The sequence below is a fragment of the Neltuma alba genome, unplaced genomic scaffold (genome assembly GCF_004799145.2).
Source record: "Neltuma alba isolate B1F8T4 unplaced genomic scaffold, ASM479914v2 tig00013568_pilon, whole genome shotgun sequence".
Classification (NCBI taxonomy): Eukaryota; Viridiplantae; Streptophyta; class Magnoliopsida; order Fabales; family Fabaceae; genus Neltuma; species Neltuma alba.
Window position 1 is genome coordinate 814 of NW_021637769.1, and position 125289 is coordinate 126102.

Sequence of the window (125289 nt, forward strand, 5' to 3'; positions counted from 1 at the left end):
AACCTGTTTTCACCGGAAAGGCAACTTATAAGCATAAATAAATCATTCAGTGAACGTGCATTTGAAGTACGTCACAATAAACATTGAACTATTAACTTTCATAATTAACTACATGTATAGTGAAATTTACCATTACGTAGTAGGATTTACCAAAAACAGTAGACATATGACAGCAATTACGTTACATAATTGCTTGCCATTGTTTTCTGATTTTCGCCATCTTTCCCACAGCTTCACATTCTCTGAAAATGGTTTTATGCGAAGAAGAGAGACAGAACCAAAATTTTTTAGAGAAATGCTAGGCAATAAGATTTTAAGCTGTGGGAACCCATCGAAAATCAGCGTCTTCCTCTCTCCTTCCTCTCTTCTTCCCGATTTCATCAGCGTCTTCCTCCTCTCTCCTTCCCGTATTTCATCAGTGTCTTCCTCTCTCCTTCCTCTCACTTTCAGACAGGGCATTTTGGTCTTTTGGCCAAAAATCTGAATTCCAGATTGGTACCATGTCCCCTATATGTCATTTTGCTTATTCAGGTGCCTTATTTGTCTTTTGAAATTCAGGTGGTATTTTATTGTCATTTTCCCTATAAATTTATCTTTATTAGTTAGAATATTTTGCACAAAGAATAAAGTTTAAAAAGGTCTATAATTGATAGTAAAATCTATGAAGATTTATGGTTAAGTCTCTAAAAACTAAGGGGTTATCCGTGTAAAATCCAGAGTTTAGAAAATTTCTGTATGTATACTCTTCCTGAAACGTTAGTTAGAAGAAAATTTTTTAAAAGATGAGACGTTGTCAGGATAATTAATGTGATTTTTTTATTTTTGATTCTATTAAATATATAAGACAGAGGAGATAGATGAGAGAAAATAATAACGTAATATTAAAGGTAACTTCATTCTTCTTAGGGGTGAAATAGGAAAATGTTATTGTTTTATGACACATTTAATGACTAAACTTTATTTTTTGTGTGTGAGAAAAATTAATCAACTTTTTATATTATAGATTGGAGGGAGTACTAATTAATGTTGATATAACTATTTTAAAGTCTGGTAAAAAGACTATTTAATAGTGGCATATAATTTTGCTGGGTCAAGTATTAAATATTTGGCTATTTATTAGGTATCTTTCGCCTTCAGTGGATATATATTTCCCCAAGTACTTCACTGGATAAGCATAGGAATATCTGAATAATAGCATCTACATATATATATATATATATATATATATATATAATATGTAAGATTATATTTTCTTAATAAACAAAACACCTATGCTCCTCTTTCAAGAATTTGAAGTACCAAAGTACTTAAAATCTTAATTCACGACAGCAATAAATATGACAAAATTGCTGTAAAAATGTATATACAGAAATTCTTATAAAGTTATAATAGTAAATTTTTTTACACTTCACTGCTGCTATTCTTTATTAAATCATTATTTTTTATTTGTCCTCATGCTTCCCTTGGAGTTGTAGTCCTTCTTCTACCCAAATTATAAGCACCATTTAGAATGATTTATAAATAAATTTTAATCGTAATTTATAGAGAGTTTTGTCTTGACTAATTGAAACATTTTATAAGTGCTTTTGAATGTGATTCCAAATAGGCTCTAAATAATCAACAAAGCCTGACACAATTGGTAGATGGTTCGGTCTCTCAAACATAATGTTTTGGATTCAAACCAGGGTGTGGGTATTGAACAGACTTTGTTTGGATAGGCCAAACCTATTTCGATGATCTTTGCGTTTCGGAAGGATTAGTATTTAGTTATCGGTTGAGGAATATTGTCTGGTTTCTATCAAAATATAGGCCCTAAATAGTTCAAGTTTCATATGTCCTCTTTAATCCTTCCTACTACTCATGCATATATGGGACTGATAGAGAACTTACTAAATTATGTAAATGTATGAGGCACATCGTTATTTTTTTGTTTAAATTTGATAGAGCTCTGAATTTTATACCCATGTATGCTATTTCTCCATTGATGCTCACTCTATATATATGAAATGTTTTGATACTACTCTTCTGGTGTTATATATAGAGCTAATAGGAAGGTACTTTAAAGACCTTAATCATTTTATTTATTATATTTTTAAACTAATTTTTCAAACTTATAAACTGATATATAATGTAATGATAACAAATATATTTTAAAGACATCATGTCATATTTGATGAAATCAAATAATTTATTTAGCTTCCACCTAATTAGTTTGCTCTTACATTAGGGACAGAAGGATTAGATTTTGCCATTTTAAAGTACAATTTAGTTAAAAATAATTCTGGATTAAGGGCAGGAAATAATAATAATAATAATAGGCCAAAATAGACACATAAGGTAGTGACGAGGATTGGTTGACTTTTGCTAAGCGGTGAAAAATGTGAAGAAAGAGAAGAGGAAGAGAGAGAGAAAAGTGTGCGGATTTGTGTGATGAGATTTGTGCCGCGTAACCCCAACTAGAGCCTCCACATGGTTATGCCCCTCCCATGCTGGGTTTCGGCCAACCATTTTTCATTGGTCCCTTCAAACTCCCCTCTGTAAATTTTGATCCCATCAATTTCTCTTCCATTGAAAACCAACCCCACCACCACCAACGGTGTCAAATTCAGCGAAATGAGTTAATTTCTAACGATATGAAAAAAAATTAATATCCGAATTCCCGCTGCTTTCTCTCTCATTTTTCTGACCTTCTTCTTCTACCAATTTAGTTCTTTCATTACTTTGTTTGATTCAAAAAGGTAATAAAAAATAAATAAATATAGTGGATATCTGTCCCTAAATTGAATGAAAAGGAATTTTCTAACTATATAAATATTATTATATTTTTTTACACTCATATTATCTCTTCAATAGACCATTATAAGCAGAATATAAACATGAAAATAAATAGAATATTTTAATTTGTACACTGCACTTTAGCAATTGAGGGACACACACTCCCCATGAGGGATCCTGTTCATAAAGAACAACCAATGAAATCACCAAAGCACCATTAAAGCCCATTATACATTGTATTGGGCTGACCTTGGGTTATGTTATAGCCCACTCTCGAATGTAAGTTTTGGGCTTATGTTGGGCCTAGCAAACGGTTTGAAAAATCTGGACTAGTGTTTGTGGGCCTCAAATTGGGCCTAGGGCTTGAAATTTGGGTTAGGGCTAAACTCATATATCAGCGCCGAATTCTGCATGTTCGAAGATGAAGAAACAGCCCCAGGATTCTTCTCCTTCATCTTCATTTTCCCAAACCCCAAAAACCCTATAAATTTTCATTTCCCTCAGTAGCCATTTGTTCCCTCGCCTCCACCAAAACCCTAGCCACTGTTAAAACCCTACCCCTTTGTAAGCAGGCTAGCTGGCTGCTACAGCCATGACTGAGCTCGAAGCTTCTCGCACCGACAAGAAGAAGAAGAAGCACCGTAACAAAGACGAAGCCGCCGACGTCCAAGATTCCGACTTCCTGATCAAACCCCAGAGCTACACTCCCACCATTGACACCTCTCAATGGCCGATTCTCCTCAAGAACTACGACCGTCTCAATGTGCGAACTGGACACTACACTCCTATTCCCTCCGGTTGCTCCCCTCTCAAGCGACCTCTCCCCGAGTACATCAAGTACGGTGTCATGAATCTCGATAAACCCGCGAACCCCTCTTCCCACGAGGTCGTCGCTTGGATTAAACGGATTCTCCGGGTCGAGAAAACGGGTCACAGTGGTACTCTTGATCCCAAGGTCACTGGCAACCTCATAGTTTGCATTGATAGAGCCACGCGATTGGTGAAGTCGCAGCAGGGTGCTGGAAAAGAGTACGTATGTGTCGCTCGATTGCACTCTGCAGTTCCTGATGTCGCGAAAGTGGCGCGCGCACTTGAGACGCTTACCGGAGCTGTGTTTCAGCGGCCGCCGTTGATTTCTGCGGTTAAGAGGCAGCTCAGGATTAGGACAATATATGAAAGTAAGCTTCTTGAGTATGACCCTGACAAACATTTGGTTGTATTTTGGATTTCCTGTGAGGCAGGTACGTATGTGAGGACTCTCTGTGTCCATTTGGGTTTGATTCTTGGTGTGGGAGGCCACATGCAGGAGCTTAGAAGGGTGCGTTCAGGTATTTTAGGTGAGAAAGATAATATGGTTTCAATGCATGATGTGTTGGATGCTCAATGGGTTTATGATAACTACAGAGATGAGAGTTATTTGAGAAGGGTTATTATGCCTTTGGAAGTATTATTAACGAGTTATAAGAGATTAGTTGTTAAGGATTCTGCTGTTAATGCTATTTGTTATGGAGCGAAGCTAATGATTCCTGGGTTACTGAGGTTTGAGAATGATATTGAGGTCGGAGAGGAAGTGGTTCTAATGACTACCAAGGGTGAAGCGGTTGCATTGGGAATTGCAGAGATGACTACTGCTGTCATGGCTACTTGTGATCATGGTGTGGTAGCAAAGATCAAAAGAGTGGTTATGGACAGAGATACCTATCCAAGGAAATGGGGTTTAGGACCAAGAGCATCCATGAAGAAGAAGTTGATCGCGGAAGGGAAGCTAGATAAGCGTGGGAAGCCAAATGAGAATACTCCTCAAGAATGGCTGAGGAATGTAGTTTTACCAACTGGTGGAGATTCTATGATTGCCAGTATGCACGCTGAACCAGGTGCCAGCAAAAAGGAGACTGCTTTAGTGGGAAAGGAAAATGTTGCAAGTAAGGAGGATGGGCAAGAGCGTAAAAGAAAACTAGTTGATAGCACTGACTCTGCTGCGGTACCCACTAAGAAGTCCAAAACTGAAGAAGTTGAAGAATCTGAAAAGGAAGAAGTAGTGAAGATCAAGAAGGTAAAAGAGGATGTAGTGGAGGTTGAAGTTGATAGGAAAGAGAAAAAGAAAAAGAAGAAGAAGGATAAGGATGCTGAGGAAGCAGAGGCCGTTTCACCAGATGTGAAGTCTGAGAAGAAGAAAAAGAAACACAAAGAAAAGACAGAAGCTGCTTCACCGGACGTGGAGAAGTCTGAGAAGAAGAAAAAGAAGAAGGAGAAAGAAGCTGAAAATAACGCTGCTGAGATCAATGGTAAGGTTGATGACGATGAAGATAAAAGTGAGAAAAAGAAGAAGAAGAAGCATAAGAAGAGAAGTGAAGATGCAGAGGAATAATAATAGGTAAAAGTGATAGTTAGTTGTTAAAACTGATGAAATGTTGCCTGTATTGGTCATAAGTTCAAATCAACTGCAGTATGTTAATTTTTCCTTCCATTTGTTGTTTTCTTTTTATTGTTTCTGATAATTTTGCTTTGAAAAATTGGTGGTGTGCTTCATGTGTAACCTTGGGTTGCCAGTGGTTTTTGAAGACCCCACCCACAGACCTCGTTTTATTGGCTTGTAAAATTTTGTTGCACCCCCTTGCATCGAGGAAACTCAATATTTGCCCCATTATTGTGTTTCTGTTCCTTATATTTGCCAGGGCAGCTGCTTGACTTCTAAGAACGCATGCCAGATTTCACTGTTTCAACTTCAATTACCACTTTTGAAATATTTTTCATGTATCTATTAATTTCTGATTCATTGGTTTACTGAAACCTCTAGGCATGTAGAAATGGAAAATTCACTTTCAACGCATTTTCACGTAATCCAGGCTTTTGAAACAGTGGCGAAGAACAAGTAATTAGAACTTGCAATGTTTGTTTTGTGTATGGTGAATTTGATTATCTTCTATTCAATTGAGGTATGGGAAGTTGGAATCTGCGTCCTCAGCGGATCTGCTTCATACAGACAAACTCTGCGATTGAAATCGTCAGAGTAAAAAAAAAAAAAAAGAGTGGACTAATTGGTTCAACCAGTACACCGGTCAGTGGTCCGATCTGGTTCATAGATTGAACTGGACTGAAGTGGTCAAACTGGTGTGAACAACCCGTTTAAATAATTGTATTACTATTTGTCATATTTTTCTCATTCGGCTCCTAATCTTCCAGTCATTATAGATTTAAATGAATTTTAATGATGATTTTGGTATTATTGACTATTAATTTTAGTTATTGAGAAATCATAAAGATCAAAATTTTTAATATTGTTGTATTTTATTATTATTATTATTATTATCAAAATATTGTTATATTTCTATATATTTTGTTATTAATGATTATTAGTATTGTTATATTTTGTTATTTTCAATCAAATTATATTATTTTAATATGATCGATTTGATTTTGAGTTGATTCTCATATGATCTACTGATTTTTAAACTACTATTTCAACTGGTTTAATATCTGGTCTGATTTTTTATTTCTCAGAAAAAGGTTCAAGTGTATTTGAAATATATTTTTAGCTGCCCATAAATGTCTTCTGTTTGTTCTTAGAATGTAGTTTTAACTAATTTTTGCTTATTAACCCGTCCAGATTTTTGGTTTTTCTTACATTTCAAGTTATAAGTGAAGCATTCCAAGTATTGATAGATTGGGTTACATCATGACCCTTTTTTTATATGACTTGGTTTTTTAATTCTGGTTCTAGTCTCTGGTTTCAATGCGTGTTTAATAAGGAAATTTTGTTTTATTTCAGCCTAGTTTCAAAATTACAAACTTTGTTGGCATTATAGTTATTACATGTACTGTCCGGTAATAACAAGGTCCTCAAATATTAAATGACGCCCGCTATGGATGCTTCAAAGCTACTATCTCCGAGATTGAGAAACTATACCTTTGAACAATGATGCTAATACCAACAATAGTTTTACTATGTTCAAGCCATGGAACATTGAGCCCGACAGTGGATAATTACAATTAATCATGACAAAATTAGTATTGCATGGTAAGGGTTCAACTTTAGGCTATTTGTATAGAAATCAAATTATAATTTTAAAAATAATTTTGTGTGAAAGTATTTTTTAAACATGCTTAAATCAAGCACTTTTTTTGTTTTAAATATTCATTTATTTGACCCTTAAATAATTTGTATGGTGACTTTAAGAAGTTTTTATTAAAAGATAGTTTTAATGTATATAATTAGTAAGGATGTTTTAAGTAAGATAATATCTATTTATTATAAATAATTAAATTAATTAATTTTCATAATATCTCTACAGGAAAACTAACATACCAATCCTTATAGTTTAATCAAATTTTGAATTAGGTCTATAAATTTTTTCCTTTATATCCGATCCTCATTGTTTGTTGAGTTATTGATGGTAGTCCTTCTGTTAATAAAACTAGCAAATGCCGTTAGTTTCAGTCAACAAGTGCTGATGTGGCGCTACACATGAACCTACTCGTTTACATAGCCTATTCGCCATGGTTTTTTTTTTTTGGACTGAATATTCGCCATAGTTGGAATTACAAAACCACACGCTACCCCTGTTCTCTACTCTGGCTAATCACTTCACTTCAAGGCATCAAGGTTAAGTTTTTTGTGGGAATTTATATTTGGTCTTTCTGAGCTTTAAACTGAGGTTTGATTTTAACTGAAGTATGCAAATCAAATCCTTTAAAATCATGAAAACAATTTTACCAATCAATCAATTCATCTCCCCGGTTTACTTTTAAAACTGAGTTATTGGAACAGAGAAGTGTATATATCATCAATCAATTCATTTCCCTTGTATTTTATTTCCAAATTCTTACACTTGTGTGTGTCTATATATATATATATAGAGAGAGAGAGAGAGAGAGAGAGAGATTTTCTTTTTTGTCTTTGCGCAGAGTTGATTGCTAACTCGTGAGAAATCAAATATATACAAGCACACCTTCCCGTTTCGTTTCTTTTGTGCGGATTCTCACATCCATATAAATATATAGATTTTTCACAATTTCACTCCTCTCTCCCATAATTAGACAAAGGAACATGCATTTAGGCACAAAACTCGATTTCGTGTATCATATTGAGATTGACTTTGCCGTCAAAATATTACTCTTGCTTTGGTTCTCAAAATATTTAATCAGTTTTGGATCCACTGGTAATAGTTTTTTAATACTCCTCCGGTTCTTGATATAATACCTGTTTAACTAATTTGATTAGATTAAGAAAGTTAGGTAAGTTAGTTAATTATAAGAAATATGACATGTTTTTCCTAAAACTCCATAATCATCTTTCTTAATATTCTTCCTCTCTCTTCTACTTGATTATGGTTAAGGGAGTATTAATAGGGATAATTTAGAAAAAACTGACAAATGTGATAAATAGGTTTTATATTTAAAATCAAAATCAACTCAATAATCAGGTCTTATATTAAGGATTGAAGGAGTAATATTTTATGTGCTAACGAGCTTTTATGGTGGCAAACTCGATTTTACCCAACAATCAGTACATCTACAAGTGGTTTGAGGGTGGATGAAGGAGGAGCATGATCGAATCCCTGAGAAGCTCACAGCGAGAGCCTCCGCCAGAGGACTTCATGAAATCTGTTGGGTTGGATGGTCTGGCCATGGCAGATTCTACCGTGTAGATGAGGAGGTTCAGAAGCTCACTTAAATTTGGATGCAATCACTGTCTGTGTGTAGCACCACATCAGCATCTTTTATTAATGGAAGGATTAACATTAACAACGGAGCAAACAACAAGGAGTGGATAGAAGGGGGGAAAAACAAAAAACTACAGGGATCTAATTCAAAATTTGATCAAATTATAAGGACTGTTAGATTAGTTTTCCCTATCTGTAAACTAATTATGTAGCTCTTAACATAAAAAAAGTTTCGATCTCTCATGTATGTTCATCAATTTCATGGCAAGATAAGCTCTATTGCTGTTATTCATAAATCATGAATGATGCAATTCATTCATTAATCTCTGTGGTTGAGCTCATTTTGCGACTTATATATATGGACTGGTATGCTGATTCATGAATCAACAGCTAATTAGTTCTCTTAAGCTCACCAATCAGCATCTCACCGATTTTGGGAAAGATAATAAAAGTAAAGAAAAACGGTACAGAAAGGTTTCCAATTCCACCTGCTAGTCAAATACGGAAAAAATAAAAAGAAAGCGTTTCTGGTTGATGTAATACATAAATTGCTGCAAGACATTCAGTAAAAACGAGAAATGGACACCTATCCTTTTTTCCCCTTAGAAAAAAACAACATGATACACTTCTTCGGTGTTAAATATAAAATCCATTTTATAGTGTAATTTACGCTACAAAATGAGTCTTATATTTAGAATCGAAGGGAGTATTAAATAATAAATGTGCACCTATCCAATTTTATGTTCTTTGCATACGAAACATTGAAGATAATTGCATGCGTCTTTTTTTTAAAAATATTTTACAAGATTCATGATTTTTCAAATTCTTACACTTGAGTGAATTGAATTTGTGTTATGTTAATTTTGATAATGGATGAATATAAATCAAAAGAATTTGAATATCAACTTAAGCGTGCTGCCAAAATGATAGAAAAGGCCGTTTCTCCAATCTCTTCACCGATCAAGAACCCATTCACAAATGGTTTAGCATGACAACAAATTCCATAATTGCCTAACCAGTATAAGCTATTTTAATTAAAACTGTATTTTTCTATCCTAATCTGTATTAAAGTTACTTTAATTAAAATAATTTTAATTTTAATCGTGTCAGTTTTTTTTTTGTCAACTTCATGTAATCAATCTTTACTTGAAATGCGCTATGTGCCTATATATATAAGCAAGTCTCATTTGTGCAGGGAGTTAGAACACACTTATATCATATTTCTATTTAAAATGGCTTATAAGTAGCATTTCAATCGTTATTTACAGAATATAAAGTAAGTATGTGAAAGGAATTTTATCTCAGATAATGTGAAACATGCTCATAAATACTTATACAAGTGATGCAAAACAAGCACTTCGTGTGTTAAAAATATTCGTGTGTTATCAATACGAGTTCTTATTAAATAACTTACTCTAGTGAAAATTTGAGTCAATAATATCTTACTTTTGTCAATCAGAAATTCAGAGGATTATGTGTATCAAAAAGAATCCAACCACAATCCCGCATAGTGATTCTCCAGTTCTCCCATATAGTCCTCTGAGAAATTGAAGTTTTGTTTCCAGTGGGAATTACTCTTCTAATGGTATTTGAGATAAAACTATCAAATAGGGGGCAAAGACAATTGAAGGAACGATAATCTAAATGGCACATCCAAAAGGGAAAAAAAAATCACCTAAATTTATTTGCTTGAACCACCGACGCTGCTCTCTTGGATCAATGGAGGATTCACACACTAGCTCAAGTCACTAATAAATCAGTCTCCCAAAAAAGAGAAGGAGAAAGAGAAAGAGAAAGAAAAAGAAAAAGAAAAAGCAGCAGGCTCAAGCTTAACAATATTCAGATTCCATAGTTGAGAAAAGACAAATTCTTGATGCTTTTGATCTCTGCTGAAGCTTTGATCCTCGTTCAATTATTAAATCCTATGACCTGTCGCTGTTGTATCATGTCTTGAATCAGAACTGACATATTCAGACGAGAGGATCCACCTTTCTCCACTGCCTTCTTTGCTTTCTCTGCATAATTCCTTGCTCTTTCTCTTATCCTTTCACTTTCTTCATCTTCTTCACCCATCACTTTCTCTATAGCCTCCTTCACTTTCTCCCTTTTCACCTTCACACCATAATTCTCTTCTTCCCCAAAATTCATAGTACTCTCAGCTCCCACCTTCACACCTGTCTGCAACACCTCCACAACAACCTTCTCGTTATAAAATTGTTCAGCAAACATAGGAAATGTTATTAATGGCACTCCATAACTGATCCCTTCAAGTGTTGAGTTCCATCCACAGTGTGTTAAGAATGATCCTATGGCTTTGTGTGACAGTATCAGAACTTGAGGCACCCAACCTCTTATTATGAGTCCTCTTCCTTTCACTCTCTCCTCTAATCCATCTTCCTTCAGTAGATTCTCCATTTCTTCTCTTTTGTATGCTCCTCTCAGCACCAAAATGAATGGTCTGTCTGTGGCTTCCAGTCCTAAACCTAGCTCCATCAGTTGTTCTGGTGGTACACAGTTTAAGCTTCCAAGGCAAACATAGATTACAGATCTTGCAGGCCATGAATCAAGCCATTTTAAGCAGTCATTATCTTGTTCTTCTTCGTTGGAGGACTCTATCTTGCCTCTTTGAGCCTTGTCCATGTTGGATAGGGACACAGGACCAATACAATAAACCTTCTTTCCTGTGACTTCTCTGTATTCTTTCAGGTACTCAGGTTCCAACTCTTCAAAGCTATTCACTATCACCCCAAATGCTTCTTTTTCAGATTCCCATACTTTGTCACGATACTCTTCGTCAGGCTTCGTGGTGACATTAAAAAATGGGTGAAGCTGAGATCTTTTAAACGACATCTTATGGGGCAATCCAGGGACAAAGAATGGTTCTGAATCAGACACGTCCTTGTACACCTTGGAACTTTGCAGATTATGATTGCACAGCATTTTGAAACAGTTAGTTCCATCGAATGTTATTCCTGGAACTCTGAATTTCTTAGCAGCAGAAGCTGCAGAAGGAACATAAGGGTCATACATGACGCAGGTCGGAGTTGGATTAAGCTTTTCAAAGACTTGTTCAAGTGGCTTCTGCAACATAAGCACAGCTTTCATGAAGTTAAATCGAAGATCTGTGGAAGGTAAGGCATCGAAACTCTCACATCCCTCAGGCAAACCAGCCTCAGCATTTGGGAACTGAAAGAGTTGAATATGAAGGTTAGATGAACCAGACCGGATCTCTCTGTCAATGGTGGCTCTGACTCGAACTGCATTAAGAGGTGTGGTGACTATGGTCACCTTCATCAGATTCTGGCGAGCCAACAATGTAGCCATGTCCACCATGGGAAGAAGATGACCTGGGGTCATAAAAGGAATCAAAACAAGGTGAAGCTGATTCTCAAGCTTCTTCTGCTGCGTCATGGTGTTGCAGGTAAGAATCAAAGGAAATAGTTAGAGAGAAGACGAGAGATTTGGTTTGAAACATATCAGAAGAAGTGGTGGGGAGGGAGTTTTATAGAGAATTGATCAAGGTGATAGTAAGATGCAGGCTGGCAAGAAAGAAGAAACTGAAGAAATGGACATTGAGAATTGTGTTTTGTTGGGAGGAAAAAAGGAAACTGAAATGAACAACACATGATTCAGGAGGTGAGAGTGAGACACAAATTAAGGAAGTAGCAAGCAGGGCACGTATATATGAAGGTGTTCATAAATGTGATACTTGATTATTGTGCGGACAGGTTCTGTTCCTTGCAAGGACATGGCATTGTGGCACAGTGAATCAAAGATTCCCCGGAAAGTGAGAGTAAAACGTCGTGAGTTTGATCCTACTTATAATATCAAGCCATTAATGTGTGTTTATGTGAGAAATTACGAGTTCTATCCCATTTATAATATGAAATCGTTAATCGTTAATGCTTGTCCATGTGAGAGATTGCGAGTTTGATCCTGTTTCTAATATCAAGTCGTTAATGCTTGTATATGCGAAGAAGGTTTTATTTCTTATAAGGCATGAAGTGACTAGAATTTTGGATGCAATGGGATGACAAATACATGTTAAACATGATTTAAAAACAAACTGGTGTAGTAGAAAAAAAAAAAATAGGGATATGGTTTTTCTCCTAGTCCAAATCAAATTTGTGTTTGGAGAAAAGGAAGGGGTTTTGGTGGGCTTTGTCTGATATATGAGTCTTATTAAACTCTTATTTATTTATTTATTGATCACTCTTACTGGTGTTACGGTTTGAAGTAGAACTTAGGGGGTGTTTGGATAAAGCCAAACCATGGTTTGGAGAATAGCTTCTGGAGAATAGATTTTGAAAGAATAGATTTTCTGAAAAAGTGATTCTGATAAAGTGAGAGTGTTTGGATAGTTGTTGTCAGAAGTGCTTTTTTATATGTAGAAATTACTAAAAAGGACATAAGTTTAAATGATAATTACATATAAGATATATTTCATAATATATGTTTATTTAAAGTAAATAAATAATATTAATAAAATATACCTTACGTATATATAGTAATAAAATAAATATGTTTTTTTGCAAAATAATTTAATAAAGTAATTAAATATGTATATATATTAATAAATAATATATAGTAATAAAATAATTAAAATTAATACGTATATATATTAATAAAATAACTAAATATGTTTTTCATAAAATAATTTGTCACCGGCAACGACAAATTTCAGAATGGGAGGAGAGAGAATTTTGTTTTCCACCGTTGAAGCCTCTCTGACAGGAGCAATTATTATTTCAACAAACATATTTCTCCACAATCCACAATTTGCCAGCTTATACGAAAACCATGGTTTGGCTGGCCAAAACCATGGTTTTCATAGAAACCTTGGTTTTCCTAAAAAAATGGGTGTTTGGCAAATTTTTTTTCAAACCATGGTTTGGGTCCCCAAACCATGGTTTGGAAAAAAACCCAAACACCCCCTTAGTCCTTAACTTAAATAGGATAAGGTGGAATATAAATGATAACAAAGGATTTAAATTCTTTGTTTAATGTAAATTTTGAACTATTGTTTTAACATCAGGTATAAGAGTGTGCGAAACAAGTTAGGAAGAAAAAGGGGCAAGGATGAATTGTAAACTCAATTTTGTCTGTGTTCAATCCCAATAAAATAAGAAAAATAGCAACTAAAAACTTTAGGTAATGTGTTAATTCAAAATTATATGCTTTGTTAGTGTGAATTTAAGGTATTTTCAGATCCCTTTGTAATTGAAATCAATACCTATTCTCTTTTTGCCCAAGTAAGGCTCTTGTCACCTAGACTAATAGCTTGTTGATTGGAGAAGACCCCTAATTCGCCATATTAGCTAAAATTAGAAGAGTCAATATTAAACAAAATAAACAACCAAGCAAATAATAAGCATAGACTCTTTCAGCTCCCTTCTCCCAAGAATACTTGGCATAATTTAGAATTTTGATATCATAATGTTGACACACCATAAGCTTTTCTTTTTTTTTTTTAATATAACACAATTAAATGCGCATGCACACAAACATATATAATATCAATGTCAGGCTTACATACAAGACTTCATCCAAGCGTGAAGAGTGGCATTGATGTTTTGACAATTAGCCGTTTGACTTTCAAAAATGTTTTGCTATGGCAATGAAAGATGAAAAAGCAAGTAGGCTGTAAATGGGAATAACGTATATTACTCTGAAAAACTAACAATTGAAAAGTGAATAAAAGTTAAAAGCTGCATGGCCGTATGAAGAAAGTCCAAAAGCTGCCAGCATACACTTATGAATAAAACCGATAATATGAGCTGAACCCACAGGTATAACCCGCCGACCCGTCAAAAGTAACAAGTTAGAGTTGGCTAAAAGTCAACCCACCAATAAATAAAACTTTTTAACCCGCAGCGTATAACTCACAACTCGTCATGGGTTGGCCCGCCAACTCGCAGGTTAATATGCATTTATTTTTTATTTCTATTTTTAAATTTTATTAATTATTATAATTATATTATTATATTTTATATCCTATCTAAAAAAAGTTAAAAAATGCAAATATAATTTAGGAAAAATCCCAGAAAAAGCCCTTAGAATATATCAAATCCCAGATTGGGTCTTTAAATTTCGAAAATGACAGAATGGGTCATTGACCCAATCTGTCATTTGTGAAATTCAGGCGAATTGATATTTTTGCCCCTGAGCAAAAGTGAGTAGTTATTCTCTAAACAAATCTAGGTAACGCTTACACTGTTCTAGTGATTACAAGATTCGTTGTAGTTAATAATAAGATACCTGACAATAATAAGATACCTGACTATGAAAAAATGAGTAGTTATTCTTTACACAAATCTAGGTAATACTTATATTGTTCTAGTGATTACAGAATTAGTTGTAGTTAATAACAAGACACCTGACTATGAAAAAGTGAGTAGTTATTCGCTACACGAATCTAGGTAACACCTAAACTCTTATAGTGATTCCTTGAATCATTATAGTGAATGAATAAATGAGGGCAAAATTGTCAATTCGCCTGAATTTCACAAATGACAGATTGGGTCAATGACCCATTCTGTCATTTTCGAAATTTAAGGATCCAATCTGACATTTCCCATATTCCATGGACCTTTTTTGAGATTTTCCCTATAATTTATTTGGTATTTTCAATCAAATATTTGAAGAAAAGGTAAAAATATCATTATATTTTTTTATATTGTATAAGAAAAAATATTTTAAAAATTAAAAATTAAAAAAAAAAAGAAAAGAAAATAATAGTTGGCGGGTTGGCCATCAACCCACCATGACAGGTTAAGGTTGGCTAAAAGCCAATCCGTCATTACACGGGTCTTTTTCAACCCGCACCGTTTAACCCTAACTCTCCATGAGCAAACCCGCAACCCACGGGTTAACCCATATTACCACCCCAACCTATAAATCATCACACATGCAAATGACAAATCAAAGACAATAATAGGAGAGAGATATTTTGGTGAAGTGACTTGAAGATGGCATGCCATTTACTTAGATGGGAGGTGTAACATCCTTATTTTTATCTAGTATTTAATTAAATTTATAAATAAATATATTTTAGTATTAAGTTAATAAAAAAAAAGTTAGATATAGGCAAATTATTATTATTATTTTAATAATGTTTTTGTGTGTGAGTGTGTGTGGATGATATTCTAGAAAATTATACCATGGTATAGAAGTCCCACATCGACTAATCTTTAGAGTGAAGGAGTTTGAGGAGCTTATATATAGGAGATAGTGAGTGGAGCTTGAAGTGAGTAAATAATTTTCGCACATATCTGAGATAGTCTCAGAAAAGTGCTAGTTTTGAGTTTATGAACCGTTAGATTGGACTAAAATTTGGTTAGCCCATTTGGGACATCCAAATCGTTAATTTCAACGGTTGGATCATCATTTTGATATCCAAGTTACAGGTTATTAGGTACGTTTTTAACTTATATCTTTTAGATTTAGCAGATAGAGTCTTGGATAGTAAATTAGCATTTTAAAGTTCATTCACCGTTAGATTGAGCTATAATTTGGAGGATAGTATCATGATAGATAGAAAATTAAATTCAACGGTTAGATTAAGGATTTAACTTCTGTAGTGAGAATAACCTGGTTCGTACTAAGTCTATTTGCCTAAGTCCTTCGAAGATGGAATATAAATTATAAATTTACAGTTTGTCTATTTAAATTATGAATTTGATGATTCTAATAATATAATCTAATAATTAAAGAACATTTAAGTAAGAAAAATTTAGGAATCGAGTCTAAATCATATATATATATGTTCTCATTCCAAACCTTAGAGAAATGTCTTTTAGACTAGAATTCTGAGTAAAAATTAAAGCTTTTAGAAGAGGAGTTAGATGCTAGAATTTTGTGAGTAGCTTACTCTAATAATATAGAGATAATATTTTAATTTTTTTGTAGATATAAACTCTATTGTGGTATTTTCGAGATTGGACTCTGGTTGTGTAGTTGACTGTTAGTTAGGAGACCAGGTAACTAAATTTCTATCTGTTGCGTGCTCTAGTATGAAGTTGGTGAGCGGCTTTATAACTAATTTTATAAAAGTATATTATGTTTTGTATGAACTGTCTTGTGGGATGTTATTTAAAAAAAAAAAGATTAACATAGTTTGTATTGCAAGAAATTGGTGATCATGATTATGATGTGTTATTATGAAATTCCGTTGATTATGCATGTAAATATGGAATTTTGAACCCTGTGCATCTATTTTGGGTGGGGAAAGAAGATAATTGGAGTTATTGAGATTCATATACTTGACACATGGTATTGGCCTCCATATGGAGCTCTATGGTTGGCCGCTAGTATTGTCCCACTAGTTCTTCGAGGGACTACGACACCCCACTAGTTCTTCGAGAAGGGACCCATGGTCTACCGAGTGCTTTATGATCTTTCGCCGGTCCACATCACTCGTGTGGTGAACTTGTCAGAGTTGCCAGTCAAATGGGAAAAACTTAACCCATGGGTCCAGTCGGCGGAAATAAGGAGGATACAAGGATGGATTTGGGTTCAAGAATTGCATATGACATGGGATGTTCATTGATATTTATATCTTTTAAATAAATAAACAGTATGTTATTTCTTTTGAAATGTATCAACTGCATGAAATTAGTAGAAATATTTGTCTTATATGATTATTGTGAGTTTAAATGTTAAATAGATGTCTATCAACTATTATTAATTCTGTGCATCCCATCTGACACCTTGCTAGCCCATATTAGGGTATGTGATAGGTAAGGATTTAGTTACTGAGACGTTGTCTTACTCCCGTTGCTTTATTATTTTCAGGAAACACTACGCTAACAGGACCTTCAGGGAAGACTCCTGAGGCTCAATAGCTGTAGCTGAGAGTGTAGAGCTTTTGAACCTTATTTTATGCAATCTTTTTGTATATTGCCACGCATCAGGACTGCATTCATTTGGGACTTATTTTACCTTCTCATATTTTTATGTCGTTTGACTTAGTGAACATATTATACCTTCTATCTTTGGTTTATTTTGTCTGAACATTAGACTAGAGTGCTGGTAGTGGGCCCGAGGCCCTTAGATTGCTTGTGATTGAATTATTGTGGATCCACGATGTGATAATGGTAATTTTTGCAAATTTAGTTGTTGCTAGTATTGACTAATATAGTCAAATATAAACTACTATTATAATTTATCATTCAGAGGCGTATTGTTTTATAACCATGTTTGCCATGATTACAAATATATGTTATTCTTTTTCTAACTATGATAGCCTTAATTAAGGTCGAATGCTTTCTATCATGGTTGGCCCCTTAGTAATGTGATTGCTCTTAATAACCATGATAAGGTATATTTACTAGTTTTAGTCATTTCTATTATGGTTAGTTCTAGTTAGTAATTGGTGATGTTACAGGAGGCCAAATTTTAATTTCCCAACTTTTACAATAAATATATTTAATTTGCCAAAACAGCTTTTAAAAAAAGAAAAACTCACCAAGTTGATTTAAGTTTTAAATCTAAAATTTTAATTTATTTTATCTCTCATATTTATTTTTTTTCTAAACTACTTTATAATATTACAATATCTAATCCTTAATATAAAAGCTAGTTGACTAATTTGAGTATATAAGAAAACTAGTTAAGTTAGTTATTTGTAATAAATAGGTGTTGTCTTTTTTTAAAATATCCTTATTAATCAAGTGTATTGGCTAGAACTACCATTATTAAAAGACTACCTTAAGAAGAAATAGATAAATATAAAAGACAAAGTAACTTGGGATCCTATATTTTAGACCAAAATAAAAATCAAACCAACTTTTATATTAAGGATTGGAGGTAACAATATATAATCTATTGCATAGAGGTAATGTAATGAGATCACGTTGTATTTGTTAGAATTGAGTAGAATAATTTATTTAGCTTCCTCTTAATCAATTCAAATTAACTAAGTAACTCTTACATTAAGTGCCAAACCAACATATAAATAAAAGCTAATATGGCTTCCTGATCACATCTATGCCCAACAACTGCAAAACAACCTTCTCGTTATAAAACTGTTCAGCAAACATGGGAAATGTTATTAATGGCAACCCATTAGATATCCCTTCAAGTGTTGAGTTCCATCCACAGTGTGTTAAAAATGCTCCTATTGCTGCGTGTGACAGTACCAAAACTTGAGGCACCCAACCTCTCATTATCATTCCTCACTCTCTCCTCTAACCCATCTTCCTTCAGTAACTTGTCCATTTCGTCTCCTTTGTATGAATCTCTCAGCACCCAAATGAATGGCCTCTTTGAAGCTTCCAGTCCCAAACCTAGCTCCATCAATTGTTCTGGTACCAGTTTTTTTATGCTTCCAAGGCAGACATAGATGACAGATCTTGCAGGCCATGAATCAAGCCACTTCAAATATTGCCCTTCTTCTTCTTCGCTTGAGTCTGGTTTGCCTCTTCGAGCCTTATCCATGTCGTCCTTGTTGCAGAGTGAGACTGGACCGATACACCAACCCTTTCTACCTGTGACTCTTGTATGCTCCTTCACGTATTCATGTTCCAAATCTTCATAGCTATTCACCATCACCCCATATGCTTCTTTTTCAGCCTCCCATACTTTATCTCGGAAAGTGATCAAATCTTTGTGAATATTAAAAAGTGAATGAATCTGAGGTTTTGAACACAACCCTATGAGGCAATCCAGGGACAACTAAAGGTTCTGAATCTGAGACATTCTCATAGACCTTGGAAGAACGTAGACTATGATTGCATAACAGATTGAAACAATTTGTCCCATCGAATATTATCGCAGGAACTTGGAACTTTTCTGCTGCACCAGTTACAGATGGAACATGTGGGTCATATATTACGCAGGATGGACTGGGACTGAGCTTTTCAAAGAGCTCTTCAATTGGGTCCTGCAACGTCGTACACAAGAGATTGAGAAAGCTCGTTAGATCATCCATGGAAGATACAGAATCTAAGCTCTCACATCCTTGTTATGGGAATTCAAAAAGCTGGAGATGAATGGCAGAGCCAGACTGATGAATCTCTCTGTCAGTGTCGGCTCTGACTCCAACGACGTTAAGGTGTGTAGTGGCTAAGGTCACCTTCACGTTCCAGCTAGCCAAGAGTCTAGCTATGTCCATACCATGGGAAGGATATGACCATGGGCCATGAAACGTATCAAAACGAAGTGAAACTCAACAAGTTTCTGGGCCATGCATGGCGGCCGGCGGGGGAAGATTAATTGGATGATATTGCAACAATAGTAGAGATAATGGGCCTCTTTATGGATCAGAGAGGTTGACAAGTTGCTGGGTGAGATGCAGGTTGGCAAGAAACTGATCTGAGCACTGGTACTTGTGAATTGAGAAACACATCATGATTCATCAAGAGGTGGTAAACAAATAAGGAAGAAGAAACGGATTATGATTTTCATTCATCTCCTGTAGCTGGATCCTCCGACAAGAATCCTTAGCTAGAATAGGATTCCAACTTAACACTTTTTGAGATTTTGAGAAGAGTTGCTTTTTAAAGAGCACAGTATGATAAAAGTTGTAAGCCGTGTTGGGGGGAGTTATTGTTTATCGTTGGCTTCTATGATAGAATCAGTTGGGGCCATGAGAGGCAATGGTTTACCCTGTGGCAGTCTATTCTTTTTAGGATTAGAATTGTAAAAGAAAATAGAAAAAAAATCACAAAAAGAGCATAAAAATTACGATTGGGACCTGACATTTTTATAGATTTTGATTATAATTGAATTGTAAATAACAATACATTTTTTTACAAAACACTTGATTTGTAATTTCACAATTTACACTGTTTTCTTTCTTTTGTTTGTTTTTGTTTTTTTGTTTTTGCAATTCTCCCAGGACAACATGTGTGATAGGATGTTTTGTGTAGCTAGGCACCGATATGAGGAGGCAAACATAGAGTTGAGAAATAGACTAAAAGTGATTTTAGGATATACAAAATAGGCATGTGAAATTTTTTTTATTTACGTAAAAATATTTTTTAAAAGTGCTTTTACATTCATCTAAAAACACCCCAAGAGTTTAACTTTTAGAGTTGTGCTCTTGAACTTGTGTCTATGTTTTTAAATAAAATAATAATAAATACAAGTATAAAATATAAATAATAACATTTAAAATGTAACAGCAATTTTTTAAAAGGATGAATAAAATTATAAAAATACAATTCAATGCAAATGTTCTAAAATTTGATAATTCAATTTTGATTATTGTCAAAATATAAAAATATTAAAGAAAACAAAATTATATAAAATAAATAATACTCCCTCTGGTTTATAATATAAGAAGTTTGTTAACTTTTCTCACATTCCAAAAAATGAAAGTTTCGTCATTAAATGTGTCCTAAAATAATAAAGGTTTTCCATTTTACCTTAAAAAATAATAAATTTGCCTTTAATGTTAAATTTTAATGTTAAATTTTAATTATTTCTCATCTCTCTTATATTTAATAGGGGTGAAAGTAAAAAAATAACATTAATTATCTGGACAAGGTCTTATATTTTTTACTATAATTTTTTTTCTAACTAACTAACCTCTTATATTATATTATGAATTAGAGAGTCTTGTATCATGAACTAGAAAGAGTATTTTAGCAGGCAAATGAATGCACTGATTGGACCGGATTACTAGAATTGAACACGAGCACAATACGAAACGGATTTTTTTTTTGTTTGACCAGATTTCTTCATTGCATTGAAATCATCAATACATTTAATTTATACCACTTTAAATTATATATAGTCAAACTCAAATGTATAGTACTGTTTTGAATATAATAGTTTACTATTTGGAATTTGATCAAATATATATTTCTATTAACATTGGTTGATTCTATAACGTTTTTGTATTTACTTTGGATATTACCATTTCTGTTGTAAATAATTATCATATTTTGTGAAAGTTCGTGAATATGCAAAATTCAAAGAACCTAAAAATGACTTTCCTAAATCGTTATATCTTATTTTTCTTCTCATTCGCAACAATCCATGGGTGTAGGGACATCCATGTGTGGCAAATTCATCATCATTATTTTTTGACATGGAGAAATATATAACATACAATGTTTTATGTAATCATAAGTGTGATCTCTTATTTATGGAAAAGCTTTTTTGTCATTAATTATACCATAAGGCCACTAGCTGTTGCAGTGTTATAGGTTGCTAGCTTTTGTGTTATATATTCAAATGTCTTTAATAAACTTTAAAGACAAAAGATTGAGACTTTATATTTAGCATAAGGTGAAATAATTTTCAAAACTTTTCAGTAGACTATATATATATATATATATATATATATATATATATAATAAGACTGCCCCATATAATTCGATAAACCAAAGCAAAAGGGCAAATAATTTAAAAACGAACACACAAAAATGATCAATACAACAGATTTTGCAGGCGCCAAAGTTGTCCATAAAGCGAACGCTTTTATGCATTTGTATGAGGCTTAACTCCTGGGTTCATCTTCATCCTCATGAAATGAGCTAAGTCTTCAATAAGCAACGAAATGTTCAGGGTAGAAGATCCTTCTTTCTGCATTGTCTTGTTTGCCTTCTCTGCATATTCCTTTGCTCTTTCTCTTATCCTCTTACTTTCTTCATCATCTTCACTCATTACTTTCTCTATCGCCTCCTTCACTTTTTCCTTCTTCACCTGAACTTCTCCATCCTTGTCCTCCCCCCAAATATGCATATGCTTCTCAGCTCCCACCTTCACACCTGTCTGCAACACCTCCACAATAACCTTCTCGTTATAAAATTGTTCAGAAAACATAGGGAATGTTATTAATGGCACTCCATTACTGATCCCTTCAAGTGTTGAGTTCCATCCGCAGTGTGTTAAGAAAGATCCTATAGCCGTGTGGGACAGTATCAGAACTTGAGGCACCCAACCTCTTATTATGAGTCCTCTTTCTTTCACTCTCTCTTCTAATCCATCTTCTTTTAGCAGCTTCTCCATTTCATCTCTCTTGTATGCTCCTCTCAGCACCAAGATGAATGGCCTCTTTGAAGCTTCCAGCCCCAAACCTAGTTCCATCAGTTGTTCTGGGGCTACTCTGGATAAGCTTCCAAGACAGACATAGATGACAGATCTTGCAGGCCATGAATCAAGCCACTTCAAGTATTGTCCTTCTTCTTCTTCTTCGTTTGAGTCTGTTGTCCTTCTCTGAGCCTCATCTATGTCGTCCTTGGTCGACAGTGAGACTGGACCAATACACCAAACTTTTCTCCCCGTGACTCTTTTATACTCCTTCACGTATTCTTCTTCCAGCTCTTCAAAGCTATTCACTATCACCCCATATGCTTCTTCTTCTGCTTCCCTTACTTTCTCATAGAATCCAGAGATTCCCAGCTGACGCGTGCTGCTACTAATGAGGGACGAAGGAAGCTGGGATTTTCTAAATGAAATTTTATTGGGTAATCCAGGGACGATGAATGACTCAGAATCTGAGACATTCTCATAGACCTTAGAACTACGGAGACAGTGAGTGCTTAACAGATTGAAACAGCTAGTTCCATCGAATATTAATCTGGGAACTTGGAACTTTTTTGCAATATCTGCTGCGGATGGAATGCTTTTGTCAGATATAATGCAGGTGGGAATCGGTCTAAGCTTTTCAAAGGCTTCTTCAAGTGGGTCCTGTAATAAAGATAAAGCCTTGAAAAAGTTTTGCAGAAGATCTGTTGAAGGTAGGGCATCAAAGCTCTCACATCCCTCAGGCACACCAGACTCAGAATTTGGGAACTGAAAAAGTTGAATTTGGAGGGATGAACCAGATTGCAGAATCTCTGTGTCAATGGTGGCTCTGATTCGATCGGCGTTGATGGGTGTGGTGAGTAAAGTCACCGTCACATTTTTCCGGCGAGCCAACAGCTTGGCTATGTCCACCATGGGAAGAAGATGGCTTGGGACCATTAAGGGTATCAAAACAAAGTGATGATGAAGCTCTTGCGATTCCATGGTTCCACAGAAATTATGGGTTTTGATTTATCCAAAGGATGGGGTTCGAGAAGATGCAGAAAGCCACAAGGTTGGCCGTATATATGTGTGAGCGCCCCTTTGATGAATTTGGAAATTTTTTTCTTAATTTAGGGTCCGAAAATCATTTAATTCGTTCACTGCATTTTTTTAATGGTTTTGTTTGTTCATTGCATTGGAATTTGCAATTAATACATGTACATTAGTCATCAACCTTTTTATATTCAAATGTAATCTTTGATCCTATTTATAAATTACTTCTATGTTTCATATATATTAAAAAAAATCTCAAATTTTATTAACTTTTATTTAAAATTTAACAATTTTTTAACTTTATCTCTATTTAATATATATTATACCCAATAAAAACAAAATCAACACAATAATAAATGAAGAATAAAAATGTACATGCATATAAAATTTTTTTTCTCTTTAACCAATAAATAACTCCAAGACATTTTAGAGCAAAAAGGGAGGAAAAAAAAAACTCATGCTCTTCCGTGTGCACTTTCGTGGTATTTTAACATCTTATGTTTTTAATATTTATTAACGTTGACTGATTGATTTTATAATAATGTTTTCGTATTTTGCTTTGGCTTTTATATATCTTATCATTTAACAAATAATTTAATGAATCTCGTAATTTATTTTGTTGTTCAAATTTGCACTTTAATACTCTTCTTGTTCTATTTATAAGTTACTTCTAATATGTTTCAGGCAGATCAAGAAAAATTTTAAATTTTATTAACTCTCCTTTAAAATTAAACAATTTTTCAACTTTATTCCTATTTAATACATATTATACCTTATGCAAATAAAATCAACACAATAATAAATGAAGGATAAAATTATATATATATAAAATTTCTCGTAATATCCTATAAATAGAATAAAAAATATCTTTTCTATCTATCCTATAAATAGGACTAAAAGAGTAATAAGACTAGACAGGCACATGTGCAATATACAGGATCTTCCTCTATTCATGTACAAAGTTAATAAGGGTGTTCATGAAGCCCAGTTGCCCGCAATGCCCGCCCAAACTCGCAAAAAAATGCTCAGCCTGTTCTAAAAAAAAGGCCTAAAAGAACTATTGGGCATGTTTGGGCTGGGCAAATTGTTGGGCAGGACTGGGCATTGGGCACGGTATGCTGCCCTGCCCGCAAAAATATATATAATTATATATATATTTTATTTGTCTCATATTTATTTTTTTGAATCAAATATATTGTTGCATCAATATTTAATATTCATTATATTTATTTATTTTTGAATGAGTTTAAGAGTTAGAAACTAGAAAAACAATTAAGTTTAATAAAATATTAAAACAATATTTTTTTTTGTCATAGTCCACTCCTCCTAACTACTACAAAAAGTAGTTTCATAGTATATTAATTATTAATAACAAAATTAAGGCCAAATTGCCATTTTAATATAAAGTTACATTAGATTATTTAAAAAGACATAAATGATTAGTTAATTAATGTAGTATATTGACTTGTTGGATATGAAAGCTCGCCCTGCCCAACCCGTATTTGCCGAGTCCGAATTTAATAGGGCTTTTCATGTGCATGGCTGGGCAACAGGCTGCATTTCCCAGCCCGTTCATTCTTCAAGCTGGGCATCGGGTAAGGGTCTCGTCTTGCCTAGTCCTGCCCATGTGCAGCCTTAAAATTTAAACCAAATGCTAGTGACATGACAATTACAGTTATCAATTTAAAAATAAAGTTTCATGTACACACAAGCAGATTTAACTCCAAAAAATAATCGAATTTTCACTGTAAAAAAGTAAAATTTACAATGATGTTTTTTCTGTTTTGAGCATAGAGTGATCACACACACATATATCTTCCCAAAAACTTAAAAATTATTATCTTGACCGACATCTGACATTCCCTAGAACTTTCGATGATAGAGACATGATAGCACTAAACCGTGTCGTATCCTGAAAGTAACTAGCCTGTCATATGACATAACAAAAATTTATTATATTTAGTGTTCGAAAGTATTTTGAAGAGCAACACCTGGAGGATATATTCGAGGGGCATTACAGTATCAACTTGATCAAATGTGAGGGGGGCACGGTGACTATAAGTTCTATCCAAATCACGTGATGTTGGGAGAGAGAGTGGACAAGAAGTTGATGGTGTGGAAAAAAGGACGTGCATGAGCTGGTTGGCCATATATGTCTCTGTACGATGATGATGATGATGATGATGTCCATCTTCAAAATTAATTATTAAAATGAGCTTCTCAGATCTGAGTTGTGAATTTCGATGCAAGGACCACAGCCTGCTGTGATCTCTTCCTTTTGATTAAACCAGCAATCTAATCAAGAAACATAAGCATAGCTTATTCTGGTTTCATGAAACTGCTTACGATTCCTGCAAAATGATTAACTAGAATATAATTAGATGCATGCACATAAGTATAAACAGTTTTTGTTGAATAAAGCCTTAATTCATCACATGAAGATGTAAATTATAAAATACGACAGAAAACGGTACTATCTTTGGTCCTTAATATAAAATCTAGCAATTTGAACTAGTTTGATTAGAAAAGGTAGTATTACCTCCCATCCTAATTATAAGACCTCTTTTATTATAAAATCATATTTCATTTTAATAATAATGATAATATATATATGAGCTAGTGTCGCGGCAAGTTCCATAAAATGTATGTTAACATAAATTAAAATTACATTTCTACTATGAAATAAATAAGTAGAGATATATTCTGTTAATTTTATTTAATTTCAGTTACAAAATGACAAGATTGTTTATGGACGTCCGATAATTTTCATGAAAACAATTGTATGCTTCTGGAAAATAACATGATAAGATTTTTCAATTGTGTGAAAATATTAAACGTGTTCTATTGTTGTTAAAAGAAATAATTTATCATGTTTTAATTAAAAATCCTTTTTAAGTACATCAAAAAGAATAATTAACACACACTTCTTGAGTTCCCAGTTTCTCGATCTCTCCTTAATTATCTGACTAGTTTCATACACACATGCCCCAAAAGCTATGTAACCGTTTGGTACGTATAGAACCTCTCTCTCTCTCTCTCTCTCTCTCTCTCTCTCACACACACACACACACACACTCAGTGCAAAACATTAGGAGAATCAAAAGAAAAATCAAACCAGTATTGGGTCCTATTTAGAAAATAAATGAGATTAAGGTTCTGAAATTTAATTCTACCTCCAATCTGATCCTAAATATAAGAGTTAGTTTGTAGTCTGCACTACAAATGACAAGGAACTGTTATGTCCATTGGCTTTCGGGTGGGTTTCTAGATTAGAATGCAGGAATCCGAGATATGTTCTCAATATATATCTAACAAACACTGAAATAGAATTATGTAAAATACAAACCATGATATGAACTGGTACATAAACACATGTAGGTTACTTATTCCTAGAAGATCCAAGAAAAACAAGAACAAAAACAAAAGCCAATACATGCAGCAACCTGCAATCTTTCACACCCTTTTATGCATTTGGACTTGGTTGAGGCTGATTCAATTTCATCCCCATGACATGTTGTTTTATGTCTTCAATAAGTAATGATAAGTTAAGATAAGAAGACCCATCTTCCTGGATACCCTTCTTTGCTTTCTCTGCATAATTCCTTGCCCTTTCTCTTATCTTCTCACTTTCTTCATCTTCTTCATTCATCACTTTCTCTATTGCCCCCTTCACATTTTCCCTCCTCACCTGAACCCCGTACTTGTCTTCCTCCCCAAAACTTATCGTGGTCTCAGCTCCAACCTTTTCATTGAAAAACTGCTCTGCACTCAGAGGAAATGTCATCAATGGCACCCCACTACATATCCCCTCAAGTGTTGAGTTCCATCCACAATGTGTCAGGAATGATCCTATATGGCTTTGTGTGACAGTATCAGAACTTGAGGCACCCAACCTCTTATTATGAGTCCTCTTCCTTTCACTCTCTCCTCTGATCCATCTTCCTTCATTAGCTTCTCCATTTCTTCTCTTTTGTGATCTGCTCCTCTCAACACCAAAATGAATGGTCTCTTTGCAGCTTCCAGTCCCAAACCTATCTCCATCAGTTGCTCTGGTGGGACATAGTTTATGCTTCCCAGGCAGACGTAGATTACAGATCTTGCAGGCCATGAATCGAGCCACTTCAAATATTGTTGGCTTTGTTTCTCGTTATTGAAGTCTGTGTTCTTGCCTCTCTGAGCCTTGTCTAAGTTGTCCTTGTTGCATAATGAGACCGGACCAATGCACCAAATCTTTTGCTTCGTCACTTTCTCATACTCTTTCACGTACTCAGCTTCCAACTCTTGGAAACTGTTCACTACCACCCCGTAAGCTTCCTTTTCAGTTTTCCTTACTTCATCGAAAATATCATTGGGTTTAAAATTTCGTGGAAGCTGAGGTCTTTTAAGCTCGATTCTATGAGGCAATCCGGGGACAACGAATGCCTCTGAATCAGAGACTCTCTCGTACACCTTTGACCTCCACAGGCTGTGACTGCATAATAGGTTGAAACAATTAAGTTCCATCGAATATAATTCTTGGACCTTGGAACTTCTTTGCCACAGAAGCCACTGATGGAACGTATCTGTCAGATATTATGCAGGTGGGAGGAGGAGAAGTAAGTGTTTCAAAGAGTTCTTCAAGTGGGCGCTGCAGCTTACAGAGAGATTTAAAAAACTTCATCTTCATGTCCACGGAAGTCACAGCGTCCACGCTCTCACATCCCTCAGGCACACCCGACGACTCAGCACTTGGGAACTGAAAAAGTCGAAGCTCGATCGGTGAGTTACAGTTCTGGTTTTCTCTTTCAGTGGTGGCTTTGACTCGCATGGCGTTGAGAGGTGTGGTCACCAAGGTCACCTTCACGTTTCGCCGGCGAGCCAACAATCTGGCCATGTCCGCCATGGGAAGAAGATGACCTGACGCCATTAAAGGTATCAAAACAAAGTGAAGAAGCTCAGGCTTCTGCGATTCCATATGGTTCCACAGAGATTACATATAGATATATATATATATATATATATATGGGTTTTGATTTGTACAAAGGATGATGTTCGAGAAGATGTAGGGGGCCACAAGAGGGTTGGCCGTATGTATATATGGTGTGATGCTTTGATGAATTTGGAAAATTTTTCTTAATTTAAGATCCGAAAATAATTTCATTCGTTCGTTGCACTTTGTTTTGTTCGTTCATGGCATTGCAATTAATACATCCATATATGACCCTTTCATAATTTTTTTTTATAAGGAACCTTTAATATTGGAATGTATATGATACTATACTATTTTGAATTGTGTTTAATATTTATTAACATTCACTGATTGATTTTATAATGTTGTCCTATTTTACTTTGGATTTCCTTTTATCAGTTAACAAATAAAACTAGATAGGCGCATGTGCAATGAATTGAATGTTTAAAAGAAAGACTAATACCAGTAAAACAAAGACCCCATATATATATATATATATATATATATATATATCCATCAAATCCTGCATGAACATGAAAGTTCTATGCATAATAGATGCAAAAGACGTATATTTAAAATTAAAGTTCTATGTACACACAATTGAACCTGAAAAAAAAAATTCTTTTTTTGAGGATGGAGTGACTACACACTATATATCTTCCAGCAAAACTAAAACGTAATATCTTGCCCAACAAATAATATTTCCTAAGACCTTAATGATATAAATATATATAATAGAACCAATGATGGTTGAGTCCGATATACAAGTGTCTAGTATCTCATAACATGATGAATTGAGGTTCAAATCATTGCTAAGAAATGTGCTCATTTTACTTTTAGTGCTTGAAACTGCCTTCAATAGGAACAAATATCAAGATACAATATCAACATAATTAAATACTACTTCTGGTCCTAATTATAAGATATCGTTTCTAGTTTACAAATAAGGTTTTATAATTAAAACAGAGATAGTATCAGAGAGGTGCGGGGTGATCATAGGTTGAATCCCATGATGATGGGAGAGTGGAAAGAGGACAAGAAGTTGATGGTGTGGAAAAGGATATGCATGAGCTGGTTGGCCACATATGTCTCTGGCACCGTTTGGATTGCATTGCAAACATTGGTTTGGAAGCCCAAACCATGGTTTGCCCAAAATGCTATCCAAACAGCCAGGAAAATTAAACAAACCAAGGTTCTGGTAAAACCATGGTTTCAACCGGTGAAACCATGGTTTGGACGGCAGCATATCTCATCTGCTTCTCGGGTCCAATTGCTGAAAGGAACGGTGGGCCCCTCCACAAATGACCAAAGGCTCCAATTATTGCTCTGTGTGTTCAATAATTCCTCTCCTCTCGTTCACGCCTTCTCCCCAGTCGGTCCCCGCACCCCACACAACACCATCCTTCACAGAACACCAGTCGAGTCCACGGTCTTCCTTTCCTCCTTCACAAAATGAGTCGCCGCTGGTGAAGAAGTCGCCGTCTAGCCACGGTTTGAAGAAGTCGCCGCCGGTGAGAGAAATCGCAGCTCCATGGTTGAAGAAGATTGCAGCTATTTCTGGCGCTAAGGTTCGGTGTGAAGCATTTGGCTGTGGTCGGTGTTCCCTGGCTCAGATCCGTCGCTCAGGTAAGGTGGCTCAGATCCAGCGTTTTCTTCTTCTCCATAGCCTCTGTTTCTTCCTCTGTAAATTAATCGGCGTGTTGCGAGCTGGACCTTCTTCTGGTTCTGGGTCTTCTTCTGCCTTTAATGAAACCGAAAAATAACAAGGTCTTCTAGTTCCCTTTGTCCCTCACCTGTTCGGCGCCTCACCCACAAACTCCATCAATCTCTGTTAGCTCTTTCTCTCATGCTCCAGCTCTGCCCTTCGATAGTCCCTTTCACTCACAGCTTCGTCCGGTTCGATTGATTGGATTGTTTTATATCTTCCGATTAAATTTTCAGATAATTGATGTTGGATGGTTTATTATATTTTCAGATAATTGATGTGTTGGATTGTTTTTTGGGTAAGGAATCGTGAAATGATATAGCCGTTTGTCGTTGATGCTTGCTGGGAACTTGCCATGAGAGTTTGACTCGTTAATTATCCGTTCGGAAAAATTCTGATTTGAATATTGATGTTGTTTAGTAATCTTGCTTATTAATATTAGGTTGGTTTATGCGTGGCATAGGACAGAAATTATTCGGTTGGTTTGAGCCTGATATATGGTATTTTCGGTTGGTTTATAATGTCTGATTTTTTTTTGTTCTAAGATCTGTTTATCTTACGCACAAATATACCAAATGCAAATCTTTGTGTTAAATGTTTGAATCATGATAACAAAAATGTTCAACATTCATAATTTTTATCGCATCACGGTTTGTCGTCTGACTGTAGTGAATTTTTTTTTCAGTGCTGGGTTGAGGTGTTTGGTTGGTGCTGATTTTTCTTCATTGATAGTTGTGGCTGACGTTTTGCTTTCAGTGGTGGGTTAATTTTCATTCATGGATTCATTTGTGTAGCTTGGTTTATCTGATTTCGGTTTGCTTCCTTTGTTGAAACCGAAACATCGTGCTACTCTCAGGGATGGTCTTTGCTTTCGGGGCCAGAGGATCAGTTTTCGGTTCATATTAGGGGTGTTCAAGGCCGGCCCGTCCCGGTTGGCCCGTTCCGGTCCCGGTCTTATTGGGACGGGACGGATCCGTCCCGAAATTTTTCGGGACGGGACAAACCGGGACGGGACAAAAAAGGGACCAGGACGGGACGGGACACAGGACGGGGTCGTCCCGTCCCGGTCCCGTCCCGGTTCCTTTTTTTAAAAAAAATTAATTAATTTTTTTAATTTTTATATAATATCATTTTTTTCATATTTTTTTAAGATTTGAGACTATTGTATGGAACTATGGATATATTTATTTAGAGTTTTTATATTTGTTAATGATTTGAGATTATTGATGATTAGAATTTTTAGCAAGTTTTTATTGTGTTAAAAGCTTTTGTTTAGAGTTTTTAATAACTATTATATGTAATATTTTGAGCTTTTGTTTAAGAGTGCCCAAACAAATAAAAAAGATGTTTTTATAAGATTTAAGCTCAAAAAAATATAATTAAAAAAATTAGATTTTTTTAAAAAAAATTAAAAAAAATAAAAAAAAATATTTCGGGACGTCCCGGTCCCGTCCCGGATCCGTCCCGTCCCGACCGGGACCGGGACAACCCCTGGACGGGCCGGGACACGGGACAGAAAATCTGTCCCGTTACTGTTCATCGGGACGGAACCGGGACGGGCCTGTCCCGGTCCCGATCCGTCCCGTGAACACCCCTAGTTCATATAGTTTGACTAGTTTTTCTAGAGATATATTTGTAATCCTTATGTTTTATTTTTTGTAATCTTGTTTTAAACAAAATTATAGGATGTTGTATTTGTGGTAATCAAAATTATTTTTTTTAATTTTTTTTCTTGTCATTAAAGGAATGGGAACATAGTTTCATTTTATGTTGGATTAAAAAAATTAATTACATGTTAAAAAAACATAGAATGAATTTCTTTTTGTTTTAAATAAAAATGAAGGAAAGAAAAATGTTAATATGGTATTCATAGTTGATTTGGGTAATAATGACACCTGTTATTTCAATTGATTTTGAGTTGATTAACCTGTGATGACTGAAGAGCTGTAATTGTGCTATAGCATAATGGGTAAGAATACGGTGAAAGCTTCCTGGGACCTACGAACCACGAAAGTGTTTATTGACCTATGCATTGAACTTGTGCAACAAGGGGAAAGAAAAGGTACTTGCTTAACAAAGAAAGCTTGGGATATTCTTGGTGATAAATTTACTGCCAAAACTGGAAGAGTGTATGAAAAAGCTCAATTTAAGAATAAATATGATTCCCTACGAAAGGAGTGGCAGACATGGGATAGGCTGTTTCGTGAGACAGGATTGGGATGGGATATTGAAAGGAATACTGTCAGTGCAACTGATGATTGGTGGGAGAGAAAAATAAGGGTAATTATTGAACCTTTTGATCTTACATTTTCTCTACTTGTTAATGTTTTGTGTATATTTACTGTTTTTTGGAATATTGTATGATATTATTGGTGTCTAATGTGCAAGAAGTTCCAAACTACGAAAAATTCAGAGAAAGAGGACTTTAATTTAGGGATCAATTAACTCAACTATTTGGGAGTGTGGCTGCAACTGGACCACAAGCATGGGCACCTTCTTCCATGACACTTCCAAGTGAAGGAACACCGAATGAAGATTTGGAAGAAGGGTCCAGAGATAGTGATGAAATTTTAGGTGCACCAACTGGTATAAGTGGAGAATTTAACTCAGTGAACTTCAATAACAATAGTGGAGGTAATGGGGGCAACACTGAATTGAGGCAGGATAACAGTGGTGGGGGTACGAGCAGAGGTGGGAGTCGACCTAGTAGTTCACTGGGGTCAGAAGGAAGAGTGAAGTCATGAAGAAACGCACATCTCCCTCTATGAAAATAGCGGATGCACTTAGCAAGATTGCTGAAACAAATATTTCTGAGGCTGAGCGTGGCAATGAGGTCATTTCACGAGTAGAAGCTAGAAGGTTGGAAGAAGAAGCTAGAAGGTTGGCAGAAGAAGCGCGTGCTTATGAGATTTCAATTAGGGGAGTCCTGTCTCACCTCAAAATAGTTCCTGAAGTTGTCAGTGATTCTGATTTCTTTAGACGGTGCACACAACTCCTTATGGAACTGCCGGAGGCAAGGGAAATGTATGCAGCTCTGAAGGATCAGAAGGAACAACTTCTGCCTATTTTGGAGTTTTACACTAGATTTATGACTTGTTTATTATATTAGACAGTTTCATATGTGTATCGTTTTATGTGACTAGTGGATTGTTATATGAATCAGACAACTCTGTTACTTTTATAAATGTTTTGTAATTTCTACGTAGGAATTCTAAACTTTATGTGTATGTGCACAGGATAAAACGAATATGGATGATGAAATTAAACATGTGGAAGAGCATGCTAAGGGACGAAAAAAAAGGGTTAACAAAGTTGCAGCATTGGTTGGTGCATACGCTACTTTGAACTTGTGTAAGAAGCCTCGGCATACAAGTGCTTATACAGGTTGCTTATGGGTAAGGGATGTTTTACATGGCAATCCCAGTCGTTGCTATAACATGTTTAGGATGGAACGGGATGTGTTCTTAAGTCTGGTGGAACAATTGCAACAACATAGTCTAAAAGAAACTAAAAATATAGGGTTACATGAATCAGTTGCAATGTTTTTACATACCATTGGCCATGCACTTAGTAGCAGAATGCAACAAGAAAGATTTCAACATTCAGGGGAGACAATTAGCAGACATTTTCATAATGTCCTAATGGCATGCTGTAGACTTGTCATGTCTAATATCAAACCAAAAGATCCAACATTCCGGCATGTTCATACAAAAATTCGGTTTGGTAAATACTGGCCTTTTTTTAAACATGCTATTGGAGCAATTGATGGCACACATATTTCATGCATTGTCAGTTCAACAGATCAAACTAAATTTATCTCTAGGAAAGGAACAGTGTCACAAAATGTCATGACGGTTTGTGATTGGGACATGTGTTTTACTTTTGTCTTGGCCGGATGGGAAGGTAGCGCACATGATGCTCGGATATTTGATCATGCCCTCACAACTCCTTCAACGAACTTTCCCCATCCACCTGAAGGTATTTTTTTATTTCCTAAATTTTTGTTATATTTAGTTTAACAATAGAAACATAATTTACAATAATTTCATTTTTTATATAGGAAAATATTATTTGGTGGATGCTGGATACCCAACACCGAATGGATATCTCGGCCCATACAGACGGGAGCGTTACCATCTGCCTGATTTTCGAAGGACATCTGGGTTTGAAAATGACAATGAGATCTTTAATTATTTCCATTCAAGTTTAAGGAGTACAATTGAAAGAACTTTCGGAGTTTGGAAAAAAAAGTTCGCAATTTTACAAAGCATGCCATCCTATGATTATGAAACATAAGTTAAAATCGTTTGTGCAACGATGGCTATACATAATTTTATTAGAACGACATCTATTACTGATCCTGGATTCGTTCAGTTGGAAGAAGAAGGTACTTATGTAAGAGATGATGATGATGGGGTTGGATTTTCACGTGTACATTCATCAATTCAATCTTCATCTTACATGGCTCAGGTTCGTGATAGCATAAGAGACGAACTTATTAATTCAATACGAGGATAGTAGTCATGTCTTATTTATTTCCTTCTATCATAGATTGTAATATGTAGTTAAAAACAAAACCTATTACAAATGCTTTGTATCGATGCATCATCTTAATGATTATGACACTTCTTTATTTATATTTCTTTTATTAATATTATACCTTATATTCTCAAGCTAATTATTGCTTACTTTAATAATTAATAAATTGTTTTAAGACGTGTTTATTCTATTTTATCAAACAACATCATCCCATTTTATGTTTATAATCTTCATGAAAAATACATAACTTTCTGTTTGCAACAAAATAATTCATCTTCTCTAAAAATATTTTCACTCTTATATTTTATGAATATATATGTGTGGTGACAATTAATTAATTAATTGTATTAAACATCAGAGGTTATTATACATGTAGTATGTTATGACAAAAAGTAGTTGTGAAAAAATGTTATAGGATTTCACGTTTAAAATCTTTACAGAAAATTAATATTTTTCTGTTATTAAAAAAATCATTTTTCTATAAACATATTTAATATTATGTTTTATAAATACATGTACACATATTAATTATGTATTAATTATATTATCTTATATATTATTAATTATGTTAGTAAAAAATTTTGCATTAACAATTTTATTTCTTCAAATCAAAATATATCATAAAATATATCCCTTATATAATTATCATATTAACTTATACCCTTTTTGGTAATTTCCACATGTAAAAAGTGCTTCTGGTAATAACTATCCAAACACTCTCACTTCTCAGAATCTATTCTCCACAGAATTTATTCTCCACAGAATCTATTCTCCAGAATCACTTTTCCAAACCACGGTTTGGTTTCATCCAAACATACCCTCTGTACGATGATGATGTCCATCTTCAAAATTATTAAAATGAGCTTTCTTAGTTGTGGATTTCAATGTCCTTCTTTTACCTCTTTTGATTCAACCATCAATAAAGAAACGTAAGCATAGCTTATTCTGGTTTCATGAAACTACTTACGATTCCTGTCAAATGATTAATTAAAGTTAGATGCATGCTCATAAGTATAATAAATCATCGTTTAAGAAAATCTTAATTCATCATGTGAAGATGCAAATCATCATAAAATGTGGTAGAAATTGATATATAATAAAAGGCTCCTCCTCCGGTTCTTAATTAACTAATTTGAGTAAATTAAGAATGTTAGTTAAATTAGTTAATATGATATGTTTTTTCTAAAATACCCCAAGCATCTTTTTTAGTTCCCTCCCTCCTTCTCCTACTTGATTGTTATTGGGAGAATATTAATAAGATTAATTTGAAAAAAATTGATAAACATGTGAAATAAGTCTTGTATATAAGACCGACATTAACTTCATGATTAACTCTTATATTAAAGATTGAAAAAGTATAACAAATTTATTTGAGAGTAGCAGGTTCAATTAAAATAGTTAATTTTAATTTGTGATAAAAATTTAATGGAAGATTTTTTGTTCATGAGATGTCAGGGGCTTCTTACTTCCCAAACAAATCCTTCTACATCTATTCCTAAATGCTGAATTGCTTATTCATTGCCAAAGATGTCTTAGAATCAATAATTCATTATCTAGTAGTTTTTCGTTCTAATACTCTATCCGAGAGTTATAATTCATTTTAGTAATGATACACACACACACAAACACGAGTGTTGCAATAAGTTTAATAAAATTTTAACATAAATTGAAATTAAATTCCTATTATAATTAAATACTACCCCCCGTCTTTAATATAAGAGCTAGTTTGACATTCAATTTTATCCTAAATATAAAACTTCAATCCACTTTTTCTCTCATATTTATCTATTTTTTCACAAAATAGTCATTATAACAGTTACACATGTTAAATATTTTATCAAATGGTAACTTTAGCTAATCACATAATTAGTAAGAGTATTTTAAGAAAGACATCGATTTATTACAAATAATTAACTTAACTAATTTTTTTATTCTATTCAAATTAGTCAACTGGCTATTATACTAAGAATGGGAGGTACTACCTTCAGTTCTAATTATAAGAGCTAGTTAACTAATTTGAAGAAATTAAGGAAATAAGTTAAATTAGTATTTGTAATAAGTATGTATTGTCTTTTTTTAAAATATCCTTGCTAATCAAATGTGTTGCCTAAAACTATCATCATTAGAAGGACTACCTTGGAAAAAAAATACATAAATATAAGAGACAAAGTGGATTGGAGTCTTATATTTAGAACCAAATTAAAAGTTAAACGAGGTCTTATATTAAAGATCGGAGGTAGTAGTAGTTAGATATGCATTCTCTTAATTTAAGGTAGGGAAAAATTCATCAGACTTTTCTGTTACAACATGATAAGATTGTGGACGTCCGATGTATATGACAAGCTAGGTATGGTTTTCATGAAAACGATTGCATGATTCTAGACAACAGCATGATAAGACTTTTCAATTGTATGAAAATCATAAACGTGTTATATTATTGTTTGAAAAAAATAATTTATCATGTTTTAATTAAAAACCCTTTTAAGTACAATCACAAAGAATTAGCCTCGCATGTATCTTGAGGTCCCAGTTTCTCTCCTTAATTATTTGAATAATAGTTTACACACACACACACACCCCAAAAGCTGTGTAACCTATCCTTTGGTACGCAAAAAAGCGACTCTCTCTCTCACACACACACTAGGTTTATGTAACTTCATTAGGTTTATGGCCCCAACTTATAATGAGTATTAGGGCCTATTTGCAAAATAAATGAGATATGGGTTCTGAAATGTAGTATGTCCCATTTTGTTTGACATGAAGAGGAGCCGTTATCTCCTTGTTTGTGTTGTGTCGGTGAGCCACAGTGACTTGAATTTTTCTTCCATGTGAAGAACACGTGAAATCAGAAATCCTAGCAAGTGATTTGGCTCTCGTACGTGTGGGTTCAAGATTAGAAATTAAAGCTGGAATCCCAGAGGTTTTCTCTAACCAAACACTGAAATAAAATTGAGTAAAATATGAACCATGATATGAACTAATAGTACGTAAACATGTTCCTTAGGAGATCGTAAAAACAAAAACAAAAACAATAGCCAATACAACAACATTATTTCACACCGTCTATGCATTTGGACTTGGTTGAGGCTGATTCAACTTCAACCCCATGACATGTTGTGCTATATCTTCAGTTAGTAGAGACATGTTAAGCCAAGAAGATCCACCTTTCTGCATTGCCTTCTTTGCTTTCTCTGCATAATTCCTTGCCCTTTCTCTTATCCTCTCACTTTCTTCATCTTCATCCATCACTTTCTCTATTGCCTCCTTCACTTTTTCCCTCTTCACCTGAACCCCGTACTTGTCTTCTTCCCCAAAATTTATAGCAGTCTCCGCTCCAACCTTCACACCTGTCTCCAACAACTGTACTGCAACCTTTTCATTGAAAAACTGCTCTGCATTCAGAGGAAATGTTATCAATGGCACCCCGCTACATATCCCTTCAAGTGTTGAGTTCCATCCACAATGTGTTAAGAATGATCCTATGGCTTTGTGTGACAGTATCAGAACTTGAGGCACCCAACCTCTTATTATAAGTCCTCTTGCTTTCACTCTCTCTTCTAATCCATCTTCTTTCAGCAGCTTCTCCATTTCATCTCTCTTGTATGCTCCTCTCAGCACCAAGATGAATGGTCTCTTTGAAGCTTCCAGTCCCAAACCTAGTTCCATCAGTTGCTCTGGTGGTACACAGTTTAAGCTTCCGAGGCAGACATAGATTACAGATCTTGCAGGCCATGAATCAAGCCACTTCAAATATTGTTGGCTTTGCTTCTCGTTATTGGATTCTGTGTTCTTGCCTCTCTGAGCCTTGTCTAAGTTGTCCTTGTTGCATAATGAGACTGGACCAATGCACCAAATCTTTTGCTTCGTCACTTTTTCATACTCTTTCATGTAGTCGGCTTCCAACTCTTGGAAACTGTTCACTACCACCCCATAAGCTTCCTTTTCAGTTTTCCTTACCTCATCGATAAAATCACCGATCTCCTGGTGTTTTCTTAGGTTAAACGTCCTGGGAAGCTGAGGTTTTTTTAATACAATTCTATGAGGCAAGCCGGGGACAACGAATGCTTCTGAATCAGAGACTTTCTCATAAACCTTGGAACTGCACAAGCTGTGACTGCATAATAGGTTGAAACAATTAGTTCCATCGAATATGATTCTTGGAACTTGGAACTTCTTCGCCACAGAAGCCACTGATGGAACGTATCTATCAGATATTATGCAGGTGGGAGGAGGAGAAGTAAGTGTTTCAAAGAGTTCTTCAAGTGGGCGCTGCAGCTTACAGAGAGCTTTAAAAAACTTCATCTTCACGTCCATGGAAGTCAGAGCGTCCACACTCTCACATCCCTCAGGCACGCCAGCCTCAGCACTTGGGAACTGGAAAAGTTGAAGCTCGATGGGCGATGATGAGCTACAGTGCTGGTTTTCTCTTTCAATGGTGGCTTTGACTCGCACGGCGTTGAGAGGTGTGGTCACCAAGGTCACCTTCACGTTTCGCCGAGCCAATAATCTAGCCATGTCGACCATGGGAAGAAGATGACCAGGCGCCATTAAAGGTATCAAAACAAAGTGAAGAAGCTCAACATTCTGACGCGTCACGATGGAAGGCAAAGATTCCATGGCAAACACAGAGAGATCAGATAATGGGATCTGTTAAAGGATCGATGCTTAGAAAAGAGCAACGAGTGTTGTTATGTACTGTGAGAGGGCATGCATATAGGGTTGTGAGGTCGTGGATCGGTGTCCCTGAAATGAAATGACGCAAGAGCTTACGTTGTTCGATCGAACCGAACAAGCAGAGAAGTCTGAGACTGAGAGGCAAACGTAGGCAAGTTCTCTATCCGATGATGTTGGGAGAGAGGGTGGACATGGAAGTTTCAGGTTTGTAAAAAGGATACGCATGAGCTGGTTGGCCATATATGTCTCTGTACGTACGATGTATATCCATTTTCAAAATGAGTTTTGATTTTCGTCCACAGAAAAAAAAGCTTTTTTTCTTTTCTGAGTAGGGCCTTTCAATGCACGGACCACACAGGCTCTGATGTGTTCTACTTCTTCTTCTTTCTTCTTCTTTCGGTTGAAGCATGAATGAAATTACGTGAGGATATGCTATATTGGTTTTGTGAAACCTCTTCAGATTTCTGTCCAAAGATTAGATATTGCATGATTCAAAGCTGACAGATTTGATCTTTTCTTTTGGTGGAAATGACCGCAGGAAAAAAACCAAAAACAAAAATCCCATTTAAGTTAATTTTTTTTGGGGGGGGGGGGGGCGGGGGGAATCCCGTACGCCAATGCTTATTTGTATTGAATTGACTTTTCACCTGTTAATTTTGAAACAATTAGAGAAAGTCCATTGAAATAATCATAATAATATAACATTTATTTAGTGCGAGTAGGATGAAATAGTGGATTTTAATTGTAAATTAGTACAGAAATTGTAAAGAAAAATATTAAAAATAATAAATATTTATGAAATTATTGAAATATAACTTGTATAAGTATTCTCATGAGTGGATCGACAAATTTTTTAAGATCACTTAAAATTATATTTCTATAATGTAATGTTGCAGCTTCTAACGCGATAAGACTAAGAGGGTCCAATAATAACATGGGAGGGTTTGGTTTTCCTGCAAACAAATGTACGATTCTTCAATGAAATCCCAATAAACGAAGACAAGACTGCCAACGGCGGTGTTAGAAGAGATATCAAAGGACTTGATCTCCAGATTTGTTGTCGAAGAATATCATCTCATTTTCGTCCTTCTCTTTCATTTCTCATCATCTCATCTTTATCTTTGAATAAAAGTTAATGTTTCATGTTTAAATCCGCGTTGTTTTCTTTTCTTTCTTTTTTTTAATTTAGAGTATATTTTCTTTAAGAAATTATTTAAAAAATTAAAATTTTTGTTCAGGACATATCAAAATATAACTCGTTTTATATCTAACAACAAAAAAATTTGGAAAAGGTATAAAATTGATGGGGCAGCAACAAAGAGGGCATTAGAGTGGGGCAACAGACACCTCCTCCCTGTCTTTGGACTCTGTTAATTGCAAACAACTGGCAGAGCTGAGATTTTTATATCCTTAATACTTTCTTCAGTTTTTAATATAAAAAATTTATTTAATTTTTACTTTAATCTTAAATATAAGATTTTAATTTACTTTGTCTCTTATATTTATCTATTTTTTTCAAATTATTAGTCCTTATAATAATGGTAGTTCTAACCAATACATTTGATTAGCAAGAATCTTTTAGGAAAGACAACACGTATTTATTATAAATAACTAATTTAACTAATTTTCGTAATTTACTCAAATTAGTCAACAAGCTCTTCTATTAAGGACCGGAAGCAGTATAAGATAGTTAAAAATTAAATTTGGTTCTAAATATAAGATCCCAACTCACTTTATCTTTTAAAAATTTGTAATTCATTCTCTAAATTATCCCTATTAATTATAGTTTTTTTTCATAATCATTTCAAATTAGTTTCAAAGATATATTCAATGGCGACGCACCGGAGATAATGCGATTTGACTTGGAAGGCAGAAACTGTGGAACGGACGCTACTTAATGACATGATGCGATGGAAATTAAATAGTGTCCAACACGATGATAATGATGTGGGCTGTGGGGTGAGAGTGAGATAGTGGAGATCCAAGTCCATGATTTGTAAAAAGCACATGCATTGATCTGGTTTGATTTGGCCATACACGTGTCTGTCTGTGCCACACGCGGATCTTCATCTTCAAATCATCAACATGAGTCTTTTGATTGACCACGATTAATCTGCTTAATTAAATTTGTTAGAAAAAATATTAATTAAAATGAATGTTCGTGAAATTATTTTTAACTTTCACGACGATAATAATAAATATAAGTAATGTTGCAATTCAGTTTAATAAGTTTCTGAGACAAAATTAAAATTAAATTTCTACTGTAAAGTCAATAATTAAAATTATGTTCTTTTCTTTTCCAAATAGAGGTAAAAACTAAACTACCATTAGACTTTTCAATCCTGATCCACAAATATATATCATGGACGTCAAAATATTGCATTCATAAACACTGATTTTCTGATGTACAATAGCTTATAACTTGGTAAATAAAGTAAAGAAACATAAACTAATAAAATGTAAATGATTGATTTCGCTACTTCAAAAATAGTTTAATTCTTTTATTCCATCATACATTGTATTATGTCTTCAATCAGCAGTGACAAGTTAAGGTAAGAAGATCCGCCTTTCTGCAGTGTTCTGTTTGCCTTCTCCGCATAATTCCTTGCTCTTTCTCTTATCCTTTCACTTTCCTCATCTTCTTCACCCATTACTTTCTCTATTGCCTCCTTCACTTTCTCCCTCTTCACCTGAACCCCATACTTGTCTTCCTCCCCTAGATGTACAGCAATCTCAGCTCCCACCCTCGCACCTATCTCCAACAACTGAACAATCACCTTCTCATTATAAAATTGATCAGAAGATAGAGGAAATGTTATTAGTGGCAGTCCATTACTGATCCCTTCAAGCGTTGAGTTCCATCCACAGTGTGTTAAGAATGATCCTATTGCTGTGTGTGACAGTATCAGAACTTGAGGCACCCAACCTCTTATTATGAGTCCTCTTCCTTTCACTCTCTCTTCTAATCCATCTTCCTTCAGTAATTTGTCCATTTCTTCTCTTTTGTATGAGTCTCTCAGTACCCAAATGAATGGCCTCTTTGTAGCTTCCAGTCCCAAACCTAGCTCCATCAATTGCTCTGGTGGTACAAAGTTTAAGGTTCCAAGGCAGACATAGATGACAGATCTTGCAGGCCATGAATCAAGCCACTTCAAGTATTGGCCTTCTTCTTCTTCTTCTTTTTCGTTTGAGTCCGGTTTGCCTCTTTGAGTCTTATCCAAGTCGTCCTTGTTTGAGAGTGAGACTGGACCAACACACCAAACCTTTCTACCTGTGACTCTTCTATACTCCTTCACGTATTCTTCTTCGAACTCTTCAAAGCTATTCACTATCACCCCATATGCTTCTTCTTCACATTTCCTTGTTTTCTCACGCAAAACACTGACGTCTTGGCCTCTGTTAAGTGTAAACCACTCGGGAAGTTGAGATTTCTTAAACACTATTCTATGGGGCAATCCAGGCACAACGAATGGTTCTGATTCGGACAAGTTCTCATAGACTTCAGAATTATACAGACTGTTGTCACATAACAGAGTGAAACAGCTAGTTCCATCGAATGTTATTCTTGGAACTTGGAGCTTTTTAGCAATATCAGCTACAAATGGAAGGTATTTGTCATGTATTACGCAGGTTGGGGAGGGACTAATAAGCTTTTCAAAGACTTCTTCAACTGGTTCCTGCAACAAACACATAGCTTTCGCAAAGTTGAGCAGAAGATCCATGGAAGGTAAAGTGTCTATGCTCTCACACCCCTCTGGTAAACCAGCCTCAGCATTTGGGAATCGAAAATGTTGAACACTGATTGATGAACCAGACTGGATCTCCCTATCAATATTTGCCCGAACTCGAGCAGCATTTAATGGTGTGGTCATTATGGTGACCTTCACATTTCGCCGAGCCAAAAGTCTAGCCAAGTCTACCATGGGAAGAAGATGACCTGGGGCCATTAAAGGTATCAAAACAAAGTGAAGCTGATGAAGTTTCTGTGTCGACATGGCTGTCGTCAAAGATTCCATGGCGACTCAGAGGCTATAGTAGGATTTGATTTGAACTTGGCAGTGAGGATGTTTATAACTGAGGGGCACACATATGGCAAGTGGTGGAGAAGAAGTCCGTGATTTGTAAACAGATATGTATGAGCTGGTCCTGGCCACATACATATGTATCTGTCCGTGCCGTTGTCGATTTTCATCTTCAAAATGGGTTTTTAATTGTGACTTCCAATGCGTGCAATGTATCCGTGCCGTTGTCGATTTTCATCTTCAAAATGGGTTTTTAATTGTGACTTCCAATGAGTGCATGGACCCACGTCCTGGCTTGTTCTTATTTGTCCTTTTGAAGCTAGGAATAGGAATGTGTGAGCAGGTGATAAGCTGGTTTTATGAAATTCAGATATTTCTTTCAAACCCTTATCATGAGAGGATAATGCGGCGGGAGATGATAAATAATAAAATGCTAAGTGATTTGCATTCATTAATTTGTTTCTTAAATATTTTTCTGGGTACTGAACCATATTACCGGGTCTTGTTTACCTGCTTGGCCCGACCCAACCTGGTCTTTCCTTGACTGGCTATCCAGAATAAAACCCAGCACATGAAAAGTCCATCTTCCCCTGTTTCGTCTTTTTATAACCATCATGGGGTAGTTTTAAAAAAAAAAAAAAACGATGTTTGTTCTGCAGATCGTTTCTTTTCTGTAAATTCCTTTTGAACTCTTGTTCCTTCTTTTTCCCCTTGATGATCCTATTGGGATTGTGCTTATCAGTTCAGCTTCTACTTATGAACAATCTTGGGGGCAAAAAGATTTGGGTTCTGTCAGATTCCCCCTGTTTCGTTTAGTCGGAGATTATGCATTATTAATCTGATAAGTGATAACAGTCGTGCCTTAGTTTAAAGATTCTAAATGGGTTGTTCATGAATTCTTCCCTGCTTTTGTTTCGCTGCAAGCTATTTACAAATATGTGATACCCAATTTGAAGGGTCCTCTTTCGGAAATGCTTCATAAATTGCATTATAAACACTCTGTAATGTAGCGCGAGTTCACTTTTCGTAAACAGTTTTGAATATTGTGAACTTGGTAATTCCAAATTAAAGGAGAACAACATTTTATAAATAAAGAATATCATTCATAATTTCATAATAAATAACACATACACAGAAATAATCAAATGAATGAAGTGTCTCAATCTTAAAAAGAAAGCAACACTACAGTGGAGACCATGAACTGAACCCTACTGTAATACTCTCTACATCACCAAAGCCACAGCCATGACCGCTACAGCAACAGATCCAGCCATGCTAAACCTATTCAGACCGGCGCTGCTTGCCGCCGGTACTGGTGCTTCTGATGGGGGAGCAGAGATTGAGGAAGGAGACATTGCCGGAGCTTCGACAGGCGACTCCGAAGGAGATGACAGAGATGATGCCTTAGGTGGAGCAGCTAGCCCCGGCGATCCAGTCGGAGACAAGATCTTGGGAGAAGAAACCGGAGATCGAGCCGATGTGAGACTCACCAACAGTGAAACCACCAGCATCAACACCAACACAGAGGAGAAGCGAGCCATTTTAGACAGAGAAATTAAAATTCCAGAGAGAGAGGGAGGGAGAGAATACGTAGTCCGTGAGAGTGAGACTGCAATCCAAGAGTGATGAGTTGCAGAGATGAGTGAGATTGCAGTGAAGAAGAGAGCATGAAAATGAGTATTTATAGGAGGGTGAAGGTGGAGAGAGCCGTTGAGAAGGTGAAATGATTGTCACGCGGATCTCGAGAACAAGCGCAACAGTAAAGTTGTCAGTTTCCTGAATTTAAATTCTTAAAAGTAAAATTAAAATTAAAAAATTGAAATTTTTTTATTAAAGAAAATATATGTTTGATAAACTGAATTTTTTTTATTCATTTCAATTAAACACGTTAAAATTTAGATATTTTTAATTTTAATTACACAATATTTAATTATTACTTTAGATTAATCGGAGCAGTACATGTGTCTTAGAAACTAAGGCTACCCGCCCAAGAAGTTGAGGAAGAAGGACAAGTGAACGTTGCTTCATTGCTTACTAGCCGTTGAATGCTGACAAAATACCCTTTTTGGTATTTTATAGGATATATATTAAATATACTAAGTAATATTTGTTTGTCTACCGGGTATTGCTTCTGAACCAATGAGCCGTTGAACGGTAACCAAATAAAACTCTTTTCTGGTATTTTATAAAACATCTTTGAATAATTTTTGTCCAATTCTTTTTTTTTTCTTCTGAACTAAGCAACTGATGAGTTTTAGGTTTTTTTTTTAATTATTCAATATCAATGAGGATATTGAGAGGTGAAAAAGGTTAAAAAAATATACTGTCCAGTCCTTATCACAAAGCATCTCCCGGATGAGACAACTGTTCCCTTATTATAGATCACTTGATATTTGGCCCAAAAAAATAAGTCATTTGCCACTATTTAAAGTCATTAACTATAAGACAGAATGTAATACACATCTAAAAATTTCCTGTTTGATAAAAAAAAATTCTTTTTTCAGACAAACTTAATTATAAATCACCTCTCCCAGCTTCCGATATGATAGTTAAAAGTGCTTTCTAATAGGAACTGAACGAAGCATATGGAATATATATTAGTTATTTCTTTCCCCTTTCTCATATGGATGCTTAGTGGTTCCCCTTAGGTAGCTTCGAGGATCAAAATTCCCCAAGATCATGCCAATCATCTGGAAAATCACGATTCCATTTCTGGTACATATATACCACCAAGCATACTAATAGAAGCAAGAAACCTGAGCAGGAGTCCAAGACGCAACATATACAAAGATTTCAATAAGCTCACATACAAACACATGTTCAGCTTGGTTGAGGAAGGACCAAGAAAAAATAACTTCAAAAAATCGAGCCATTAGTAGAATCATGTTTCTCTCTCACCTGTTGAATTCACTATCTCGAACTGAAAATTTCCAAGCATTTGCTTAAATCTTAAAAAAAAAAAAAAATCACATGAAATTCTCCACCCATCATGTTCTCACAGAAGAACTTGACGGTAAACATCTGAAACATTATACCTAAGTTTTCTCAAATTATGCATGAGCCTTCCCCTTCTGCTTTCTATCTCATGGAAAATCTGAAAGCAGGACGATCATGAACCGGGAACAGCGTTGTTAGAATCATCAGCATTGACTTTACCATTGCCAGTGGCATAACTGCTCAACCGGTTGCTGAATTCCAAACCATAAATGTGGCCCATTTTGGCACGTTTTGTCTCCAAATACCTCCTGTTTTCCTTTGTGATGAGAGTTACTAATGGGATCCTACCAGAAACTGTCAAACCATAACCTTTGAGCCCAACATATTTTGCTGGATTGTTTGTCATCAGCTTCATCGATCGAACACCTAAGTCCCTCAACATCTGCAAGTTGATTTTCAAATAAAACAACGTTAAAATAAATTCTCTAGTCACGGGGTTGAGCATTCATGAAATGTTACTATTAAGAAATTCTCACACGAATCTTGTCTACAAAAGAGAGGCAAGTCAAATTAGCTATGAAGAACATATTTCAGCATATTACACATTTAATCCTTTGGAGTGCCAACTTGAACCAAGCCTCGGCAGACGAAAGCTCAATTTTGCCTAATAAAATTTGATAGGCCTTAGAAGATAACTTGAAATTAAACTCTTTGACCTAGATTTTAGACCCAACAATAGGTCCTCTGGTTGGCAGAGTAACAACTCTAGTTGGTACCTCTCTTCAATGATCTCTTTCACATAGTTGATTATCTCTCTACCTTTGATTAACTTGATCTACTGAAAATTTATTCCAGCTCTACCTCAACTGAAATTTTTATTGTAAATCGACATGGAATAGCAAGCAAGCAGTTTATGCTGTCAGATAATCTATTCATAAAGTACACTTCACGCTAATCACCTGTGCACCAATGCCATATTCCCTCGAGTCAACAGGCAACCCCAACTCCTCATTGGCTTCTACAGTATCCCGCCCGTCATCCTGTAAGTTATATGCACGGAGCTTGTGGCCAAGTCCAATACCTCTTCCTTCGTGTCCTCGGAGATATATCAGGATACCCCTACCAGCAGCCTCAATCTGCTGCATCGCAAGCCCAAGCTGATTTCCACAATCGCATCTGGCAGATCCAAATATATCTCCAGTGAGACACTCAGAGTGCACCCTCACGAGAACATCTTTTCCATCCCCAATGTCACCCTGTTTAAAAAGAGTTATGAGCCCATATACAAAACAGAATTGACTAAAGAGATATATAGAATTCACTGTCGTATCTCGTTGTTCTCCCTTTCCCATATGACACAGATGACCTTTTTTTTAAATCAAGATAGGCTTGCTGTTTAAAAACTCTTCACCAGATTTATAAGCCAGAGAAAGCGTAGGTAGGAAGCTTGATTCAAATGACCATTGAATAAGCCGTCTTTAATACAATCTTCAAAAATATGCTATATTCTAATTCAGCAAAATTCAGTCTTGGATTTTAGTTTACCATATATGACTAGGACTAACAAAGCTAATGGCCTCAATTTGTTGTTTTATTTTGCTTTTCTATTTTTTAATGGATCAACCAAAAATATTGGTTGTACGCAGACCATTCCATATAAAATTCATGGATACTAACATGGATTCAAAATCTAAGTGGTTTCAAACAATCACTACAAGCACCATATTAAGGGTAAGCCATAGGAGTAAACGGTGAAATTTAAGCTAGATGTAATAACTAATATGACAGTATAGCTGGGAATACGGGCCAACCCGCGGGTTGCGGGCCAGCCCGCCACAACCCGCGGGTTATGCGGTGCGGGCTGGAGCAGCCCGCATTTTGGCGGGCTGGAAAAGTCCCAACCCTAACCCGTCACAGCGGGTTGGCGGGCCAGCCCGCCAGCCCGCCATCTTTTTTTTTTTTTTAATTCTCAATTTTTAAATCTTATTTTTATTTAATTTTTTAAACTAATAAATGGTGATCTAAAATTTCAAAAGTAATCACAAGTATAAATTATTTTAACCACATTTAAAATAGTCAATATAAATATAAAACAATATATTACAAATATTTTACATGATTAACATTCAACATTAACTTATCAAGTGATGAATTTTATAATTTTTTTATACAAATGTCATGTTTGATACAAAACACTATCTCTTAATAAATTAGAAGTGCATTTATCTAACTTTTTTAAAAGTTCATTCACCATATTTTTCTAAAATACTTTTTTTCTATAATAAATATTATCTTATATTTGATTGTAGTTATTAAATTTTTGCTACAAATATGGTATGCTTATTTTTAAAAAATATTTGTTGTTTACATATGTATTATGTAACATGAAAATTGAGATGTAAATGATAGAAGAAAAATTTCAAATATAATAATATATTATTTATATGAAAACAAATTTTTTTTTAAAAAAAAAGGTGGCGGGTTAGGCGGGCCAACCCGCCAACCCGCGGGCTAGCCCGCCACAGCCCGCGGGCTATGCGGTGCGGGCTAGAGCAGCCCGCATTTTGACGGGTTGGCAAAATGCCAACCCTAACCCGCTCTTTTATGGCGGGTTGGCGGGCTGGCCCGCGGGCCCCAACCCATATTCCCGGCTCTATATGACAGAATGCTCATGCGTACATATTAGTAAATTATTATGTACATGACTATAGATATAGTTTAATGGAAACAGAAGCGCTCCAAACCTTAACCATCGCAATATGTTCCATCCCGTCTAAAAGTGATCTGTAACAGTGAGCTGTAAATGGCCCCCACATTGTAGGTATTTGTGCAGCACCAGCAAGAACTACTAATTTATCTCTCTTCCTTCTATATCTGCCATAAGATTAAGTGTTAAATCTCCTTGACAAGTAAATAAGCAACATAAAAATCCAGCCTCTGAGCTTTTTGCGGGTAAGGGATGATATGATCAAGTAGATAGTGAATTCTTTACTTTGAGAGAGATCGTTGTTTATGTATTTAGTGAATCTGATGCAGAGTCATATAAAAAAGAAAGATTTAAGGATGCCCATATACTGAGCGGTGGATAACAATTTTCATCTGTTATTATGTTACAACGTAAAAATGGTTTACCAAGGATGCCATTGGCACATATTGTATCGTTAAAAATTAGAATCAAAGAAGCCAAACATATTCAAATTCTAATAAGGCGGCTAGAATTTGGCTGAATAACAAACAACATTTTCAATATTGGTACCTGTGTAAATGAAAAATCTAAGCATAACGACACCAAAGATGCAACAACAATCTTGGCACATCTTCAACGAAACAAAAACAGATACCTTATTAAGTCAGCAATAGAAACTATTTTCAAGTTTTCACGCACTGCAAACTGGCGAAGCTTTGGGAGCCTAGCCATGGAACCATCATCATCTACAACTTCACATAGCACTGCCACAGGTTCCAAACCTGCAAGCATGGCAAGATCAACTGAAGCTTCTGTATGTCCAGCTCTCTTCAAGACACCACCTTCCCGGTATTTTAATGGAAATATATGGCCTGGGCGATTAAAATCAGATGGTTTTGAATCTCTGGATGCAAGAGCCAAGACTGTTGTTGCCCTATCAGCTGCTGATACCCCTGTGGTGGTACCTCGTTTAGCATCCTACAAATGCAATGTAAATTCTTAAAGTACACAATTTAAGTTAATAAATGCCACAACTACATGAAAAGCGATTTCCAACAATATAATGATGATTATGAAAACTGAATCCTCCAAATTGATTGTCATGGTAATTATAATTGTTGTCACTTGAACACTAGGAAATAAGAGAATCAAGTACAACAAGCTTATGTTGGATGAAACAATTTATTTCATAACTTTTAGTTATCTGCTATTTCTAGCTGATGATGGCAACAGAAGATCCTAATGAGGGACGAGCATTGGTAGCAACAGAAGACCCTAATGAGGGATGAGCATTGAGTCCAGATGTAAATGCGAATTTAGTAATTGTTCATACCACTGTCACAGTAAATGCAGTACGAAGTTTCTCATCGTTATCCTTACTGTCTACCATCAAAGGAAGTTCCAATCTCTCCAGATCTTCCTCTTTCATGCTTACGCAAACTATCCCAGTCCCATGCTTGACAATAAAGGCCATAGCTTCAGGTGTAGCCAACTGTGCAGCCATTATCAAGTCTCCTTCATTTTCCCTATCCTCATCATCTACAACCAGTACCATCTGTGTCAACAATTGAAGTCAGTAAATAAAGTTAAGGCAACAGCAATACAAATAGCGTGACTTTAACAATGTGTATTTCCACCACATCTAACCAGGGGGGGGGGGGGGAGCCATTCTTCTCAAAGGGAAGAGGGGAGAGGGAGAGGGAGATATTAACAACCTTTCCCTGGCGAATATCCTCAATGGCCTCAGGGATAGAAGCAAAACCTTCTGTGGGGCTGTCCAAATCAAATTCATCATTATCAACAGAAAAACCAATGCTTGTTGGCTCTGCGTTAGTTGCCAATGTTCCGTGTCCAATTGCTTCAGGTTGTTTCTCAACATTATTGCCATTTGAATTTAAAACAACATCATCTCCTCCAGATATCAGAGTCGCCTTGATCCTGCCAACACTCTTGTCACTTGGCAAGAATCTAGAATTTAATCGAACCATTGCCAAATCAGATCCAAGTCCAAGTCCACGAATAGAATGCAACCCATTGAACAATTTTAAATGTTGGCATGCCCTGCATAGGATACCAGAGCAGAAAACAGGTTCAATTAGTAATTGTCATATCCAAACATAACCAAAATAAATAGCTGGTTATTTAGAAGCCATGAACATAGAGGCCTGCTGATGGTTCAGTAAAACTTCCAGGAAGCAAAATGTGGTTCAGTAAATTAATAGGTAATTAGACAAACTTCATCTAAACTATTTAGACTTGAAAGTTAAACATTTACATAAAGTAGTGTGGGCAGAATAAAAGAAAATAATGATAGTTAAAAAAAAAAATTGAAGAAAGTTGGAGAAGCTGTCCGTGCATTTGATCATTTGATGGATATCCTAAAGAGTAATAGAGCATGACAGAAAAGTCAAGAAAAACTAGGTCAAAATCAGAATTTCCACAACAATTAAAGGCGTGTCATCCATTTAAAAAGAAATTAAAAAAAATTATTGTCTCTCCAATAAGTATATACTAGAAGCTGGCGAGTCACATTGGGCTTAATCGGGAATATGATTCTTTCAAGTGTAGGCTGCAGATACATTATGGCCCATAGTTCAAGTCAAAAGTATTGTAATTGAAAAAACAAAAGCATCAACAAATAGGCTTCAGAAGAATCTTCAAAAAGTTGTATCTCGTGCACTGGAAACTGCCCTCTCAACAATTAAAAACAAGTTCCATCAAATCAAATTTTGCACCACAAAACATCATGTCGCCAAATTATATTTTCCGACAATCGATCGCCAATAGATAAACGAATGACAGGATTAAAGGAAGCCAACATGGAAGAAGAAGGAAAAACACGACGCAGAGAAAACACAAAAGCAGAAGACTTTATACCCCGAAATGGAATTATAGCAATAATTCACCCATAACGACCTAATCCCAGATGGCATCAGCCGTCTCTCTCGAAGAACAGAGAATTCAAACAAGAGAATAAGAAAGGAGGCCAAAAAAAAGGCAGAAGCTCACCGAGGCCGCGAGAGAGATACTGGAGAAGAACAGGAGAAATTGAGAGACGCCATTATTATTTGCCAGAGACTATGAATTCGGTAGAATGCTTAAGGCTGAATCGGGAGTTGCGTCGGTATGAATTGTAGGTTGAGCAGAAATTGAACCAGCTAGAAGGACGCAGTTACGATGGGGATCGTCGAGAAGTGTGGCCCCGATGAGTCACCTTCTGCTGAGAGACGGTTGATAAGAAGAGTTAAGAGTCCTAACTCCCTCCTCCCACACGTTTCACCGCCACTGCCTGTTGTTCAACGAATTTCTATGCATCGGTTTCCTTCTCATCCACTTCTATAGGCTGGCGAAAATAAGCGCCGGTCGAATAATTAATTTATAAAACAATAATATGAATAATTTGATTAAAAAAATATAAATTTTAGGGACAAAATAGGTTTATAATTTATATTTAAAATCAAAACAAACACCCCAACTAATTTTTAAGGCTGGAGAGAAAGTAATTATAAAAAGAAAAAAGAATATAAAGAATTTTACAAATGCGTAAGTTTCTTACCAGCCTGATAACTATCCAATTTTTATTTCGTTTGGTATTCATGTTCTTATCCGTATAAAATGGATTAGAAAAAATTTGGTACTGCTCTTTGGTTATAATATAAAAGTTAGTTAGGAAATAGGAATTAAATTTTTTTGCACATATAAAATCTCAATTTATATTGTCTATTATATTTATTAATTTTTTAAATTAATTTATTAAATGTCATTTTATATAAGTGGTAAAAATATTTTATTCGGCAATGGGCGACACAACTATTGGGAAAGCACTTTTGCAAGTGCAAGGAACCAAATAGCCAACCAATTTGGACCACATTGAAAGGCGGCGGATCAAAGAAGAGGTTGATTCATCTCATGCTCTATCCATTAATATATTAATTTAGTACTTGTCAAAGAAATTAATTTTAATTTAATACTTCAATAACTTGTGCCATGTACTAAGTCATAAATAACTAGAGATGATATCGCTTTGATTGTGTCATTTGACTAAGCAATTTTTTGCTCTATTTTTTTTTGCCATCAATTTTATGCAGATATTATACAAATAAGATATTGAAAACACATTTGACAATCAAAGATATTGAAAACACATTTTATGTACCATGTAGAAAAACGGTTAACTATTTTTCTTATATGAGGAGGATTTTACTTTTTGGTTTTTACCCCCACCTCACATCTTTTTTCCCCCCCAACTAGCTCACATCAGTTTTACTCATTGATCTAGGGTCCATTTGGATGAGCGATTGGAAAAGCAGCTTATAGGAAAAGTAGCTTATGGAGAAGTGAAGTTGGTAAAAGCTAAATTAGATAAGCTGAATTGTATTTGGATTGGAGTTCAGAAAAGCTAATTTGTAGAAGTGAGATTGGTAAAAAGGTGTTTGGATTATAGTTGAGTAAAAGTGAGTTTGGTTATAAAATGACTAAAATGGGTATAAGTGTTAATAAATAATGAAATATGATAATAAAAAATGATTTGACATAATACAATGAAATTAAAATAATTTATTATGAAGAAGTCAAATTAATGAGTGAATTAAATTTTAAAATTTCAAAAAAATCATAACAAAAATTTTAAATATAATGTGAAACATGAAAAAAAATGAATTGATATAATACAGTGAATTATTGTTAATTTGATATGAAGAAGTGAAATTGATCGAGAGAATTAAATTTGAAAACATAAGAGAAATGGAAAAAAAATTGCAAATATAAAACGAAACATAATTTGAATGGATAAACATGTTTTTAACTCCAATTTACAGTATTGCAATAAAGTGAAACCAAATAATATTACATAACTAATCAATAGATAAGCTATGGATAATTTGGTCTCTGATTGCATCACGGACGCGATTCATATGCGATGAAGACTATGATGTAACATTTGAAGATGATGGTTGACTAGCTTCAGCCTGATCATGTTCGCCCACATTATTACCATTTTCAGCTTGTTCAAAAAACAAGTCGGAGCTCGAATGTCTCCTTATAAGGTTATGAATGGCCATTGTTGCACAAACCAGATACACTTGTGTTTGGAAGTCGTAACTGCGCATATTTCGGAGGACTTGAAATCTATTCTTCCAAACACCGAATGTTCTTTCTATTGTGCACCTTAAACTGGAATGATAATAATTAAAGGCTTCGTTGCTATTTCGGAATCCTACTTGTCGTCGGAAGTCTGGAAGGTGGTAGCGCTCAGATCTGTATGGACCTAGATATCCATTTGGTGTTGGATATCCCGCATCAACCAAGTAATATTTCCCTAATGATTCATGAAACAATTTGAGAGATTGTGAAATGAATAAAAGTATGAAATAATTAAAACAACATGCATGATTGGAACACATAAACATATACCTGGAGGTGGATGAGGGAAATTAAGAGATGAATTTGTAATAGCACTATCAAATATACGAGCATCATGTGCAGATCTCTCCCATCCTGCCAAGACAAAAGTGAAACACATATCCCAGTCACATACAGCCATGACATTTTGTGATGGATATCCCTTTCTGCCAATAAATTTGTCTCGTTTTGCAGCAGGGACAACACACTGTATATGAGTGCCATCAATTGCTCCGATTGCGTCCTTAAAAAATGGGTAGTAACGTGGATCGTTCTCAATTTTTCTATGAGTTCCACGAAATGTTGGATCTATGGGTCGAATAAGTTCACTCGATAGGCTAAGACAAGCTTGCAGTACATTATGAAAGTGCCTACTTACAGTTTCCCCTAATCGTTGAAATCGTTCCTGGATCATCCTATTGCATTGTCCATGTGCAACCGTGTTTAAAAACATCGCAACCATTTCTTCAATTCCTACGTACTTAGACTTTTGTAAACCATGTTCCACCAATTTAGTACATAAGAGGTGGAAAACATTTTATCCATTCTAAACATTTCATGACATCGATCATCATGCCCATTCATAATGCCTTGTACCCATAAATTTCCTGTCTGCTCACTAGTTCTGCACGGTTGTTTAAGCATGTACATTTCACAATAATGACCAACCAATGCACCTACTGCTTCATATTGTGTTAATTCCTCATTAATTATGGTTGAATGGTCATCTTCATTTGGCTGTAAATCGTTATTCCAATTCCATAAAGTATCTTCATTCCATGGTGAATCATCGTTCCAATTAGCCATTTCTGGAATTAACCCTGTAATTATGGTGAAAACAAAATGTAAGCATTATAAGGATTACACTAAACAAAGTGTAAATAATTTTCATACTGCAAACAGAAAAACCAAACGCATAGATGACAAGTAGAAATTAGCGTAAATATATTACATAATGATTAATAAAGTTCCTACAACATGCCACATCAGTTTAGGTTAAAACAGCAGGTATATCAGGTTAACAAGTGCAATAACAATAGTTAAACAGCTAAGTCCTAAACTAAATCCTATTCTGCAGGTCACTTCCATGTGTCTGGGTCTTGTGCTGCCGGTATCAACCACCTCAACAACTTGCTTCTATCATGCATAAGCCCCAAATAGGCTCGCCTAGCCCACCTCAACCGCGTAAGCATCTTGGCACATGCATAATATAGTTGATTGTCATCATTAAGCTCCTCAACGGTAGTCAGGTGTGCCAAAACCTTATCAACTATTTGGGGATCTTCAACCAATGCTGCTGCTCGCTTGTCAGAAGCAGCTGCTATGACACTCAGGCTATCAGAAATTAATGTAGTTGCAGCAACTTTCTTCTTCTTCTTTGCATCTGATGTCTCACCCCTCTTTCTCTTTCCATAGCTTCCTGAGCCACTTGGTCCAGTACTTGCGGGGTGTTTATGTTGCAAGCAGCGAAGTCATTTGTGAAGGCACTGGCTGTTGGGTCCACACCAAAGTTTTCATCCTCACTATCCCCTGACCCTTCTTGTTGGTCTAGCCCGACTCTATAAACATCCTCCTCTTCTGTGTCAGGCTGTGGAGCAAACGCTGGCTGAGGCTGTGAGGCTGATGGTGCGTACGCATACTCTCCCGAAGCCACAACATCTCTGAATATTTTCATCAGATCTGATGCAAACATCGGCCCCTAATGTCTAAATTTCTTGAAATTAGGGTCCACCTACATGAACATAATTAGGCATAATTAAGCGCTGTTCCTTCTGATATTCAAAATTAAAACTCAACTAACACAAATAATTACCAGTATTTTTCGTTGCCACCACTCATCAGAGGCCAACACCCTATTTGTGGCTGCATCATAACCAATGCCAGTCTCCCCAGACATCAGTTTTTCCCACAACTTCCAATCTTTTCTCAATACATCAAATCTGTTCTTCAGTTGCTTCCTATCATACATTTTCCCGCTCCTTTCCCGAAAATTCTTTTCAATTTTCAACCAACCAGGTCTTGTAAATGATGTTCCTTGTCTTTCTTTGTGCACTATTTGCTCGGCACAAACATCGATTAGAATTTTTGTCGTGTAATGATCCCATATCGCTTTTCCCTTGTCATTATCCATTTCTCTACGCCCTTTGATCGAGATAAGAGCAACTAAATCAACCAAAGCCCTAAATATGTAATAATGAAAGCCGTATTATATAACACATACATTGTAACCAAACAAACATATATCACCAAGTAACACATTTTAATTGCATAAGCTGTTTAGTTTTCTTATTCAATATTTTTTAAAATTATAAATATATAATCACAATGTCAATGTCCACTATTTTCCAGTGGTAATTGATTGTGAACATTTTGAAATTAAATTTTCAATATATCATATAAATTGAACCTAAACTGCATTACATTGTTTAATTTTTATCCTAATTTAACTATGTAAAAGTCAAATAAAAACCAAATTAAGAATGATGAACAAGATTATTTACAAAAATATGTTATATTTATTATAATTAACTAATTTACATAACTTTTTAAATATAATTAAATTAGTTAAATAAATATCATATTAGAGAGAAGTAAGAGAATATAACAGGAGAAAGAACAACATTAAATTTATTTTGATTGAGACTTCCCGAAATTAATTCCAAATGATTTTTAAGTAATTACCCACATAGTCCTTAATTTCTTTGTATAGTACAAATTAATGTCTTATTACTTTGCTCTATCAACGCCGTTAATTAACTCTATCAAATGAACCATCCAAACACACATATATACACCATATTACCATCTCATTCTCTTCTACCCTACCCTCATAGAGATCGAATCCTATAACCATAAAAACCAAGAGACCAAAGCTAGGGACATGCAAAACAAAAACCATTGTAATTCTGAAAATTACAATTTCAGAGTTACATATCTCGCCATTAACAACATAGACATATACTCAACAATTTAAATCCCCAACACTGCACACCCAAGCCTTCGGTCATATACACACATTTATGCTCTTCATTTTCTCATTAAGCTAAAGCCGTTTCCTCGAACCATTGATCCCTGTTTCGTCCGTCAAAAACAGAGGCAGAAAATCCACATGCAACCAGAAAATCCTCATTAAACAATTAACCAACATCCAACAAAAAATTATTGTAACCGAAAACCATAAAATTCAAAACATGAAGCCCCTGTTTCAGTGAACTAACAAGTCGGTCCATCACAAATCGAAATCAGTAACAATCAAAATTCAAGGACCACCGGAATTTCAAGGACGACAGCAACCACAAATTCAAGGACCACCGGAATTTCAAGGACCACAGCAACCACAGGGATCAAACCGGAAAACCAACATAACAAAATTAAACCGGCCAACCTGATCCAACCAACCGAAGCCTGCCAGAGGTAGATCGGACGGTGTATTGCTCTGGGAAGAGAAGAACTCCACGCACAGCTCAAATGCGACGTCGGTTGCAGACGGTGAGAGCCGATTCGATTTGTGATGAACGAGCAGCATCCACCGACGGACCTGGTCGAGGCGACCACAGACGGAGCTCACGGTCACCAGCGACGCGACGGACCTTCTTGCAAGCGACCACCGACGGACCTGGCCGAGGCAACCACAGACAGAGCTCACGGTCAAACACCAGACGACTTCCGACCACTGGACACGCACACCTCCCACCCAACAGCCGACCTCACCACAATGACGGGACGGAGCTCACGGTCACCAGCGACCGAGCTTCTCGGAGGCGACCACGGACGGACCTTCTTGTCGAGGCGAGCAAAGACAGAGCAAGTGGGGGCTCGGGTTGAAGAAGCCGGACTCTGCTCACGGGGGAATAAGGAGAACGCACATGAATGGAGAGAAAAGTAAAAGGAATATATTCCTTTGTCAGAACGGTCCATAAGCTACTTTCATATAATCCAGAAGCTCCCCCTCTCCAGCTTCTCCCAATCGGATGTTCAACGGGCTTAAAAATTCAGAAGCCTAATTGTTGTAAAGCTCAGCCAAACGGTCCCAATTTCTCACTAAGCTTATAAGTCATTATAAGCTACGTTTGGGCCAGCAAACGCTGACCCAAACAGGCACCTAATCTCAAGATTATAATAATGTTTACCATCAACCCATCACAAATGTTACTCCCTTCATTTAAAAATTATAAGAAACTTTTAATTAATTTATACTTTCAACAAACAAATTAATATTATTAAAAAAATACTCTGGTAAAAAAGTATTAAAAAAATACACATTCTTTTCATGTTTTTACTCTCATCTAATAAGATGTCTCATTTAGTTAATTAATTACACTTAAGATTTATTAATGTTTTTCTTAATTGCTAAGATGCTATAGAGGTGGAGTATAGAGTCCTATAACTAGTGCAATGGCCTCATATATTTCTTTAAAAAGATTCTTTATGTCTGTAATTGTCCCATGTTTCTTTTAAAAAAAAGATAATATTTTTCAAATTTTATTTATATTATAGTGTTTTTCTTATGCGTACAGATATCCTTGAAGTGTTCAATGACTCGCTAAAAAAAAAAAAGTGTTAAATGAATGGAGTCCAATGCAAGAAAAATCCGAAAGGCCCATGAATTTAACCAAAAATCTGAAAAGCCCATGAATCGGCGTAGCCCAGCCCAACATGGAGCCCATGAATAAAAAGTGGGGAGAACTTCTTTTTGGTTGGTAAAACTAAAAAGAGGGGAAGAATGAAGGGAATCTCCATTTTCTTCATTTCTTTTTTAAAAAGTCTTTGTTTGCTGGTGACATCATGGAAATGGGCGTACTTATTCTAACCGACCCAAAGACAAAGTAGAGAAGGCCACATAAATGAGTTGACATAAATAATTAAAGGATTTTAATATTTCAAAACCGTCTAATAATATTACGCAATGGAAAAAAAAAAAAAACTCACGTCGTTAAAGGCTGCTTGAATATTTCTGATAACGACCGAACTATTTGCGGTTGGGAAAAAAAAGAAAAAATATATATATATATATATATATAATCTCTTCTTCGACTATTGCTTGACTATTATTATGAATCAACATTGGATATTGTAATTAAACCTAAGCATTACAACAAATTTTAACGCAAAAACAAAAAATATATATATAGACTATCAAATTGATTAATATAATATTTGGTCTCCTAAATCTACCCTCATATTTCAAATTATAGATTTTGATCCCTTACAGGATAAAATGATCCAGGTATTTATTGAATTGTGAAGATCAATATTTTAAATGTAAAGAAATTTAAGAGACCAAAATTTATAGTTTAAAATTTAAACAAACTTGATAAACAAAAAATTATATTAACCTCTGTCAAAAATACCAAGTAAAATATTTTTTTAAAAATAAATAACTGATTTAACTGTTTTTTTAACGTCTGTAAATTAATTATGCAACTTTTATTTGATATTCAGTATTCAACCGCCTGCTAAATTAACCTATCAAGGCTTTGATCTCATAAAGACTTTAGTAATGTTCACTTTGGTGTAATCTCAAGCCCGTAAAAAAAATGCGGACATGTTAAAATAATGATTTAATCTGTAAGGGAACAAAAGTGCTGCATTGAAATTTTTATTGACAAGAAAAAGCCGATAAATTTTTACACGAAAAATCTACTCGTACTACTCTGCAATTCTGTAAATTTTGTATAAAAAAAAAGTATTTCTATTATGATTTAGATTCTTTTGAGCAGTATTTTTTCAGAAAAATTGCATGATCGTTATTTTTGCCAACAACATAATCATAAAATAAATAAATAAAATACCGAAGGACTCACCTACTACTGGTACTATTTATTTATTTATTTATTTATTTGGCTGATACTCCTGGTACTATTTATTTATTTATTTTTTTGCCTGATACTCCTGGTACTATTTATTGCTCTCCATGCTGACGATGGCAATGATTTCCAGACAAAATTTCTTGGTATTTGAACCATCGAAAGGCTGAAAAATGAGAATGATTGCTTCCTAATAAATCAGAAAATGCAGATAAAGATGAGAATAGTTGTTTGAATTTATGAGAGGTGTCAGTTTTTCCTTCGTGAGGCAGAATGTCCATTCTCCAATTCATAATGTTTTCGCTTTTGAATATTGTCTCTCAAAACTTTTCTTTTTTGTTTTTTATAAATCAATTATATAAAATATAAAAAAATATGCAATTAAGGTTGGTAGAGGAGAGGGGCCACTCCTCCTTTGCTTTCAAATGTACAAGAGCTACTCTTTGATGATTATTCAGTTTCTTTTATTTGATAATGAATCAGCAACCTTTGATTTATGGGCATAAAAAAAGAAAAAACAGATTTCTTCTTGCAGGCAGTCGTTGGAAGGGTCAGGCAATATTGTCAAACAAGATCTTGTGCAATTGTTAAGTTGCTTGATTAATTTTAGTACAGTGTTCATCAAGTCTTTATCTGCCTCTCTTATTTTGTTCTTAAATTCTTGTCCTTCTTTAGAATCTACTACCCTGGTGTTTTTTATAATTTGCTTTCAACATATTTCATACAAATTAAAAAAATATATTAAATTTTTAATTTTTATTTAAAATTTAATAACTTTTTAATTTTATTTTTATTTAATATACATTATATTTCATGTAAATAAAATCAACACAATAATAAATAAAATATAAAATTGTAAATTTATATAAAAAAAATTCTCTTAATGTCCTATAAATATGAGAACAAAATGTCTTATCTCTCTGCCTTATAAATAGGACCAGAAGAGTATATATTGTAATGATTTTTATGATATTTAATGGCATTCGATCTCTTAATAAGGTAAAAGGAGAGTGGCAAATGAAGATAAAGTATCATTTTTCATGTTTTAGTTGTATTATTATGATTATTGTTACTGACTTGGCTTGGAAGCAGGAACTAATTGAAGCATCTTATTTTTATCATTAATATAAAAAAAATTACTACAAACATGTCCCCCGAAATTTTTTTTCTCAATCTCATTTTCATGTCAATTTTTTTAAACCTTAGCAAGTGGTTAGGATTTGTAAATTATTAATTTTTTTTATTTGAGACATGCATGTAATTATTCCTAGTTAAAAATGTAATTAACTTGTTTAAAAAATGAGATGTGGCATCTGGTCAAATGAGACCTCAAATTTCATACCAAAGAATTACGCTAAGTATGGTTGTTTATTAGGAAATGTTAAAGTCGACCGATATCAAATTCATAGTGATAGTGATTTAGTTAGTTAAAAATTGTTCGAACACGCACATATATGGCATAAATATATATATAAATGTTTCTCAAATTCTAAATAAATAATAATTTTTTTCCAAATATAGTTAATATAGCTTTTTAATTTCTTATTAGAACATATTTTATTAACTTATAAATTGACCATTTTTGTTTGCGTGGGGAAGGATGTTTCAGTAGAATATTTTGAACTAAACTGGCATTTATGTTTTCAAAATAAAAATATCTACGCAATTCTAATAAAAATTGAAAAGAAACTGTGTAGTCAAATCCCAAATATTTTAAACTGAAACCTCACTGTTCAATAAAAAGTATAATAAATAACAAAAAAATATTTGCAATTTATTTATATGTCTTACCCAAAAATTTTCTAAGTGATGGACCAAAATAAAGTGTGTGTTAGAAAAATGTCTCTGGTTTAGTTTATCCTTTTATATAATTATACTAATTATATTGTTTGATAAAAGGAACCACTATTTTTCATACATTAGGGCTAGCTAAATGATAAACATTGCAAACGATTGTCTTTATTTTCATCAAAAAACATATTTATTGGGAGAGGGAACTCTAAATTTTAAAGAAGAAATCATTGATCAAATCAAAAAATCTATGGTGAAAAGTATTATCATTTAAAATAAGATCAATTCATTTTTTATTTATTTTAATATATTAAAATAAATAAATTTTTTTGGTAGAAAAACAGCTTCTCTTTGTTGGGTTATTCAAATTATAATTATGAAAAGATCATTAATAGAATTGTAAGGATTTCTGAAAGGATTACCTTCTTAAGAAACAGAAGAAGAGAAACAAATCTCAATTTTAAAGGATTTGTCTGTTTTTCCTTTTCAGATCATAAAACATTCAATTTAAAAAAAAATAAAAAGTAAGACAAAGTCTTTTCAAAAAAGGATTGTCTATAAAAATTACAGAAAACTAAACTGAAAAAGACATATATCAGCACATTATTGCTAATACAAAATGATAAAATGGTCCACACAAAATGAAAATAGATAAGATACAATTGGCAAATTAGCTACACACATTTATATACATGAATTCAGTATATAATAATTCTAAAAATAATATATAATAAATAAATAAAAGAGTAAGCTTTTTCTTAAATAATATAAAATAAAAATCCATTATGCATCTTAAAATTACTGCGGTAATTTCCGCATCTAAATATAGATTTATAGAATCAATTAAAATATTTAGTTGTAATTAATATATAAAAATAGGAAAGAATAAACCTTACATTTATTGGATTCAAACCACACTTTTTTTAAAAAAATATTCTGATCATTTAATGATTAAATTTAATAGGTAGAGATAAAAATGACTTAATAAGAGTATTATTGAAAAAAATTAATATAAAAAATTTTAGAATTAATTTTTTATTTAGAGTCAAGCTAAAAAATTAGCCCATAGGGAATATTTATTTTTGAATGTTTTAATTTTTAATTTCTTTTAAGTGTCTTAATCTCCGGGGACCATGTCACCGATCATTTCCTCAGCCAGGTAAGGTCCCACACAAAGTAACATTGGCCAGTGGCCACGCTTTGCAATTGCCGAACTCCCATCACACATACAGATTCTCTCTTCAATTGCTCCGTCCCAATTCGCAGATTCACATTCCTTCTCCTTCTCCTTCTCCTTCTCCTTCTCCGAGCAAGCTCTGCTCTTGCTCTGCAAATGGAGAGCTATGCTTTGCATTCGCTCTCCACCTCAACCTCCTTCTCCCTCTCCTCTCCCACCTGCTTGCACCGCCAACGTTCTCGCTCCATTTCCAGTGCTCAATTCTCTCTTCCACCGAACCCCACTTTCCAATCCCATTCGCTCCCATCTCTCAGATCACATGTCTCTCGTTTCTCCATGTCCCTTCCTTCCAAATCTTCCTTCTTTATCACTCCTACCCCTAAGCCTCACATAGTCCACAAGCCAATTCAAGCTTCTGCTTCTTCTTCTACGTCTTCTCCGCCACCACCCCCGCCTGCTACACAAGGTGCCAAGCTCATTCCTTTGATTATTTCCATAGGTATAGGTCTTGCCGTTCGCTTCTTAGTTCCCAGACCAGTTGAAGTCACTGCTCAGGCGTGGCAATTGCTCTCGATTTTCTTGTCGACTATTGCGGGCCTGGTTTTGAGTCCATTGCCTGTAGGAGCCTGGGCTTTTTTGGGTCTGACGGTTTCCATTGTCACCAAAACTTTGACTTTCTCGGCGGCTTTCAGTGCGTTCACGAACGAGGTGATCTGGCTGATTGTGATATCCTTCTTCTTCGCTCGTGGGTTTGTGAAGACTGGGTTGGGGGATAGGATCGCGACGTACTTCGTGAAGTGGTTGGGGAAGAGTACGTTGGGGTTGTCTTATGGGTTGACGTTTAGCGAGGCGCTGATTGCGCCAGCAATGCCGAGCACCACCGCGAGGGCCGGCGGGGTGTTCTTGCCGATTATTAAGTCACTGTCGCTTTCGGCCGGGAGTCAGCCGGAACATCCTTCGGCTAAGAAGCTGGGTTCTTACCTCGTTCAGACACAATTTCAGGTCGGTTTTCAGGTTTCTATGGTCTACCTAAGAAAATTCTCCCCTAGCGATAGCTAAGATAGATTTTTGGTTTTGGTACTGAGCACAAAATAATACCATCATAAAGCTGATTGGCCAGAAATAAGTGTTTTGCTCTTCTGATGCATTATTTAATCTACAAACCTGTCTATTATGGATTTTGTAGTGGTGTCACTTTAAATTCAGCATAACTGTAAAATAGGAAGAACTACAGTGACTACGATTTTTGTTTTTTTTTTCCAGCAGTTCTTCGTTGGTTTCCTGCTTCAATGAAACTTGAGCTCAATACTGCTATTTCTAAAACTACTGGGAAAAATAAAAAGATTAAAATTTTGTGCCCAGAAGTTTATTTTTTAATGAATTTTAAGTTTGAGTGAATCTTAAGTTTGAACAAGGAAAAACGCGTTGACATTCCAGATCTGTGAAATTGAGGTGAGGCATTGAGGTCTGACTTCAGCGGATTTCCTGAGTTGTTCATTTATTTTAGAATTTGGCAGTTGCGCAAAATCTTCGATCTTCTTTTGTTGGATGATTTAAGTTTACTTCTTTGATTGTTTGTTCTTTTTTGTTACTTTCACTTATGGGGTGTTAGCATCACATTTGCTTGTTATAGTTGGGGGTATTGTTATTAGAAATGACCATTGTAGGCTCTGGTGTTGCTAGCTTCTCAGCTTCGTTGTTCCATATTTGAACACCCTTATCATGCAAGAAGTAACCTTTTTTTTTTTTTGGTGTGAAAATAAGGAAGTAACTTTCGCATTGTCATTGTGATCTGTGACAGTCTGCTGGTAATTCTAGTGCTCTTTTCCTGACTGCTGCAGCTCAAAACTTACTGTGTATCAAATTAGCGGAGGAGCTAGGGGTGATAGTTTCCAACCCTTGGGTTTCATGGTTCAAGGCAGCTAGTTTACCTGCATTGGTTTCTCTTCTTGCTACGCCATTGGTTTTATACAAACTTTATCCACCTGAAATTAAAGATACACCAGAAGCACCAGCCATGGCTGCAAAGAAATTAGAAAGCATGGGTCCTGTCACACGAAATGAATGGGTTATGGTTGGTACAATGCTTCTTGCGGTCTCACTATGGATCTTTGGGTGAGTCATGTGGTTTATTTAACGCCAATTGATAAAACTTCTGTGTGTCTGTGTGCGTGTGTGTCTGTGTTGACTCGGTGGAGTTTAGTCTCATGGAGGTGCTACAAATACATTGTTTTAAAACAGAAGCAAAATAGAATATAATCTTTTCTAGCCATCTAGTGTCTAGCTTCTTGTTGCCGAAGTTCGAGGACTTGTTCAACATTCAATTTTAATTCTTATTAGACAGGCTTATATCATTAATTTAGTCTATGTCTTCCAGAACAAACATCCGCCATTGATGATTTTATGAATGTCCACTGATCACATCTTCATGGTGCTCTTTTTGGTATCGATCAATTTATCCTATTAATATTTCTTGGTGATGCAGAGACACCCTTGGGATTGCAAGCGCTGTAGCTGCAATGATTGGCTTGTCAATACTTCTTGTTCTAGGAGTCCTTGACTGGAATGACTGCTTGAATGAGAAGTCTGCGTGGGATACCTTGGCTTGGTTTGCCATTCTAGTTGGCATGGCTGGCCAGTTGACAAATCTTGGTATCGTGAACTGGATGTCCGATTGTGTGGCCAACTCCCTTCGGTCTCTGTCTTTGAGCTGGCCTGCTTCTCTGCTAGTTCTTCAGGCAGCTTATTTCTTCATCCACTACCTTTTTGCAAGTCAGACTGGACATGTTGGGGCTTTGTATTCTGCATTTCTAGCCATGCACAGAGCAGCTGGTGTACCTGGTATCTTGGCTGCACTTCTACTAGGTTATAATACTAACCTTTTTGGTGCAATAACACACTATAGTAGTGGTCAAGCTGCTGTGTACTATGGAGGTATGCCCGTTGCCCCAGTATCTTTGTTTTTTTCCCATTGTTTTTGTTTGCCTTCTTTTTCTTGGGGTTGGGGTGGGGGGGGGGGGGACAAATCAATTCTGTAGTTTCTGGTTCCAGTGCATGATATCTATCCCAGTGCAAATTCAATTGAACTTCCAAAGTCTTCTGGGAGACTTAGTGGAAAGCTTCCCAAATAGAGGGAAGAAATATCACCATTTTAGTATCTCTTCACCCCTCTTTTCCTCCCTTCTCATCAACATTAATCTCTTAATCTTATAATGGGTAGAAAGAAATTTTAGATCTTGAAAAAAACCTACCCAACCCAATCTTTGAAGACGCTGAGTTTTCATTAATTCATGTAGAATGTTTGTCTGCTATTTCTCATGGAACACTTTTACATTGTCATTGAAAAGATGTGTTCAACAATTGCCGCTGATGATATCTTAAACATGAATATGATTCTAGTTGGTACCCGTAACCTTGAGCCCGTCTGAGATGGCTTGCCTGATATTCATCACGGCACTCTTTTCCATTGTCATTTATACACTAAGTTCAACGAAGGTGGCTGATGATGCCCTTTTTTTTTTTTTTGTGACAGCTGGCTACGTTGATCTTCCTGATATATTCAAAATGGGTTTAGTTATGGCATTTGTTAATGCTATCATCTGGGGAACAGTTGGCTCTTTCTGGTGGAAATTTTTGGGCTTGTATTGATGTTTCATTTCCATGCTAGACAAGAAAACTGAAGTTTTCCCCATGCCATTATGACTTCCTTCTTCCCAGCCAAAAGCAACAGTCTTCTGAGGAGACAGCTGAGATAAGCATTTCATCATAAAAGATTCCTGCTTTCATTTGTTATTAACTTGTTAGTTTTAATATTGCCATTAATCCTTAAGCTTATTTACAGTCACGCATGAATAATTCTTTTGGTGGGAATTGAAGTTACAGATTTGAAATCCTCTGTTTCTGTGGAGATTTGCATGATCGGCTTATAGTTAGCATTCTGGCATTTCAATATTGTGATTGTGTCTGTGAGCTTCAGTAAAGGACTCACCCGGAATCAATTTTAGTCTGTAAAATCGAAGCGAACTTGATATCTTGAGGTTGAAAATTAATGACGGTAGAAGGTTTATCTATCACAGTTCAAAACAACGAAACGTTTTTCTGCTGTTTCTGATCTAGCTTCAAGAGCTTAACATGAAGTCGAACAAGAGATGCCAGTCACGTGGACACGCACACACCCACACACACGCACCCGCGCACACACTGACACACACCATCATCGTCACCAAAAAGTCAGCAAGTTTAGAGAAAAGTTGTTCAAGAACAAAATCATCATATAATTACCTACCCAGATGTCTCAATCCAATCCAAAAATTACACTACAATTACACTTGCAACTATAACAAATAGGCTAAACTACAAACAGAACTTGAACATAGAACCTTGACAAAGCATCTATGTATTCATGGTTACAGAAAGAATATGCCTTTTCATCTTCAGTGCTAAAGCAGTGGAGTTACCCGCTGTAAATAGTCTTGTTTTGGAGTGAAAACTGCACAATCAACCAAGGATTAATACTTTTGCGATCTGATCTTCACCTAACTTGGAACCTGCTCTTGTATCTTGGTTTTCAGTCTTCTATGATGTTAATGTCACAGGATCCATCAATTCCCAATTTTTCTAGTATCATCCTCTCCTGTTTAGTATCTGTTTCCGTGCTGTTAAGAATTTTGTAAATACGATACAGAATTCGCAGCATGCATTTTAATTGAACATGCATAGGCAACATTAAATATGCTGTTCTTTCTCCAGCAACTCCAGTGATGGGTTAAAGCCATTAGATACATATATACAAAGAAAGTGAACAAGGATACATTCCTCGTCAGGATTTTCGGTAAAATTGGAATGCAGAGCATTACCAATGCAATCCACTATAGCAGAGGTAGTCATTGAAGATTCTATGCATAAAATTGCTGTGATGGCATCTAATTGAGTCACCTCATTTCTGAACATCAACCTTGCATGGGCTGCGACATTTAAGTAGTCAAAGCATATGCGGGAAAAGAAAAGTTCACAAGGTGAGTTTCACTTTTGTGTCAGTACTCAGCAACATACCTTGAGCTAGGCGAACCAAGCTTTCCAGCATGCGAACAGTTGTCCTAGCTACATCGCAACTAATTAAACCGACAAGAATTGATTTAAGTACCAAACTCTGTCAAAATATGTTTACTTCAAACCTGCATTATGAGTTCCCGATTTCCGTTGCAGTTGATAGTAACTGGAGATGACTGTCTCAGCCTCTCTTGTAAGGACTGGTTTGAAGGTTTCTTTGACGTAGTGAATATACCTGTAGGTCTTCATTATTATAAGCATCCAAGCATCTCATACATATCAAGATTTAAATTGTAAAGGCAGTGAGGATCAGATTTCATTTGAAACACAGTTCTGTTGGCAAGTTGGATGTTTCACAATATTTGGTCACTTTTCTCTTACATGGTAATAGCTTCAGTATTACTTTCGGGAATTAATTTGAAGCCACCATAACTCTAATCAAAGTTGAAAATTACAAGATTGAAGTCATGTGGAAAAAATGAATTGAGATTCTAGGTTATTTATTTGCTGGAAGCGCTCAACAATAATCAATACTTAAATAGCATCCTAGCTAGAGACATCATTCACACCTTTCGTCTTGTATTTTCTAATAATGTTTTCTTTTGGTGTCACGTATCTTGAAAGATACTTTACCTCTTGAGCGTAGAAAGAGGCCAGTTAGTTGCTAGATCTTCATCTTGCCTCATTCTATCTGGTTCTGCCTGGATACTAGTTTTCAAGTAAGTATTATATCTTGTAATCATAATAAACTCTATGCATGATACTTAAGATTCATATTACCTCCTTAAGAATATGAGATGAAACTACTGCATCCCATTCAGGATTCTTTGTATCCAAGAGCACAAGGACTATATCAAACCTGCTTAATAAAGGACCAGAGAGTGTTGTGTTGACAGATAGAGCTAACCTGGGTTAAGCAAGACAACCACTAAATTGGATGATAAATTAAGCAGTTAAGCAGCATTAACATAACGCATGCAGGAGCATAACCCAGAATTGAATAGAAGTTTATGCGGAGTTTAAATTAAGGACGTTATTCAGAAGAATAAGCGCGGCGATGATTTGACTTCAATTCAAAATAATTTTGAACTAATACATAGCCCGGTTGAAGTGATACGTTGATCGGGATCATAATGCCCCTTAGGATTAGTAGCACCAAACACAGTTGTTCTAGTGCTGAGTGTCGTTACAAGACCAGCCTGGCCAAATCAAGGAGAAAGAGTGAGAGAATTAATCAGCAGCCATACTTTCAAACAAAGCACCAAACATTATAATCAAGATGAAATGAAAATAAATGCCAAACAGATAATGAGTACACTAAATAGCGGACAGAACTCACTTAGCCGTGACAATGATAAAAATATTTGGTGCCCTATATCACGTAAACTCGTATTACTACTGTTAATCATATTTCAGGTTCCATCTGTCTGATGGACCAATTGGGCCTTTAATAGTGATTGGCGAGCATCAAAATTAGTCCTCAAGCAGAGAAGCTTTCATGCTTATTTAAAATGACGTCGTGGTACATGTCATCTATGAATTACGTAAGTTGTCAAGTCTAAGGAGTTTGTTGTTAATAGAATGAGAAACATGAAAGACACTTTCGAGTTTCAATTAAGCGTTCCCTTTATTAAAAATCCAATGTGATTTTTTCCTTTTTGGTTTTCTTTTGGGGGAGGGGAACGGGCACTAGCAGTGTTTTATACAAGTGAGTTAATTACCGCAGATTATCAGGATGAAGCGGGTCATTCCACCCTCACTTTTCACAGTTCAATATGTATAAACACCAAGCATTGTAATAAATGGTACTTGAACAGTGGAAAAAGCCAAATTTATTATGCATGTAATCAGACTTGTACCTTGGCAACACTTATGGTCTGCTGTTCCATGGCTTCATGTATGGTTGCTCTGTCATGTTCCCTCATACTGGCAAACAAAATCAACCTTAGTTTCATAATAAATGCTATCATGCTAGGGAATCATATAATATGATCTGATTTTAAGGTCGTCGGAATTTATACTTAAGGATCAGATGAGAACTACCACCAGCCTGCAGGGATTAACGAAGTTGCAAAGTGCTGGAAAACCAAAACATATAAATGTTTGTAGTAATGAGGCCTTTTTAACATACAAGATGCTTCAATAGTCAAGATTTCAAAATTTTCTAATTAGACTGTATCTCAGTGCACGGAGTTTGAAGAAAAGCAAAATATTTTATGTAGAGAAAAAATAAAGCAGCAATCTTAAGAAAAGGAAACTGAAAAACTGAAACTAAAGCAAATTAACTTCAGATATGATCATTTTAAATGTAAAATTAAGCGCACCAATAGTTTCCCAACTGGATTCGAATTTTTTTACCTTTAATTAGACTCCAACTTATTTAAAATAATTTTTTTAGCATAATCCTGTTTAGCTAAGTCAATAACTTCTCAAACTAGCATCGTCCAAGAACCTCAGAGTAACTCCAGCTCCTCTTTGCAAATAAAAAAACAGGGCATGCAGCTCGATCGGAATTAAAACAGGTCACATAAATACCATCAACAAGGAAATCTGGCATGCTTCCGCTGAAAAAACTTACCTATCAAATTCATCTATGCAACACAACCCCCCATCTGCCAGAACAAGGGCTCCAGCTTCCAACATCCATTCTCCTACACATTAGATAAAATTACCCTTGCAATGAATAACGCATGCTAACATACTAATGAGATTTACGCATACTAAGATTCGTATTCAAGTAAACTGGGTGACTTTTATGCATTATACAATTGAAGTCCACCAAAATTGATGGCTTACAACTCAAAATCATTATTGTAATTATTGTTATTGAACGATCATAAAAAACACGAGAGAAGTTTTCTCAAACATGCTGGAAGTCTCAAAGCATATGTCACCAAGAAAAACCACAATAAAAAATTATAAAGCCTAGCAATTCTTCCATGTTTCGCTGGCAACTTACACAAGAGTATTGCCAAATAGAGAAAATCCTAACATCGTCACGAATATAACAAGCTGTAACTTGGAAAATAAACACGGTGGATGATATGGAGGACTTCATCAGAACTATCGACAAGCAATGGAAAAACGTACTGGAACAAATTCCAACATAAGTTAGGTAAATCATGAGAAAACCTACCTCCATCCTTCACTGCAGTAACAGTCAATCCAGCACTGGTGCTACCCATGCCAGTGGTAACTACAGATCTATTGCTCAATTTTGCTGCAAATTTTAAAAACTGAGATTTCCCTGTGCCTGCGGAATTCAAAACAACATGGCAATGAGTGAGGGAGAAATTTCGGATTAAACTTTCTGTTTTAATTTCATAATAAGTATTGACAAGGAAAGTGAATATACAGTTGAAAATGTGGAAAAATTAGTATTTGGTTACGATAAAATTGTTTACGGTGCACATAAATAATAAATAGTAAATTAACAAATAACTGCAGATGACAGAGTGCATATTCAAGTCCGAGGATAGTAGTTTGGAGACAAAAAAATCATTCAATTTTTTGAAGCAATTTCATTGCGTGACATAGAATCACTTTGATGCAACAGAAACTTGCAATTTAATATGTTTGCATTAAAAAAAAAAATGCAAGTTAGGTAAAAAGACTAATAAGTTCATAACAGCAAAAACCATGACAAGATGATGATAATAGGGGCGGTAGTGATGGATCTCATACCAGGATCACCAACTAAGAGTAAGTGGGGTTCCCCTCGTAACTTCGTTCCAGAAGCATGGACACGTTGCACACCTCCAATAAGTGTTAATGCAACTAAATGGAAAAACAAAATAAATGAATACTTTACATTTTCATACATTACCTAAATGTCAGTAAGGAATACGCTGGGATCAGATCCTGAAATTGTTATTTTGTACATATCTCCATTTCACCATTCTTAATAATCTAACTCGTAGTTCTTCTTATACTCATTAAATTTACATTTGCCACCACATCATGCATCTTCTGTCCAAATTTCTCTTGTACCCACGACTTAGTCTTGAATACAAGTTTAACGGTAATCACATCAAGGAATCCCATTGTAGATATAGTTCAAAAGTACATCCACCATAATAAAATGGAAAGGAACTGAAAACAAATCCTTGATGAATAACACAAGACTAAACGGGTTTATAAGGATTCTGTTTTTTTTTTTTTTTTTAAGATGATTTAAAAATTAGCCACAATTTGTCTGACTATTTACCTGCCAGCTTGACAGTGAAGAGCCCAAATACTTGTGGGCAAATTCCTCGTAAAATAGCATTCCTCCCTGGACCAATTGAAACAGCTTTTAAGTTCAAATCTAAAACATAATTCAGAAACTCCTAGTTAACTTTTGTAGCTGTTGACACAATTTAAGGGGGGTGGAGGGTAAACATTTTCTGGCTACCCCTTGACCTGCAGTTCTGTTGCTGATAGATAATATAAAAAAATGTTGGAAGAAGCATTCTGCAAAGGTCTATAGAAAAAATTCAAATTATAGATATAATAAACAAAGATGTCCAAACCAAAACACCACCTTTCAAAGGACATTCCTTAAAATGGATCCAGAACTGTTTGAATTTCATAACAACATCATCAGGAATATCAATTTCTGACTTCAGTTCATTTGTTCTCCTGGCAGCAAAGAGAGAAGTCAACATGTTAATGACTAAGCTGTTCTTTTCTTTTATTTTTTCAGAATGGAAAATGAACTTATGATAAGAGAGAATACAAAAATGACGCAGAAATAGAGGATAAGAAATCCACCACAAACAAAAAAAGAGGGGGGAAAAAAACAATTTAACTCTTCATCTCAAGAGAGCATTCGAATCTCTTTAAAGATACCCAAGATTAAACCCAGAGGACCAAAAAATAATCCTCTCTTAAGAATCTACAGTAGAAGCCTCTGACATAAAACTCATGCTAAGGTTGGTGTCGCAACCTTACATATCACAAGATGGTTGACGTATAATGCAGAAAAGCTTAGGGCTACGTAATTATGGATTTTGTACTTGACTGAAAATAAAAGAATTACTGATAAATCCCAAATACTAGGAAGATTTCTCTTTTAATCTTTTATCATCAAACACGGTAAAAAAGAAGTTCTCTTTTCACCTTACATGATTGGCTATCAGTACAGGATCAAGGTCACAGCGTACATCTTTGACTTCTGATGACCATTTTGCTGTTAGCACCCCAGTAACAATCACATCATCTGCAAGTAAAGAAGAAGCAAAGGTCCTTCTTTCAATTAAAAGAACGAAACTTAACAAAATCCAGAACTATTACTGCAGTTATGAGTTCAAACGTAACACAAGGACACCCTACTAACACATAAAATATGACTTTAAAATGAAATGCTATTTATATATTTATCTTCTCAGAACCAGGTAGAATCATTTGCCAATCTTCTCTTGTACTCCTGCTTTATCTTATCATAATTAAGCATCAATCTTGTAGACACCTCTGCTCAGAAGTTTAAAGCTACTAAGCAACAAAAGTAAATTTTTTTCCTCAACTGTTTTAATCACATATCCTCTCATAGATCACCTAATCATGTAGCGCATTAGAATCTAACATGGAAATCCTGCATAGACAGTAATGCCTTTCTTTGATTAATCAAGGTTCCTTTGAACAAAGTTCTCTCTTGCACGTAATACAATCATTTTCAAGAGAATGAAAAATTTAATATAAGAACAAAAAATGTAGATACCTCCAGCTTTAACAATGTCAACAAGGTCATCTTGCAAGATGACAAGAATTGAACGAGGAATCACCCCAACACCAAGAACTTGCGTGCTTTCTTGGATTTTAATCTCTTGATAATCATGGCATACTATAGTACTATCTACATACTGAAATTTTGTTCCTCCGCAGGGCTTAGACCCCTGCCAATATCAACAACAACAAAAAGCTAAGATTTCTGCCCGGGAAATAAACAATAACACTGAATTTTATAAAGGTCAGATAGCAGTAATAAAGCCAGAAAACAACAACAATAATAATAAATGAATGAATTCATTGAAAACATGATAAAAGGTGCCAAAGTCTAAAAAAAAAAAATGGCCTACTATGTGCAGCTGTGCATATGTTGAGTTACAGTTTTGGACAATATTACAAGAAATTTCATGTCATACAGGAAAATTCTAAATGTAATATTTTGATTGTAATCTATTTTAATGTAAGACCATGCATCATGATTTTAAAAACTGTAAACAACAGTATTAATTTTAGAAACAGAAAAAAGTATGGGAAAAATAATACAAGACACAGATTTTAGTGAAGAGAAGTTACCCGAACTTGGCAAACTGAAGGTAGTGTTATGGAGTTTCGTGCTTCCACCTCTGGATAAACTAGGAAGCTGCACATATGTACTGTAAGCTGATAACCAAAAACTTGAACATGAGGCATCATGGGCAGAAAACAGATATCTTCCTCCAGATTTAGTAATAAAACGTAAAGTAATACATGTAATGGCAATGTGTAATAAATGAAAAGCCTTGGGTGATTTCAGATTAAGACGTTTGATGCCAGCCTATCAATAAATATTGGGGAAAATGACATCCCTGCCCCCTCTGAACAAAATCAGCATGCAAAATTTAAAATTTAAGAAGACAACTTTTTGAACCAAGGACTAAAATGAAAACCTTATTCCAATCATAATTAATTGCAAGAGACATGATCCCCCCCCCCCTCTTCATTCCTCGTCTCTCACAAACACAAAAAAACAAATCTTAGCTGATGTCAACGAAAATTACTGAAACAAGGAAGCAACCTCTTCTAGTTAATTTTCACTAAGTTGTCACGTTTTTATTTTAGACCAAAGTTCAGGAGGTATTTTGTTACATCTTAAAGTTTAAGGACCAATTTTATGGTTGTTGGTCTTATCTCAGCAGGGAAAATGCAGCTTCTTCTAAATTTTGTAGAATTGATAGGTGGTATGCCAACTATTTTAAAACATCAACACTAAAATATACAGTAATTTTTAAATATACAAGATGGTTTCATGTTTTTAATACGCGCTGAAGTAATCAAGGACAGGTCATACCTCTTCTTGCACTTTAGGCACATGTACTCCCTCTCTCCTTCATGCATCTTTATTGCTCCTGACCTGATTACTGTCCCTTTCAAAGTTAGAAGAATCCCCCGGTGCTTCACTCTAATACGTCCTATGCTTGGGAAAGACTCTAATGGCACCAAAACACACAGAACAATGAACAATCGGAGGGAAGAAAATCCAGAAGCATAAGGGGCAAAAAAAAAAAAAAAACAAAGAAAGAAAGAAAGGAAAACATCAGCAAAAAGAAGAATTTAATCGAGGATGAGTCTTTCGACGATAAATTAGAAGAGAATTTGCTTGTCATGTTCTGATGGGTTAATTACTCTGAATTCTCAAAAACAGCTATTCAGCAAATCTGAGTGAATGGTTCAAACAAACTTGACGATTTGAAAGAAGCGAACCTGGGCATTCAAGTGGAGAGCCACTTGTATTGATGCGGACATGAATCGTCTTTTTCTCAACCCAATTCTTGTCTGCTCCCGGATCTCCCAATATGATTTTCTGCATAACACAGAAAACAAATCCGAGTCAGTTTCCCTCCCCTATCCTTCCACGACCTAAAAAAGAAGTAAGAAAAAATCACGACTGAGAAAATTCTCATTAGAGATAGCTGACATGAGCCCAAACAGCAGCCTGGTCGAATATTTGTAAATATGTAGCGGGTTCGGTGAAGATGAGGTGGGCAAGATGAGGGTCATCATCCATCAGCTCTGCGAAACTTAAGAGCACAAAGAGATTTCAATTTCGGATGCAGGAACTTATTTTGAAAAAAAAAAAATGAGGACGTATCAACAAAAATGAACATTGAATTAATAGGAGATGAGGGTGGCTTACTCGACGAAGAGAGGGTAATGAAGCTTGAAATCTGGAGAAGACGCAATGCAACGGAGCTGGTCCGAGTGATTACGTATGAGAAAACTCGCCATAGGCTTTTCCCAGTAACTTGGATCGTTGATGTCTTCGCCGACGTCCATGGCTGATCGCGCCAAAAAGCAGTGGTCGGTGTGAGGACGATGGTGGATTTTGGCGGGAAAGAAGCAAAATAGGGCGTCCAAGGGTCAGAACTGAGGAACGTGTCAATAATCACGGATTAATCATGAAGTCAAATAAATAAATATTGTTACCAATTTTATACAATTAAAAAAATTTAAAATTTGTCTGTAACTTGTAAGTAGGAGTGAGGTGTATTTCTTATATATGGAAGGTAAAAAACCTTTAACCACTTATTTAAGAAATAAAAATTTCTATCACTAGCATTAAATTTTTTTAAGTATAATAAATATATTTAGCCCCATTTGTAAGTAATTTAGATATTAATTTTAATATAAAATTATATATGCGTGTGTTACTTTCTCTATATAATATTGTATTTGAGTTTTACTACTCTTTTTTTTTTTTGGTCTGTAACTCTGAATTGTTCTGTTATAGGCAGTTTTCCTATGTATTTGGACATTTTGACCATTGTACTTTATTGATGATTAATGAAAATGGGCGCAACTCAATACTATGGTAATTTTGAATTCTAACATTTCAATTATAATAATAAGGGAAATTCTGTACATATATAGTTGAAATTAAATTTCAACATGAAGTTTTAAAAATGAACAAAAGTCGCGGGGAGAGTAAAAATATCCTATGTATTTTTTTTGGTTTTATTTATGCCAAATATTTTTAAATTTTAATTGTATAATGAGAATATACGCATTGAAAATATATCTTCTTTTGGTAATTTGAAAAGAAAAATATTTATTTTTGGAGCAAAGGGTTTCGTTGTAATAAATCTTTTTGCATGGTCCCAAAAAAAATTCAAATCAATATCCATATTTACACGCGCAATCAATAAAAATAATTCAAAAAAAAATTATAAATTTGTGCAATAGAGTAGATTAAATTTTTATATCTACAAATATAAATAAAATTTTCAGCTAACTTTTATATTAAGAACTAGAAATGTCTCACAAATACAATAAAAATACTATGTCCTGCATTTTTTACCCTTTCCTTGAATGCTTTCTCTATACACACAATTCATTCTAGGGTCAAAATTTTCAATATCTATAATACTATAGGTAATATGGGCCTTGAAGAATAGGTTGGATCAAGCATCTTAGCCAGAACCAGTCCAGAAGCAAGTGCAACTCCAAATAAAGCATGCAGCCTCACACAGAAATATTTAGCCATGAAAATCTTTTGATTGTCCTGGGCCAAAAGAAAGACAACTTAATAATTAGGTTGAAAACATCATATATTAATGCTGCCAAAGATTCATCAAAGGTCCTCCTTCCTTACCTTGTGGCTGTCTTGGACAAACCTAACCACTAGGCTTCCCATAGGGAAAGTTAGAGCACAGAGGAGCTGATATCACAGACAACAACAAAGGGCACAAATCAGATATGATGCTGAGAAAGTTGGACAAGTTTAAGAACTTCTTGATCAATAGACCTACCCAGTTAATTATGAATAGTCTTTGGTTCTAAATGCAGGACCTGAATTATTAATTTACAAATGTCAAAAAAATTATATTAGTTATTTGTAAACAAAATATGTGTTAGTTTTCTTAAAATGCTTAATCTAATCATTTGTGTTGGAAACTAATTCTATTGATAAAAACTTTCTTTACACGTGTATTCAATAGAGATAGCTCAGGAAAAATATCAAAAATTTAAGAGACAGGGTGAATTGTATATTTTGGACCAAAAAAAACCTATCAACTAACTCTTATATTTAGGATCATAGTAATATACAAGTATGTTGAAATTGTGTGTTGTTGAAAACCATGACAAAGTTTGGGCTTGTTTGGTTCTGTTTTTTATTTTTTGATCTCAAAACAATTTCATAAAATTATTTTTTAAAACAAATTTTGGGGGAAAAAACATTTGGATAATTGTTCTGAAAATTTATATTTGAAAATAAACACACTCAAATCGAAGGGTAAAGCTTTGATGAGAACTCAATTGTTCAAATAGAAGAAAAGCGATCAAGCAAAAAAGAAAGAGTTTTCCAATTTTTTCAAACAAAAAACAAGAAATGTAAAAAAAAGAAACAAGGGGAAAAAACTAAAAATTGTTTTTTAAATAGTTTTTTAAAACAAATTTATGTTTTTCTTTTTGTTTTGAAAACACTTAACCAAGACAAGTAGTCAAACAAGTTTTTTTATTTTTTTGTTTTTAAAAAACAAAAAATTGTTTTCAAAACAAGAAAGCAAACAAGGCCTTAGCTTGGTCTATTTCCTTATAAACCAAATGAATCTAAGAATTCTTTGTTAAGTACTTGTTTGGTGCACAAAGTAGAAAGGAATGAAAAGGGAATACAGTGAAGGTAACTCTGAATATGAAAAATGTCCTTTGTGCCGGAAAAATATAGTTATGGTAAAGTACTAGAAGAAGAACATACAAGACAAGTGAGAGGAAGCGCCCTACTTAGTCCAAACAAAGCCAAAAGGGCATATAGCATTATGACTGCCACTTTCACTACCTGTGCACCTTTGCTAGTGCCAAGCCTGACCTGAAAGAAAGGAAAAAGAGATCGTTTATGGATTTGCATTATCACATTATTAAGATCAATAACAGAAAGTGTTTTGTCCAGCAAAGTAAGTGCTTACCAAAGGTGAAAACTTTCCAACTTCCCTGTCACCTTCCACCTTAAATTAGTTGTTTACAAGCAAAGTCAGAAACTTGCAGTTACAGATAAGATGGATTAATAAGAAATAATTCAGACATGGAAGTAACCTGATGGAAGTGACTGCAAAACAGAATTAGGGCTGTTGTGAAGCCTACAAGGATTGATGCCGAAAGAACTGTTCCAGTTAAGGGTAAACGGTTCATCACACTATCAAAGTTACATAGAATCAGCAAGCAAGCTATGAAATTTCCACATACATGAAATCTATAAAGGTCAATTTCCTTTCAAAATGATGAGGCTCAATAATAGGAACATACACAGGAGCTATAGGGCTCATTTGTGAAGTTACACTAGCAAAAAATTTGGGACATTGCAAAACTGGTCAATGTTCATAACTATGCAACCCATAGGAAAAGTACAATTGGACTACTGTAAAATTCTTTGATGTTTGTCTGTAAAAAGCATATAAATCAAGTCAATCACAAATAGTCATGTCTAGTGGACCGGATTTACGTTAAATCTCTTTGGACCAGTATATTAAACCAGAGTGGCAATGAACTTTGGAAAGCACCAATGGATGTAAAGAGAGAAATAACCTTTGACTGCCCCGTAATAAATAAAAACCTGTAGTAGCAAAAGGACCAAATGCTGCAAAACACAATGGCTCTCCCAATCCTTGGTAACTTAACCGAAATGGTGGACACTGCAGCACCAAATGAATCAATCACAGGATTTGGAAGTTATTATTACTCTCACTTGGTTTTGAAATCCAATATGAACTTAATATTGACAGAAAATAAATATTCTGTATTTTCTAACGTAATAATCTGAAATATGGTATTATCAGGTCAGAATTGGGCATTGTCAAGTCCAAATAAAAGTCACTCTCCTAATATAATTTTTCTGTTCACAAAGATTCGAACCCACAACCTCACTTAAGGGTATCAAGTCCTTATCACTTGACTTAACCCCTATTGGCTGACAGAAAATATTTTACCTGATATATATAGCCACAAATTATTGCACACGTTAGAAACAAAATTGATTGCATATTTCCAGCCTTCATTGCAGACCAAGTTAGCCCCGTGAAGCCAAGAGCAAGACAAAAGCAGGCAGCAACAAAGGTTCCAGTTCGGCTTCCCAAATTCAATTAAAATAATAAATAAAAGATCAGATTTTATGCTATAACGGGCCCTGAAGCAAAGAAGAAGAAACTATAGATAAGAAATATAAGTAAGACACTCACCTGCCAAGAAGGTTGACTACTGATTCCTTTTTGTTTTTATCAGCTCCAGTATCAAAATCATAAACATCATTGCTGCCATGGACCAAATATAAGAAACTATTTAGCTCCGAAAAATATCAGAAAGTATACAAGGTCCTTTCTTGTTTTGAGAATATTGCAGAATGATTCAAGACTAAAGGAAGACAATTTGCTGGTTTCCATGTTATTTAATGTTTCAGATTGATTCCTAAACTTGTGATTTGCAGCCAAAAGTTCTCACGATGAGCGAGTTTCATAATGATCAGAGGGCACTCCTATTAAAAGTTTTGAAAATCACCTTAAATTGAGCCAGGTAATGATGAGAACTGAGGAGGCCAACAGCATCAAATAAGATCTAAATGAGAAGAGGCCTGTCTGTAGATAAGCCGCGGCACTACCTACCTATTTGTCAATAACAGGAATAAAATGAGACGAATAGCTCAAGGAAATAGTAATGACAATTATAATTCACCTTCATAAACTCCATGATGAAAGTAAGGGACGTTCATTTGACCAAAATCTACGACTGCTACAACCATTTACTATTGCTCTCGCATATCATTGGCTGCATCATCATCATCGTCAAGCTGATGGCCTTAAAATCTATTCATAGACCTTCACTTTAAAGCTTAAACTCTCGGAGGATTTTTTTTTTTAAATGTGAAGGGATGACTTAAGGATTATGCTAAAATCATTTATATGCCCTTCACTTAAAGGCTCAATCTTTTGTATGAAGTATTAACTCAGACCAAGCATAATAACTCAGTAACATTGCCATTGCAATTCAACTTGAAAGTACTGATCTACTGCATGATACAAATACTAGCACACATCCACAAATTGTGCAAAGTTAAACTTTTACACTGACAGATAAATAGTGAAATCGATAGCTGCAAACTGCAAAAGTTGCATTCCATCCCATAGTCATATATTTTCTCATTCTTTTCTTTTCAATTTTAAATGTCAGTGTTTACGGTCGATGCATAAGACTTCAGCAAGCATATGGTTTGAAGTTGAGAAGCTTACAGTGAGAGGAACCAAAGCAACAGAGTATATGGGCAACTTGATTGCCCTCCAAATCAGAACCCCCATTGGAATCTTCTCTTCAACCTCATTTCCAGCTTCTTCTATGGAGTTAGAAAGGGACAAGTCTGCTTTGACCGTACGAAGCACATCTGGGTAACAGAGCCTTCTTTTGACGAGCAATTGACTTCTATATCTCCCATAAAACACTCCTTCTACATCACAAGATGATCTCTTCGAGCTCACACAGTTCCTGGAACATAATCATTTCCAGTAAATCCTAGTTCTCGCAAAAGGGGCTTGTTTTCCCCCCTCAGAGTAAGAGAACAACAATGTTTGCTAGCTTCAATCGAATTTTACAGAAACTGATGGTTGACAAAATTGAAATCATGATTTCTGCAACAACTCAAATTTACTTTTATAATATATTTCAATTATGATGTGTGTTAAATTTAGCGAGGGAGAGGGAGAGAGGGAGAGAGAGCTTGCCTTTTAATGAAGCAGCTCTGAATCTGAAGAGCAGACCCTTCAGCGACGTTACAGAATGTGGAAGACATTACAGAGACTAGTGCATTTCCAAGCTCTTTCCCTCTATTCCTATAGTAACGCCTAACAAAAGAGATGAACAAAAAATGGAGAAAACTGGAAGGAGGAGGAGGAGAAGGAGGTGGAACAAACGGTAAAACTTGTGGAGGAGTGGCAGCGAAACCATTTTACACTGTTCTGGATGAGGCGGTATTCAACTCCTATCTAAGCACAATCCAATCCGAACCAGCAAAATAATGCCACGTAAGAGTGCAGTTGTGTCCCCTTATTCCCCTTAATCAGCCATAACAGTAAAAATATTTTAAAAATTGAAAAATTATACACAGTAACCCATTCATAAAAATACTTATCATTTGTTTATTAATATTGTCAAAACTAATGCTAATATTTTAACAGGTTCTCATTTATAATTTTTCTATTTTTAAGGTCTTTTTTTATGATTTTTTCTAAAATTCTTAACATATAAGTAATTAAAATCAACACTAATATTTTACAAAATCATTATTACCTCATTATTAAATTATTATGTACAAAATTTAAAATATTTTTCCACTACAAACAAATCGAATCATGACTTTTTTTAAAAAAAATCAAAATATTTTAAGAAAATTCATACATCGCGACGTGGCGGGCAGAATGCGTTTGAATTGTTCGTAGGAGAGAGCACATGTGGGCATTCAACCTAAAAACTGCACATTACTTTCGTAACACATTCTCAGGAAAACAACCTATGAATCTGTAATTTAGTGGCGTGAAAGTTTCTCTACAAGTGGTCTTACTTCAGGCCATTAGTTTCTTTTTCTTTTATTTCCCCCCCGGGGGGGGGGGGACAAAACCTCAAGGAGATGGAAACATTGGTTGTGCATGGAATTAATTAATCCACCAAAAGTTTGCAGCCCCAAGTATTCAAGTTCAGGGGTGTTTGAATTAGCTTTGTGGATCATTTTATAGTGTTCGAAATAAGTAGGTGAAAGGAGTTTTATCTCAATTTACATGAAAGTTTTTTCTAAATGTTCCAAACTCCCCCTAAGCTACCAATCCCTTATAAACAGTGTTTTGAGTTTAGAGTTACAATAGAGCCATGCATTTGATCGGTTTTAGGGGAAAAGGTTCTAATGAGTAATGATAGAATACCTCTTATCCAGTCGTACTTAGTACAACAGTTAGTTGAGAATTAAATTCGATGTTAGATATAAGGTATCAATCTATTTTTTCTCCCATTTTTGTCCAAACTATCTCTATTAATTTTACATGTTAAGAAAAATTGCATCACAGTAATTTCAACACAAATGATTTAAGAGCGTATTTTAGAAAAATTAACATATATTTTTTGTAAATAACTAATTTTATTAATCTGCTCAAATTATTTAAGTAGATCTTAGAAATTAGTTATTTGTTAAAAAGTATGTGGTAGTATTCCTTAGGTAGCCTTCTTTTTAATCATTTGCATTGAAGCATTATCAACATATAGTTTCTAAGATTAAGGTGCAAATTTATCTCAAAAGTTTTCAGCTGGAACAAGGCATATTCAATTATAAGTATGCCAAGTATAAGTAATATACCCACCTTGAAGCCATATATTTGTGACTCTCACAATCAAAACAACTTACCCAGAAATTGGAAACTATAGATATTACATGACTTCCCTTCGTCATCCACCAGTTGCACCAAACAACATGTCTGGAGATGAACCCCAGCAAACAAATGCAGATCAGTTTGTTACCTCATCATTTGATAACTTATTAGTCATGAAACCCACAGAAAACAGCAAAGGAAATGAGACATATGAAGGCATTTTCATGACATAGGAGGACTTATGGGTGACTGTTGGAAGTGGAATAAAGAAAAGGAAACCGATAAAGCAAACTGGGATGATTCTTATCAATGGCCACAAACAAGAACTAGCTTATGGAATATCTGTAAGAGAATATTCCATAAGCTATATCTCCAAATTCCAAAATATTTCAATAAGAAAAGAGCTTCACTAACATGGAAAATCACAGGCATATGTCAGTTAAGATGATGCTCTCTTGTCGACTTTAGCAGCTGGAGAAGCTTTATATATACTACTCATGTCAGCTTCAACTTCCTGATACCATGTCCATAAAAGAGAAGGAGAGAGCAAACTTTATACTCAGAGAAATGTGTCTCCAAGAAGCCATTAACACAAGGATTGGAGGTTGAACTTCTAAAGGAGTCAGTGGGGAACAAAAGAGAAGACTTAGCATTTGAATTGAGGTCTAACACGCCCAGGACTTCTATTCCTTGACGAACCAACCAGCGGACTTGATGGTGCACCTTCTTATTATGTTATGAGCAGAATTGCCGGTCTAAATCAAAGGGATGGCATTCAAAGGACTATCATAGCATCCATACATCAACCTAGCAGTGAAGTTTTTCTACTTTTCCACAATCTCTGTCTTCTGTCTTCTGGGGAAACAGTATATTTTGGCCTTGCTTCGGCTGCAAATGAGGTTAGAAATTAAAGCAGATAGATATATCCTTATTTACATCATTTATTGTTTCCAAATAAAACACAAAAATTTCAAGAACTGATTTGCAGCTGACTACAAAATTTCTTCTTTGATTGACTCTAGTTTTTTGCTTCAAATGGTTTTCCACTTTTCCATGCCCAAATCTGTACAATCCTTCTGATCATTTCTCAAGGATCATAAACAAAGATTTTGACCAGGTATAAGGTAATAGTTTCAGATATCCTTGTGTACAATGAAACCTAGGACCCTTAGTACCGTTTGCAGGATCCTGAAGAAGGCTTTGGTAAAGGAGTAAATACAGAATAAGCAATAAATATCCTCGTAAAGTTCTACATGTCATCGAAAATGGGCAAACAAATTCGGAAACAAGTGGAACAAATAATTGACAGTGTAAGTTCAGCGCTACACACTTCTTGCCAAAACTATACATTGAACAGCAATGAAGTTCAAGTTTTCTAATATCAAAGACCAATGAGATTGATACAGACAAATACTAACTTTTGCATTAACTTCAGGATTCTGATGCAATAGAGAAGAAGAGAATTCATGCTGGACATTTTACCCAGTGCCTCATTATGACAAGAAGATCTTCACTTCATATGTTTCGTAATCTGAGCAGTTACCGGTTACGCCTAACTGTGTATGCTGCAATACCTACAAGTCTTGGTACTATATTCTACGACATTGGTTCAGGTATTGGATCTATTCAGGTAAAGTGAGAAATAAACCAAGACAGATTATGTATGGCTTGACAAAATTTTATGGTTAATTAACATCATCCATCATTTAATGCAATAATATCGCAGGCTAGAGAGTCGCTGCTAGCTTTTTTTTCTTTCAGTACTTACTTTCATAACCCTCATTGGTGGATTGCCTCCACTTATGGAGGAAATGAAGGCAACATTCCTCTCCTTGCCCTTTTATATAGTCGTGATTAATTTTCTAATTGCTCAATGTGGTACTTTATCATATTCATGTAATATACAAGCCATTATCTCTAGTCCTAAATATACGAACTAGAGATAAAAAAGACAAGAGAAAGTGTTTGAATATTCCAAACCACTACAACATATCGGGCTCTTCATTCATTGGGTATATACTCCTCCCATCTTTAATATATGACCTACTTGTTGAATTAATTTTGTTTCTAAATATAATACCTATTTTTCATATTTATTAATTTTTTCTAAATTACCCCTATACATCTTCCTCAATTATAATTAAGTAAAAGAGAGAGGGGGATATTAAGGAAGATGATTATGGTGTTTTAGGAAAAACATGTCATCTTTCTTATAATTAACTAACTTACCTAACTGCCTTAATCAAATCAAATTAGTTAAATAAGTCTTATATTAAGGATCAGAAGAATATAATACAAGAGAATTGTTGTATATCAGACACGTGTTAAGATAAAAGGCAGCACCAACATAACAATAGTTTCCTAGAATTTTCTATACAAATACACAATGAATTACTCCTCCGGTTCAAAATATAAGTTAAACTTTATCTATTTATGTTTATCAAGAAACTAGATAAAATTAGTTTAAAACAATAAATATGTAAGGAAATTTTTTTTTCCAAATATGCCCTTATTAATGAAGAGAATAAGTAAAACATGCAATAAATAAATCAAAAAGGAAAGAGAATATATAAGGGGTAAAATTGAAAAAAAAAACTCATTAAATAATAAATATTTAGATAAAATTGAATATTATCTTATAAAAAAACCAAAGCCCAACAACAAAGTTTAGCTTATATTTTGAACCAGAGGGAGTATATTACTATTTATTTTCTAATAGCCCGACAAAGAATTCACTTTGATCCTACATATAACGTCTCAATCCATTTTGACTTTTAAATTTGTAATTTTTTTGCCCAAAATATCTATATTAATTGCACATATTAAAAAGACTCATAATCAAGGGACAGCTCTGGTACGCATGATTAAATAGCATAGTATAGGGAAACTAGGACAAATTTATTAAAAATAATTAATTTAATTAATTTTTTTAATTTTTGCAAATTAGTTATCTGACATTTATATTAAGGACAAAAGGTAGTATATCAGCAAAGATAATTGTCCCATTATATATGTTGTGTTCAACTTGTCACTGAAAGCTTCTTCTTTTTGCCGAGTTAGGTATCCAAAGGAGAGAGGTTGGACGCCTTATGTATTTAGTTTCTGTGCTATTTGCCACTGTTATGTCCATTGAGAGATTCATGGTGGTTGTTGGGAGTATCTTCTCTAATTTCATAATGGGGATGATCATTGTTGGTGGAATTCAAGTGATTATGATTTTAATTGGCGGATTCTACAGATTGCCACATGATCTTCCATAGCTTGTTTGGAGATACCCTTTGTATTATGTTTCATTCCACAAGTATGCCTTTCAAGGGTTGTTCAAGAATGAATTTGAAAGTTTAACATTTGTGTTTGATGATGATGAAGATGGAAGTAGAAGAATTATGAGTGGCAGTGAAATTCTGAGACAAACATGGCAAGTTGAAATGGTTCATTCTAAGAAGGTTGATCTTGTCATCTTGTTTGTAATGATTGTGCCATATCGATTAATGTTCTTGGCCATTACTACGTGCAAAGAGAAGATCCACAGACAAGTTTCTGGCTAAAAGTGAGTTCATGTTTTTGGATTAGCTTAAAAATAACACTTATACGTTGTGAGAGATAAGAGATAGATATATGAAGAGTTTTATCTCATAAAATGCAAAAGTGATTATTCTGAGGGGTTCCAAACACTTTAAAATTAATGCACACAAGAATATACCATCTAAATCTCTATTTTTATGGCTCAAAAGCCCCATATGAAGGAACAAGGAAGTTTATTGTAAAATTTCAAAGATTATGGAAGTTATTTACATATGACATTAAAGACCTGTTATCAGGTCCAGTTTGCCAGTTTTCAATTGCATTTTCCCTCCCGCTAGCCCGTTATTATAGATGCGAGGCCTACCTTTCTCTAAGCCCATTTAATCCTTCATGGGAGCTTGAGTTTATATATACACTTGGACTTTCTCTTACTCATCCCATGTGGGATTTTATTTGACACACTCATCATTTTTCTCAACATTATATATGTCTCACTCTTCTCAATCTTTAATTTCTTAATTGAATTTTGGCCAATAACTATCATGTCTCACCTAATCACCTTTAATTTCTCCAAAATTCTTACTATCTCTGGTCATTAATATAAGAATTAATTAGGAGATTATATTTTGTTCTAAATATAAGACTTTAATCCATTTTATCTCTCATATTTATAACATTTTCTCAAATTAATTTACCTAACTTATAAACTGATGTGTAATTGATCTAATATTGTATATGAGTATTTTAAAAAGATTATGTCACATTTGTTATAATTAAATGATTGATTTAGCTTTTTAATTTATTTAAATTAATTAATTAGATTTTATATTAAAAATTAAGTAGTGGTTGACACTTTTTTTGTACTATTTATATAAGGTGTGTAATAAACAGTGAAAAAAATAAATGGACCAAACAGGCAAGTTCAACCGAAAAACCGATCAATGGTCTAATTTGGTTTAAGCAATGAACCGATATCAACTCGGTCAAACCGGTGCAAGCTAGCAAAAACTGGTGTAAACTAGTTTGAATGATTATTTTGCTATTTGTCTCATTTTTTCTCATTCAACTCCTAATAGTTCATTTACTATATATTTGAATGAATTTTAATAATAATTTTGGTATTAATAATTATTAAATTTAGTTATTAGGGAATCATCAAGATTAAAATCCTCAATATTATTGTATTTTGTTATAATCACAATTAAATTATTATTCTATTTTGTTGTGAATGATTATTAATGTTGTTATATTTTGTTATTTTTAATTAAATTTTATTATTTTAATGTGACTAATTTGATCTGGTTTGACTTCGATTTGATCTATTAATCCTTGAGCAACTACTTTAACCTGGCCAATCTGGTTTTGTTTTTTGTTCTTAGGTAATAAAAGTCAAAACGGTGAAGAGACAAACAAGTACCACACTGAAAAGACAACAAGAATTTTGAACCAAAAAAACAAAAACAGAATATTTGAAACTACTCATAGAAAAGTAAATGGGCGGGCCAATGATGCATCTAATTAGACGGGACACGGTATCACAAGAGCACCGACAATATAGGCAAGTAAGAGTAGATAGATGTCATGTCTCTAATTAACATACGACCAACGCAACAAAGTCATGTCGCATTATTTCTTTTCATTACATGTCATCTCCAATTTAATAGGATTATGTTTTAATTAGGTTAGATTACTGACCTGGTTTTTGTTTATCCGACACATCATATACAACGTCAAGTAATTAAGTTATACACTTAATAAATCATATGAACACTGTAATATATTAATGAACAATTGATAATGTTTTGCATTTGATTTTTGTCGACATAAAATTCAAACGCATCAAATATAGAATAAAAATTAATTAAGAATTAGAATGTTGCTTTTGTAACATTTCGGAGGATTAAACTCAAGGATTTGGACTGCTATGTGCACTCATGACACAGAGGCTTTGAGGCATGTGTCGTCTATCAAATATAAAAACATTAGTTTACAAAATTTGCCCAAAAAAAAAAAACAAAGTGACTCATCCGAGAAAATATGTAAATTTAAATCTTACTGTCAATGAAATTAATTAGTTTTATATTATTCTCACCGGTCCTAAATATTTATCTCTCAAATTTATAATTTTTCCTCAAACTATCTATATATTGATTACACATATTGTTAATGAGGGTTTTTATCATGGATTTAGCACCTACACAAATAAAATAAAAAAGATGTTTTAGGAAAACCAACATACAATTTTGATAAATAGTTAACTTAATCAACTTATTTGTGAATTACTACCTCATATTCTTAATATAAGATCGAATCGACTAATTTAGTAAAATTAAAGAAGTCACCAAATTACTTTAAAGTATTTATATTTATTATTTTTATCCAAACCAATTTGTCTTACTTGTAAATTGATATCTAATCTAATGATACATATAAGTAATTTAGTGAGATTATGTAACATATGTTATAATTAAGTAATTTTTTAATTTTTTAATTTTTTTTAAATTAGTCAATTGAATATTATATTAAGGACCATAAATAGTAACTATCTAGTTTTGGTATTAAGAATCTAAGAGTTTCCAGCTTGCACAAACAAGCTGAACGTGGAGGGGACATGGATATGGACACATTTTAATTGAAGGGGGAAGAAAGTGATCTTTCATTAGTGGCCTTGAAATTTCCATGTTAGTCTCATGAGTTCATGAGCCCATGCACACATTAAATTTCTCAACAAACTGGTCCCCAAAATAACTAAATCCCTCTCATAATTTATATTCCCACCCAAGCCTTCAACGTGCTGAGAATTATATATACCTAAACACAATCAATTTAGTAATCATTCATCAATCATTACTAGCCATGCTTCTCCCTGCCCATCTTTGATATAATAGGTATTTAATTAATTTGAGTTCATTAAAAAAAGTCCCATGAATTAATTAATCATAAAAATATATGCTCTAATTTCCCTAAAATAGCCATATGTTACATTAGGTTATACTCCTCTAGTCCTATTTATAAAACAAAAGGATAAGACATTTTTTATTCATATTTATAAGACACTGAGAGGAATTTTTTATATGAATGCACAATTTTACCCTTTATTTATTTTTGTATTGACTTTGCTTAAACAAAGTATAATGTATATTAAATAGAAATAAAATTGAAAAGTTATTAAATTTTAAACAAGAGTCAATGAAGTTTAATGTTTTTCTTGATCTGTGTGAAACATATTAAAAGTGACTTGTAAATAATTACAGAGTAGTATATATATTTGTCAATTTATAAGTTAGAAAAATTAGTTTAAAAAATAATAAATATATATATGAGAGACAAAAATGAAATAAGATATTATATTTAAAACCAATTCTAACACTCAACATAACTCTTATTACCTTTGATTTTTAATATAAAAACTAGTTAGGAGTTGAATTTGGTCCAAAATATAATATATCAATTCATTTTATTTTTTATCTTTTTTTTAAAATATCTCTATTGATTGCAAAGGTTCTTATAAAATGATAATCCTAATCATCTAATACACATAATTAAAGAAAATGGTTCAGAAAAATCAACATACATTTGTGATAAATAGCCAATTTAATTAATTTTTTATATTTCAAAATAATTATTTAATTTTTATATTAATATTACCAAAGGCCGGAGAAAGTACCTTCTTTTGAGTTTTTTTAATGATTGATATTAATGCAAAGGGAAAACACCTGTCAAGCTCATGCCCGGTGAAGCGTGAACACAATTCGACCTTGCAACGTGCGCAATTGTGCTTCCAAGTACTGTGGGGTCCCACTATAACTAGATCAGTCCCTAACTGCCCTGCTGACTGATCACGGCCGCACCAAAAATTTCCTTAGTACGATTGGGTTAATCACTTTAATCCCATCATGAATGAATCAATCCTAACTGCACTGATAAGTTCTATCTCAGATCTTTAATATAAGAACTAATTAATTGATTGAAATAGATTAAAAAAATTAGTTAAGTTAGTTATTTATAATAAATAGGTATTATCTTTTGTAAAATATCTTTACTAATCAAATATATTTACTAGAACAATTATTATTAGAAAGACTACTTTAAAAAAATAAAAAAAAATGAAAGACAAGATAAATTGGTATTTTACACTTAAGACCAAAATAAAAATTAAATGAGTTCTTATACTAATGATTGGAAGTAGTATTGTCTTTTATCATCAATATAAAATTCAGTTGATTAATTTGGAGGAATTAAGAAAATTGTTAAATTACTTAATTATAGCATATGTTACATATTTTTCTAAAATACTTATGTATATTATTAGATTATATATCAATGTATAAATGATACAAATTAATTTGAAAAGATAATAAATATAAATAGTTTAAAATAATTTAGTAACTCTTTTAATTTTTTTTCCAGATTCATCCTCAAAATAGTAGTTTAGTATTGCGGCTTGAATTTCATCAAGTAAAATAAAACACACAGTCACTATAAAAAAAAAAAAAAAACATACAGTCATCGGAATAACCTTCCCCATCATAATATTGGGGTTATGAGATTTTAAATCTTTCCACTTTAAGCGTTTTCCCCTTTTTTCAAGGCAGTCAATGAGCTGCCAAATGGAGAATTCTCTTGTGTTGCCAATAGTTCAAAACATTTAAACATTTTTTTAATAAAATTATCAAATTTCTTTCCTTAAGCCTAAAGATTAAATGAGATAACTGTCAAATAACGATAAATTTATTTTAAAACAATAAAAACCGTTAACAATATTTGATGATTTTCTAATTAACTAGTATTATATTTATTGATAAATTATTTGATGGTTAACTAAACAAGTGTTAGATATTTTTCTTTCTCGTCATGTGGTCTCAGCTTAAAATCATTTTTTTCAATAAAATTGTTATTTTTTTCCTCTCATTTCTAGCATTGTTAATTTTGTCAATAAGAAAATGTTATTTAGAATTAAATAAGAAAAAATCCCAAAAAAAAAATGTTGAATTTCAAAACTCCAAATAAGGAATTACTTTAAAAATATGTTGTTATTTGCTCTTCGGGTGTGGTCATTTTCTTTTTGAGTGTAGTAACTAATATTAATTTAGAATTTTGAAATTCAAAAGTTATTTTTTTTAGATTTTTCCATTAAATAATGCGCACACACACAGATATATATATATAGAGAGAGAGGTAGGGAGTAAAGGATGAACATGCGTTTACCACTAATAAGGAAGGGGCAACCATCCCCTTTCCAACCTCCTCAAATTAATTACTACTTTAAATGACCAAACCTTGTTGTGCATCACATCATAGTGTAGCCACATGGGGATGCAGCTAGACCTCATGTTAATTTATGGAAAAATCGATGGTTGACAAAAAAAGAAAACGAAGGAAAAATCGATGAAAATTTCTTGTTTAAAAATTTTACTGATTAAAGGGACTTGAATTAAAGTGTTTGGTCCTTCTTTTTTTTTTTTTGAAACAGTACTTTTTTGGTATAAAAACATATTGGGTTATAAGATTACAAACATATTTGAACCTTTAACTTTTCATTTACAAAGAAACTTTCATACCACTATATTACAAAACTAATAATATTAATAAAGTTTTTTGCACACTAAAAAGCTATAGTTCTGGATCTTGAGGCAACTTCTTTATATTTAAATCCTTTGAAATAAGTTTATTATTTAATTTTTTTAAGTATGAGTAATTTTAACTTAAAAATTCATTTTTTTACTGGGAATATAATATGTATTTTCTTGCTCCATCTAGGTTTTTTTTTTTTATTGTAGACAGTCTTATTTATTTCGGATACTATTAAGTACTAAATATAAATATCTCCTTTAACAGGAATTCAAATTTTGATTTATTATGTATAAGGGATTAGTTTTTTTTTTTTTTAAATTAGACCTAGACCTAGTCACCGTCGCTATATAATGTGCAATTGACATGCAACGTCCTTCACCACATGCATTTGATGTGCAACTTCCTTCCCTATTATACCCTAGTAGTTAGCATCTTGATGGGCGTGGGCGACTTGGCTGGGATTTGACCATACATTAAAGCTCCATGGGGAGGAGGCAAATACCATAATTCAAATTTGGCATCCAAAATATCTCTAATTTTGTTACTAAAAAAACTTTAAAATCATTATTGCCTCCTTACCTCACATCTACCGTCTATAATCCTTAATATAAGACCAGTTAACTAATTTGAAAAAATTAAAAAGAGTACTAAATTACTTAATTATAATATATATTACATAATTTTTTTAAAATAGTTATATGTATTATCAGATTATAAATTAATTTTTTAATTTGGTAAGCAGAATTGCCATGTTCTTGGTCCTGGCTGGTCCATATTTGGCTATATGGATGTCAACCCATAACGACTTCATAACTAGCCTGAAAATTCAACTGGAGAACATAAAATTTTTCAGTGTGTGTGTTTTTCAAATTTTTAGAAAAGGACAGTTTAATATTTAAGAAAAATTCATAAGAAATTATATGTTTATACAAAATTTAATTAACATATAACATTTTTAACAGTAACTATCTTTTTTATTGTTTTTTCATTTGACAAAACTGTCAGTTAGTTATGTGATGAATATGAATTAATAAAATCATTAAATAATAAACATCCAGAAAATATTAAATAATACAAATTGGAAAACATTTAATTGTATTTTACTAAAAAAACATTTATATTAATTCTGTAGCAATCTATTATATATTATTTCTCCACTATGAAATTGAAAGTTAATAAGTGACAAATTATAAAGTTTTAAAAGGAATCAATGCTTCATCAGAATCCGAGAATAATTTTAAAATGGAATCAAAACCATAAAGTGACGGTTATTTTAAACTATACAAAAACGCTTTTCATAAGGCAAAAAATATTTTTATCTGCAAACTTAATTTCTTGTTTTATTCTTTTTTGGTTTCCTTTCATCCTATATGTTTTAGGTAGTGGACAAAAATATTATCAAATTACAATAAATATTTTGAAATTACATTAGGATATTTTTTCAAGGACGAAATTTTGGTCCACTGAGAGGGGAAAAAACTCAAATATTGAGATTTTATAGAAAAATTATTTCAAGGTATACAAAATTATTATCAAACATTATCAACACCATCAATAAAATTATTTTAATCCAAATCATCAATGATAAATATAAAATTAATAATTATTCCTAAATATATTAATTGAGGCTAATGATTTGTGACCACATAATTGGACCCTTGCGTTGATGAAGATGACAGACTTGATTCTGACACCTATACGAGGGAGACGGTGAACGTTGCCGACGATGGAAGAGACTTAATTTAAATATGTATAATAACGAGATCCAAAATAAAAAATGACTGATTCTTACTTAATATTAAGATTTTTAGTAATTATTTTTTTTCATGATTTTATTGCAATTTTCTCATTAATTTGTTGCGTTAAAGTTATATTTAATATTATGAAATATTTTTTAATAGTACTCAGTATTTTAAATTAATTTTTGATATTTTTTCAGTGATCTCAATATTTTAAAATAATTTTGTGTGCATTCTGTATTTTAAAATGTTTTTCAATAGCATTCAATATTTAGAGTGCTTGTTGTTATTAAAAAATATTTTAAGAATAAAATTACATCAAGAATTATTTTAAAAAATTAACTTTTTGTTTCTTATAATTTTAATTTAATATAATTCAATTATCAAACTTTAACTCCGTAAAATAAGTTATACCGAGTTAAAATTTATAAAATGAGTTATAATCAAGTCAAAATTATAATGATAATTTTTTTTATTATTTTAGAATATCAAGTACTATTGAGCATTTTAGAATGCATACACTAAATATTAATTTAGGATATTAAATGTTATCTTAAAAATGGAACTTAACCCATGAATTTTTAATTTATTTGTTCATGGATTGGGTTGATTTTCAATCCGCTTTCTATTTTTGGGGCCAAAATCCCGGGCATCAATTTGGTTTGATTGATTTTGTAAACATTTCGGACTCAGTCAAATCAAATATCGATTGATCATATTATCAGTCAAATATACCAATCTCATCCAAATATGATAAAAAAAAAAAGTGTTAAGATGTATTTAGTGGAAAAATTTTTTTATTCAGTATTCTGAAATATTTTTTTAAAAGTACGTTTAGTATTTTAAAATATTTTTTGATGTATCTAATATTCTAAAATATTTTTTTTAAATATGTTCAACATTCTAAAATATTTTTTAATGCATCCAGCATCAAGACCAAAAAAATATTTCAAAGTATTAAATATACTTGAAAAATATTTTAAAGTGTTGAATGTCACATAAAATATTTTAAAATATTAGATATGTCCCAAAAAAACTTGGGGTGCTAGCACCTTAGCCCAAAATAAAATTCAGTGCACTGGCGGCAAATTTTGTTATAAACTCTAAATTCTATCAAAAGAAAAGTTGTTGAGTTAGGATAACAGGATAAGATTATGTATAATGTATTTGTCACTTCCCAATCACTTTGCTTTGATTATTCTTACTTTTTTAATAAAAAATACTCATCTATTTTATCTTTTTTTTTTTTGCCAACATCGATTTTATCTTTCCTATTAAATGCTTCTTTCATTAAAATACACGTTTTTAATTAATTAATTAATGCTTAGCTTAATAACTTCTCTTAGTAAAAATTTATTGCAAGCTAATATGTGCCATTGGATATTAAGAATAATTATGGAAAAATAATTTTAAATTTGAAAAAAAATCTCAATGTAAAACTTATAGGGTTAAGGTGCACTCAGCACCCCGAACTATTTACCCAGGTGCGTCCAGTGGCCTAAAGTAATTTTGGGTGCATCCAGTATCCTAAACTAATTAAAATGGTGCGTCCATATCTCAGGCTAACAGAAATGTTATGTTTAACTGTTACTTTTCTGACTCAGCTTAAAGTTGACCCTAGATATTCTACATGGTAGACACATGGGCACACGATGTGTATTATTCTTACTCAAAAGTCAATTTATTTAGAAAAAGAGGAAGGAAATAAATTCAATTTTGAGTAAGAATAATACATATCAAATGTCCATATGTGTACCATTTAGAATATCTGGGGTCAAGTTTAAATTGAGTCAGGAAAATAACAGTTAAACATAACATTTCTGTTAGCCTGGGATATGGACGCACCATTTTAATTAGTTTAGGACACTGGATGCACCCAAAATTACTTTAGGCCACTGGACGCACCTGGGTAAATAGTTCAGGGTGCTGGGCACACTTTAGCCCAAACTTATAATGTGATTTTTCTTACATCTTTTTACATGACGATGATTATTTTATGAAAAAATCACAAAAAAAGAATGCTGAAATAAAAAAAAATTACAAATAGGGACTTGTTACAACATTCCTATGGGTTTTGGCAATAATAGTATAGGTTTTGACAACAATTTTTATGAACAAGTCCTTGTTTGTAATTTTTCAATTTCAATAGTTTTTTTTAATGATTTTTTGTTATTTTATATTCAATTTTATTTTGTCAATTTTAAATATAGAGTACTCGTTTAAAACCTTGATTGCATGATTATGTTATGTATATATGGTCCAACTTACCCTTTTTTTTTAACCTTGCTTTACAAGTTAGGCCTATCTTATAACAAGTCAGGCTTGAATATCAGTTTGTGGCTTGTTACACTTTTTTTTTTTTTTAAGCTCAAGCTTGGTTTGTGTAAAAGCCTGACAACAGCCTATATTTCTAAAAACTTCAAAAAGGAGGCCTTCAAACATGATAAAAAGAGGACGCCTTCATGTAAGTTGAAAATAAGCTATAATTACATAAATCAATCTAAAATTATAATAATTCAATCCAAATTATCAAAAATACAACATAAAATAATATAATCTAATCAATCAACAAGGTAATACCAAACATAACATTATAAATTTATAACATGCTCAAACCAATCTAATAGGGTTAATAGGCTTTTTAGAGAGTTTGAGTTTGACTGTTAAGCGAAATAGATTTTCAAAACGGCTCAGGCTTACCCTTGTTTTTAAATAGGTTAGGTCAAATGCAAGTCAAGCCGAACGATAAGTCTTAATAAGCCTTCTACCTAATTTTCACCCTTATTTCTAGCTAACAAAATTGTTATGAATAATTTAAAAGTTTATTTTTTTAATTTTCAAATACATTTGTTTAATAAAGAACGTGATTTTTTAAAAAAATTTTGATAAAATATGTTAAGAGTGTCTTATAAATAAGATTGTGGGTGTCTGTATATATTATGATTCATGAATGATATTTTACTCTCTTCGATCCTTAATATAAAACCCAATTAACTAATTTAAAGAACTTAATAAAGTTACTAAATTACTTTAAACTATTTATATTTATAATTTTTTAAATTAATTTGTCTCAGTTATAAATTGATATATAATTTAATGATTCATATAACTATTTTAAAAAAATCATGTAATATATACTATAATTAAATAATTTAATACTCATCCGGTCCTTAATATAGAACCCTATTTTTGAGTTGGTTTTGGTCCTAAATATAAGAACCATTTCTCATATTTATCAATTTTCTCTAAATTATCCCTATGAATACTCCCTCAACTATAATCAAGTAGAAGAGGGAGATGGGGTATTAAGAAAGATGATTATGATGTTTTAGAAAAAATGTGTCACTTTTCTTATAATTAAATAATTTACTTAACTTCCTTAATCTAATCAAATTAGTTAAATGGGTCTTACATTAAAGATCGGAGGAGTAACTTACTTAACCTCTCTAAATTAATTAACCGATTCTTATATGAAAAATATTATATAATAATTGTAGACGTCTCCGTGAATGGCGCCTGGAAATTCAAAGCTTAAAGCACGGTCGTCGTAGCAATTTCCTGATTTCCCTCCTGCTTCCCGTTTGTAGTTTTCGGAAAAGCACAAGAAATATGTCACGCATACACAGACACGCATTTGATTTTGGTAGCACTGCCCTAGTCTAGAAGGATGATTCAATGTCCAACCTAGCTAATCTCCAACAAATCTAGCTAAATACAAAAAAAAAAAACTTTATTATTATTATTATTTTGGCAATTTCTTTATTATTATTCGCATATAATTAAAGAAGATTAAGTTATAAGGGAATTTTTTGTCAACTTAAATTCTTCATTATTGGAGCATGGAACTCTTTTGCTTAATTAATTTAAAATCCATGTAATAGTTCCTTAAATTGTTAAATATATAAATTCATAAAAATACCGAATGTTCTCTATTTATTAAATAAAGTCAAATCGTTATTGGGATCAAAGGAATTATTGCCAAGCGCCTCCCTAAGGTTTATTTAAGTGTGAGGTTATTGACTTATTGTGAGTTCAAATTCTCAGTTAAGAATATAATAGGTGTATGAGTTATGACAAATGAAAAAAAAGAAAAAGAAAAAAGAAAGCCAAATCATTCTAAACAGTAAGTACATATGACTCATCATTTTTATTTCGATTTGTAAAATTCTTCAGCGAAAGAGTTTTGAGAAAACTGCTTAAAAATTTATTGTAAAATTTGTTGCTTATCTAAGGACCCAAACTTTTAAGTGTAAGTATCTATATGTGAAATTTTTTTCAGTTATATATAAATATATTCCTCTGATCCTTAATATAAGATTATTTAACTAATTTGATTAGATTAAAGAAGTTAAGTAAGTTAGTTAATTATAAAAAATATAATATGTTTTTTCTAAAACACCATAATCATCTTTCTTAATATTCCCTCCCCCTCTTCTGCTTGATTATGGTTGAGGAAATATTTATAGGTATAATTTAAAAAATTAATAAATATAATAAACAGGTAGTATATTTAGGATCAAAATTAACTCAATAATTAGGTTCTATATTAAGAACTGAAGGAGTATGTCAAATAGTGTGATCTTTCACAGAGTCTCCCTTCGATCTCCTTTATCAGTGGAGGAAGAAAAATCTGCTTTCACTTTCACTTTGAAATTTCAAGTCAAAAACACCACTTTTGAAATTTCAACCAGTTTCTGTCCCCAAAACAAAGAAAGAAGAAGAAATTTCAACTAGTAATGGGTTCTAATTGAACAATGTATAATGAAAAATTCCAACATTCAACTCATCAATGCCTGGTCTTCCTAAAATTCCTTTAATCTCATTGGTCACATTAATTATTGACTGGTTTTAATTATTACCTAAAATCCCCTTTTACATTTTTAATTAATGCATTTATTGACCAATAAGAGAAGTCAAACAAGATTCGAAGATCCAAATCCGATGGCCCTGCATGTATGCCGGAGTTATAATCTTAGATGTGAATTATATGTACGCAAAAAAAATATTAATTAATAAACACAATATTATTTTTTTAATATTCTATTTGAAGAACTTTTTAATGCCATCCATGTAATTAGCCTTGTGCAGATCGATCATATGATGTGTTATAGCGATTTGTTGAGCCAAAAAAAAAATATTATGCATAACCTTGTTAGAGTTTACTTTTATTAATAAATATTTATTCTTTTTATAAAATTTGAATTTTTAAATTGATTTGTTTTTTTTATAAGATTCATTTTGAGGTTGTCTAAATATTAAATGTATTTTTACTAATTTTATTTTTAATTAATTGCATTATCTTTTTGTATATATTCTCTTTCATTTTTTTTTCATTATTTCTCTCTCTCATCTACCCTTTTATAAATAACAGTGCATGTAGACAAAACATATTTCTTACATATTATTACTTTTAAGTTTTAATCAATGTTGACATATATTTCTTAAACCGTATAATTTAGTTAATTGGATTTGGAAACATACAAGTTGTAACCTCATGAGCAATAGTATGACTTTAATTAGGGATGATTATAATGAGGTTTCAAGAAATAAAAATAATTACAAAATTTTTTTAATAACAACTTAAATAATGACAGGTTCAAAAATTGAAAATGACAATTTCTAGAACTTGTTGTGTAATTATTTTTCTTGCTTAAGACCTTATTGTAATTCTCCCCTTCAATTAATGTATAAAAAGAGTATGAATTTAATTCATTTAAATAGAAAAAGTCATTCAATTCACAATTATTAATATAGCGAGTAATATGATTTAATTGCTCTTCAAACGTAGTGAAATGCATGGGAGCCCACATAGTTAAATACATTAATTTCATATCAACAGTTTATCTTCATTTTATATAAAATTTGCAAAACCATTGCACGACATTAAATAAATACATCAAATGCACTCATCAATATGTTATAATAATAATCAGGAAAAGCAAAAGGGTGTGTGTGTGTGTGTAGAACTTGAAGCATTTTATATATATATATATATATATCTCTCTCTCTCTCTAACCTCATCAAACAGAAAGTGAGAGAGATCATCGGAAAAGTACAGTGAAGAGAAGAGAAGAGAGGGTGACCGATCGATGAGTTGGTTTGTGAAAAGTGATGGCCATGGATCATCAAGACGAGGGCAAATAGTGAGCTTGGAGATGGAGGAGCAGAGAGGAGGAGGAGGAGAAGGTATTTTTCTGACATGGGAGGATCTGAAGGTGACAGTGACGACCAATGGGAAAGACAAGTCTAGGCCAATCCTTGAAGGTCTCACTGGTTATGCCAAGCCAGGACAGCTCTTAGCCATTATGGGTCCTTCTGGTTGTGGCAAGTCCACCCTCCTTGACGCCTTAGCAGGTAATAAAACTCCTTATACATACATACATATATACGCCTTAGTAGACTTAATTTCATGTTGCATTTTAGGTGGAAGCTACGATGGTGAGAGATAATTGAGATCCTTTGAAGTAGAAAGAAGTCCTCCTCTTTTTTTTTTTTTTTTAAAGTGATTTAAAACCTAATTATGTGTAGATAATGGATATTACAATCCTTATAAGATTACTTTACCCATCTTTGAAAAATATGGGGGGATTTCATTTCATATAGGCATCTCGAACCCTGTGATATTTTTCTTAGTTTAATCATATATCCAATCTAAAAAATGAATTTTATTGAAGCATATTTATATGTTTATAGTTAATTATGCATAATTTATTATTAATTTAATTTATTTATTCTTAGTTAATTATGCATGATTTGAGGTAGTGCAAATTTGTCCTGCCTGTTTTAAATTATAAGACATTTTTTTAAGAGAAATGTCATATTTTAAAATATAGCCCACAAAGAAGTTTAAAATTACTAAATTTTAAATAAAAAACTTATACAAAGATATGTTATTATTTGTAAGTCGAGTCAAAATCTATTAAAGTATTATTAATAAACCCGATTTAAGATTTAGTAATTTCAAGCTTCTTTTAATGATTTTCAATTGTCCCTTCATAATTTCACTTTAATAAATAAAGATGGAGGTTAGTCTTAAATGAATATATTTATTGACAAAATCAAGATATCGAAAGTATTTTTAATTTTTTTATTGCTCTTTATATAAATTAGTTGAAAAAACACTATAGTAATATGTTGTTAATCCTTGTCTTTTAATGTTGAATGATCTCTTTTATGGTCCATCAACCTTCTTCTTCGAAGTTGTTGTAATGCTGTTAATGTCACCATCAATTGGCGTCCTCCTGGAAAGTCAAAATAGGAAGAATGACAAAAATTAAAAAAAAATTACTAAATTTTAAATCAGGCTTAGTAACAACACTTTATTTAGTGTTAATAATACTGAATTTACAAATAACAAAATTTTTTTTTGACATTCTTTATTTAATATTTACAAATTTTCTGTTTCTTTTTTGTTGTTGTTGTTGTCATTTTCCCATCAAAATATGTTTAATTAAAAAATATATTTAATTAGGGAAAATGATAACTAGCTACTTCCTTCGAAAGCTATAAAACATGCAAGCCTTTAATGTTTGGAAAATGACATATACTTCCTCCCCTCCATAATCAAAGAAATTGGTGAGGAGATGAAAGTTTAGTTCTTAAACATGTTCTAAAATAGTAATAAAGTTTTTATTTTATTTTATCTCTAAAAAATGATAAAATTGCCTTTCATTATTATTTTTCATCTCTCTCCTATCTCCCCTCCTTATATTTAGTAGGGATGAAAGTGAAAAAAATCACGTTAATTATTATATTTTGGATCACAATTTTTTTAACTAATTTCTTATATTATGAATCAGAAGGAGTAATAACTATCAAAAATTTTTTTAATACTCAACAAACTCTAACTGCAAATTTTATTAAGAAACATTGATAACAAAATCACATAGATAAAAAAAATTAATTAAAATTAGTTAAAGATAATAAATATGTAAAACCCTTATTTATGATGGAAAAGAGAATAAAAGAAAGAATAAGAAAATGAATGAATGATGATTAGAGAAATAAGATAATAAATATATTAAATAGTAAAATAAGTAATTAAAAGGGGAAAAATAGAAAACTAGTCAAAAAATTTTGGGACATCTTGCAAATGTTTCTCAGAAATATGAACAAGATAGAGATAATAGTTGTTTCTTATAAAAGGGGATGGAAGAAGTGTATAGATTACTCATAACACATTCTTGCATACCAAAACATGCATTAAATTGTTGAAAAATTTTCATTTTACTTTAATTAAAGTTTTTTTCCTCTCTCACTATTTACAAATCATTATCATATCTATTATTTTTTCTCTCTTTTCAGTGATAATTAAATATGGGTACAATTAGAAAACAAGTATTAAATATACTATAAGTGACTTATATTAGAGACCAAACTTCTCCCTATAAATAACTTACATTTTGGGCCGGAGTGGTATATTATTAAAAGAGAAGTTGTAATTTATTTTATAATCAATTTTCATGTGTGATGTGAAATTAATTGTAAAATTTCTCATTGTTAACTCAATTATTTCAGATCTATAACTCTTTTTTCAAAATCTATAGCTATGTTAATGATTCTATTCTCTCGCATATTCCGTCATTCTTTTCTTTCTATGTTAGTGCTTGTGCTCAGTAAGATAACGTTCACTAATGGCAATATCATGCTTTATAGAAGGAAGGACTTGCGCAAAATACACAGCATACAATAAGGAGTGGATAAAAAGGAACCCAAAAAAAAAAAATTCTCTAAGGACCTGGTTTAAAATTTAGTAAAACTATAAGGATGGAGAGATTAATTTTCTCTTTATTCAACTTTTTTAATTCATCCAAATTAGTTACATAACTCTTATAACTAACTAAGACATCCAAAAAAAAAAAAATCACATTGCAGGTAGGTTGTGTACAAGGGCACAGCAAACAGGAGATATCCTTATCAATGGCCGCAAACAAGGACTGGCTTATGGAACATCAGTATGAAAAATACCCTTTAATTAGTTCATTTGCAAACAATAAATTCATGAATTAATTTCTAACAAAAATAGATCCCACAATAGAGGTTTTCTTTTTGGCCCCTTCAGGCATATCTGACGCAAGATGATGCAATATTCACAACCTTAACGGTGGGAGAAGCAGTGCACTACTCAGCTCAATTGCAACTTCCTGATTCAATGACCAAGTCGGAGAAGAGGGAGAGAGCAGACTTCACAATCAGAGAAATGGGTTTACAAGACGCCATTAACACAAGGATTGGAGGTTGTGGAGGTTCTAAAGGAATCAGTGGAGGCCAAAAGAGAAGGGTTAGCATCTGTATTGAGATTCTCACACGGCCTAGCCTTCTGTTCCTTGATGAACCAACCAGTGGACTTGACAGTGCAGCTTCTTATTATGTTATGAGCAGAATTGCAAGCTTGAATCAGAAAGATGGAATTCAAAGGACTATTATTGCAGCAATTCATCAGCCTAGCAGTGAGGTTTTTGAGCTTTTTCATAACCTTTGCCTTCTGTCTTCTGGTCAAGCTGTGTACTTTGGCCCTGCTTCTGCTGCAAAGGAGGTTGGACCCCCCTTTTTTCTTTTTTATTTTGTTTCTTTCGGTCAGTTTTGAGTTTTTGGAAGTGTTCGTATGTTCATCTGATTCTAAAGTTGAATCCCATAATCATTCCGTTTTTCTTTCATCATCTGTCTGCAGTTTTTTGCATCAAATGGTTTTCCTTGCCCTACTCTCAAGAGCCCCTCTGATCATTTTGTAAAGACTATCAACAATGATTTTGATAAGGTAAATACAATTTGTAATTTTTTTTTTCTTTTTAGGGGAAATCGCTATGAAGTCCTAAGGAAGAAGAAAGGTAATTATCAAAAAAATTTATTAACAAGCAAGCAGCATATAATAACAAGTTTCAATATAGGAAATGATGACAGGTCCACCATACTCACTTGTTATTGGGATTTTTGTTGATTATATTCTTTCCTTGGGACCTCATGTAGACCTACTTTGTGAAAGCAGCAAAGAGATAGGAAAGACCTGGTTCCCTTGATATATTCCCTATTCAACTGCATTGAAATGTGATTAATTTACCTTTTCTATTCCTAGGAGGACCCAGAGCAAGGATTATCCGAAGGACTAACCACAGAAGAAGCAGTTCATATTCTTGTGGAATCATACAAGTCATCTGCAATCAGTCACCAAGTTCAAGCAGAAGTGGTTACAACAAGAACAAGGGTAGGTGCGCTTGTATCTTTAAAGTGTGAACCCCAAAACACATGTAGACATTACAAAGAGAAATGCATATATATGTTGTGATCAGTTACCAAAAAAATCTCCAATAATAACCAAGCCTTTTGAATGCAGAATTCAAGTGCAATGGAGATGAAAAGCCATGCTTCCTTCTTCAAGCAATGCATCATTCTTACAAGAAGATCATTTTGGAATATGCATCGCGATTTAGGCTACTACTGGTTGCGTCTATTTATCTATGGTGGATTGGCTATAACTCTAGGCACTATCTTCTACAATGTTGGCTCAAGCAAAACAACTCAGGTAATAATACAGAGAGAGAGAGAGAGAGAGAGAGAGAGAGTAATGAAGAGGATGATGATTTAGACAAAGTCGCAATTCTAGATCATGAATATAGAGTTGCAACCAGAGACAGACTCAAACCTACTTTTTTAATGGTTTCAGGTAAGAGGCTCACTGCTCATGTTTGTGGCCACATTTCTGAGTTTCATAACCATTGCTGGGTTCGCTTCCCTTGTGGAGGACATGAAGGTACAGACTTTTACATGTATGAATATATGATTTTCCCATTTACATTGGCATAATTTATTGTCCCCACCATAAAGAAAAAGAGCATATTTTTTTTATTCTCCAGAAAGAAACTGATACTCCTCTGATCTTTAATATAAGACCTATTTAACTAATTTGATTATATTAAAGAAATTAGGTAAGTTGGTTTATTATAAAAAAAACATTACATGTTTTTTCTAAAACACCATAACCATCTTGTTTAGTATCTTCCCTTCCTTATTTAATTATGATTGAGAGAGTATCTATAAGGGTAATTTAGGAAAAACTGATAAATATGATAAATAGGTTTTATATTTAGGACCAAAATTAACGTAACAATTAGGTTTATACTAAAGACCGGAGGAGTTTTTTTTTTCAGGCTTTCAGCTTTCTTTAAGTGCAAGCAACTCCTCTTTTTGGCAAGCAAGAAATCTCTGATCTCTCTCAAGTTTGTTAATGCTGATATATTTTTTTTAGGTGTTTCAAAGAGAAAGACTAAATGGGCATTATGGTGTTGCTGCATACACAATTGGACACACATTATCTTGCATTCCATTCTTGCTACTAATGTCACTGATTCCAGGAGCAATAATTTATTACCTAACCGGACTTCATAGAGGCTATCAGCATTTTCTCTACTTTGCTTCTGTGCTTTTCATCTCAGTAATGTTGGTTGAGAGCTGCATGATGATTGTTGCAAGCATGCTTCCAAATTTCTTGATGGGGATGATCACCGGTGCTGGAATTCTGGGAGTAATGATGTTAACCGGTGGATTCTATCGCCTACCTGCGGAACTTCCTAAATTCTTATGGAGATATCCTTTTTACTACATTTCAATTCACAGGTATGCATGCCATGGATTGTTCAAGAATGAGTTTGAAGGTCTGACATTTACTATCAGTCAAGAGGGGAGGCCTAGGATCTTTAGTGGGGAAGAAATGCTGAGAAATTCATGGCAGATCGACGTGGAAAACTCGAAGTGGATCGATCTTTTGATTCTGGTAGGAATGGCAGTTCTGTACAGAAGTCTGTTCATGGTTATAGTCAAGATCCTTGAGAAGGTGAAGCCTATAGTTGCATCCTTCAACTTCAAGTGAGTTAGCATATTTATATGTAAGATTCTCACATATGAATCAAGGAAATTATATGAAAGAAGCCAAAGTGTGAATGGCTTTGAACAATACTACAATTAACAACAGAAGCTTGCTCAAGTCTGTAAGTAAGGACTTGAACAAGTTTATTCAGAGTTGCTTTTAGAAGGTGGTTTTCTAATTGTATATGTTTTTTAAACGAATAGGTTTTCATATGTTTAAGAATGTGCTTCCTTTAATTTAATTTAATTTTTTCCATTTTATTTTCGTTTTCAGTTATGTCTATTGGTATCTTGGTTTTTGTATAAGTGTTAGGCTGGACTTGAAAACCTAGTTTCTAACGTAAGACCAAATGTACTTTATATTTTGGAATGTCTCTTTGTTGTTGAATGGAACTAAAATAGTAAAATGCTACAAAAGCCTTTACGGAGTAGGGAAAAATACAAGGCTTTGTATTATTGTATTTTTATACTTTCAAATTTAGCAAAGACAATTAAAAAATAACAGTCTTGTATCTAATGCCAAGTCTGTGAACAATACGGCTTTCTATAAAAACATTTTTCTAGCAAACTATTGCATATTGTATAATCATTTTTAATCACTATACTACCTCCGTCTTTAATATAATATTTACTTAATTAATTTAAGTAGATTAAATAAATTAATTTTTTGTCAAAATTGCATGTTAGCTTTTCTAATATATCCTATTAAATTGTTTGCATTGAAACTAACTCTGAACACAAACTCTTTTAATATGTACAACCAATAGTGACAATTTTAGCAAAAAATGATAAGTATTGAAAAAAAATAGATTTATATCTTATATTTGCGATCAAATTCAGCCCCCAACTATTTTTTATATTAGAGATAGGAGGTAGTACTTTAAAATAAATAAATATATTAGTAATTTTATTATACATAATTTCAATAAATTTACTCGTATATTAACTTAGTAAACAGTAAAATTATATTAACAGGTATATTAAATACATAGTTTCTCTCACTCCTTATAATTTTTTAGAGGCTTTGTGTTTAGCAGTCACCAAATTCAAGAGAATGAACCTATTTTGGAATGAAATATGTACAGAAAATAGAGGGAGCAAGTATAACTATTATATGCTATACTATTAGCATCACAACATATCAATTCTACATCAATTATTATAAGATATATTTAATTAAAATAAAATTTGGATTGACACTTGTAACATCCTGCTTTACATAAGAAAAGAGGTTGATACTTCTAAAATATTGTTAATACCCCCATCAAAATATTTTTTAAAAAAAATATAAGTATCCTCTTATTGGAGATAATATCAGGTATCAAATATGAGTATAATTTTTTAAAGATAATTTAAATCTTAATTTGTCATGTAATAACCAACTTATTTCATTAAATACAATCCTTCTTAGCCGAAATATACATGTAAATATACATAGACAAACAAGTAACTCATGGGCTTAGGACTTGGCCCATAGGCTTATTAGGTATTCCAACTAACTTGCAGCCCATTTGGTGGCATGAAGCAACGAATTAATAAATATTTATCAATATATCTAAAATTATAAAATGTTACGCTGTTAATAAATGATAAATAACGTAACATTTTTTTTTTGCCAGAAATCCTATTGCTACCACTCTAATAGAAGGAAAAATATCTTAATAAAAAAAAATGGCAGTTTCGGACCATAACCAATCTACTCCCTCAATTTTAAATAAAGGAATTGGTTAGAAGATTCATTTTAATTTAAATATGAAACTTCAATTTACTTTGTCTCTTAAGTTTCTTTTTTTTTTTTACTTATATATGTTATGTTAAACGAGTTTCTATTAAGAGGCGGGTTTAATGAAAATAATTAAAGAAGATATTTTTAAAAAGCCAATACATTTTTAGCAAATAATTAATTTAACTAATTTTTTAAATTTTTATAAATTAATTTTATGCCTCCTATATTAGCTACTTGGGTAGTAATCCTTTCACTCCTAAATATAGAACCTAAATAATTTATTTTTAGAGGTTAAAATTTAATTAAGTTAATTATTTATAAAAAACTGTATGTTGATTTTTCTTAAATACTTTTTTAATTATTTGCACTGAAAACATCTCTTGATAAAAATCTCAATAAATAGGGGTAGTTTGAGAGAAAAATGTTATAGATTTAGAAGACAAGTGAATTAAAATTTTATGTCTAGAAGCAAGATAAATCACCTAATTAACTCCTCAAAGCTCATTAAGAAACATGATAAATGCCAAACTTGAATAATCCATATTATAATCCTTTTTTTAATAATATTCCGTACTATAATTGAATGACCCAAATTTAATGTCATCTTATTTTTATATTTTTAAGCTACAAAGATATGACGTTGAAGGTCAAATAAGGAAACCTTGTTTTGACCATGAAACTTCCTAACCCACCTAAATTTTCATAAACTAAAGAAACCTTCTTTGATTTTTATACGTCACTGGCTATATATTGTCATAATATATAAATTTAAAAATTCAACGTTTATTAAAAAAATTAATGACCAATAGATGAATAGAAAAATCATACCGGCATAAAATGAGGCCCAAATTATTATATAAGCCCTTAATATAAGAGTTAGTTAACTAATTTGAGGAGATTAAGGAAACTAATTAAGTTAATTATTTGTAATAAATAAATATTACTACTATGATCTTAAATATAAGAATTATTTTGTAGTGTATACACTAGAAAAAAGATCTTATATTTAGGAGCGGAGGAGTATCTTTTCTAAAATATTCTTGTTAATCAAGTGCGTTAGCTAGAATTGTTATTATTACAGGAACTACCTTAGGAAAAAATAAATAAATATGAGAGACAAAATGAATTAGGGTCTTATATTTAGGACCAAAATAAAAGTTAAACGAATTTTTATGTTAAGGATAGGATGTAGTAACTAGTTGACTAACTTGAGTAGATTAAGAAAATTAGTTAAATTATTATTTGTAGTAAATAAATATTATCTTTTCAAAAATATCCTTGCTAATCAAGTATATTGGCTAGGACTGTTATTATTACGAAGACTATCTTGAGAAAAATAAATAAATATAAGAGACAAAACATATTAAAATATAATATTTAAGACTAAAATAAAAATAATTATTACATATCAAGTATCTTGTAAAAAAATAATCCTCTAGTCCTAAATATAAGACTTATAATAGGTTGTCATTAGTAACATTTCCCATGTTTACTGAACAGTTTTATAAGAAGAAAGTTGTTGTGCAGTTGGTGGGAATAAGTGTGAGGAAGCCATATTAGATTTTATTTATATATTGCTCTGGCATAACTTTTGCTTGTATTAGCCAGGGTATATATATCTGAAATTTTTACTTTTTCAACCTTCAGTGCCTTTCTAACACTTTCTCTTGTTTGTAGGATTCCTTGTATAGGTGTTTCCATTAGTAAACTAGTTAGATTTGGAATCTAATTATGTTTTGACCTTTTGAGTCATTAACATGTTTATTACTTCCCAAAGGTCTTGGGTAAATAGTTGTTTGACTAACAACTAATCTTATATTTACCATTAACATGGCTCTGTTAATTCCCATAGGTCGTGGGTTAAATTCTTTTGTTGATGTATTATCAACTAATCTAATATTAACCACTATATCCTGTTTTCTTACAAGGCGGACATATTACCTTTCTTACTTCTAGGTTTTCCAATCCTATTATGGAATTACCAGTATATTCTTCGTATATCCTACCTAAAGTATATTTCGTAGGACTGCTTATTTTCAGCTTTCCATTCTTAGGACTTGTTTCTACTATAGTTGTAAACTCATGCTCTATGCTAAGAGTAAGCTGTTCTTTTGGTGGATTTAGTGCTTAAATGATATAAGTATTGAGTTTTGATAAAAGATGACTATAGAAATTTAGAAATAAATAAGTTGTTAATTTTAATCGGTTTAGATTTCTCTATTTGTTAGTTTTAGTATTTAAATTAATTTAATTAGTTGAAAATCTGTTATTTATGGGATATACCATATTTTTACCGATTAAATTTAAGTTAAATAATTTATTTGGATTGTTTGATATATTAATGAAATTTTAATCGGTTTGGATTGGTCCATTTGTTGGTTTTAGTGCTTAAATGGATTTTTCTAGTTAAAAAATATGTGATATATGATTTATATCATATTTCTTGTATTTCTCTGCAAATTTGATTCTAAGATCTTTGCCAAAGTTTTCTGAAGTTCTATCTGCAATAGATTACCATCAGAAATTTCATTTAGCATGCTATCAGCTTTTGCTCTAGCTTGGCCATTTAATGTCTTTAACTCAGACATTTTTCTTATGATATTATTAGAGGACCAGTTCATCAACAAAGAAGTTTAACCCACGGGTAATAGCTAAAATAATAGCTTAAGACTATAAGTTCAATATAACAAATAGTATTAAGCTCTTATCATAGAAAGCAAATAGTTAACATACTAAGACTAGTATGGATAACATTCTAAGCAGCAAAAGATAGACAAGTTGCCTAACAGAAAGTTCGTAGGTAATATTTGAAAAATGCAAAGTTACCTTAAAACCAAAATATTGGAAAAAGCTCTTAGCGGAGCATTGTTAAAGGACAAGGAAGATAGTTACAACCTAATTAGGCATAGGTGTCATAAGCTTCTTAGCAAAGCCATGCTACCGGTAAGATTTGTTATGAGATTAGTCCTAGAAAGAGGACAAGTATCCAACAACCTATTATAAGGATCGAAGAAAATATCAGGTCACTTGGTAAACAAACCTCTACGGTTAATTACCAAACCAAAAATGGTACTTCCTGGTTGTCTATATCTCTATAGTAGATCATTTTATTCATCATAGTTCTTGTATTATCCTCTATCTCTTTGAATATGTGTTTTACTTCTTTTAACTCGTTGACTTCTATTTCAACTGTTACAGTACTTTTAAACTTTTCAGTCATTTATCCATTTTATAAGAGTTTACTCTGCCAGGGTTTGTCTTAGATATTTCCCTTTTATAGGAGTTTATCTTTATCTTGCTAAAGGTTAACTTTCTGCTAAAGACTTATTTTATTCTTTATTTTGCCAAGGGTTTTTATTAAAACTTTTAGGCTGTCAAAGTTTTTACTTAAACTTACTTTCCACCAAGGGGTTTTATATTCTTTAAAGGTTTATTCTTTTATTTTTGCCAAGGCTTAAAGATTTTCTACCAAGGTTTTTGCTCAACTTTTATCCTATTAAGGTTTTTATCTAAATTCCTCTGCCAAGGGCTTTTATTAGGCCTTATCTTTTAGAAAACTCTATTATTTTATAAGCTTTCACAAGATGAACTTCTTACTTTTGGATAGTTAATTTAGCTTTTAACTATAGGTTCTTTTAGCAACCTTTAGTTAGATAGTCCTGATCACCGGGACCGAGAACATATCTTTAAATCCCTTCGAGGGGACCCTAACTGTGCTTGTTTGCGCACGAAGCACTTGTCTGTCCAATTCAGATATCAAAGCTATAAATTTAGTGTAGATATCTATAACCTTAGTATCTTACAGTTTATAATAATTCTAAGTACCTTAATTTAGATACTACCTGTGCTATGCACTGTTGTTTAACCTAACTCCAGTATTCAAACAGTTGAAGGATTTCCTGGCTCTAAGGCTTCCGCAGGGTTCACTTCAAGGTTCTTTTAAAGTAATTAGGTGCTATTAATTTGTCTAGAATGACAACTTCTATACAACCAAGATATATGGTGTTCAACAGATTTATCAACAGAGAAGCTTTAATCAAAAATTAAATATTTGTAAAACTAAACCTACCCTATATTTCCAGCTATAAGTACTTGTGAACAGTAAATGAAATCAAAAGGCGAGGCCTACCTCCGAGGTATAGTAATAGGTCAGTCGTCCTTCCAAACTCGCGCACTGACCCTCTGTTAATGCGCACAGTACCCGATCAAGCGCTGCTCTACCGTGAAGTGTTTTACCACAATTCCATTGCACGTTCGCCAACTTTTCGTCCTCTCCGACATTCACTCTCCGGCTGGTGCTCCGATTTTCACAGACGTAGATTTAATGCAATCGCCAACAGATCGAATCAGTCAAAAACTTCAGGAATAGTCGAATATTCTTCCAGATTCCCTACTACCACTAAACCTCTTTAGTATTCGCACACAAAGATTTCTGACTCACAAGATGAAACATGAAGCATATGAAAACTGGATCTTTATTGATAGAACATGGGTAGTACAAACATAGAAATCTATCTCAGAAGATCGATAGATTCTTGACTCTCTGGGACTCTATTGAACACACTTGGGCTTTATCTCTCTAGTTGTGCCTATGATGCACGGCGCCAAGGGTTGAGGAACTCCTAATCCTAAATGTCCTCTTATAGTACCAAGGACTACATTTCAAATACTTTGGCGTGGCGGTATTTTTTCAACCATTATTTGAAATTTAGACGCTAAATTTGAAAAACGGCGGTAGATCCATCTTGTCGACATCGGGCTGCTGATGTGGACAGCTATCAGAGTCGCGTGTTGTTGTAGAGGAAAAACACGTGCTCTTCGGAGAAACCGTAGTTGCTGGCCATCTGGAGGAGCTTTTGTTCCTTCGTTGCTCTGCTTGCTTGGAACTTCTCCAGGTCTGGTAGGTCCTTGATTGCAATATTGAAGAGGCACTGGTCCGCATCTTTCTTTACTTCTCTGGCTTGGGCCATGAACTCCAAATCTTCCTTGCTGAAAATTGAGGATCCGGTACTTGCCATTTTCGATTATAACTTGGGTTGTTTCAAGCTGTTATGTCTATCTATCGGTTTCAGGGCTCTTTATATAGGATTTTCCGGCGATCCATTTTCGTCATTGCTTGTGTCACTCACAGTCAGGATCACATTCTTCTCGTGCATGATCCCAAATGAAATGGCCATTTATGTGAGACACATAACATGGCTTGGCATTATTTTTTAAGTATGAGTATTTTTAACTTAAAAATTCATTTTTTTACTGGGAATATAATATGTATTTTTTTGCTCCATCTAGGTTTTTTTTATATTGTAGACAGTCTTATTTATTTCGGATAGTACTAAATATAAATATCTCCTTTAACAGCAATTCAAATCTTGATTTACTACGTACAAGGGTTTAATTAGACCTAGACCTAGTCACCGTCGCTATATAATGTGCAACTGACATGCAACGTCATTCACCACATGCATTTGATGTACAACGTCCTTCCCTATTATACCCGTCGCTATATAATGTGCAACTGACATGCAACGTCATTCGCCACATGCATTTGATGTACAACGTCCTTCCCTATTATACCCTAGTAGTTAGCATCTTGATGGGCGTGGGCGACTTGGCTGGGATTTGACCATACATTAAAGCTCCATGGGGAGGAGGCAAATACCATAATTCAAATTTGGCATCCAAAATATCTCTAATTTTGTTACTAAAAAACTTTAAAATCATTATTGCCTCCTTACCTCACATCTACCGTCTCTAATCCTTAATATAAGACCAGTTAACTAATTTAAAGAAATTAAAAAGAGTACTAAATTACTTAATTATAACATATATTACATAATCTTTGATTTGCATTTGATTTTTGTTGACATAAAATTCAAACGCATCAAATATAGAATGTTGCTTTTGTAACATTTCGGAGGCTTAAACTCAAGGATTTGGACTGCCATGTGCACTCATGACACAGAGGCTTTGAGGCATGTGTCGCCTATCAAATATAAAAACATTAGTTTACAAAATTTGCAAAAAAAAAAAAAAAAGTGACTCATCCGAGAAAATATGTAAATTTAAATCTTACTGTCAATGAAATTAATTAGTTTTATATTATTCTCACCTGTCCTAAATATTTATCTCTCAAATTTATAATTTTTTCTCAAACTATCTATATATATATTGATTACAAGTATTGTTAATGAGGGTTTTTATCATGGATTTAGCACCAACACAAATAAAATAAAAAAGATGTTTTAGAAAAACCAACATACAATTTTGATAAATAGTTAACTTAATCAACTTATTTGTGAATTACTACCTCATATTTTTAATATAAGATCGAATCGACTAATTTAATAAAATTAAAGCAGTCACCAAATTACTTTAAAGTATTTATATTTATTGTTTTTATCCAAACTAATTTGTCTCACTTGTAAATTGATATCTAATCTAATGATACATATAAGTAATTTAGTGAGATTATGTAACATATGTTATAATTAAGTAATTTAATAATTTTTAAATTTTTTTAAATTAGTCAATTGAGTATTATATTAAGGAACATAAACAGTACTCCTTCCGTTCCTTATTATAAGAGACATTTGATGCTTATTGCATGTTCCCATATATAAGAGACACTTAAAAGTTGTCTCTAGTTTTTTGTATTGATTTCCTATTTTACCCCTATTTATTTTGTCTCCAACTCATATTCTCTCTCCCTCCCACTTCTCTTTCTTTTAATAATTTAATTGTTCTCTCTCATACTCTCTCTCCTTATTAATAGGGGCATTGTTGGAGAAAACATTATACTTTTTACACATTAATTGTCCTCAACTAATTTTAACTGTTTTTTTTATCAACGTAATTTAGTTATTTGTCTCTTATAATAAGGAACGGAGAGAGTAACTATCTAGTTTTGGTATTAAGAATCTAAGAGTTTCCAACTTCACACAAACAAGCTAAACGTGAAGGGGACATGGATGTGGACACATTTTAATTGAAGGAGGAAGAAAGTGATCTTTCATTAGTGGCCTTGAAATTTCCATATTAATCTCATGAGTTCATATTAGTCCATGCGCACATTAAATTTCTCAACTAAATCCCTCTCATAATTTATATTCCCACCTAAGCCTTCAACGTGCTGAGAATTATATATACCTAAACACAATCAATTTGGTAATCATTCATCAATCATTACTAGCCATGCTTCTCCCCGCCCATCTTTGCTATAATAGCTATTTAATTAAATTTGAGTTTATTAAAAAAGTCCCATGAATTAATTAACCATAAAAATATATGCTCTAATTTCCCTAAAATAGCAATATGTTACATTAAGTTATACTTCTCTGATCCTATTTATAAAACAAAAAGATAAGATATTTTTTATTCATATTTATAAGATATTGAGAGGAATTTTTTATATGAATGCACAATTTTACCCTTTATTTATTTTTGTATTGACTTTACTTAAACGAACTATAATGTATATTAAATAGAAATAAAGTTAAGAAGTTATTAAATTTTAAATGAGAGTTAATGAAGTTTAATGTTTTTCTTGATTTATATGAAACATGTTAAAAGTAACTTGTAAATAGTTACAGAAGAGTATATATATGTGTGTGTGTGTGTGTGTCAATTTATAAGTTAGAAAAATTAGTTTAAAAATAATAAATATATATGAGAGGCAAAAATGAAATAAGATATTATATTTAAAACCAATTCTAACACTCAACGTAACTCTTATTATATTTGATTTTTAATATAAAAACTAGTTAGGAGTTGAATTTGGTCCAAAATATAATATATATATCAAATATAATATGTATTTTTTTGCTCCATCTAGGTTTTTTTTATATTGTAGACAGTCTTATTTATTTCGGATACTATCGAGTACTAAATATAAATATCTCTTTTAACAGCAATTCAAATCTTGATTTACTACGTAGAAGGGTTTAATTAGACCTAGACCTAGTCACCGTCGCTATATAATGTGCAACTGACATGCAACGTCATTCACCACATGCATTTGATGTACAACGTCCTTCCCTATTATACCCGTCGCTATATAATGTGCAACTGACATGCAACGTCATTCACCACATGCATTTGATGTACAACGTCCTTCCCTACCGTCGCTATATAATGTGCAACTGACATGCAACGTCATTCGCCACATGCATTTGATGTACAACGTCCTTCCCTATTATACCCTAGTAGTTAGCATCTTGATGGGCGTGGGCGACTTGGCTGGGATTTGACCATACATTAAAGCTCCATGGGGAGGAGGCAAATACCATAATTCAAATTTGGCATCCAAAATATCTCTAATTTTGTTACTAAAAAAACTTTAAAATCATTATTGCCTCCTTACCTCACATCTACCGTCTCTAATCCTTAATATAAGACCAGTTAACTAATTTAAAGAAATTAAAAAGAGTACTAAATTACTTAATTATAACATATATTACATAATCTTTTTAAAATAGTTATATGTATTATCAGATTATAAATTAATTTTTTAATTTGGCCAGCAAAATTGCCATGTTCTTGGTCCTGGCTGGTCCATGTATGGCTATATGGATGTTAACTCATAATGACTTCATAATTAGCCTGAAAATTCAACTGGAGAACATAAATATTTTCAGTGTGTGTGTGTTTTTTTCAAATTTTTAGAAAAGGACAGTTTAATATTTAAGAAAAATTCATATGAAATTATATGTTTATACAAAATTTAATTAACATATAACATTTTTAACAGTAACTATCTTTTTATTGTTTTTTCATTTGACAAAACTGTCAGTTAATTATGTGATGAATATGAATTAATAAAATCATTAAATAATAATCATCCAGAAAATATTAAATAATACAAATTGGAAAACATTTAATTGTATTTTACTAAAAAAACATTTATATTAATTCTGTAGCAATCTATTATATATTATTTCTCCACTATGAAATTGAAAGTTAATAAGTGAGAAATTATAAAGTTTTAAAAGGAATCAATGCTTCATCAGAATCCGAGAATAATTTTAAAATGGAATCAAAACCATAAAGTGACGGTTATTTTAAACTATACAAAAATGCTTTTCATAAGGCAAAAAATATTTTTATCTGCAAACTTAATTTCTTGTTTTATTCTTGTTTTGTTTCCTTTCATCCTATATGTTTTAGGTAGTGGACAAAAATATTATCAAATTACAATAAATATTTTGAAATTACATTAGGATATTTTTTCAAGGACGAAATTTTGGTCCACTGAGAGGGAAAAAAAACTCAAATATTGAGATTTTATAGAAAAATTATTTCAAGGTATATAAAATTATTATCAAACATTATCAACACCATCAATAAAATTATTTTAATCCAAATCATCAATGATAAATATAAAATTAATAATTATTACTCCCTCCGTTCCTTTTTATAAAATACAATTAACTAAATCACATTATTCAAAAAATTAGTTAAAATTTGTTAGGTGCAATAAATATGTAAAAAGTGTAACATTTTTGCCAACAATACCCTCATTTATGTGAAAGAGAGATAATGGGTGGGAGAGAGAACGAATGGGAATTAAATACAATTATATGAGTAATATGAGTAATTAAATAGGGGTAAAATAGGAAATAAACATACAAAATTTGAGACAACCTATAAGTGTCTCTTATAATAAGGAACATGATATACTTTACAATTGTCTCTTATAATAAGGAACAGAGGGGAGTACTAAATATGTTAATTGAGGCTAATGATTTGTGACCACATAATTGGACCCTTGCGCTGATGAAGATGACAGACTGATTCTGACACCTAACTAGACACGAGAGACGGTGAACCTTGCCGACGATGGAAGAGACTTAATTTAAATATGTATAATAACGAGATCCAAAATAAAAAATGACTGATTCTTACTTAATATTAAGATTTTTAGTAATTATTTTTTTTCATGATTTTATTGCAATTTTCTCATTAATTTGTTGCGGTGGATATTGAATTCATTGAATTTTATTTTGGGTTAAAGTTATATTTAATATTATGAAATATTTTTTAATAGTACTCAGTATTTTAAATTAATTTTTGATATTTTTTCAGTGATCTCAATATTTTAAAATAATTTTGTGTGCATTCTGTATTTTAAAATGTTTTTCAATAGCATTCAATATTTAGAGTGCTTGTTGTTATTAAAAAAATATTTTAAGAATAAAATTACATCAAGAATTATTTTAAAAAATTAACTTTTTTGTTTCTTATAATTTTAATTTAATATAATTCAATTATTAAACTTTAACTCCGTAAAATAAGTTATGCCGAGTTAAAATATATGAAATGAGTTACAATCAAGTCAAAATTATAATGATAATTTTTATTATTATTTTAGAATATCAAGTACTATTGAGCATTTTAGAATGCACACACTAAATATTAATTTAGGATATTAAATGTTATCTTAAAAATGGAACTTACCCCATGAATTTTTAATTTTATTTGTTCATGGATTGGGTTGATTTTCAATCCGCTTTCTATTTTTGGGGCCAAAATCCCGGGCATCAATTTGGTTTGATTGATTTTGTAAACATTTCGGACTCAGTCAAATCAAATATCGATTGATCATATTATCAGTCAAATATACCAATCTCATCCAAATATGATTAAAAAATAAATAAAAGTGTTAAGATGTATTTAGTGGAAAATTTTTTTATTCAGTATTATGAATATTTTTTTTAAAGTATGTTTAGTATTTTAAAATATTTTTTTGACGTATCTAATATTCTAAAATATTTTTTTAGATATGTCCAACACTCTAAAATATTTTTTAATGCATCCAGCATCAAAACGAAAAAAATATTTTAAAGTACTAAATATACTTAAAAAATATTTTAAAGTGTTAAATGTCACATAAAATATTTTAAAATATTGGATATGTCCCAAAAAAACTTGGGGTGCTAGCACCTTAGCCCAAAATAAAATTCAGTGCACTGCCCGCAAATTTTGTTATAAACTCTAAATTCTATCAAAAGAAAAGTTGTTGAGTTAGGATAACAGGATAAGATTATGTATAATGTATTTGTCACTTCCCAATCACTTTGCTTTGATTATTCTTACTTTTTTAATAAAAAATACTCATCTATTTTTATTTTTTTTTGCCAACATCGATTTTATCTTTCCTATTAAATGCTTCTTTCATTAAAATACACGTTTTTAATTAATTAATTAATGCTTAGCTTAATAACTTCTCTTAGTAAAAATTTATTGCAAGCTAATATGTGCCATTGAATATTAAGAATAATTATGGAAAAATAATTTTAAATTTGAAAAAAAAATCTCAATGTAAAACTTATAATGTGATTTTTCTTACATCTTTTTACATGACGATGATTATTTTATGAAAAAATCACAAAAAAAGAATGCTGAAATAAAAAAAATTACAAATAGGGGCTTGTTACAACATTCTAATGGGTTTTGGCAATAATAGTATAGGTTTTGACAATAATTTTTATGAACAGGTCCTTGTTTATAATTTTTCAATTTCAGTAGTTTTTTTAATGATTTTTTGTTATTTTATATTCAATTTTATTTTGTCAATTTTAAATATAGAGTACTCGTTTAAAACCTTGATTGCATGATTATGTTATGTATATATGGTCCAACTTACCCTTTTTTTTTTTTACCTTGCTTTACAAGTTAGGCCTATCTTATAACAAGTCAGGCTTGAATATCAGTTTGTGCCTTGTTACGCTTTTTTTTTTTTTTTTTTTAAGCTCAAGCGTGGTTTGTGTAAAAGCCTACAACAGCCTATATTTCTAAAAACTTCAAAAAGGAGGCCTTCAAACATGATAAAAAGAGGACGCCTTCATGTAAGTTGAAAATAAGCTATAATTACATAAATCAATCTAAAATTATAATAACTCAATCCAAATTATCAAAAATACAACATAAAATAATATAATCTAATCAATCAACAAGGTAATACCAAACATAACATTATAAATTTATAACATGCTCAAACCAATCTGATAGGGTTAATAGGCTTTTTAGAAAGTTTGAGTTTTACTGTTAAGCGAAATAGATTTTCAAAACGGCTCAGGCCTACTCTTGTTTTTAAATAGGTTAGGTCAAATGCAAGCCAAGCCAAACGATAAGTCTTAATAAGCCTTCTACCTAATTTTCACCCTTATTTCTAGCTAACAAATTGTTATGAATAATTTAAAAGTTTATTTTTTAATTTTCAAATACATTTGTTTAATAAAGAACGTGATTTTTTAAAATTTTTTTGATAAAATATGTTAAGAATGTCTTATAAATAAGATTGTGGGTGTCTGTATATATCATGATTCATGAATGATATTTTACTATCTTCAATTCTTAATATAAAACCCAATTAACTAATTTAAAGAAATTAATAAAGTTACTAAATTACTTTAAACTATTTATATTTATAATTTTTTAAATTAATTTGTTTCACTTATAAATTGATATATAATTTAATGATTCATATAACTATTTTAAAAAAAATCATGTAATATACTATAATTAAATAATTTAATAACTTACTCAACCTCTCTAAATTAATTAACCGAGTCTTATATGAAAAATATTATATAATAATTGTAGACGTCTCCGTGAGTGGCGCCTGGAAATTCAAAGCTTAAAGCACGGTCGTCGTAGCAATTTCCTGATTTCCCTCCTGCTTCCCGTTTGTAGTTTTCGGAAAAGCACAAGAAATATGTCACGCATACACAGACACGCATTTGATTTTGATAGCACTGCCCTAGTCTAGAAGGATGATTCAATGTCCAACCTAGCTAATCTCCAACAAATCTAGCTAAATACAAAAAAAAAACTTTATTATTATTATTATTTTGGCAATTTCTTTATTATTATTCGCATATAATTAAAGAAGATTAAGTTAGAAGGGAATTTTTTGTCAACTTAAATTCTTCATTATTGGAGCATGGAACTCTTTTGCTTAATTAATTTAAACTCCATGTAATAGTTCCTTAAATTGTTAAATATATAAATTAATAAAAATACCGAATGTTTTCTATTTATTAAATAAAGTCAAATCGTTATTGGGATCAAAGGAATTATTGCCAAGCGCCTCCCTAAGGTTTATTTAAGTGTGAGGTTATTGACTTATTGTGAGTTCAAATTCTCAGTTAAGAATATAATAGGTGTATGACAGTATGAGTTATGAAAAAAAAAAAAAAGAAAAAGCCAAATCATTCTAAACAGTAAGTACATATGACTCATCATTTTTATTTCGATTTGTAAAATTGTTCAGCGAAAGAGTTTTGAGAAAACTGCTAAAAAATTTATTGTAAAATTTGTTGCTTAAAGTATCTAAGGACCCAAACTTTTAAGTGTAACTATCTATATGTGAAATTTTTTTCAGTTATATATAAACATATTCCTCATATCCTTAATATAAGATTTATTTAACTAATTTGATTAGATTAAGGAAGTTAAGTAAGTTAATTATAAGAAATGTAACATGTTTTTCCTAAAACACCATAATCATCTTTCTTAATATCCTCTCCCCCTCTTCTACTTGATTATGGTTGAGGGAGTATCTATAGGTATAATTTAGAAAAAATTGATAAATATAATAAATTGGTCTTACATTTAGAACTAAAATTAACTCAATAATTAGATTCTATATTAAGAACTGGAGGAGTATGTCAAATAGTGTGATCTTTCAGAGTCTCCCTTCGATCTCCTTTATCAGTGGAGGAAGAAAAATCTGCTTTCGCTTTCACTTTCACTTTGAAATTTCAAGTCAAAAACACCACTTTTGAAATTTCAACCGGTTTCTGTCCCCCAAAAAAAAAAAGAAGAAGAAGAAATTTCAACTAGTTATGGGTTCTAATTGAACAACGTATAATGAAAAATTCCAAAATTCAACTCATCAATGTCTGGTCTACCTAAAATTCCTTTAATCTAATTGGTCACATTAATTATTGACTGGTTTTAATTATTACCTAAAATCCCCTTTTACATTTTTAATTAATGCATTTATTGACTATATAAGAGAAGTCAAACAAGATTCGAAGATCCAAATCCGATGGCCCTGCATGTATGCGGGAGTTATAATCTTAGATGTGAATTATATGTACACAAAAAAAATATTAATTAATAAACACAATATTATTTTTTTAACATTCTATTTGAAGAACTTTTTAATGCCATCCATGTAATTAGCCTTGTGCAGATCGATCACATGATGAGTTATAACGATTTGTTGAGCCCAAAAAAAAAAATGATGCATGAGGTTGTTAGAGTTTACTTTTATTAATAAATATTACTATTCTTTTTATAAAATTTCAATTTTTAAATTGATTTTTTTTATAAGATTTATTTTGAGGTTGTCTAAATATTAAATGTATTTTTACTAATTTTATTTTTAATTAATTGCATTATCTTTTTGTATATATTCTCTTTCATTTTTTTTCATTATTTCTCTCTCTCATCTACCCTTTTATAAATAACAGTGCATGTAGACAAAATATATTTCTTACATATTATTACTTTTAAGTTTTAATCAATGTTGACATATATTTCTTAAACCGTATAATTTAGTTAATTGGATTTGGAAACATACAAGTTGTAACCTCATGAGCAATAGTATGACTTTAATTAGGGATGATTATAATGAGGTTTCAAGAAATAAAAATAATTACAAAAAATTTTTAATAACAACTTAAATAACCTGTAATGACAAGTTCAAAAATTGAAAATGATAATTTCTAGAACTTGTTGTGTAATTATTTTTCTTGTTTAAGACCTTATTGTAATTCTCCCCTTCAATTAATGTATAAAAAGATATGAATTTAATTCATTTAAATAGAAAAAGTCATTCAATTCACAATTATTAATATAGCGAGTAATATGATTTAATTGCTCTTCAAACGTAGTGAAATGCATGGGAGCCCACATAGTTAAATACATTAATTTCATATCAACAGTTTATCTTCATTTTATATAAAATTTGCAAAACCATTGCACGACATTAAATAAATACATCAAATGCACTCATCAATATGTTATAATAATAATCAGGAAAAGCAAAAGGGTGTGTGTGTGTGTGTAGAACTTGAAGCATTTTATATATATATATATATATCTCTCTCTCTCTCTCTAACCTCATCAAACAGAAAGTGAGAGAGATCATCGGAAAAGTACAGTGAAGAGAAGAGAAGAGAGGGTGACCGATCGATGAGTTGGTTTGTGAAAAGTGATGGCCATGGATCATCAAGACGAGGGCAAATAGTGAGCTTGGAGATGGAGGAGCAGAGAGGAGGAGGAGGAGAAGGTATTTTTCTGACATGGGAGGATCTGAAGGTGACAGTGACGACCAATGGGAAAGACAAGTCTAGGCCAATCCTTGAAGGTCTCACTGGTTATGCCAAGCCAGGACAGCTCTTAGCCATTATGGGTCCTTCTGGTTGTGGCAAGTCCACCCTCCTTGACGCCTTAGCAGGTAATAAAACTCCTTATACATACATACATATATACGCCTTAGTAGACTTAATTTCATGTTGCATTTTAGGTGGAAGCTACGATGGTGAGAGATAATTGAGATCCTTTGAAGTAGAAAGAAGTCCTCCTCTTTTTTTTTTTTTTAAAGTGATTTAAAACCTAATTATGTGTAGATAATGGATATTACAATCCTTATAAGATTACTTTACCCATCTTTGAAAAATATGGGGGGATTTCATTTCATATAGGCATCTCGAACCCTGTGATATTTTTCTTAGTTTAATCATATATCCAATCTAAAAAATGAATTTTATTGAAGCATATTTATATGTTTATAGTTAATTATGCATAATTTATTATTAATTTAATTTATTTATTCTTAGTTAATTATGCATGATTTGAGGTAGTGCAAATTTGTCCTGCCTGTTTTAAATTATAAGACATTTTTTTAAGAGAAATGTCATATTTTAAAATATAGCCCACAAAGAAGTTTAAAATTACTAAATTTTAAATAAAAAACTTATACAAAGATATGTTATTATTTGTAAGTCGAGTCAAAATCTATTAAAGTATTATTAATAAACCCGATTTAAGATTTAGTAATTTCAAGCTTCTTTTAATGATTTTCAATTGTCCCTTCATAATTTCACTTTAATAAATAAAGATGGAGGTTAGTCTTAAATGAATATATTTATTGACAAAATCAAGATATCGAAAGTATTTTTAATTTTTTTTATTGCTCTTTATATAAATTAGTTGAAAAAACACTATAGTAATATGTTGTTAATCCTTGTCTTTTAATGTTGAATGATCTCTTTTATGGTCCATCAACCTTCTTCTTCGAAGTTGTTGTAATGCTGTTAATGTCACCATCAATTGGCGTCCTCCTGGAAAGTCAAAATAGGAAGAATGACAAAAATTAAAAAAAAATTACTAAATTTCAAATCAGGCTTAGTAACAACACTTTATTTAGTGTTAATAATACTGAATTTACAAATAACAAAATTTTTTTTTTGACATTCTTTATTTAATATTTACAAATTTTCTGTTTCTTTTTTGTTGTTGTTGTTGTCATTTTCCCATCAAAATATGTTTAATTAAAAAATATATTTAATTAGGGAAAATGATAACTAGCTACTTCCTTCGAAAGCTATAAAACATGCAAGCCTTTAATGTTTGGAAAATGACATATACTTCCTCCCCTCCATAATCTAAGAAATTGGTGAGGAGATGAAAGTTTAGTTCTTAAACATGTTCTAAAATAGTAATAAAGTTTTTATTTTATTTTATCTCTAAAAAATGATAAAATTGCCTTTCATTATTATTTTTCATCTCTCTCCTATCTCCCCTCCTTATATTTAGTAGGGATGAAAGTGAAAAAAATCACGTTAATTATTATATTTTGGATCACAATTTTTTTAACTAATTTCTTATATTATGAATCAGAAGGAGTAATAACTATCAAAAATTTTTTTAATACTCAACAAACTCTAACTGCAAATTTTATTAAGAAACATTGATAACAAAATCACATAGATAAAAAAAATTAATTAAAATTAGTTAAAGATAATAAATATGTAAAACCCTTATTTATGATGGAAAAGAGAATAAAAGAAAGAATAAGAAAATGAATGAATGATGATTAGAGAAATAAGATAATAAATATATTAAATAGTAAAATAAGTAATTAAAAGGGGAAAAATAGAAAACTAGTCAAAAAATTTTGGGACATCTTGCAAATGTTTCTCAGAAATATGAACAAGATAGAGATAATAGTTGTTTCTTATAAAAGGGGATGGAAGAAGTGTATAGATTACTCATAACACATTCTTGCATACCAAAACATGCATTAAATTGTTGAAAAATTTTCATTTTACTTTAATTAAAGTTTTTTTCCTCTCTCACTATTTACAAATCATTATCATATCTATTATTTTTTCTCTCTTTTCAGTGATAATTAAATATGGGTACAATTAGAAAACAAGTATTAAATATACTATAAGTGACTTATATTAGAGACCAAACTTCTCCCTATAAATAACTTACATTTTGGGCCGGAGTGGTATATTATTAAAAGAGAAGTTGTAATTTATTTTATAATCAATTTTCATGTGTGATGTGAAATTAATTGTAAAATTTCTC

At 32.8% G+C, this 125289-nt stretch overlaps 12 protein-coding genes and 2 pseudogenes across 16 annotated transcripts; 4 read left to right on the forward strand and 10 right to left on the reverse strand.

Moving 5' to 3' along the window:
• The first annotated feature begins 3212 nt into the window (after positions 1-3212).
• On the forward strand, positions 3213-5495 carry LOC114738289 (H/ACA ribonucleoprotein complex subunit 4-like). Its single transcript, XM_028926330.1, has one exon. The coding sequence runs from the start codon at positions 3368-3370 to the stop codon at positions 5141-5143; it is 1776 nt and encodes a 591-aa protein (XP_028782163.1). The 5' UTR covers positions 3213-3367; the 3' UTR covers positions 5144-5495.
• A 4851-nt stretch (positions 5496-10346) lies between these two features.
• LOC114738290 (UDP-glycosyltransferase 73C4-like) lies at positions 10347-11849 on the reverse strand. The gene has a single exon (XM_028926331.1). It carries the CDS (start codon positions 11847-11849, stop codon positions 10347-10349), a length of 1503 nt encoding a protein of 500 aa, XP_028782164.1.
• A 10017-nt stretch (positions 11850-21866) lies between these two features.
• Positions 21867-23399, reverse strand: LOC114738277 (UDP-glycosyltransferase 73C3-like). The gene has a single exon (XM_028926321.1). It carries the CDS (start codon positions 23397-23399, stop codon positions 21867-21869), a length of 1533 nt encoding a protein of 510 aa, XP_028782154.1.
• Positions 23400-26913: 3514 nt separating this feature from the next.
• LOC114738279 (UDP-glycosyltransferase 73C4-like) lies at positions 26914-28404 on the reverse strand (annotated as a pseudogene).
• A 9301-nt stretch (positions 28405-37705) lies between these two features.
• LOC114738280 (UDP-glycosyltransferase 73C4-like) lies at positions 37706-39556 on the reverse strand. Its single transcript, XM_028926322.1, has 2 exons — positions 39413-39556; positions 37706-39289 (listed from the first exon to the last, which is right to left on the reverse strand). The coding sequence occupies exons 1-2, from the start codon at positions 39554-39556 to the stop codon at positions 37706-37708; spliced, it is 1728 nt and encodes a 575-aa protein (XP_028782155.1).
• A 1853-nt stretch (positions 39557-41409) lies between these two features.
• Positions 41410-43337, reverse strand: LOC114738285 (UDP-glycosyltransferase 73C3-like). The gene is made up of 2 exons (XM_028926327.1): positions 41832-43337; positions 41410-41429 (listed from the first exon to the last, which is right to left on the reverse strand). The coding sequence occupies exons 1-2, from the start codon at positions 43330-43332 to the stop codon at positions 41425-41427; spliced, it is 1506 nt and encodes a 501-aa protein (XP_028782160.1). The 5' UTR covers positions 43333-43337; the 3' UTR covers positions 41410-41424.
• Positions 43338-46101: 2764 nt separating this feature from the next.
• LOC114738284 (bifunctional riboflavin biosynthesis protein RIBA 1, chloroplastic-like) lies at positions 46102-52254 on the reverse strand. The gene is made up of 7 exons (XM_028926326.1): positions 51971-52254; positions 50677-51022; positions 50295-50516; positions 49617-49939; positions 49020-49149; positions 47235-47531; positions 46102-46717 (listed from the first exon to the last, which is right to left on the reverse strand). The coding sequence occupies exons 1-7, from the start codon at positions 52021-52023 to the stop codon at positions 46448-46450; spliced, it is 1641 nt and encodes a 546-aa protein (XP_028782159.1). The 5' UTR covers positions 52024-52254; the 3' UTR covers positions 46102-46447.
• A 3186-nt stretch (positions 52255-55440) lies between these two features.
• Positions 55441-56054, reverse strand: LOC114738281 (uncharacterized). Its single transcript, XM_028926323.1, has 2 exons — positions 55868-56054; positions 55441-55781 (listed from the first exon to the last, which is right to left on the reverse strand). The coding sequence occupies exons 1-2, from the start codon at positions 56052-56054 to the stop codon at positions 55441-55443; spliced, it is 528 nt and encodes a 175-aa protein (XP_028782156.1).
• Positions 56055-56153: 99 nt separating this feature from the next.
• Positions 56154-56492, reverse strand: LOC114738282 (L10-interacting MYB domain-containing protein-like). The gene has a single exon (XM_028926325.1). It carries the CDS (start codon positions 56490-56492, stop codon positions 56154-56156), a length of 339 nt encoding a protein of 112 aa, XP_028782158.1.
• Positions 56493-60488: 3996 nt separating this feature from the next.
• On the reverse strand, positions 60489-81790 carry LOC114738276 (2-carboxy-1,4-naphthoquinone phytyltransferase, chloroplastic). 3 transcript variants are annotated; one of them, XM_028926319.1, is made up of 13 exons: positions 81628-81790; positions 81142-81391; positions 80414-80517; positions 80098-80169; positions 79849-79987; positions 79448-79554; positions 78959-79058; positions 78832-78870; positions 78624-78734; positions 77520-77585; positions 77268-77429; positions 68543-68554; positions 60489-60499 (listed from the first exon to the last, which is right to left on the reverse strand). In XM_028926319.1, exons 1-11 carry the CDS (start codon positions 81693-81695, stop codon positions 77286-77288), a joined length of 1200 nt encoding a protein of 399 aa, XP_028782152.1. In that variant the 5' UTR covers positions 81696-81790; the 3' UTR covers positions 60489-60499; positions 68543-68554; positions 77268-77285. The 3 variants fall into 3 exon arrangements, with proteins under 3 accessions (XP_028782152.1, XP_028782153.1, XP_028782151.1); XM_028926320.1 differs by lacking the exon at positions 60489-60499 and adding an exon at positions 61961-61970; XM_028926318.1 differs by lacking the exons at positions 60489-60499; positions 68543-68554 and having other exon boundaries at positions 77146-77429.
• LOC114738274 (dicarboxylate transporter 2.1, chloroplastic) lies at positions 63131-67186 on the forward strand. The gene is made up of 4 exons (XM_028926316.1): positions 63131-64138; positions 64938-65251; positions 65622-66070; positions 66669-67186. The coding sequence occupies exons 1-4, from the start codon at positions 63293-63295 to the stop codon at positions 66782-66784; spliced, it is 1725 nt and encodes a 574-aa protein (XP_028782149.1). The 5' UTR covers positions 63131-63292; the 3' UTR covers positions 66785-67186.
• Positions 67356-76196, reverse strand: LOC114738272 (probable DNA helicase MCM9). Of its 2 annotated transcripts, none has more exons than XM_028926314.1 (20): positions 76065-76196; positions 75846-75948; positions 75632-75731; positions 75219-75288; positions 74465-74531; positions 73884-74058; positions 73286-73385; positions 72708-72805; positions 72393-72458; positions 71870-71962; positions 71322-71438; positions 70764-70836; positions 70045-70111; positions 69303-69384; positions 68966-69087; positions 68819-68886; positions 68311-68420; positions 68189-68236; positions 67948-68100; positions 67356-67780 (listed from the first exon to the last, which is right to left on the reverse strand). In XM_028926314.1, the coding sequence occupies exons 1-20, from the start codon at positions 76154-76156 to the stop codon at positions 67704-67706; spliced, it is 1881 nt and encodes a 626-aa protein (XP_028782147.1). In that variant the 5' UTR covers positions 76157-76196; the 3' UTR covers positions 67356-67703. The 2 variants fall into 2 exon arrangements, with proteins under 2 accessions (XP_028782147.1, XP_028782145.1); XM_028926312.1 differs by having other exon boundaries at positions 75219-75357.
• Positions 81760-85117, forward strand: LOC114738283 (ABC transporter G family member 11-like; annotated as a pseudogene).
• A 15030-nt stretch (positions 85118-100147) lies between these two features.
• On the forward strand, positions 100148-106283 carry LOC114738273 (ABC transporter G family member 11-like). 2 transcript variants are annotated; one of them, XR_003739518.1, is made up of 9 exons: positions 100148-100451; positions 102972-103051; positions 103159-103632; positions 103768-103854; positions 104170-104298; positions 104428-104616; positions 104758-104844; positions 105340-106016; positions 106071-106283. XR_003739518.1 is itself a non-coding variant. In XM_028926315.1 (8 exons), the coding sequence occupies exons 1-8, from the start codon at positions 100187-100189 to the stop codon at positions 105958-105960; spliced, it is 1932 nt and encodes a 643-aa protein (XP_028782148.1). In that variant the 5' UTR covers positions 100148-100186; the 3' UTR covers positions 105961-106283. The 2 variants fall into 2 exon arrangements, 1 of the variants encoding a protein (XP_028782148.1); XM_028926315.1 differs by having other exon boundaries at positions 105340-106283.
• Positions 106284-125289: the final 19006 nt, after the last annotated feature.

Bases quoted from the DNA above. Each gene is read 5' to 3' on its own strand.
- LOC114738289 (XM_028926330.1), top strand. From the start codon at position 3,368: ATGACTGAGCTCGAAGCTTCTCGCACCGACAAGAAGAAGAAGAAGCAC.
- LOC114738282 (XM_028926325.1), bottom strand. From the start codon at position 56,492: ATGGATAATGACAAGGGAAAAGCGATATGGGATCATTACACGACAAAA.
- LOC114738290 (XM_028926331.1), bottom strand. From the start codon at position 11,849: ATGACGCAGCAGAAGAAGCTTGAGAATCAGCTTCACCTTGTTTTGATT.
- LOC114738276 (XM_028926319.1), bottom strand. From the start codon at position 81,695: ATGTCTTCCACATTCTGTAACGTCGCTGAAGGGTCTGCTCTTCAGATT. The intron at 79,059-79,447 runs GTTATTTCTCTC...TAACTTTGATAG, and splicing joins TTATTACGGGGCAGTCAAAG to TGTGATGAACCGTTTACCCT. The intron at 77,430-77,519 runs GTAAGGAAGGAG...CTTTTGGCCCAG, and splicing joins TTGTCCAAGACAGCCACAAG to GACAATCAAAAGATTTTCAT.
- LOC114738281 (XM_028926323.1), bottom strand. From the start codon at position 56,054: ATGTTTGCATCAGATCTGATGAAAATATTCAGAGATGTTGTGGCTTCG. The intron at 55,782-55,867 runs GTGTGGACCCAA...CAAGTGGCTCAG, and splicing joins TAGTGAGGATGAAAACTTTG to GAAGCTATGGAAAGAGAAAG.
- LOC114738277 (XM_028926321.1), bottom strand. From the start codon at position 23,399: ATGGAATCGCAAGAGCTTCATCATCACTTTGTTTTGATACCCTTAATG.
- LOC114738273 (XM_028926315.1), top strand. From the start codon at position 100,187: ATGAGTTGGTTTGTGAAAAGTGATGGCCATGGATCATCAAGACGAGGG. The intron at 100,452-102,971 runs GTAATAAAACTC...ATCACATTGCAG, and splicing joins CCTCCTTGACGCCTTAGCAG to GTAGGTTGTGTACAAGGGCA. The intron at 104,299-104,427 runs GTAGGTGCGCTT...TTTTGAATGCAG, and splicing joins TGGTTACAACAAGAACAAGG to AATTCAAGTGCAATGGAGAT.
- LOC114738274 (XM_028926316.1), top strand. From the start codon at position 63,293: ATGGAGAGCTATGCTTTGCATTCGCTCTCCACCTCAACCTCCTTCTCC. The intron at 65,252-65,621 runs GTGAGTCATGTG...TTGGTGATGCAG, and splicing joins GTCTCACTATGGATCTTTGG to AGACACCCTTGGGATTGCAA. The intron at 66,071-66,668 runs GTATGCCCGTTG...TTTTTGTGACAG, and splicing joins AGCTGCTGTGTACTATGGAG to CTGGCTACGTTGATCTTCCT.
- LOC114738284 (XM_028926326.1), bottom strand. From the start codon at position 52,023: ATGGCGTCTCTCAATTTCTCCTGTTCTTCTCCAGTATCTCTCTCGCGG. The intron at 49,150-49,616 runs GTATCTGTTTTT...ATCTTATGGCAG, and splicing joins TCTATTGCTGACTTAATAAG to ATATAGAAGGAAGAGAGATA. The intron at 47,532-49,019 runs GTTTGGAGCGCT...CTTTTTAAACAG, and splicing joins AACATATTGCGATGGTTAAG to GGTGACATTGGGGATGGAAA.
- LOC114738272 (XM_028926312.1), bottom strand. From the start codon at position 76,156: ATGGCGAGTTTTCTCATACGTAATCACTCGGACCAGCTCCGTTGCATT. The intron at 68,237-68,310 runs GTTTGAAGTAAA...GTTGCGATGTAG, and splicing joins ATCGGGAACTCATAATGCAG to CTAGGACAACTGTTCGCATG. The intron at 68,101-68,188 runs GTATGTTGCTGA...TAAATGTCGCAG, and splicing joins CTTGGTTCGCCTAGCTCAAG to CCCATGCAAGGTTGATGTTC.
- LOC114738285 (XM_028926327.1), bottom strand. From the start codon at position 43,332: ATGGAATCTTTGACGACAGCCATGTCGACACAGAAACTTCATCAGCTT.
- LOC114738280 (XM_028926322.1), bottom strand. From the start codon at position 39,556: ATGGCCAACCAGCTCATGCGTATCCTTTTTACAAACCTGAAACTTCCA. The intron at 39,290-39,412 runs GTAAGCTCTTGC...ATCCTTTAACAG, and splicing joins GTTCGGTTCGATCGAACAAC to ATCCCATTATCTGATCTCTC.